This window comes from Ciconia boyciana, chromosome 22, assembly GCF_034638445.1.
Source record: "Ciconia boyciana chromosome 22, ASM3463844v1, whole genome shotgun sequence".
In the NCBI taxonomy this organism is placed as follows: Eukaryota; Metazoa; Chordata; class Aves; order Ciconiiformes; family Ciconiidae; genus Ciconia; species Ciconia boyciana.
In genome coordinates this window covers 2,110,786-2,246,276 of record NC_132955.1, presented here as the reverse complement: position 1 = coordinate 2,246,276, position 135,491 = coordinate 2,110,786, and the positions used below count along the sequence as shown (strand labels likewise).

Sequence of the window (135,491 nt, the reverse complement as noted above, 5' to 3'; positions counted from 1 at the left end):
GGAGCTGACAGCAGCACTGGGGGAGATCAGCTGGGCTGCAGAAACCCTGGAAAGCTGTTTTCCTCCCAATCGCATCGTTGCTGCCCATGGTTTGGCTCACCCCTCGGTTCAGTGTCCAGCTTGCTGAGGCTGCGAGACTGCGTATTTTGGGGTGCCAGGCAAGCCGTTCCTCGCTGTGCCGGGGGCACAAACCTCCCCACGTGGTAGGAGGACGTTTAACTGCTGGAGAGCGTGCGGGTGAGTGTCTCTAGGTAGCAGGCCGCAGCTTTGTGTCTGCCGTGTTGGTGGAAGCGAGCGAGGCTGGCACCACGGGTGCTTTCATGTATTCAGGTGCCCTGCTTGGACCGAGGGGGCCCTGCGCTGGGCCAGGTGCCTGTGGGTAAATGACGGGTGGCATTTGCAGGCTACTGCCTGGCTTGAGTGCTTCGATGAAGGCAGGAGATGTTAACTGTCCCCTCTCTGCATTGGTCCCCAAGCCTGGCTGGTTGATGGCCACCACTGGAGCCTGCTGGGAGTGTGGCCGTGCCATTGGCTTTGGTGGGCACTTCTGTCCCCATCCGGGCTGTGCAGGTAGACAGCAGCCTTCAGCTCAAGACTTTCCGTTCGTGAAAGCCGTGTCTGCAGCCAGATGGAGGGACCTACTTGTGGTCCCACGGGCAGACATCAGGTTTGTTTTCGCTCGCACCCCTGCCTCTGTCCTGGGGGCTCGCCCCAGCCCTGCCCTGCCTGCGGAGGGTCGGGGTGGGATCCATGCTCTCCACTTCCCACGGACACACTTCGGAGGTTTTCCTCATGTCTGTGCTGGTCTTGTCAGATGCTGGCAGAGCCTCTTCTGCTTCCCAGGGACAAACCTCGGCTATGCCAGCGCCTGGGCTGGGGCTGCTGCCCGCCATGGGAGCCATGGTTGCTCCCCGAGGCAGTGGCTCTACCCTGGGGCCCCATGAGGGCTGGATGCCTGGCAGGATGCGGCACAGGGGCTTGTGCTCAGCCTCGCCGTCAGATGTGCCCTTGGATTTTTTCAGCAGGGCTGTTGGAGACACGGCGCTGGCTCCAGCCACCGGCTTTGACTTTCCCGCTCCCATCGGTGATGCTCTGTCAGCTCCCTGTGGGTGCACACCTGGTTTGAAGCTTTCCTTCTCCAAGCTGGTGGGCTCTGCTGCTTCCCAGGGGCAAATATCAGATTTCCTGCTCTCCATGCTGTCGGACTTCTTGGACGGCTCTTTCCCTATTGCACTTTTCAGGGAGGGCTCCTCCGTGCCCAGGCTCTCCCAGGGGCAAATGGCCTCGGGCTCGCTACTCCTCTTCTGCAGTGCTTTGGAGGCACTCACTTTTTTCAGCGGGAGGCTTGCCTTAGCCGGGGCTGCTCCTTTCTCCGGCAGAGGTGCAGCCACCTCCCAGGGGCAGATTTCTGCTTTATCAGTGGCTTTGACTTCCTGAGCCTCCCAAGGACAGACCTCTGCCTTCAGGCTCTCCACGCTCTGGGATTTCTTTGAAGGCGATTTAGGCAGCACTGGGCTCCTGGCACGAGGTTGTTCTTGGGGCTGCTCCGTGCCCAGGCTCTCCCAGGGACAGATGGAGTCACGGTCTCTGCTTGCTTTCTCCTTCTTTGCAGACTTGCTATCTCCAGGCTCTTTTGAGAGACCTTGACTTGTAGAAGGGCTTCTGCTCACCATGGACAGAGTGTCTTTGTCCTGTCTTGATTTCTCTTTACCTGATGGTGGAACGGCCACCTCCCAGGGACAGATTTCTGCTTTATCACTGGATTCAAGCTCCCAAGGACAGACCTCTGCCTTCAGTCTCTCCACGCTCTGGGATTTCTTTGAAGGCGATTTGGGCAGCGTGGGGCTCCCAGTACGGGGTTTTTCTGGGGGCTGCTCCTTGCCCAGGCTCTCCCAGGGACAGACCTCAGCCTTCGTGCTCCCCACACTCTCTGGTTTCTTGGCAGTGGCTTTCAGCAGCTCTGTGCTCCTCGTGCCATACCCCACGGAGGTTCCTTCTATGTCCATGCTCTCCCAGGGACAGATGGACTCACGGTCTCTGCTTGCTTTCTCCTTCTTTGCAGACGTGCTATCTCCAGGCTCTTTTGAGAGACCTTGACTTGTAGAAGGGCTTCTGCTCACCATGGACAGAGTGTCTTTGTCCTGTCTTGATTTCTCTTTACCTGATGGTGGAGCAGCCACCTCCCAGGGGCAGATTTCTGCTTTATCACTGTATTCAAGCTCCCAAGGACAGACCTCTGCCTTCAGGCTCTCCACGCTCTGGGATTTCTTTGAAGGCGATTTGGGCAGCACTGAGCTCGCAGCATGGGGTTTTTCTGGGGGCTGCTCCGTGCCCAGGCTCTCCCAGGGACAGACAGCCCCTCGCTCGCTGCTGCCCTTCTGCAGGGATCTCACCGGGCTGGCTAACGCTGCCTGGCGCGTGATATGCTTGTCCACCTTGGAAGCCCCCCCAGGACCCTGCTTTGCCTTTGGCTGGTCAGAGGGAGGTGCAGCCACCTCCCAGGGGCAGATTTCTGCTTTATCAGTGGCTTTGAATTCCTGAGCCTCCCAAGGACAGACCTCTGCCTTCAGGCTCTCCACGCTCTGGGATTTCTTTGAAGGCGATTTGGGCAGCATGGGGCTCCCAGTACGGGGTTTTTCTGGGGGCTGCTCCTTGCCCAGGCTCTCCCAGGGACAGACCTCAGCCTTCGTGCTCCCCACGTTCTCTGGTTTCTTGGCAGTGGCTTTCAGCAGCTCTGTGCTCCTCGTGCCATACCCCATGGAGGTTCCTTCTATGTCCATGCTCTCCCAGGGACAGATGGACTCACGGTCTCTGCTTGCTTTCTCCTTCTTTGCAGACGTGCTATCTCCAAGCTCCTTCGAGAGACCTTGACTTGTAGAAGGGCTTCTGCTCACCATGGACAGAGTGTCTTTGTCCTGTCTTGATTTCTCTTTACCTGATGGTGGAGCAGCCACCTCCCAGGGGCAGATTTCTGCTTTATCAGTGGCTTTGACTTCCTGAGCCTCCCAAGGACAGACCTCTGCCTTCAGGCTCTCCACGCTCTGGGATTTCTTTGAAGGCGATTTGGGCAGCACTGGGCTCCTGGCACGAGGTTGTTCTTGGGGCTGCTCCGTGCCCAGGCTCTCCCAGGGACAGATGGAGTCACGGTCTCTGCTTGCTTTCTCCTTCTTTGCAGACGTGCTACCTCCAGGCTCTTTTGAGAGACCTTGACTTGTAGAAGGGCTTCTGCTCACCATGGACAGAGTGTCTTTGTCCTGTCTTGATTTCTCTTTACCTGATGGTGGAACGGCCACCTCCCAGGGACAGATTTCTGCTTTATCAGTGGCTTTGACTTCCTGAGCCTCCCAAGGACAGACCTCTGCCTTCAGGCTCTCCACGCTCTGGGATTTCTTTGAAGGCGATTTGGGCAGCACTGGGCTCCTGGCACGAGGTTGTTCTTGGGGCTGCTCCGTGCCCAGGCTCTCCCAGGGACAGACCTCTTCCTTTATGCTCTCCACGCTCTGGGATTTCTTGGACTCTGCTTTTGCGCACTCCAGGCTTTTCCTAATGAGCTTTGCAAAGATCCCAGTGTCCCTGCGCTCTGGCCCACGGCCACCCGTCTCTGCCAGCTTTGCTTTGATATCTTCAAGTCCTCCAGATCCTGGTTTGTTTTCCCCTTTGGAAATCCCATGTGTGTCCTGACCTGGTCTCTCCTTCCCTGACGGAGCTGCAGACTCTTCCCAAGGGCAGATTTCCGCTTTAGGAAGCGGCTTATCCTCCACTTCCCATGGACAAATGTCAGCCTTTTTGCTGTCGATGGTTCCTGCTTGCTTAGATGATGTTTTGAGCAGAGCTGGGTATTTTGCCGCGAGCCCTGTGCTGGGCTGCTCCGCACGTTCCCCAGGGTGGGGGGATCCTCGCTGGCTGCTCCCCTTGTCTGCAGCTGGAGCTGTCTCTCCCATGCCCCTTGGGGCCGCTCTCTGCGGGGAAATCCCATTTTTCACTTGGGAAATTTCACCATCATCTAATTTTCCTGCATTGGATGAGGCTGTTCCCCTTTCCCAAGGGCAAACTTCTTCTGCATCATTGTCAGCTCCAGCTGCTTCCCAGGGACAAACCGAAGCCCGTGTGCTCACCGGGCTCCTCGAGGTCACTTCTGGCAGCTCAGAGCTTCTGGGAGCAGGTTTTGGTGGGGATCCCTCGCTGCCGGTGCTGCCCCAGGGCCGGCTGGGTGCTTGCAGGCTGCTCCTGCTCTCCTGCGCTGTCAGCAAACTCAGAGGTCTGATGCTCTTGACCCGCTTGCCCAGCTGCCTCCTCTCTCCTTCCTGCCTCTCTTGCTCCGGCTGAGCCCCCTCCACGTCCCAGGGGCAGATTGCTGCTCTGACGGTCCTTCCCCCTTCCCCGCTCTCCCACGGACAAACCTCAGCCATCCTGCCCTCTGCGCTGCCTGCTGTCTCCGAAGCCCCTTTGGGCAGCTCGGGGGTTTTTGCTGGTGGTTTCTCCATGCCCGGCTCTTCCCCGGGGAGTCCGGGATCCCCCTCACTGCCACCCTTTCCCAGGGCTCTGCCTGGCACCCAGCGCTCACCCCTGCTCTCCTCCCAGGGGCAAATTGCTATTTTAATGCTGGAATCTGCCTGGGTTTCCCCAGGACAGACCTCTGCCTGCCTGCTTGCCATGCTGCAGGCTTTCCCCCCTGGGGCTACCTCCACGCTCCGGCTCTTTGCAGGAACCCTTTCGACACCCAGTGGGACCCTGCTCTCCTCCCGGGAAGCAATCGCCTCCTGGCGCAGCAAGGTTCCTTTTCCTGCTGGGATGCCCAGGGGACAAACCTCAGCCTCTGGCTTCTCTGCAGCCGCTCTCCACACACCGGCGGTGGACGGGTGGGGGCTGCCTGCGACAGGTTTTGCACGTGGCTGCTCCACCTCTGTGGAGTCCTGGGGTCGGACGGACCTCCTGCCCGCCTCGAGCCCTTCAGCTGGCCTGGCCACCCCTTCCTTCGCTGTGATCAGCCTCACGATGGCTGCAGGAGCATCCTTCCCCGGCTCCGCCATGGGAGCCTCGGCCCCTTGCCGGGGATATGTCTGTGCTTCCCCACGGCCACTCACCACGGGGGCTTCACAGGGATTTTTGGCTCCTTCTTGGTGGCCAATACTGGGTGGGATCTCGTGCACCCCCGAGGGTGGCCCTGGGCCCCCGCCAGCATCCACGTTCCCCCTGGGAGCACTGGGCTCCTCTGCCAGTTTCTCACTGTCGCCTGTCCCCGGGAGTGGTCTGTCCTGCTGTCCTTCTGCCTCTTCCCTGCCATACCCCCAGCCTGCGGCTTCCCAGGCAGTGCCGGCGTTGTTGTTGTGCTGGCAGGGGACCGTCTCCCCCTGCCACGGGCGGGCAGCGGGCTCGCTCCCGGGCCTCTGCCTGCTCCACTCGGGGCTTTTGGCAGCAGGGTGTCGGCTGATCCCCCCGAGGGACACGGCCGATGTCTCTGCCAGGCTGGGCCTCTCCCTCCTGCTGCCCCCTTCCCGCTCGTGCCCCCTCTTCCTGAGGCTCCCCTCGCCCTCTCTCTTCCCCTTCAGGATGCTTTTCCCCCTGGAGCGGTTGAAGGCTTTGATAGCGAGTCCCAGGCCCCGGATGGAGGTCTTCTGGGAGGGCAGCTTAAGGCTGGGGGGGGTGGCTGCTGCATCACCAGGGGTCCCCGAATCTGCTGCTTTGGTGGCTTTTTGCTTCCGGCTCAGGATCTCCTCCTGGACCAGCTCCCAGGGGCAGACCTGCGCTGGGATGGAGGCTGCGGTTAGCAGCTTGCCCTTCCCCACTGGGGAGGATGCACGCCCCAACTCTTCCTCCACAGGCCCCTCCGGTGTCCTGTCTGGCTCTCCGGCCCGTGCCGGGGGGTCTGCAGGTGGCTCTGGGCTCTCCCCAGCTGGCACGGCACGCTGCACCAGGCTCTGGTGGCGGATGGGGGGTGGCGGTGGGGTCCTCCTCACCGTCACCCGCACCCGCCCCGGGAGGTGGGAGCTGTCGACGCTGATGCTCTTGATGGGTGCATAGGTGACGTGTTTCTGCACCTTGCTGTTGCCCGAGGGGGATATGTCCTCCTGGGAGCACCCCTCGGCGGGGCTGGAGCCAGCTCGCGGGAGACCATCGGCTGCACCGGGGCTTTGGGGCTTCCCAGCTTCCTTGGAGGGTCGCTGGCCCGTGGGGTGCTCCGAGGACAGGGTGCACGGGTGCCAGTTGGCGTGCCACTCCTCCCACGCCGCTCGGCTGGCAGTGAGCAGAGCCTCTTCCCGTGTACCGTCGATGAAGCTGAGCGACTTCTGCAAGGGGGCTGCGTGGGGTGCGGGGGGCTGCCCGTGCCCCGCCAGGTTTTGGGCACTGGCCGACTTGCACACGAGCGGGGCAGCGTCAAGAGACTCGCTGTCGGATTGCTCCGAGGCCGTCGCCGCCATCGTCTTCCTCCCTGACATGGGCTCCCCAGGGGGGCCGGGGGGGGACGAGCCTCCCTGGGGCTCCCGTGCAGGATCCTGGGTGCTGCGGGACTTGCGCAGGGCTGCGGCGCGGCGCCGGGAGCCGTCATCCCGCATCCGCGGGCCGGTGCTGCCGGCATCAGAGAGCCGGTTGGCCAAGGAACCGCGGTGTGCCGGGGTGCCCACCCGCTCCCCCCGGCTGCTCCGGTGTGCCACGGCTTCGGGCAGCTCGGCGACGCGGCGTGCGATGGAGCGGCCCAGGCTGCGGCGCGAGCTGCGCTTCTTGGGGAGGTGGGGGTTGTTGGCTGCCATCCTCCACGTCTTGTGCACTTCCAGCTGCATGTAAAGCTTCTTCAGCTCCTCCTGCGTGCCACGGGCAGGGGGATGCAGCAGAGAGAGGGGAGAGAGGAGAGCACGTACAATGGGACCGCGCGGGGGCTGTGGCTGGGATGACCCTGCAAAGCCCCGGCTTGGCCCCTAAGGCCAGGCTGTCCCCGTGTCCCCAAGCCCCTGCGCTGCCCGTTCCTCCGACCCAGGGGATAGAGCAGGTTTCCCCACCCGTGGCCGGTGGCGGTTCACCCTGCACCCCCTTCTCCCTCCCTCTGCTTTGCATCAGAAGAAAGATCGCAAAAGGCACCTCTTACTCTGCGCGGGGCTGCATAGCTAGCGTCAAAAGAAGGTCCTGAGTGTGCCACCCACCCGAATGTCATCGGGGTCGAGACTGTGCTCGCTCCAGGCGGACGTAATGCTGCTGTTCAGGCAGGAGCCCAAGTGCTGCATGTCCAGCTCGTCCTCGTAGACCTCGGCCGCGATCTCCTCCCGCAGCGGTGAGCTGTTGTGCAGGAACTGGGGGTGACGAGGGGCGAGCTCGCCGAGGGGTCCCTGAAACGCTGGGGAACCCCAGCCCCGTCTCCCCAAGTCCCTGGGCCGAGCGTTACCTTCGGGATGAAGAGCAGCGCCAGGGTCATGGTGATGGTGCCGTGGGTGTGAGCGAAGAAGAGCAGCAGGGTCCAGTCAGGGTGCAGTGAGGGGACCATGATGAACCTGGAAGGGGCGAGGAGGCCAGCGCTGGGTCCCGCCGAGGCGCCCGCAGCCCCCTCCCCACCTCCGGACCCCGCAGCCTCCGCCCCGCCCAGGGACCCACGCAGGGAACCCGCTGGCTTCAGGGATTTGCTGCCGGTTTCTCCGCATCGCCGGGGACGGGAATCTTGGTTCCCAGCCGCCTCGCGGCCCCGCGTCCTACCTGACCACGTGGAAGGCGGCCGAGATCATGAGCTCGTTGTGGAGCGCGATGCCCATGTAGCGGGGCTCGTGGAAGGTGGAGGGCATGGCGCGCGTGGCGTAGCACAGGAAGCTGCCCCACAGCAGGAACAGCATTTCGGCTGTGGGAGAGAGTGGGGGGAGTGACGCTGAGCATGCAGCCCCATCACCCTGCTGCCATCGGCGTGTTTTCCTGGGTGGCACCCATGGGTGCTGAGCTGTGGGGTGGGTGCTACTGCCTGCCAGGACCTCCCTGCCTCGGGGCACATCCAGCTCAGCGCATTCACCCCGGCTGCCGTTGGCACGTGCCGTGGTCGGAGCCGGGTCCAGTGCAGAGCATCCTCCAGCACAGCCTGCCCGAAGGCCACCGGCACTCACCGCCTGTGCCAGGGCAAGTCCTGGGGATGCTCAGAGGAGAGGGTGGGAGGCAGCTCGGGCACCCCAGCCCTGCTTGCAGGCTCCAGGCAGGATAAATGGACAAGGAAATTAAAACCCCACATGCCTCATTTATGGGATGGGGTCCTGGGGCTGTGGGGACCCCCTGGGACACTGCGGGGGCTGGTCTCACCGATCACCATCATGTAGTCCCAGCGGTCGTGGCCGCAGATGTAGAAGTGGAGCCCGCGGGCGGTCTGGGTGCGGATCACCAGCGGGATGTTCTTGTCGATGTTCTCCAGCATCCCGATGGTCCAGGCCGCCAGGAACCACAGCACCAGGAGCAGGATCAGCCCCAGCATCTTCAGCACCCGCCCGCTCGACACGTAGGGCACCCTCTGGGCCGTGCGGGACAGGAACACCTTCAGCACTCTGCGAGGCACGGAGGGGTGAGCCCCAGCCGGTCCCCACTGCGGGGGGCCCAAGCACCCAGCCCCCCCCCATCCCGGCTACCTGTACAGCTTGAGGGTGATGGTGCCGTAGACGATGGCGAAGCCGAGCATGCGCACCCAGCGCAGGACGATGCAGCGGAAGATGCTCGGCTTGAAGTACAGGATGAACACCTGGGGCGGTGGGAGAGAGGGTTTGGTGGGCGGCACGGGGCCAGATCCCGCCTGCCGGGGCGGCAGCAAACGCCGGAGACTCGGAAACCTCCCGCTTTCAGGCCAGCCCTGCTTCCACCCTTCCCCTTGGCTCTACAGCATCCGCCGCAGCTCTTGCGGGAGGGAGAGGGGATTTGGGCAGGGATTAATTCCCACGGCCAGCGGGAGAAAAGGGATTTGGTTTCCCGAGAAGGTTTATACCGCAGCCACTTGGGGGCCGTGCCAGCAAAATTAACAATTAGGAAGAGTTGTGCCCGTGCCCTGCTTGGGGCCAGCTCGATGCCCTCGCCCCGGGGGCAGCCGGCCAGACTGCAAGTGCTCTTAAACCCCAACCCAGAGTTTTTCAGCCCCGTGGCTGGCTGGATACTCACGGGGAAGTAGAGGAGGAGGGACCCGAAGAGGATCGTCTCCAGGAGGACAACTCCCGATGCCCGGATCCTCTGCAGGACAGAGGGACAGAGGCGTGAGGGTGCAGCCAGGAGCCTTGGCCGGTGCCCGGAGGGGATGGAGCCAGGGCAGGGAGATCCCCCTGAGCGTGCCAGGCTGTGACATCCTTCCCACTGCTGTGACATCCCCCCCCTGCCCCTGAGAGCCCCCCTGAGACCGTGGGGTTTGCATGTGGGAGGGGAGCAGGGCAGGAGATGATGGGTGGAGGGGGAGGACCCGGGGACGCCTTGCCTTGCTCTGTCGGAAGTGGTAGGAGACGAGCATGCTGAGGAAGACGGCCAGCATGCAGCAGGCCTGGCAGGAGAGGACAGCCGCCCGCAGTGCCCGGTCCTCCTGGATCAGGCAGGGCCTGTCGTCCTCGCAGGTGACACATCCCTGGCGGCAGGGCCGGCATGCCAGCCGGGACCCCTCATCTGTCCCCACTGTGCTCCCCGCTGCGCCTGGGGACAGAGCAACGGCCAGGTGAGGCCACTGCATCGTGGATGCGGTGCTTTCCTTGCCAGGACACGTGCTTGGGCTTCCCACAGCCCCCCCCCCAGCCCTGGACCCCACTGCTGTAGCCATGTGCCACAGGGTAAAATGGGGACCCCAGGGCCAGCCATAGTATGGCACCCACCTGCCCGGGCACCGCTGGCCGCTCCGCCGGCCCCGTAAAAGCCCGGTTTGCACCGGCACAGGTACGTCCCGAGGACGAAGCCGCGGCTTTCCTGGGGGACACACTGAAGGAGACAGGCTGAGACGCATGGAAGGGCGAGGGCTCATCCTGCACCCCGTATGCTCCCCCCGGCCCCGCGTCCCCCCCTGCACCAGCGGCTCCAGCAGCCCCCGGCTCGCAGGTACCCGACTCCATGCCATCCTCCCCCACGCCCAGGAGGAATCAGTGGTTAAACATTTAAGAATTAAAAGCCAAAGCTTGGCCCCCAAATCCCTCCCTAAAACCTAAATGGACACCTAATGCAGCAGAGCGCACTAATCCTGCCCAGCCGTGACGACAGCGGCAGGCAGGGCATTGCTGCCCTAATCCCCCCCAGCCTCTGCGGGGCGGTGCGGCCGGATCCTGCCCCGAATGGGTCGGGCTGGCAGTTTTTCTGGGTATTGTTGTTTTCTGGAGAGATGCCCAGCGGCAGAGCCCGTCCCTCTGGAGGGCATCACCTGCAGGGCAGGAAGGAGAAGCTGGTGACGCCTTTCCCACTTGGGAAGGGCTCTTTGCCTTTGGGGTGGACCCTGACCCACACTGAGCTGGGGGGCTGCGGGGTTTGCCCCAGCTGAGGATGCTGCTGGTCGTGCCAAGCCCTGAAACACGCTTGGGCATCACCGTCTCACCTGGGTGGGCACCGCCAGAGGGGATCGAGGGCTGCTGGTCGGGGTGCTTCACCCACCGGCTGCCAGCCCCCCGGAGCCCGGCCATCCCTGCGGTGCCCGGGCAGGGAGCAGCCAGGTCACACGCTGCTGCTGGTGGTGGGGAAGGAAGATTTGCACAATAAACCCCTCGGCTGCAGCGCCAAGAGCAGCTGAACGAAGCAGATGGATCGGCCGGGAGAGGATAAAGCTCAGTCCGGAGGGAGGGACACGCGGCAGGGACAGCCCGGCCGGGGGCACGGGGATGGTTCGGTGCGGGGGAGCCCCAGCCCTGCTGGGTGAGGGGATGGGGCGCAGGGTGCTGGGTGCCAGCGGCCGATACCTGGGTGCTGTTGAGGTCGCAGCGGTGCGTATCCGCAAACCAGCCCGGCCCGCTGGCGCACTGGTCGATGGCCACGTCCCGCAGCTCGATGTCCACCCGCACGACGCCCCTGCGCAGAGGGATGGGGTCGGCCCCGGGGGCCACACAGGGCGTCCCCGTGCCCACCTCGTGCCCCCCACCCAGCGTGGCCGTGCCCCACCGCTGCCTCTGGGGGAGGCAGGCACGGGGTGGCTGGTGCCGGTGCATGGACTGGTGGGACAACGCGAGGTGTCAGCAATGTCCCCGGAGCCCCCGGCCGGGGATGTCCCCCCTCAGAGCCATGTCTGGGGGAGGTTGGAGCTGGGGCAGGGGCAGGGGTAAGGGTAGGGGCAGCAGGTCCTGGGTGTGAATTCTGCCTCTCAAGAGGGGCTTTAGTGCAACCAGTTGGGAAATAAGAGCTGCTGGGGTGGCCCCTGCGTGCCGTCCCTCGCCCTGCGGGACGGACCCCCTGCCCTGGGTGCTCCGAGGGGGACGGGGCTTCTCCCTTGGAAACAGGGCCATGTCCCCTCTTCGAGGCTAAGCCCAACTGGCTCCTTGCGCGGGGAGTGCCGGGGGTGCGGCAAGGACCCACCAGCCCAGGGATGCCCCCCAGCTCCCAGGAGGGCCCCCCCCCCCGCCTGGCTCACCCACCCCCAGCACGGCCGCAGCAAGGGGGCTCTGGGGGTGGCAGCCCAAGGTGGGCAGCACGGGGACAACCAAGGGGGGACGGGAGGCAGCTCCATGCCTGTGGACGTGCAAATACCCACGTGCGTGCGCACCCACGCGCACGGGGACGCAGGCGGGGGGCTGGCATGCTGCCGGGAGGGCTGGCACACACCTTGCAACCCACTGCCTGCACCTGGGGGTGATGCCTCCAGCTGCACCCCCCAGCATGCACATGGGGCACCCCCCAGCCCCCTTTACACCCCCCCAGCCCCTCCGGGTACCACTTACTTGAACTCAGGGCTGAGGTCCGGCTTGAGCCCGTAGAAGGCGGAGGAGAGCGTGACTGCCCAGGTGGGCAGGAACTTGCCGTCCCGGCACTCGAGGAATGGCGGGGACCACCGCACGTGGCCCGGCTCCCCCACGTAGCTGTCGCCCCGCTGCCACTTGGGGGTCTCCATGCTGCGCAGGTCATTGCTGAGCACGCGCTTGTGGAGAAGGGGGGTCCGCTGGGACCTGAGGGCGTTGAACCACTCGTTGTCCCAGCTGAGGTTGCCGAGGCTAGGGGCGGCGGCGGAGATGTCCTGCAGCAGGATCTCGCTGTCCCCCTTGGTGGCCTGCAGCATCAGCCGGGGCTTGGTGGCCAGCGGGTGGGCGTCGAGGGCAAGGATCACCCGGCGCACCCATGGGTGCCCCTCCGCCAGGCTGCGGACCAGCACCTGGTACCACTCCACGTCCTCGGCCACGCTGGCTTCGCGGATGTCGTTGGTCTGGAAGAGCATGTTGAGGAAGTTGGCGGCGTGGGCCAGCGCCTCGGGGGCGGCACGTAGGGTGGCACGCAGCGCCGGGGGGGGGCTGGAGCCGGGAGACCCCGCCACGACACCCCGGCTGCAGTTGGCCCGGGCCAGCCGCCGCGCATCGCCCGTTCGCAGGAAAGCCAGCGCTGCCGCCGAGCCCTCGGGGTCCCCCGACGCTCCCGGCTCCGGCGTGGGCGCCCAGGAGGACAACGGGGCCGGGGACCATCCTGCCGGCCGGGGGGGGCTCTCCTGTGGGCGCTGGCCCCCCGCGAGGATGGTGCCGTGGACCAGCACCGCGTGCAAGCACCGGAGCAGCAGCCACCGCCACGGCCCCATGGCCGGGGCTCAGCGGAGCCCCCCGGCCCCCCGCGGCCCCGCCGGCCGGCCCGGGGGGGGCATGGCGGGCACGGTGCCCGAGCCGGCCGGGAGCCTGCTTTGCTCCGCGGGGCTGGACCCGCTCTCTGCCGCCTGTTTTCCTCCCTCGGTGATGCCGGAGCAGACGTCACCGGCTCCAAAACGTGTTCGTCTGCTGGCGCTGCCCACCCGGAGCTCCCCCCCCCCCCGCCGCCCACCCCCGCGCTCCCGCTCGGGCAGAGCACGCTGCTGGGGAGCCCCCCCCACCCTGAGCCCCGGGGGGAACCCCCGCACCCCAGCCCCCTCGGGCTGGCCATGATGCAAGCGAATCCTGGGGGGAAGCCATGACAACGGGGCTGGGAATTCTCCTCCCAGCATCCCCCTCCCTGCAGCCCCCTCGGCAGCCGGGGGGAGAAGGTCGCCCGCTGGTTCCCCTTATGGTCCCGGGCTTCAGTCCCGCAGTGCCCGGCCCCCCCGGCCGTGGGGTGGAAACTGGGGGGCGGGGGGGAGAAGGGCCCACACCCGGGATGTCCCCGTGGGGCTGAGGGTGGCGAGTGCGGTACGGGGGTGGGCACGAACACGGTTCCCACGGCAGGGCCTGACGCCCACCCCCGCAGGCTGGGGGATGGTGTCCTGGGTCCTACGCAGCACTGCCCTGGTTGCAGAGGGGAAACTGAGGCACGGGAGGCTGCTCTAGCCCTCCACCCTCCCCCCGCCTGAAGCAACGGTGACTTCCCTTTTCACCAGCCTTGGGGCAGGTGTGGGGAGAGCTGGTCCCCATCCCCCTTCCTCCAATGGGCCGGCAAGAGCCGTGCAGGGCTCGCAGTACAAGGGTGCCGGGCGCCCGTGCCTCAGTTTCCCCTACCACACCCCGCTGTCCCGGGGAGGGGGGGGGAAGTCCTCTGGGTCGCGGCCGGGGCTGCGTCTCCAGGCGCCCCGGCCGCCACCGCCGCCCCACCGGCCCCACCAGCCGTGTCCCCCCACGCCCCCGCCCCGCCCCGGGGCCGCCCGTGGGTGCGGGGGCTCGGAGCGGGTCCCCGCGGCCGCGCTCCACAGGGGGGAGGGAGGGGGCGTGGCCTCGAGCACTGGGCGTGGCTAAAGCCAGCGGGGAGGCGTGGTGAGGGGCGAGGGGCGGGGCCGGCGGCGGAAGTGGGGGGGCGTGGCGGCGCGCGGCCGTCGCCGCGGAGGAGAGAGGGAGCCGTGGCGGCGGCGGCGGCGGCCGTGTGAGGGCGGCGGCGGCCCGGCCCGGCCCGGTCCCGGCGAGCCATGCGGCGGCCGTAGCCATGCAGCGCGCCGAGCGGCGGGAGGGGGAGGCGGCGGCGGCCGCCGCGGCCTCCTACCGGGTGCTCAGCCGCCTGCTGGGCTACGGGGCCGGGCCGGAGGCGGGCGCGGCGGGCGGCGCCGTTACCGGCGCGGCGGGCGCGGGGCCGTTGGGCCCCGGCGGCGGGCGGCTGCCGGCGGCGGCGTTGCCGGGCGGCGGGGCGCTGCGGGGCCCGCGGCCGCCGCCGCAGCTGATGGTGTTCCGCAACGCGGCGGAGGGGCGGCCCGGCGAGGAGGGCGGCCCGGCGGCGGGAGGCGGCGGCGGGGGCCCGGCGGGCGGCGGTGAGCTGCTCTGCCCGCGGCACCGCTGCGCGCTGGAGCCCAAGGCGGCGGCGAGGTGGGGGGCCGCGCCGCCGGGCGGGCTGGAGCTGCAGCTGGCGGCGCTGGGGCTGCGGCCGCCCGGGCTGGGCGCGAAGGGGCCGGCGGGCTGCCCCTGCCCCTGCCTCGGCCCGCCGCCGCCCGCCGGGCCCGCCGCCGAGGAGACCAGCGACGCGCTGCTGGTGCTGGAGGCGCTGGAGCCCGACGAGGCCGGGAGCTGCTCCGAGGAGGAGCCGGGTTCCCCCGGCCGCGGAGCCGCCCGCGCCGCCGGGAGAGGAGCCACCGGCCCCGGCCCCGCGCCGCCGCCCGCCGCCCCCGGGGGAGCCGGCCCCGGCGCCAGGAAGGGCTCGCTGAAGATCCGCCTCAGCCGCCTCTTCCGCACCAAGAGCTGCAGCGGCGGCTCGGCCACCGGGGACGCCGCCGCCGCCACCGAGGGCCGGCGCACCGGGGAGCTGCCCGCCTCGGCCGGCAGCCTGACCGACGTCTGCGGGGCCCGCGGCCGGGAGCAGGAGGCGGGCAGGTACGGGGGGGGGGGCACGGCCCGGGGGGCTGAGCTCGGCCGGCGGGGGCTGCTCCCCGGCCTGGGGGTGTCCGGCGGGGGTCGGCGGGGTGGTTTTGGGGCTGCAGGACGGGGGTCGTGGGGAGCAGCCGCCTGCGCTGATGGCGGCCAGGAGACCTTGGGGCTGTCGCCGGTGTGAAAGCCGGGTGTGTGACGGTGTGGCCCTGCAGCACGGGGGGAGAAGGGGCACCGGTGCCGTGACACCTTGCTGGAGGTGGAGGATGACTGTGAGGGACGGGTGCCATCCCACGGACGGGTGCCATCCCACGGACGGGTGCCATCCCACGGACGGGTGCCATCCCACGGACGGGTGCCATCCCACGGACGGGTGCCATCCCACGGACGGGCGCCGAGGCTGGCTGTCGGCTCCGAGCTGGGCTCAGGCCTCTCCTGAGCAGCTGCCGAGGCCTCGTCTTTCACATGGGGACGGCGAGCAGAGCTGGAGGCAGGCGGAGGAGGAACACGGTGCTCTGGGCCCTGCATCCGCAAAGGGGATGGCGGAAAAATGTCCGGGAGCAGGACTGGTGAGGTGGTGGGTGGCTCGGAGGAGCCGCTGGAGCCCCGGGATGCTGCAGGTGCTGGCCGAGCGAGGAAGTGGTGTGCCCTGGGAGTGGCCTCTGGTGACACTGCGCTGAGACCCGAGGGACTGGCGTTTCCTCTCGCCCTCTTGCATCTTGCAGAATGATTTCCTGAGGCTCGTGAGCGTTGCGCTTGGGCTCCGGCCTCGCTGGTGGTGGGTGCTGCTGCGGGGGCCCTGCTCTCCCCGTGCTCTGCGGCAGGACGCGGCCGGAGGAGGCGTTGGCCGCCGGAGGTTGGCTTGGTCGTGCGTTAGGCTGGAGGGACGAGTCCTGGGACCTATTGCTGTGGGACTCTGCGCACCCCCCTTGTTCCTCAGCCCCATTCCATCAGCTCCGGCACTCCTCGGCTGCTCGCCCTGCTCCAGCCTCATGTTTCAGCAGAAGACACAAGCTGCTTCATACCAGCTGGGGAGGGTGAAGGGCTGATCTGTACCCTCTGCCCAGGCTCCGGTCAGGGTGGGCCTCCTGTGCTCCAGAAACCACTTTCTGTAGCGTTTCCAGCAGCAGAACTGAAATTCCTGGTGGAGGAGGCAGGGAGAGCCTGCCCGAGGTCTGTGCAGCCAGCCCGGGAGCAGCATTAAATAATTGAATGGACTCTGAGTGTTACAGCGCGGTCCTTTCCCGGCGGGGCTAATTAACCTCGTGTAAGGCTTTTGGGGTGTGTTGCCTCAGTGCAGCTGAAGAGCTGTCGATGGGCGAGCAGGAAACTTTCTCCAGGCTTGCTCTGAAGATGCTGACCTTGGGTCAGGTGTGACCCGCAGCACTGGCTTGCGGTGACTGGGCTCTTCGGCAGCCCAAAAGGCAGCCAGGCTGTAGCGGAGGCCAAAATTACCTCCCCTTTGAAGCAGAGGATGGTTTCTGAGATGGGGCAGCCTCAGCTCCTGTGTCAGCTCCCAGCCCTGCAGCTGGTCAGGGTGCTGGAGTCCTCCCGAGAGCTCGCGTGCCCGCGAGGAGCCTCGCTTTTACATGTGGGGTAGCGAAGCCGTTTTATACAACGGCTTCGTTCCCCACAAATGACTAAATGGGCCTCAAATGGTAGCAAGCCGAGTTGCCTGTAATGACATAATGTTTTGCTAATGGGCTTGTGGTTTATTTGGTCCTTGTGCTTGACGAGAGCAAAGAGTCCTCGGGACCTCCCAGCGCTGGGATTAGGAGAGTTGGCAGTTGTGTCTTAGCAGGTTGGGAGCAGAGAAGCACCGTATCACTGCCCGCGTCTTCCCTTGGTCACTTCTCGTGCTCTGGTGTCGTGCAACTCATTAGGTGGTATTTTAACAAAGGTTACTTCAAGGTGCCTGATGCAGCAACTTTTGTGGTTCAGGGACGACTTTGCTGCTTCCAATTCCAGGAGCCCTCTCCTGCTGACGAGGGCTGGATTATTTGAACGATGCTTTTTGCTCCTACGGAGCACAGCTCCTGTGCTGGTGGGGTGCGGGGCGGGTGTGCTTGCTGCCGGCATCTCTCCTGCCGGGAGGCTGCGCGTTGGTGGGACGGTCCCATCTAGCCCCGCTCTTGTCAGCGAGGATGAGTGGTTTGGGATGCTGGAATGCCCATACTCCCATGAGCAGGTTAGACACAGTTTAGCTAAGCTGGGCTTGCTGGGAAATGAATGTTTAGCCTCAGCAGATGCTGCTTTTCTTTCTGTCTCCTTTCCCAGTTGCCCTCGTCCCTCAGTTCAGAGATAAGTAGTGCAGTAACTTGATTTTCTGCCGTGGTCTTTGCTAGACTTAATGCCACGCTAGCGAATGCTGTCTGCTACTTTGCACCCATCTTCGATGGTTGACTGGGGAGGAAAAAAAAAGCTTTCCTTGGTTCTGCTAAGAGCTGGAGGTTGTTGCCTCCCAGCCTGTGGCCCCCATTAATATAGGATGGATCTGGTGTTCACCGTGAGTCGCTGCTGCAGTTGCTCGTGGCTGACGAGCTGTGCTCAGAGCAACTTTTGGGTTAATTCATGGCTATTGGAGCTCTTGTTCCTGACTTGCAAGTCTCTCTGCGGGCTGGCGGTGAAGGATGCTCCCTTGGTCTGCGGTGGGTGTTATCTAGTCTGGCTCTTTTTTTTTTTAAGCATCTGCAAGAAGCAGAATTCCTGGTATTTGGAGTTGCTGCCCAAGCTTCCCATTGTGCTGCTGGTCCTGGAGGCAGCACGGTGCAGCTTTGCCGCCCACCTGCAGCAGCAGTTAGGAAAGAAACCAGCCCCATTATCTAAAATCAGTAGTTGGGCTCTGCTGAGCTGCAAGAGGCTAAGAAACTAAATGTGGAGACACTAATGTATGGCTTCTCACCCTGGGCCTGAGTGTTGATATTTAAAGGTTGCATCAGTGAAAGGGCTGGTTTTTTTGGAAGCGATTTGTACTGCAGAGGTAATCGGAGGGAGAGGGGACAGAGTTAGGCACTGGTTCTGCAGATGGATGGGTGCAGGCATACCTGAGCTGCAGCCGGCATCTGCTGCAGGTCGCTTGCCAGGTTGGTACCCAGGTCTTGTAAGTTAGCTGTATGGATGACCTTGGTTTTTTTAACATGTCTCTGTATTATTACATGCATGAAGTAGCATGTAGCCAGCCTGGGTGGCCGGGTAAGGCTTGCCTTAGTGTTAACAGGACGGTGCTTTGGGATGAGGGAAGGCAGCACCGTGGGAAGTGCCAGCCGCTGAGGCAGTAGCCGCAGCTCTCGCAGAACTGGTGGGTAACTGACCCTAAAAATCCTTATTTGCTGGAGCTTGAGGGGTTTCCCAGTTTTGTGTGTGCACGAATCCCTGCAGAATCTGTCCACGGCGTTCCTGAATGGCAATGTCCACCTTTGGCTTTCTCCAGTTTTGCAGGGCTGTACTGATCTGATGCAGCAGTGTTCGGGTACTGGTCATGTAGTTACTTCTCCGTGGGTTTCAGCATCGTTTGGAGACGGCTGCAGAACCTGAGAGCAGGAGGAGGAAGTATAGAAGGACGTTGTTTTGGTAGAGACTGAGTTGAGAAGTGGAGGATTCAGTCCATGTGAATCGTTTCTTGCTCTTGCCTTTTGCTGCTGATGTGAGCTTGCTAGAAATGAGAAGTCTCAGAAATCGATGGCTGTAAAATGTTGGCATAAAATGTAGCTGTTTTGGTAACAGCAAAATGCCAGCAATGCTCCTTTCCGTCTGGTTTTGTGGGTGGGAACAGAGCTGTTACTATATTATACGGTTAGTTGATATTAGTCCAGAAGTGTAATTTTGTGTGTGCATGTGTGGCTGATAATTGGTGAATTGCTCTCCTGCAGGGGGAAAAAATCCAGCCCTCAAATAGGTGCGAGAGGCTTAAAATGAAAACACGTTCAAACATTTTAATGGGATTTTATATATCAGGATGATGAGTGTTCTTAGGATTTTTATTTGCAAACTTATAGTATTAAACGTTTATTCACAGCTGTGTGACCCAGTGACACGTCTGGACGCAGACGAGAGAAGCGTGTGGTCTGCCCTGTGAGAAGATGAGGGTGCACCCATCTGCTCTGCACTCCCAGGGCTCTTGGGTGCACGGCGATATGAGACGGGAGCTCGCGTTCCTTCTCCCTGTAGGGCTGCTGAGTTGCGTCTGCTCCGTGCGATCCTTCCTGCAGGGTGGCAGTCCTTGCTCGGAGCTGGTTTTATCTGAAACTTTGTCCAGGCTTTGCAGGAGGCTGCGAGCAGAGCTGGGGTCTGAAGCACAAGACAGGCTTAAGGTTCAGGGTCAACCGTTTGCTGGGAGGAGGTTGGAGAGGGAGGAAGATGTCGAAGAGGAACAGCGTCAGCCCTGTAACAGCCCTGCTCGCAGTGGAAGTGGGGTGTTCTGGGTGGTGAGCAGAGCTGGTTTCTGAGCTCCTGTAGATCTCGGTGGTGCAGCCGCTTGCCTGGATGCAACGGGACCGGTTTCTCTGGCCAGCACAGTGAAGTTGCACTATTTAACTTGGAGTAACCTTGTCTGACCCCGTACAGACCTGCAGACTGATATGGACTGCCCAGTGCTGGGATGGGCGTCGCACGACATACTGTGGATGCTGGAAAGGCCTTTGTCGAAGCTGCGGCACACGAGAGCCTGCGCTTGTGCTCAGCTTTGTCCTGGTGCTCTCCTCTTAGGTGGGAGTGAGTTTCTGGCACCAGGGACGCATTTCTCTACTCGCCTCAACCATGGATTCAGGTCCTGGGGGTGCCATACTCTGTGCCTCAGTTTACCAGCGTTTTCTCTGCCTAGATCTGGATAAAACCCTTTAGCATTGCTGTAGGGAAGGCGCTGGAAGGAGTGGTTTTGTGGGGGGAGAGCACAGGGTTGTTATAAAACTGCTGGTTTGGAAAGCAAGCTTCATGGGAATTGCTGGTATTCCTGGCTCCTCATCAGAGGTGCGTTTTTAGCTGTTTCCATCCATCTCGACAGCTCCGGGTTTCGCTCGCCTACCCTTCACCTGCATTTTGAAACCCTCTGGGGAGATGGTGTCCTCCAAACGCAGCGCGAGGGCATTCGATGCGCTCGCTTTAGGCACAACCCCTAATTGTGCAGGGGCCCAACCTGTTTGTCGAAGGCATTTGGCAATGCCTGATCCAGAGAAATAGCATGACGTCTGTTGTGAAAGAGCTTCTTGGCTCCGGTTACCATACTTGCTTGGGGTTTTTCTTTCCAAAGACTTTATTAATTACCTAGTTAAAGATTTGCTTCGTAGCAGGATGGAGACCTAGCTTTACTGGTTGACTGGCCTACTTAGGCCAAAGCACTGCTCTAGGAGTCGAATAAACACGCAGCATTGAGCTGTCTCGAGCTTCTGTAAGGAACGGTGAAGGTTCTCCTGGTTTGAGAAGGTCAAACGATGTTTTCTTCTGGTGGGATGCATTGAGTCTCCTCATCTCTATTAACAGTGTTTTTCTTATTTCCAATAGGAAACACAGACTGACAAGAACTCAAAGTGCCTTTTCCCCGGTTGTGTTCAGCCCCCTCTTCACAGGTAAGGATTTGAAAGACTTACAGTACGGCATTTCATTTTGCTGTGAAAAGAGCGGTGTGTGCTTAACAATGGATGCTGAACATTGCCTCCATGTGCAGACCGGGCTCTCTGTGAAGGGTCCCTCTATCCTGCTTGACCTCAAACCCTGAACAAGAGGAACTGTAAAGAACGTGGCTGTTGCATATCAGCGTTTTGCAGTTCCTCCTGTTGAAATGCAAGTTTGAGTTGTGCTCTCGGAGGTGAAGGTCCTTCCTCCACGCAGGCCTGTTTGCATCCAAGTGATTTGGAAAATCCCCTATAGGGCAAGTGCAGTTTGGTGCTCCCCTCCCGCGGTTTGAGAGGGGCTAAGACCAAGTCCCGCTTCCCACCTGGACTGCACGCCAACATCAGCCGCTCTGCTGCATGACAGCTATAGGAATTGAAACCTCTTTTGTGGAGCGCTACCTTCTTCTGCATGTTTCCCCCCTCTCCCCCCGTCCTGCTGGTTTCTGACCTTCCTTTTTCTGCTTGGGGGGGGAAGCTGGCCGGTTTATAAATGGTGCGAGGGGGAAGTCCTGCTCCACTGGCAGCTGAAAGCTGTAGTACTGAAAAGCTCCTAGTCATCGTCATGTGCCTCTTGTGGTGTGGGCTCATAGTCAAAACAGTCCTAGCCACAGGGCTTGGGGCTTCCTTGGGAGAATCCTGTCTCAAGACTTGCATGAGTAGGAATCTGGGGTCACAAGTGAGTATTTATCAGCTGTGTGGGGTTTTACATGGCTTGTACGAAGGTCAGATTGAAAATAAATTCATGTTGAGGGTCTTATTTTGATTCCTTTGCCCTACAATATGATTGAGTAGCGATAGCTGTGTTAGGAAAAGCCGGTGGGTAGAGCTGGAAGCCTCCTCTTGCTGCTGGTGTAGGTGTTTGATAGCAGAGAGCGGCTGGAGAGCTCGGTGCAGGAGTTGGTGCGTGGTTTGAGTTCCTGAGTAGGGTGAAGCCCTCTTTGGAGAGCAGCGGTGAAGTCTGACTGCGAACTGGTTTAAATGTCAGAGAGGTGACCTTCAAGGCAGAGCATTCATTTGACTTACCTGAAACTAGTAACTGGAAGCTGCCGATCTGCTCCTGCAGTTTCTTGTAGCTCATTGAGCTCTTGCAGAAGTGGAGTCACTTGGGGGTAATTCATCTGCGGTGGTGCTTGTTCTCTTCTCCATTCCTACATCCCTTCAGCTGATGTCCTGATAGCTGGGCAGCGTGCAGAGGACGTGCTCCTTGTGTGATGTGACTGGCTTCCTCTAAGTGTCATGTGCGTTTATTTAGCAAATCAAGGCTGGTGAAAGCAAAAACTGCTTCTGCTGCTTTGTCAGCAGTTGCTAGGGGAAGTTGTGAGTATAAAATCTGTAATTCTGTGTGCTGGTGGTGGGGGTGTGTGGATGGCAGAGCTGCTTTTCTTCAAAAGAAACTACAGAGGAGAAACTGGAGTTGGCAAGTTTTTGCTTTAAATTTGCAAAATTGGTTTGATTAATTGTTAGTTTATCTTATTAAGTATTTTTAAGATTACTTATGTCAGTTTTTGCCAGTTGGTGGAATACCAGCAGTGCCCTCGTAGGAGCTTTTCCTTTGCAGAAGACCATTGAAGCATCCTCAGAGTGAATGTCTGGAATTTAATTGCTTTGGTTTGTTGTTGACTTCTCCAGTCCTACGCAGCTGAGGACTTGGTTTCTTTAATGGCTGCTGTATAGTGGATTTTCTGAGACTGGGACCACCGAAGTGGGACAGAATTCAAATGTCTGGCCCAACTTGCGTGGTTTTCTTGATCTGCTTTCAGGTTAGTGCGTGGGGCGAGCGGAGGTCTTTGGGAAGGCTCTCCTCGCCTTTCCTGACCTCTCCTCGGGCACCTCTCGGAAGCGCTGGCTCCGTAAGCGCACCGCAGCCTGCCATGGCAGCTCCTGCTGCGTTGGGAAGGATTTGAAAGCTGAGTTACTGCAACCCCTCTTAGTCTGGTCGTCTTTTGGTTTTTGTTTGTACAAGATGAATGCAGCCCAGCCTACTTTGGCCACTTTATTTTCAGGGTGTGGAAATGAAAGAGTGGCTGTGTGCATGTGTGTGCGCTCACACCCATAAGTCCCCCAGGGAGAAGGTACCTTGGATAATAAACAACCCTAAATACTCCTCTTAACATGGCTTATTAATAGATGGGACTTTTAAAAGCAGAAGGAAGCTGAGGCAATATTGTCCTGTGTAATGCATGGTAAATACGTTGTCGGGTACTTAGGAAGAGGTGAGTGATGCTGTGTACGGTATCTGGAGCAGAAGAGGAGTTCCCTGCCCACAGGAATTGAAATCTAAGGCAGCCAGATTGTGTTGTCCTTGAGACTGTGCTTCAGGTGTTCGGGATGGTTTGGTTTATGTTGGTGGTTCATCAGAGCCTGGTTAGACTGATTTTTTTGGAAAAAAAAAAAAACAAAAACCCTTTGGCTGTGCTAACACCACTTAGGGTCTCTCTTTGGGATTTAGATGTTTTCCTTTTGACTCTGTATCAGTCCAATACTGAGGCCTTGACCTTGATTTGATGGCTTCATGTCTCTCCCGTGATTTTTAGGCTGATTTTAAGCTTTTCTGGTTTTAAGTTAGACATCTTAGTTTGTGTCATTGTTTTCTCCAAGCAGTATCCTGGATCAGAGCCTTTAGGCTTCAGTGAATTCCTGCTATTTAATATAAAAGCCTGTCCGGCTCCCTCTTATTAATTTTAAGAGCTGGTACCCTCATGGCCTTTGAGGTAAAAGGTATTTCTGTTTGATCATCTAAGGTGTTGATAGGCAAACTCAGACCGGCGTTAACAGGAGCATTATCTCAGAGTCCTGTGCCAGCGGGTGCTGTGTAGAGCTGAGAAACCATTTCCCAAGACTATATAAAGTGCCAGCGCTGTGCACCGTTGGTGAGCTCTGCTTGATACGTGAACTCGGTGCTGGAAAGGTCTCGCAGTGCCTTCCTCATCGCGTCCTCCTGGTGCTGGACTCAATAGACGGGGTTCGGGCATGCGTACCGGTATCCGTCATTCCCTTCTGCCTGACCCTTGGGCTGTGGTAGCAGAGCTGATCAATGTCTCAAAAGCAATGCAGCGGGGAAACTTAATTTGAAAACAGCTAATGGGATCGTCCTCCAAACCCTGCGGAGGTTACTGCCCCTTCCCCTCTCCCCCTGCCTCCCCGCGCTCAGCCTCTGCATGCCCAATACTAACAGTCTTGCTCCACCAACCTTCAGGTGAAACAGTGTCACTAGTGGACGTGGACATCTCTCAGCGAGGACTGACCTCCCCTCACCCTCCGACTCCACCACCTCCACCACGAAGAAGCCTCAGCCTGCTAGGTACCGTCCTGGAGAGCATCCTTTGCCGTGCGTCCCTATGGGAGCGTAGGAACTGCCCGTCTGCCCTTGCAGGGACGACGGAGGAGCGTCTGGAGGGTCCCCGGCAGCGGGCTCGCTGCCTGCTCATCTGACCCCGTAACGTGCCTGCTCACCCTTCCCTGGCTGAGGATTTTTTTTTTGCTGTTTGTTGAAAGCTTCAGTGTTTCTCTTGACTCAGCCAGGAGGGGAGGGTGGTGGTGGAGCAATGTGAGGTGGGAAGTAATGTGCTGGTTTTGTAGCATTTCTGCTGCTTTTGGAAACTTTTCCTCCTTCCTACCCATCGCCCAGCGAGGCCGGTTCCTTTCTGTGCTCTCTGGTCGGTGGAAGTGGAGGCTCCCTGGGAGGCTGCTGCACCAGGAGCCTGGCTTAGCCGCTCTACATCCTCCTCTGGAGAAGGTTCCTCTGAGCAGGAGCAGCTTAGGATGGGTGAAGTCAGCCTTAGCGAGCAGCACCTTAAACTGCATGCCCCATGCGCTAGGTCTGTGAAATCTCCTGTAAATGCCTGTCTTGTGCCGCAAGCTGCATGCGAGGAGCTAGCTGGGCTGGAAAACGAACTCCTTCGCTCTAGGAGTGCGCGTGAGTGCATGTGCGTGTGCGAGGCTCCGAGCTGGTGTGAAGCGGCAGCAGCCACCCGCGCTCAGAAGCAAGAGGAGGAGGATGGTGAGCTGCCAGTGGGAAGCTCCATCTTCACTTCTCCAGGCAGTGCCGAGTGCCGCTTTGCTCGGGCCGTGTTGTCAGGTGCTCGCCGGCACAGAGCTCGCTCTCTTTCCTGTTTTCTGAATCTCTCTTGCCTCTGTTCTCTCCTAGATGATATCAGTGGGACGCTGCCTACATCTGTCCTAGTGGGTCCAATGGGCTCCTCCCTGCAGTCTTTCCCTCTGCCTCCGCCTCCTCCACCCCATGCCCCAGGTCAGCTTAGCTTTAGCAGCAAGGCTCTGGCTTTCCCTTCAGGGATCTGGACTTGGGGGATTTTCTTGGTAAACTTTAAGGCTGCACTTCGGGCTTTAGCAGCAACGGTGCTGCCTGCGTTGCCCGCTCAGGGACCTGCGGTCCTACGCTGCTGAGCGCTCGGGCGCTGCTGTGTCAAGGCTCTGGTTGCCATGTGGTGTGGCTCCTGTTGCCCACAGTAGTTTTGCTGAAGCTCGTGATTGCACCAGCTTTATCCTCAGTTCAGCGTCTCCCACTTTCTCTGGTTCCCCTTGGGTTCAGCAGAAGCGCAGCCCGCCTCGATTTGTGCTGTGTCAGGTAACGTGTTAATGAGTGTCAGCAACGTCGGAAGAGAGCCGTGGGAGCAGGGCTCAGTGCAGGAACCCCAGCTTTGACAGCCAGCCTGGCGTGCGGTCCGACTGAATGGCACACGAGGATGTTTCCTGCGCACGTACCCTTTTGCTTTTGGTTTCCTTCAGGACCCAGAGGGCTTTAACTGCCCCTTTTTCAGGACGTGTGTTCGTTCCTTCCAGTCTGTGCCGCCTGGCGCTTCCCTTGCCTTCCCTCTGAGCTAGCGTAAGGAATAGGTGAAGGCACTGAGTTAGTCACCTTGGAAGAGCCAGGTAGTGACTCCCGCTTTGTCCTTCCATCGGTCAGCCCAGCTTCCTCCTCCACACTGCAGCTCTGCCCCTCCTGCCCTGAACTCTAGAGCCGAGCGCGGGGGACGGGGCAACTTGTCCTTGGGGCGAGCTCCCCACGGGTGACCGTGGTCCGGGCTGTCTCTCCCTCTGCAGACGCCTTCCCACGGATTGTCCCGCTGAGGCCGATGGAGGCGATGTCCGGCCAGCCCGCCCCGCACCTGCAGTGTCCGCTCTACCGCCCGGACTCCGGCAGCTTCGCAGCCAGCTTGCGAGAGCTGGAGAAGGTAATGGTAACGTGGGGGGGCGGTGGTGGCAGCCAGAAGGAAAAGACTGCGGGGTCTAGGCTCTGGCTTTGGGGACTGACCATCCATTTTACAGAATTGGGAGCATAAGGTTAGGATAGGACTGAAAAAAAACCCCTCCTGCCTTTCTCCCAGTGAGGTCTTTGAGTCTAGAAAAGCATTTTGTTGTGCGTGGAAGGGCTGTTGTCTCATCTGTTCTTTCGGCACTTCTGGGTGGTAAGGGACGTGACGGTGTGCTCTCATCCAGGAGCAACGAGTCCCAAGCATCCATACTCCTGGGTGGATACAACCAGACACTTCCATTTTGGCATTTAAAGGGCATTAACAACAAGAGCAAATCATATTGTGTTTGCTTGCTGATAAAATCGATCTTTCTAGTACCTGCTGATGTTTTGGCTGTCTCTTTTCCCAGTGCGGGTGGTATTGGGGACCGATGAACTGGGAGGATGCAGAGATGAAGCTGAAGGGGAAGCCGGATGGGTCCTTTCTGGTCCGAGACAGTTCTGACCCCCGTTACATCCTGAGCCTCAGCTTTCGGTCACAGGGCATCACCCATCACACCAGGATGGAGCACTACAGAGGTGAGAGCCACGGGCGGTTCTGGGGATGCTGCTGACAGCGAGGGCTTGTGGCTGGGGACCCGTCTGATCACAAGGTCCCAAACCAGTGCTCTGGGCACAGAGCTGGCAGAAGAGAGGGGGGAGCAGCAATGTGTCCTCGCTCTTGCGTTGAGGTTCTGCAAGAAGGCCTTAGAAGCTGCATTTGACTTTGCTTCGTGTGCCTCAAGCAGCGACTCTCCTTATAACCCTAAAAAACTGGGGAATACAAGAGTTCCCTGTGCCTGTCCTCAGGCCTTGCTTTGGAAAACCGGACTCGAAAATGATGATGGCAAGGTCTTTGGGATCCCGCGTCGCTGAGACGTGATGTACAGCAAGAGTCACCATTCGTAGCTGTCAGTGCTTCCCAAAAGGAAGCTTGTTTCCCTGTGAAATGAGAAGCGATCTCTTGATGTCGCGGCTCGCCGCCTTGCTTTGTTCTCCCCGGTCCGCGGGATGCTCGGCAGTGGTACCAGCTGCAGTCTGTCCCAGGCTGAGGCTCGAGCTCCACCGTGGTGGGTTTTTATTCTGAGAACTCCTGGCACGCTGTTGTCGCCCTTTCTTCCTGCCACGCTCGCCCTCCTGCATGGGCTGCTTCTCACCTCGCCCACACGCTTTGTCTGCTCGTCTTCACATGTGGTTTTCTGTATTGAAGCCTTGTGCAGACAGCTGTCCTCGGGCCGAGTAAAATGCCCAGGAGGCTCAATGCATGGGGGGGAAGCTGCCCTGTAACCAGGGGGCAAGCGTTAATAACAGCTGCCTGTAGAGCCTTGTCATTAAGTGTGCCTGCAAATAATGGGTTCAGAGGCTTCGCAGCCAACCTGCTGCAGAAAACAGTGGTTTGCAACCTTTCGGAGCAAAGCTCATCTTTTTCTCCTTTTTGCCTTTGCCCCAGGGATTCCGCTGTTGTCTTCTTCCACCTCTGCTAGCGAAACCTGGCAGCACTTCTGGTCTTGAGCCCCTCTGATGGAAAGATGCCCCAGCATTAATTCTAGCCCGTCTAGAGCCAGTTCCCCTGTCCCTGGCCATTGCGTAAGAAGGAAGGATTTTCATCACCCTGTCCTTATAGAAATTACAAGAAGCTCTTGCAGCTGGAGGAGACGTGAGGCTGCCTGTAGCATGGATACTTTTTCATAATTGAGTTTTGGAGCAAACTTCTTTTGCTGCTGGTCTGCTTTCTTATTTTGGGGCTGGGATATATCCGTTCTCCGAGCTTCCTTAGCCAGGTGTCCTTCCCTTTCCTCCCGAGCTGTCCTTGCTGCATGGATGGAGGTTGGTGCTGCCACCTTCCCTAGAGCAGCACTCCCAGCCATGGTACTGCATCAAGGACTTCGTTTTTGGGTGCAGCGCTTCGGTCTGCATCGGCAGCCCTGTGCTCCCCCCAGGACTGGCTGCCTTGTGCTGAATGTGCTGCGGCACCGTGGAAAACTGCAGACCTGAGCACTTTGATAAACCAATGAAGATGACAAATGGTGAGGCTGGGGGAATGGTAAAGAGATAAATGCTTGACCTTCAGGTTTCAGGTAGATGAGAGGAAGAAACCAGACTTTCTTTGTCTTTTTTTAGGCAGGCTGAGTAGGCGGGCTGGGGATGCTGGTGCTTGTGCTTTGTCCTTTGCATCTACTGGCCACTTTTAAGGGCTCGTTCAGATCCGAGATTCCCAAGAAGAATTACTTATTTTTGTGCTTGTGCTGATCCTGGATGTTTAGCAGGTGCTAACCCAGATCATTGCTCCCAAACTGGCCCACGGCAGGAGTGAGAGGTCTCTTTTCCCAATCAAGCCTACCAGACCTAGCTGTGGGGAGAAGAGGTGTATTTTAAATTTTGTGGGCTGTATATAGCCCCTGTATTGCTGGTTGCTGTCCACCCTATAGAAAGCCGTGAGTGCTGGACATCCTAGAGAGCTGCTTCCTCTAGTTTTTCTGTAACAGGCCGGTGCTGCGGAGCCTGTGATGCTGCTGGGGGAGCTGCTCGTCCAAAAAGTCCCTGGCCTGAAATATGTCCTGGCTACCTCTGATTTGGCTACCCCTTCTCCTTAGCACAGGTTCTTTACATGGATGCAGGGTGTTTCCAAAGTCACTCGGCTGCCTTTCTAGCTCTGGGTTACAGTGCTTGTGCAGATCGCTGGTGTCGCACACCTCCCACTGGAATCTGCCCCCCCTGCAGGCGTGAGCCCGGGTCTGGCTCCTGATGGGCTCCGTCCTAAATAGAGCCCTTGATTTCCCATTTTCCTCTTCCTGGTGAAGCTCCGCTCTGTGTTGGCTCTTGCTGGAGCACTGACAAATCTGCAGGTAGAAAGGGAGGTACGGGGGGACGGAGGGGGATGTAGGCAGCGTTTTGGCAAGTAAGGGGGGATAAATGGCTGCATTTTGGTGCAGGGAGGGGGTGTCTGGTTGCAGCACAAAGAGATCGTGAGACTGCTCTGACTTGAGGCTTAAACTTAACCTATTTCGAGATCTGTAAACAGGTTAGAGGACCTGCTTTCCCTGTGTTGCCCATCTCCGGTTTCATTGTTTGCCAGTCGAGCTCGATGCATACGTCGTGTCGGGTAGCAGTACAGGGAGGACTCTGTCAGTGTATCTTGACCCCGGTTCCAGCTTGACAGTAATTTGAATTAAGGTGTTTGAAACAGCTGGCAAGAACATGAGGCTGCTTCCCTGCCGGCTTTGAAATAAGTGATCCTTGACAGCCGTAGGGCTGGCAGAAGAGGACTTTAGCACCTGGATCGCTGTTTTTACATACCTCTATGTGTGGGCTTAACTGCTCTGATGCACTAGCTTTCTTTGGGAGTGCTGTTGATGGGATACTGCGGAGGAGCAGGGGCATCTGCTAATGCTCTGTTAAAGGATGTTTTGATAGTTTAAGTTTTCGACCCAACAGTTGTTGCAGGCTGTGTACAAGTTCAGGCAAGCATGACTTGTGGCCATGCTTGGGTTACAGTGATCACGTTGCAACGTCTTTCTGCGTACCCTCAGCTCTTGGAGAGCGCTGGTTGCAGTGGAACAGCGTCCTTGCAGGCTGGTGCCACTGGTGTTTCCTCTTAGTGTCCTGCCTCGTCCCAGCTCTATGAGAAGTAGTCAGCCTGGGGCATTCACCTGGTCTTGGAGAACATCAGACTCGTGACTAAATATCTCCTCTTGCCACCAGCGCTCCTATAACGTGAAATCTTTTCTGTTCTGTTGAAAGGGACCTTCAGCCTGTGGTGCCATCCCAAGTTTGAAGATCGCTGCCAGTCTGTGGTGGAGTTCATAAAGAGAGCAATCATGCACTCCAAAAATGGGAAGTTTCTCTACTTCCTCCGATCCAGGGTTCCAGGTGAGTCTCCCACTCTGAGTCTGGGGGATGTTTTGCTCTGTGGTTAGCTGCTGCTCTGTCCTAGAGAGCCAGTTTAATATGGCCTTGGTCTGCTGCGCTCAATGTCCTGGTCTGCATCCTTGCCCGCTGACTTCTCGGAAGGATCCTGAGGAGCAGATCTCTCGCTCAGCAGCTGCACCACGTACTCGTGGTGGTAAGGAGACTTCCCAAACCTTTATTTCCAGGAGTATGGAAACATGATGCCATCTCACACTATGACAAAGGGAGCTGGAGACTGGAAAGCTATTACCTCAACAAGCAATTATTTGGCTGCTAAAACTCTGCTTTCTTCCCTCCCCCAGTCTCAGTACTGCTCCTAAGAACCGCTCCATGCTTTGTAGTTTCCAGTTCTCCCTTAGCTGAGACCCACCTGGGGCTGTCGAGGAGAGAGACATTAAGCTGAGCGTGTGGGAGCGTTGCCAAGTGTGAGCTCAAAGTGAGCCTCAAGCGATAGATACTGTAGATTCAGAGTCCCTGGGGGGGGACCGTGATGCCAGAGCCCATCAACAGGCAGGTGCTTGCAAGCAAGGAGGGAGTGTTAGTGAAGCTTTGTTGAAGCACGTTTGATTGCACGCTGTTGGGATTGAAGAGTGTTTCCCTATCCATCAAAGTCTGGTTCCTTAAATAGGTTCACATCTCACTCCTGCTAAATCTGGGCAGGCAACTGGACCAGTATCTTCTGTATCTATTTTTTCTGGTTTTCACTCATCTGTCCTGGTATACCAGAAAGCTAGCCAAAAAATCGAATGTGAAAGGAAGGGAAGAGTCTGCTAAATAGGCAAATATGCCCCTTACTTGCGAGAGAGCAACAGTGGGGGACAGAATTTGGAGGGTGGGTGAGCAGCGATGCTTTGAACAAAACAGAGCAAGAATGGGAACGCTGCCGTGGTGAGATGGCTGGCGGCAGTGAAGCAGAGAGGGGCAGGACTGAGAAGAGTGTGAGGATTGCTGCGGGAAATCTGCAAGTGAAATTATAGTAAATTTGCTCCCTATCCATATTGCCATCATGCCTGCAGGCCCTGATGGTGACGGCGTCCTTTCCGTGGCACTGCAGCACGGAGAGGGTTCAGCCCAAAGAGCTTCTGCTCCAGAAGGGGCTGGAGGGGAGGAGGGATGGGATGTTCCCTCTCCAGGGTTCCCAGCAGCGCTGGAGTCGCAGCCCAGATCTGTTCAGTGTTGCCCTCTGCTGCAGACACCGCCAATAAATGGAAAGCTGATTTATAACGTGGCCATGCTTTGGGGAGGAGAGGGATGTAAAGCTGGTTTTGCAATGTACCCTGCCTTCAAAAAATCCTTCCAACTTAAAGATACTTTACCTTCCTGATCCTGAGATCTCTTCCTCTTGAGAACAGGGCTTTGTGGGCTTAGGATTCCAGGCAAATACCTTAGGAAGGACTTGTTCTAGAAAAATAGCCTCGAAAAAGAAAACATCCCCCCAAACAGCGCTGTGTGCCTGCTGAGGGGTCCCTCGCTGCCTGGTCCCCGCTCTGAGCCGCCAGCCAGCTGAGCTCTGGCTCCGGGTCCTGCACCGCTCCGTCTGGGTGCAGCGTTGGACTTGGGTGCTTCTTAGAGCTGCTGTGCCTCCATCCTTGAAAAACAAAGTCTCACACTGATGCCTGATCTTTAGTGGGGGGAATATTTAGGATCTGCATCTCCCCAGTGTGCTCGTTAGTGCTGTTCTCCTGCTGAAATGTTAACTGCTGCTCAGAGGAGGGGGCTGTTTCCAGCTCGCATCTGGCTCCTGGCAGTGAGGCATGTGGCTAGCGCAGCGCGCGGAGCTCGTGCTGCGTCCCTGTAGTCGCTGGCTGAGCTCCCAGAGGCTAGATTCCTTTTTGGTAGGAGAATAAGAAGGGGGGGAGAATCCAGCCTTCAATTGATTGCTGTTCTTTGCTTTCTCAAAAGCTGGCTCACAGCTTCCTGAGCTGCCTGGAGCAGTTTTGAGCCCATCTTAGTGTGAAGAGCTTTCCCTTTTCTCCTTTCACTCCATTGCCCTCAGAGACAAGCCAGCAGGAGGGGGTTAGAGTGTAACTTAGCTTTGAATCCTTCTGTAAGACAGATAAAACCTTGTGCTGTGAACGAACCCGGCTCCCAAAGATCCTTCCTAGTGCTCCTGCCGACCTCGCAGTTCTGTGGGCTTGATTGTTGCTCTTAACTTTGGGGGAGGAGGAGGTTGTGGGGCGGGGGGGCGGCTGGGCGCAACTCGCGTTCAGTCCTGCGAGGTTGCTCCCTGCGTGGGGAGCTGGCTCGAGCGAAGCTGCCTCTGCCTTTGTGCCCAGGCTCGTGACCCCAAGAATGAGCAATTCTGGCACAGCTTGAGCTGACCAAATCCCCCAGCTTTTTAACGCTTCACTAGAACTACCCAAAGGGTTATGCAGAGCAAAGCCTATGTGCTGGTCATGCTGCCTGCCTTCTCCTTTGGCTTTCTTCTGCATCCTTCAAAATGCTGTTGCTTCTCTCTATAAAGTGATGCTTCGTCTACTAGGCCGGGGGGGGGGGGGGAGGGGGGATTAAGAGCTCGCAGTGTCCCAGGGTCTGCTTTTCCACAGCCACCCTGTGACCCCAGAGCTGTTGTTGCTTTGTGAGGAAGGCTGGAGATATTTTGCAGCCAAAGGGGTATCACCCCGGGAAGGTTTGGCTCCCCAGTCCCAAGTGACTCCAAAGCAGTGGGCTCCTGGGGAGATCTGCTGTCGGGGACAGCCTTGCAAAGAGCTCCGGTCCCCAAGAGCCAGCTTTTCCTTTCTGAATCGGTAGCAGTTGCTTTCTGTTGTCTCCAATATTGCTTTCTTCCAAAGGTCTCCCTCCAACGCCTGTCCAGCTCCTGTATCCAGTCTCCAGGTTCAGCAACGTCAAATCCCTTCAGCACCTTTGCCGCTTTCGGATCAGGCAGTTGGTCCGAATAGACCACATCCCCGAGCTCCCGCTGCCCAAGTAAGTCTCGAGGACTGGCCGGGGGACGAGTCTCTTGGGTTTCCTCCCTGACCCTCACTGCAGTGAGAAGGCGTCTGTATCTGCAGGAAGGGCTCTGGGAGGGAGTAGTTGACTTCTTCAGCCTTGGGACAGCAAGATAAATGTCCTGTGGTGTGTCGGGACGCATGCAGGAGAGGTGACCAGCTCCTGCCAGTGCCACAGCCTTGGGGTACAGGCTCCTATTCCTGCTGGAGGTGACTCTGCTGGGTGGGCTGAAGGGGAAGAGGTTCTGGTTATCCTTTGCGGAGGTTGGCATGGTTGTGGCTCAGCATTAAAGCTTCTGCCTGTACCTTCCCCAGGCCCCTCATCTCCTACATCCGCAAGTTCTACTACTACGACCCGCAGGAGGAGGTGTATCTGTCTCTGAAGGAAGCTCAGCTCATCTCCAAACAGAAGCAGGAGACCGAATCCTCCACGTAGCGAGGCTGCCTCGCCCATCTTGTTGCTGTCACTGATGGTACGTGTGTGCTGCTGGTCCGTGCACCGTCCCGTGGGGTCAAATGTAAATCGCTCTATTCTCTCTGATTGCAAAGAAAACACAAAAGCCTCCCGAAGAAGTCGTGGCTATTCACTCCATGGTCTTTTACCATTGCCCAGCTTTTTTTGGGGAGGGGAACAGGGCTTCTGCTGCTCTCTCATGCATATTTGTGCCCACGCAAGCCTGTGCTCACTCTCCGGCTGCAGTCTGGGGCAGATCCTGCCGCATCAAGCGGGCCGTTTGATCCCTCTCCCTTCTCTCTTCCACACTAGGAATTTGATTGTCGCCATCCCGTAGCCCGAGTCAGGCTGTGGTGGGAAGGAGGCACGCGATGGTGAAGCCTGCTTCTGCGGTGCCGCTTCTGCTCTCAAGCTCTTTTGTACAGAGAAGAGGGTTCAAGACTCCTAAGAAGCACAGCAGAACGGGAACAAGAGCCTCAGCTCCTGGCTGAAGGAGAGGGGTCTCGGAGACAGCTGAGCCCAGCTCGTGGACTCCTTGCAGAACAAAGAATGTCATGGCACTATTTACAATTTTTTGAAAGTTTTATTTTTGATGTCTTTTTGTTTGTTTGTTTGTTTTCAGCATGAGAAATACTGTCTTATGATCAGCTGAATTTTATTATCCTCCCTTGGAAACTTCAAAGTGGGGAGAGGTAGAGAAGGGGACTCTCTAGGAAGATCACCTGCTCCAGGCATTATGGCAAGACTGTTCTTTGGCCCTCACCAAGAGGGGATGCAGCCGGAGGCAGAGCCGGAGAGCTGCGTGGAGGCAGACTGAGCCAGAATCACACACAGCCATGTGGAATAACCTCCGGGGAGCACAAAGCTCTGAACAGCAGGCAGCTGCACAGCTCCCCTGCTTTATAGGATTTGGGAGAAGAGGACCGAACCTAGTCTTAGGCAGCTGAGCTTTGCAACTGGATTTGCAGGGTGGTCCTACGTGCTTTTAAGTTGGGTCCAAGGAAGGAAGAGCATGTGAGCCATTTGGATGTCCTGGAGCCTTCTGCCAAAGGGAAGCGTTGCTGCTGCACTGGGGAGCGAGGGCTGCTCCTCTGAGCATTGTTCCCTTAGCAAACACTGGAAGACTTTGAACCCCTGTGATAAGTGGAAGGAAGGTGGCAAAGCTGTTGCTGTAACTGCTGCAGCAGTCCGTGGACCAAAGGTACTTGCTATAGCGATCTCAGTCTTTCAGAGCCGTGGGACGTGCACTTTCAGCCTTTGGCTGTGTCCAGAAGCTGTGAATGAAGTGGCTTTCTGTAGAGCTGTGAAGAATCCCGATCAGGAGTCGCTGGGGCATTAAGAGGCATCTTTGGGGTGACTTGGAGCAAGAAAGACATATCTGAGGGTTCTTCTGGAATGGCATCTGATCTCTTCAAGCTTGCTTGCTGCTTCCTCCTCTTCTTGGGATGTCCATGGAACCACAGCAGTTCAGAAACAGTAAAGCCAAGAGAGGTGGTAGCTCTTGCTGTGTTTCTGGGCTTGGCATGGGCTGAAGTACCACTCCCCCTTCAAATCCTGGTCTGCTGTTTCATCCATTGCAGCAACTGCAAAGAGTTTGCATTTCATCCTGAAGTTTAAAGTTTGCCCGAAGTGATGGTGAGAAATCTGGAGAAGCATCTTTACTCCTGTATTTAAACGAGCAAGTGTTCCTGTGCTCTCAACCCAAGTGAAGGAAACGCTCCATCCTGCAGCAGTGTGGTCTGAAAATGCGATGTTGTGTGTGGCCCGGGTCTCCGGGTCTGCGGTTGGTGCCCTGTGAGCTGGCTGCAGTCACTCAGGAGCTGCTAGGACTTTGGTCTTGCCCTGCAGAATGATCTGTGTCCTTGAATTAGACCCAGCCGTGTGGATCTTAAAGCAGCCTGGAAAAATTCTGATTGCCTCTGCCAAGCATTGCTACGAAGGGTGCTAACAAATCCTGCCCTCCCTTTCTTCACCGTCACATCTGGCTTCAGTTTTGGTCTTGGAGAAAAAATATGTTTTTAAAAAGGATTTGGCTTCCAGATGAAACTAATAACTAAGCTTCAAAATCTGTAGAAATACCTCATTGGACACTACTCACTACTGACTTGGGGTTGCGTTCTTGGGGCAGTGGTTATCAGGGAGGGGGAGCTGCCCCAAGACGTGCTGAACAGCATATCCTGACCCTTGGTGAAATTGGAGCTAATCTAGTCTACAGCTACCGCGTCCCCTCCGCGTGGGGACCAGCGTTCATCCCTCCACAGCCGCTGCTGCCTTCCCTCCCCTCGGCTGTAGACCTGCAGCTCACACCAAGTTATCAGCAGAGCCTGCAAATAAATGCAACTGCTTCGACTAAAGCGCACAGCACGTTGGGCAAATGTCGGGGCAGGGGGAAAGCATCTGTACTTGTGCAGGTGAAACTCAAATATCGGCGCACCTGGCCCTGCTGCATCTTGGCTGTCCACGTGCTGAAGATTTGAATCTTCCAACTTATCCGTATGCTGGAATGGAAAACCTTCCTGAGAGCCAAGCCTGGTCTGATGCCTCAAGTGTCCAACTCTGTGCCAGCAAAGAGTAGTGTGCCCGGTGCACGTGTCTCCTGTCAAGCTTCTCTCCAAAAAGAGACCCCGGAGGCAACGATACGATGGTGTGGGCCGGTGCGTGTGGATAGGTGATGGCCCGCGGGACGTGTGAAACGGAGGAGTTGTGAGTCTCCTTTGCCGAAGCTGGGGAGAAGCCGGTCCTCTCCCTAGTGTGATGGTAGTGACAGCATTTTCACTCCTTCCTTCCCTGTTCTGGGATGGAGAGGCACAGGCTGGGTTTGGGAAGGGAAAGCAGACGGCCTGGAGAGCAGACCAGGGAAAACTGGTGCTGGCCAGGCACTGGCAATCGGTGCGGAGCCTGTCCTGCCGATGCTGGGCTTGCCTGGGGTGAAAACGCACAACCCTGCTCCGCGGTGGGTCGGGAGAGCCATCCTGCACCGCTCCGTCCCCTGCCCCTCCGGGGTACCCTGCGTACCCCCCCGGAGCTCCCCGTGAGGGTGGATGGGGTGGCTCTGCGGCTTTCAGAGCTGTTAAAGAAGCAGCCAGACTTTAGGGGCAATACTTGAATTACATGTATTGGGTCGGCTGTCACTGTCCTCGAGAGTGTTCCCCCAACAGCCTGCCGGCGCTTCTGCCGTTACTTGAACCCTGTGCACGGCGGGGACAGCCCTCCCCAAATTGAGGCCAGCGGCAAGGCTTGGGGTCTGTCTGCAGAAGCCAAAACGATGGAGGAAACGTGCTCTGAGGTGTCGGATAGGGGATGGTGGGACGCCAGCCTGTCACGCTGATGTGCTTGGTGTCAGCTGTAGCTGCACAAGACCTCCCTACCCATCCGCAAGCGCGGGAGCGGTGGGGTCAGCTCTGCCATGGAGGTGGCAGATGCTCTTCAGCCTTCCCGGGGCCCTGCTCCACCTCTCCTTGCTCCAAGACGGGCAGGGGAGCTGGAGCGTGGTCAGTGCCAGCCTGCTGCCAATGGCGCTGGATAAGATCCCAAGGTTAACTGTAGTTAACAGCCTTCTCTTGAAATCCATTTAAAACAAAGCTGTTCCTAGAGTTCCTTCACATCTAGGTGTAAGGGGAAGGAGGGACTTGATCTGCTGTTTGGGCATGGAAAAGGGCCAGAGCTTTTGTTTCAGGGCTGGATATGAGCAGAGCAAGCAGAGTGGTCTCTGCCAAGGGGGTGATGGGCTTTGCGGACGCGGGTGAGATCTCAGAGGTGGCTCGGTCCTGTCTTGCCAGTGAATCCCCATCTCTGTTTGGGGAGGAACACCTAACGTTTGTATCCTGCCTGGAATGGTTTTGTAGGTTGGTTCTGGAGGGTGCTCTCATCCTGCTGATTTGGAAAAATTTTTTATAGCCTCCTTTGTCCAACCTTGAATTCTGCAGAGGTTGTTGCTGTCCTCCTCCCTCTATCAGGGACCGGAGGCAGATGAACGATGAAACGGACCATAAAAACTACCAAAGCGCAGAAAGCACCCACGGAAAAGCTCCTTTTTCAGCTGGATGGGTGCAGCCTTCGGCTGTGTGTTGTACCTGGTTTTCAGGTTGGCAAGATCCCATGGCACAGTTTGCTTGAGCTGGCTGCTCTGTGCAGGGCCCCCGCTCCTCTCCCTGCAGCCTCTTTCAAGGTAGGGAATGGCCTGGCTCGCTCCTGCAGCGTGAAATTCAGATAAGCCGGGGCAGTTTTCTCGCATAGAAGTTTTCAGCTCAGCATTGACCTCCCTGGGGCCAAAAGAGGGGGAAAAAAATTCATCCTTAGCTTGGTTTGGGTGGGATGTGCTGCGAGCAAGGGTGGGAACCACCCGAGTTGCTCATGCGAGAGGGAGTCGGTGGTTTTGAAAGCACCGGGCACGTCGCACTTACATATCTGGCCAGTTTTTAAACCCTAAAAGTGTTTTTAATAGGGACCTGTGTTATTGCGCCTGTGCCTGAAGGTGCGGGTGGGTGCAGGGAGGTGCTCAGGGCTGCGCCCTGGCCGGGCAGGCTCTGCTGCGGGTGATGGTTGGGGCTGAAGTCTTGTCTGGGAGCATTTTGGGGAGGAAGCCGCTGGAAAGCAGGGTTTGCAAAAGGCAGGATCTTCCTGCTTCCAGTAGGAAGGGAACTGGCTGTTGTCCTTTGTTCTTTGCAGTCAAGATCTGCCCTTGGGATGATTTTACCCTTAAAATTGACCATCAGGTCTGAGCCTGCCCGTTGGAGGGCTCGTCGGGGACCCAGGCACCCACCCGAGCCCCCTCAGCTTTCAGGGATGGAGGGGTTTATCGGCGTGCTCCGAGCGGCCCCCGTAGCCTTCCCCTCCCCGGCCCCTCGCTCCTCATCCAGAGTCTTCCAGGTGAGATGGGGCAGGCGGGACCCCCCCTCCCAAACATCCCCCCGGGATTAACGGGGTCCCAGCGGCACTGCCTCCGACCCTGCCCAGAAACGCAGCAGCCTCCCAGGGCGAGCTCGGGGTGCTCCCCGCCCCAGCCAGGGCTTTACTCATCAGCGATTTTGGGAGTAACGCTGGCTCTAGACTTGCCTTTAGAGAAGGACGGAGCAGATCTCGGCAGCTCCAAGTGCAGCACCTTGTGCTGCTCATCGCCAGGACTGTTGAACCACCCCCCTGGTAGAAATGCAGCTTTGCTTAATTTTATCTTTTTTTTTGGTGTGTGCTTAATTTATTAAAATAGTTGCTGTATAATTTATTTTCATAAACTATATTAAAAAGTTACTAAATGGTAAAAACAGACTTGCAGGCCAATCTTTCAGAAGAAAAAAAAAATGTTTTTGATATAAACACAACAAATGCACTTTTGGGTGTGTTTGGTTATTTTTGGGGGTGGGGAGGGGGAGCCTGGCTGTACCTGTGGGTTTGTCTGTATATATTGTATTAATAGGCATGTTTGGCCTCTCGTGTGGAGACGTTAGTAACTGCTGCAGGTCCTGTTGGGGAAGCTGGCGTGAAGTTCCCGGTTTGTTTGTTTTTTGGGTTTTTTTTTTGTAAGTCGTCAGTGAGGGAGAGCTGACTTCTGTGTTTGTAACTCATTTCTATCGTCGTTTTGACTGATGGGGTTTGTTTTTTTTTTTTTTGGTTGGGGGGGGTGGGAAGGGAAGAGAGCGGGGGTTTGAAATAAAATAATTGGAAATTGTTTTATGTGCTGTGTGGTGTCTTGACTCCACTGAGTCCTCACCCTGGGGCTCTGCTTTGCCCTTGCAGCATCCCTGTGGGGTGGGATGGGGACCTGGGTCACCTCCTGCTCCCCAATTTCATCTTGTCCCCCTTCCCGGCTGCGGCAGCCACGTGCGGTGCTTCCCCCCTCTCCGCCCTGCGCCGAGGCGCTTTGAACGCCCCCGAGTTTGGCAGATCAAAGCCTGCGCGGCGACAGAATGGGGCTGAGGCGGGCAGCGGGCGGCCCCCCCGGCTGCTCTGTGTGTGGGGGGGGCTGCATCCCCCCTTCTCCTTCTCCTCCATCACTGGGCGTGGGTCAGCAAGGGGGTCTTTGGGTGCAGCGGGGACCCCCATTCCTCCCACCGTGGTCCTGGCCCCGGTGTTGGTGCAGGGGCTTGCTCTGCCCCAGTGCCCCCGTCATGGGCAGGGTCCCCAGGACAGGGCTCTGTGTGGGGACAAAGGCCCCATTGACGGGGCCAGACGGCCTCTCCAGGCGCGATCCGACATCTGGGGCCTCCTCGGGAATTTTTTTCTTGGCTGCTCGGAGCCCGGGGGCTGGAGCTGAGATGCCAGCGGCCCCCTCCATCGCCTGCCTGCAGCCAGTTTGAACCCCACGGGCAGGATGCTCCTGGCAGAGGAGGGGAGCGGGGAGGTTTCGGGGTTCACCCACCTGCAGGCAGGGATGGCTGGGCCCCAGGACTCACCCCCAACAAGAGAGGCTGCCCCAGGGGTGCGGGGAGCCCTGGGCAGGGAGGGGGGACCCCCTCCCTGCCCCCCCGCAGCCCCATAAAGCCCCTTTGTCCGGCTGCCTCTGAGCCGCCCTGGAAAAGCCCCAACATGGCTGCGCTGCGCAGAGCTTATTTTTAACATCTCATTAGCATCAGAAAGCAGGAAATTTCGCCTGGTCCCCAGCGAGGTTCGGAGCCCCCAGACAAAAGCCACTTTCTTCCCTCCTGCGCTCCCTGCTCACCCCCCCCCAGCCCCTGGGGTGCTGCTGCAGCATGGGGCCCCTGGGACCCCCACCGGTGTGTCCCCCCCCCCCCCCCGATGGGTCCCCAGGGCCAGCGGGGTGCAGTGGCCCCAGTGTGTGGGCTCAGGCAGGGCGGGGGGGCCTGGGGGGTCGAGCATCGCTGGTTCCCAGTGCTGCCTGCCCTGCACCAGATTTGAGCCTGGCAGGGTCCCCGGCTGAAAAAAGCCTGTTGGGGGGTCGCTGCGCTGCTCCCCCACCCCTACCCCCCCTTCTCGGCCAGCCCTGCCCGAACTGCGAGGCCGGAATGACCGGGAGGTGGGGTACGGGGCATCCTGTCCCCCCAGTGCGGCACCAGCTCAGGGCTGGACCGTGTCGAGGGGATGGGGTGGGCGCTCTGGCCTTCCTCATCCTCGCTCACCCCAACGTGCTGGGGGAGACGCAGAGCTTGGAAGGGAAACTGAGGCACAGCTTGGGGCCGTGCAAGGGGAACCGAGGCATGGTATGGGGCCACACGGGGGGAGTCGAGGCAGCGTGCGGGGCCGTGCCAAGGGAGCCGAGGCCAGGCATAGGGCTGGGTGCTCCTGGCCGAGGCACGCAGGGTGCTGGCAGTGCCCCAGCGGGTCCCCGGGCTGCGCTGGGCCTGGCACCGGCGCTGCCTCCGAGCTAATATTTACCCGGGCTGGAGGGCTTGGCTGCCGCGCTGGGAAATGCCGCGGCCGGGCCAGGGGCCACGAACCCGCCGCTCACGGGGGGGCAGCCGGCGCTGCCCGCCCGCTGCCCTGGTGCCACCCCAACCCTGGGCACAGCCACCAGCCCTGGCACCCATGGGACCTCTGCAGCCTCCGGGAGAAGGGATCTGGGTGAGCGGATGGATGGAGGGTTGGGGGAAGGAGGGAGGGTGGGTGGACGGACAGACAGACAGGTGGATGGGTAAAGGTGGGGGACAGGGGAGGGATGGATGGATGGGGAGCCGGATGGACAGAGGATGTGCGGATGGGCAGGAGAAAGGAAGGATGAATGGGGATGGACGGAAAGATGGAGGAAGGATGGAGGGATGGAGGGGAGGATGGTTGGGGGCTGGATGGAAGGATGCAGGGGTGAGGAGGGGTGGGTGGGTGGATGGAGGGAAGGAAGGAGGATGAGGAGTGGAAGGGGTGTGAGGGAAAGGTGGGAGGCAGCATGCAGGGGGGGCTGGAGGGATGGGGGGGGTGGAGGGGCATTGGGATGGACGGGGAGGCCGGGGGGGCCGGGCGGAGGGGAGGGCGGCGGCGGGGCCCCGGGGGGGGCCGGGCGGGGCCCCCTCCCGCCGCCGCCGCCGCCGCCGCTCACATGACGCCGCTCCCGGGATGCGCCGGGCGGCGCCGGGCGTGGGCGGCGGCGAGAGGCGGCGGCGGCAGCAGCGGGGCCGCACCGGGGCGCGCCGGCTCCACCACCGGCACCGGGACCGGCCCATGGCCCGCGGCCGGCCCGCCGCGGCAGCGCCCTGAGCGGCCCCATGGAGCAGGTAGGCGCGGCCGGCACCGGGGCCGCCGCGGCGGGGACGGGACGGGTCCAGCACCCACGGGCGCGGCGCCGTTCCGGGGGCCCGAGGCTGGGGAAAGCCTCCTACCGGGACCCCCGGCCGCCCCCCCCCCGCCCCCCCGGGACCCCGCCTGCTGCCGGGGGGGACCCCTCCTGCCACCCCTGTGCTCCCCACCTGCTGCTCGGGGACCCCCTTTTGCCTTCCCGGGTCGCCACCCACCTTCCCCGGACCCCCCAGCTGCTGCTCGGGGATCACCCACCTCCACCCCCCGCCACCTCCACGTCACCCACCTGCTTCCCCCGGATCGCCTGCGCCCCACCCCAGCATCACCTACCAGCTGCCCCCAGCCCACCAACCTGGGACCCCCAGCATCACCCGCCTGCTTCAACCAGGACCCCCCCACCGACGCCCGCCCGCTGCCGGGATGCGCAGCCCTGGGGCCGAGCCCCTGCCCGCTCAGGTCCTCCGTGTCCCATCCCTGCCCCACCAACAGCTCTCCCACTGGCTGTGGCATGTGCGTGGGGTCCTTGCGTGGGCACCCATGGGTGCTCACGCTGCCTGGATGCCTGCCATGGGGACTGTTTCTGGCCCCTCGCCCAATGTGGAGGGGACAGGTGGCCGGGAGGGGACGGTCCCCGCTCTGCCACAGGTTTCCGTCACAGCCCGAGGTGTGTCTCGCCCCGCTTGCTCCGAGCAGCGTGATTTGGGGAAGGGGTTTCTGCTCGGGGAAGGGGCTGGAGCCACCGTGAGGCATCTGCTGTGGGGTGCGGAAAAAGCTCGGGGGGGCTTGGATGAGGCTGTGTCCGTTGGTCTTTCCTCTGTCTCCCCATCCTGTTATTCCCCAGCCAACACCTCCAGAAGCCGTCCTGGCTGCCATGCCCAGGCCGGGCTGCCATGTCCCTCCCCGGTGCCCACCCGCAGCTGTGGGTGCTCTTGGTCCCCCCCCCGGCACCACCCCCTGCGTGGACGGGGCTTTCCCAGCTCGGCTCCCTGGGGTGGGATGCTATTCCCCCTCTGAGCATCTCCCCCCACCCCGCCGCTGTGCACCCAGGCGAGGGGTCCAGCTCCCTTCCCCCAGCCTCTGCACCCCTCGGGCTCTGTCTCGCGTTTTCATCACCTGCCCCATACTTCTGGCTCGGCCCAGATTTGAGCGCAGGATTCGATGCCTTGTGTGTACCCCCCCCAGGGCAGGAGGGTCTGAGGCTGCACCGGGGACCAGGGCAGAGCCAGCGCTTTGGGCATACCACGTCCCCAGCACGCAGCGAGGTTTCACTGCACGTTGGGGGCCGCGTGCTTGTGAACCCCCCCTCCCAGCCTGGGGAAGGGCCGTGGCCGGGAGAAGCGGCGCAGGGAAGCGTGCGGGTGTGCGCGGCGCAGCGTGGGCGAGCACGCGCCAGCGCCTTCGCCAGCCCCGCCGAATGCCCCGGGAGCTCGCACGCATCCGCCCCGCTGGAGCGGCGAAAGCCAACGTGGGGGCTGCACGTGATGTGCTGACATCCTCATCCAGGGGCTGCAACGTGGGTACGGCATCCTCCCTGGGGCTGCGAGCACCGGTCCATCCGCACCCAAAGCTCCCCTGCCTGCCCGCTGCCTGCTGCTGCCCGGCGTGTCTCAGGGCTTGCTTTCCCGCTGGAAAAATCCCCCCTCGCGCACATCCAGCTGCAATGCAGAGGAGCTCCCGAGCAGCCCGCACGCCTTCCCCGCCGCCCTGATTGGCAGCGACGCCTTTGGAGGAGCCGTGGTAATTTTAGGCCGTGAGCGGCAGCAGGTTGGCATGTGCCTGCCGGCACACGGGCAGGGCAGGCAGGATCTGGCAGCGGGGTCAGCCCTGGCCAGCCGCCCTCCCGTCTCCCGCTGCCAGCCGCGATGGGCCACGGCAGCCAGGGATGCACGGAGCGAGGGGTCCCCAGGGTACCCCCATTCCCAGCAGGATTTCAGCCCCTCCCTGATGTGGGATGAGCATGTAAGTCCGCGCCAGCCCCCCGCCGTGCTGCCCTCGCTGCCAGGTTTCCTCGCCGATCCCATCCCAGATCCCCCTGGCCTTGCTCTTGTTTATCCCCCGACAGACCCGCTGGCGGGCAGGGGAAGGAGGGGTTGGGGCCGTAACCCTTTCGTCTCGCCGCTGCCGGCTCAAAATGGCTTCGCGCCGCGGTGGCTGCCGAGAGGGGAGAGGAGCTCTCGGCCGGGAGGCGTTTGCCTGGGGCCGGGAGGGTGCTGAGCGCTGGGGCGTGCACCCGGCTTTGCCGCCCGTGCCGCGGCGAGCGGGGTCTGCGTGAGACCCCACCCCGATGGGGCACCCAACGCTGGGTGTCCCTGTCCCCAGCCCCGCTGCTCTGGGCAGGGCATGGTCCTGCTCTGGCCTCGGGGAAGCTGTAGCCGAGCGGTGCTGCCACCGTGCCCTGCCCCGATGCCGCTGCCCCTCCAGCTGCGCCAGCCCCGCTCTGGCACCCTGCTTTCGCTTTTCTTAATTTTAATTCCAGGGATTAAGTTAAAACCCATCGCCCAGCCGGGATTCCCCTCTCGCTCCCTTTGTCTGTGGCGCGGAAGTGGCTCCGCAGGGAGCGGCAGCCTGGGCGGGCGGGGGGCTCACGCTCCCCCAGCTCCGCTTCTTTGGCTGCCGGGATTTGGGCCAGGGTGGGGGCCGGGGGGGGAGGTTGAGACGTGATGGATCCGCTCTGCTAAAAGCGGGCAGGGTGGGCAGCGAGGGGGGCGGCTGCCTTGCCGGCGGGAGCCAGGATGGTGATTTTCGGGTGGATGGTTATGGAATGGGGTGTGGGGTGAGTGGCGATGGCAGCTCCGGGCTCGGGGATGCCCTGCTGGGGCCGTGTGTGCCATCCCGTCCCTGCACGTGGGGACGGAGGAGCTGGGTGTCACGGGGGGCTGCAAACGGGGTCTTGGTGCTGGGGTGGGGCTGGGAAAGACAAAGAGGGCTGGGAGGAGGGAGGGAGCATCGGCTGGCTGGGTGCATGGCGTCACCCCACTCCTTGGGGACCCCCGTGGAAACACTGCTCCAGGAGTGGGGCTGGGGTCTGGGGGCTCTCCTTGAGCCCCCCCCGAGACCGTGCACCCAAGAACGGGGGTCACCCCTCGCTGGGGATGGCTGCTTCTCCCTGACCTCGTGCGAGGGTCCCTCCCTGCCTCTGTACCTCACACAGAGGGGGGGTCAGGGCCACCGTGGCCACATTGGGTTGCGTCACCTCCCCAGTCAGGGTGGCACTGGGGAGACCACGTGGGGACCCAGGAGTCCTGGGGTCCATGGCCGGGTCCTGCCGGCAATGGCTCTTCTGCGCTGGGCTCCTGGCTGGCCCACGGGGGCTACCAGGAGGGTTGCAGCCAGGACGTGACCATGCGTCCCCTCATGGGGGGACACAAGAAGGACCCCCGGGAGCGGTGCTGCCAGGTGGAGAACAGGAGCGGGTGGCCGGCGGGCACAACCAGGGGACGTCACCACTCCTTCCCATTGACCGGCCGCTGGGAAAGGCTGGATGTTGGTTGGGTCGGCCCTCGGTGCCAGACCCGGCTGGAGGGGACGTTTCCTGGAAAGTCTGTCTGGAGAGAGGCCGCGGCGGAGCCGACTGGGCTGGCAAGTCCTACCGCGGCTGGGCAGGGCGAGGGCAGCCGGCCAGCGCATCCCGGCGGGACCCGGAGCTGCTCCGCTCCACCACAGGCGGGAGGTGGCCAATGCAGGGGGCCTGGGGACAGAGGGACCCGCCACGGGGCCAAGGGGGGCTGAGTGTGGGCGGAGGGTGGCCGGAGACGGGGCGCGGGCGTCCGGCTGCGCCCTCGCGGGGAGGAAACGTCCCGTCACTCGCATCCGACTGTTTGTTCCCTCCAGCTGCTGGGACGGTTCCCGAGGCCGGGGCAGGGGACAGCGGTGGTGGCAGTGTTCCCGCAGGTCCCCCTCGGGTGTTGGCACCCGCACGTTTGCAGAGCACAGGATCCCCCATCCCATCCCCCTGTTGCTGTGGGTGCTGTACCCCAGGGTGGTGGGTGCTGTACCCCAGGGGGGCTCTTTCAGCATCCTGGGATGGCCGACTGTCCTGTCCGCCTGTGGTTGTGTGTCTGTGGCTGCGTGTGAAGTGTGCGGAGGGTGAGCAGCGCTGCGGGAGCTGCCGGCCAGCCAGGACGTGTCCGTAAGCAGGATCGGGCCCTGCAGCCTCTCTCCGGTCCTGAGATCCCGGCGCTTCCGCGGCAGCGGCTGACGGCTGGGTCATTTATTTTTTCTGGTGGTGCTGAGGTTTCTCCAGGCGCCCGGAGGAAGTCATTGTTGACACAGACTTTCTTAATTGTGTCACGGAAAACTCGCGCTCGGCGGCTGGGTCTGCGCTGCGCGGCACAGGCTGGCATCCCCGGGGTGTGCCGGGGCAGTGCGGGCAAATCTTGGGTGCAGGCAGGGAAATGGCTGCTCAGGAGGGGCTCGGCGAGCGGTCGGGGCTGGCACTGATCCTGGGTGCAGGGGCATCACGTGGATGTGCCGGAGGCCTTGGCATGAGCCCGGGCTGCACCGTGTGTCCGGTGCTGGCCCGGCATGAGCGGGAGGCCACGTGGCCCCGGCGTCCTCCCTGCACCCCGGGGTGCTCTGCAGATTTTGCCAGCCCCCACCGCTCGCCCCGTTGCCCCATGCAGGGAGCTCTGTCCCCGCTGGGGACTGGGGTGAGGACAGTGACGCCCACCGGCAGCAGAGGAGCCGTTTCAGGGTGCCGCGGTGGGAGACTGGGAGACCATCCTACTGTGCCCTGGCCCGAACCCCCTTGGGTTCAGTCCCCGCTGGGTTCGGCCCTGTTGGCACCCAGCCAAACCCTGCCTCTAGCCCCCAGCGCTGCCGCGGCTGTCCGTCCTTCCCACCCTGCGTCCGTGTGTCCCCGCGGGCTGTGGCCGTCGTTCCTCCCTGGTTTCCTGCGCCTCCTCCCGCTTTCCCGTCACATGCGGCTCCGTTTCCCCTCCGGCGTTGCCCCCCGCCACGCCAGGGCCGGCGCTGGGTCCTGGCCGTGCCCGCCGCATGCCTTGGCCGAGCCCGCGGTGACTCAGGGCTCGTGCCGCGGCGTCGCGGCCGCCTGCCGCCACCAAAGTGCCTTTGAGGTGCTGTTTGCACCCTGAGACTCAGGCGTGGGAGTTAATTTACTCGGCGGCTGCTTAATGACGGCTTCGGGATGCTCTTCTGCAGTCCAAGCAGTCTGAGCTGGGCCAGGCCCTGTCCGGCTGTCCCCATCCCTCTGTCCGCCAGGCCAGGCTCCGTCCGTCCGTCCTGCTGTTTCCCGTCTTTGCCGTTTCCTTTCCCCGTGGGTCTGTGTCAGCCTTTGTCCCTCCGTCAGCCCCAACCCGGGTGTTTCCGTCCCTGTGTCTGCTTGTGCCAGTCCCCGTCAGTCCTGTCCCCCTGTCCTGGCGTTTCCTGTCCGTGTGTCCTTCAGTGCCCCTCCTCCCGCACCGCCTGGCCTCAGCCTCGCCCTGCTGGTCCCTGTCCCGCTGTCCCTGTCCCGCTGCCCTGTGATCCCTCTGCCCACTCCCTCTGTGCCCGTCCTGGTCAGTTCTGTTCCTGGTCCATGTCCCTCTGTCCTGGCTTATCCTGTCCTGGGTGTCCCCTGGGTGTCCCATCCCTGTCCTGGTTTCTGGATGTCCCTTGCCTGGTCCTTGTCCCTGGGTGTCCCCTCTCCATCCCTGTCCCAGTCCCTGAATGTCCCTGGCTTGGTCCTGGTCCCTGGGTGTCCCATCCATGTCCTGGTCTCTGAATGTCCCTTGCCTGGTCCCGGTCCCTGGGTGTCCCCTGCCCATCCCTGTCCTGTTCCCTGAATGTCCCTTGCCTGGTCCCGGTCCCTGGGTGTCCCCTGCCCATCCCTGTCCCAGTCCCTGGTTGTCCCTTGCCTGGTCCTGGTCCCTGGGTGTCCCCTGCCCATCCCTGTCCCAGTCCCTGGTTGTCCCTTGCCTGGTCCCGGTCCCTGGGTGTCCCCTGCCCATCCCTGTCCTGTTCCCTGAATGTCCCTGGCTTGGTCCCGGTCCGTGGGTGTCCGCTGCCCATCCCGGTCCCGGTCCCTGGGTGTCCCTTGCCTGGTCCCGGTCCCTGGGTGTCCCCTGCCCATCCCGGTCCCCGCGTGTCCCCCGTCTGTGCCCGCTCTGGTCCCCGTCCCGGTGCTCCATCAGTGCCGGTTCCAGTCCCGCTGTCCCGGTGCCGGTGCCCGCTCGGCTCCGGTGGCCGCGGTCCCTCCCGCCGGGGCGGGCCGTGCCGTGCCGCGCCCCTCCCGCTACCGCCCGCCGCCGCGGGCCCCCGGAGGAGGCGGAGCCGCAACCGGGGCCGGGGCCGCGGCCGGCCCAGCCCGAACCGAGCCGTGCCGAGCCCAGCCGGACCGGATCGTGCGGGGCCGGGCCGGGCCGGACCGGGCCGTGCCTTGCTGAGCTGAGCCAGGCTGAGCCGAGCCGAGCCCTGAGCCTCGCCTCGCTAAGCCGGGTCGGACCAAGCCGAGCCCGGCCGCCGCGCCCCGATGAATGGGATCGCCTTCTGCCTGGTCGGGATCCCGCCGCCCGCCCCCGCGGTGAGCGGCACTGGGGGGACTGGGGAGGCTGGGGAGCAGGGACTGGGGGAGCTGGGAGATACTGGGGGTGCAGGGAGCAGGGACTGGGGGCGCTGGTGGTGCGGGGCTGTGCGTGGCGCCGAGGTCTGGCGGTGGGGCTGGGTGCCGGGCGATGCCTGGGCTCCTCGGGGCCCACGGGCCCCCCGGGGACGGGACGGGGGCAGAGCCAGCACCCCGGGGTCGGGGGCAGCAGGGCCGGCGGGGTCTGGCCGCCCACGCAGGGCTGCGTGCCGCAGGCAGTGCTGGCTGTGGTGGCTCGTCCCCGGTGCCCTGCCAGGGTGGCGTCGTGGCAGGGCGGTGGGGCTGAGGTGCCTGGATCTGTCCGTGGGGCTGGAGGCCAGACCCTGGGGCTGGGCTTCCCCTTCTCCGGGACAAGACCCGCAAACGCCCATGCGTGTTTTCTCCGAAACTCCCGGCTGGGCTGTCTCCTTGTGGGTCCGGCTGATCCGTCCCTGCCAGCTCCATCCCTGCCAGCTCCCAGCACTGGGCAGGCAGCAAACTCCCCCCCTCAATGTCCCCATAGCCCCTCGAGGTCACATCCTGCCCCTGTGCCTGGCTCCCCTGGCTCTGAGCAGCCCCCCAGCCTCGAAGCGGCACGGGTATTTGCAGCACCACCGGCCCATGCTGTGGGTGCTCCTCCCGTGGCGTGGGCACCGGCATCGCCTGGTGGTGCGGGACTGGAGGGCGCTGGGGCGATTCCCGTCTCCCCTGGGAGCAGCGCGGTGCCAAGGAAGGCCAGCTCGGCCACCAGCTAAAACCCTATTTCCTGCCCATTTCGTGCCAAATTCCGGCAAGGGCATTGGGTGGGGATGGGGACGGTGCTGGGGGACCTGGGGCCAGGGTCTGGTGGCGGGGGGCATGCCGGGGTAGTGTCTGGGTGGGGATGCGGGCCACGGTGTCGGACTGGCACAACGCCTGCTAATTTGAGCAGAGGTTGCACGTCCTCTCCCCAGAGCTGAATTTGGCCTCTGTTCCTCAGTTCCTGGTTATTTGAACTCGGCTTCCCCGGCCCGGCGATGGGGCTAATAACCAGCCTCAAAGAATTAATTGGGGTGTGCGAAATGGTTCAGATATGAGGAGTGCTGCTCGTTGCAGCGGCTGAGCATTAATCATGGTTTCTCTTCAGATTCCTCCCTGCTTACTCCGTACCGCTGAGTGCAGGCGTTCGGATTTTCAGGGGGGGTTCAAGTCTCAAAATCTGCTCTTCTGCTGCATTTTGGAGTGAAATCTGCCCTTCTGAGGGGCAGCACCTGGAGCGTGGGGGCTTTGCTCAGTGCCCACCTTTGCCCCCCGCTCGCTGGGTGACTTGGGGGGCACTGAGTGACTCGGGGGGAGTTATTTAACTGCCGCTGCCTCCCCCTGCGCGTCCGGGGAGGACGGCGGTGAGGAAGGCGCTTTGCAATCCTCCGGTGAGGATTTTGTGCCGCGTAAGCAGAAATCCTGCCCGATGGCTGTCCCTGGGGCTGCGTGGCAGGGGCTGCGCCCCACTGTCCCCAAGCCTTTGGGTGGCGGCTGCTGCCCTCGTCCCCGCGTGGCTGCTGCCTCCGTCCCTGTTTACCAGCGCTGCTCTGCAAATCGAGTTTCTTAATGCCTTTTTTTTTTTTTTTTTCCCTTTCTTTCTGAACCCTGAACTTGAAAGACAGGAAAAGCCTGTGCCCGGGGCTGCTGCCGCAATCCTGCCTTGCAAGCGCGAAACCTGGCACCAGCGCCAGGTTGGGGCACGCGGCGTGATGCCATGCCGGGGTCTGGCTGCCCGCATCGGGGTTTTTGGAGCCGTGGGTCCCCAGCCACGTGGAGGGCTCTGACCTCGCCACCGCTGTGGTTTTAACCTTGACGTCTATCACGCGCTGTGCCCGGCTGGGAGCTCTGGCACCCGTCTCTCGCACCGTGGGGGGATTGCTGGGTGATGTGTAGTGTCCTAAATGCCCCCGGGGCTGGCAGCGCTGCCTGGGTGCTGTCATCGGCAGCGTCAAATGCCAAGGAGCCATTGCTGGGCGTTATTTAGGGCTCAGGGACAGTGCTCTTCAGGGGTTTGACGTTGCAAATCTGGCAGGGGAGATATGGCGACAGCTCTTGGTTTGGGGTCAGAGCGTGGGGGCTGGCTCGCATGCCCCCTGCGGGGTGTGGACGCTGCCGGGGTGCGGGCGGGTGCTGCATAACCAGCTCCCGGGAGCGCTCAGAGCCGGCAGCCGGGGCCTCTCCCCGGTTCGTGTGGAGCCACTCGCTGGGAGAAAACACGGAGGGATGGGGGGATTGTGCTGGGAAGCCACCGAGCCCCGGGGATGGCCTTTTATTCTCATTAAAGGGGGGGAAAAAAAAGATTAGGTTTCAAGTCGGTGCTGTCCCATTAATAAACCAAGTTTGTCTTCAGCAGGCAGCAAGACCTGATTTAAAAAGGAATGGAGATAGATGACCTATTTTAAGCTCTCAAGTTGGAAAATATCGACCTGGCTGCCTCTAGGCCGCGAGCGGCGGGGCCGGCTGCGCGAGCTGTGCCGTGCCGTGCCACGCCGCCTGCTCCCAAAACCCGTCTGGGCTTTCCAGGAGCCGGCCTGGCTTGGGATGCCTCAGGTTGCAAACCACGGTGGCTGCTTTAAACCTGCCGCCGACCTCCTGGCCACGTCCCAAATGTCTCTGGCGCTGGCTCAGAGCACCCGAAGCGGCTGACTCCTTTTCCGCAGCTGCTTATCCCCAGGATTTCATTAAGTCTTCCCTAATTGCCTTCTCAGGCCGTGCCGCAGCGCGCACACCTCCGCCGACGTGGTTGCGTGTCGCAAGACCCACGGCATCGCGGTCTGGCAGGTTGGTGCCGTCGCCTTGGCAGGAATCGGCTGCGTGCCTGGTGGGTTTGGTCTCTGCCGTGCGAAGCCACGGGGTCCCCGGCCCCTGGAGCAAGTTGATTTCTCAGGGTGTCTCGGGGTCAGTCCTGCTCCCCAGCCACGCTGGGCAAATGGGAGCCGGGAGCTAGAGGGCAAAGCTGGAGCTGGGCTCTCCCCAGGGAAAGGAGGTGGAAACCTGGGCCGAGAGTCATTGCAAAGTGGCTGAAATGAAATGCCGGTGACCGCAGGGACCGATCCTGCTCTTGCCTTGCGACCCAGCGGGGTCCCCTGGCTGGCACCTGCAAGCGCTTTGCTTGCTTGAGACCCCGTTGCAGCAGGAGGGAGCCGGGGCTGCGGTGAGCTGTGCCCGGCCCGGGGTAGGGACTAGGTTCCCGCTCTAATCCCCGAGCCCCGCTGCTGGCCCAGCCCCGGGGGACTGGGTCCCCCCCACGACAGGCAGCCAGGGAGGTCCCGGGGCTCTGGGCCCCCCCGCCACCCCCAGGGCAGCACCCGCAGACCTGCCACCGTGCACCCCAGGGTGCAGGCGTGGGGGTGCCCGCAGCAACCGTGCCCCCGGTCACCCCGGTGACAACAGTGGGTCCCTTGATGGGGCCAAGCGCGTGGGGCAGCCCCGGGGCGGGTGGGATGGAACCCGGTGGCTCCAGGGGACAATCGTGCTATTGTGGCACATAGTGGGCTCTTTTTCTGCCGTGCGAGGCGGGGGGCCGGGCTGTGGTGCCAGCGCTTTCGGGGTGAAGCGTGGTCCCCGCCGGGGCTGGCGGTGACTGGTGTGGTGCCAGCGGTGGGACGCTGATGTCCCTGGGTGGGGGGAGCAGTGGCGGGGCAGGAAGGTGATGGAGGGGAGACGGGCTGGCCCTTTCGCTTATGGATGCATGTGGGCTGCGGAAAAATGTTGGAAAAAGCCATCGGGTGTTGGTGCTGGGGCTGGAGCGGGGCAGGAGGTGCTGCGGGAGCACGGCTGTCCCCAAAGCCATGTCCCTAAAGCTGCCTCCTGTCCTTGCTGTGGCTGGAGGGAGGCTCAGGACCCCGCTCGGCTTTTTATTTTTACCATCCAGCGAGGGATGCAGGATTTGGCACTGCTGTGCATCCCCCCATCTGAGCATCGCCCACCACTGCGCTCCCTCCCGGCCATCAGGCTGGCCCTTGTCCTCGGGCAGCACCCCGTGGAGGTGCGAGGGGGTCCCCCATGTGTGCGAGGGGTGCACGGCCGTGGCCCCCACCCCGGGCCCCCGGCCTTGAGCAAGGCAGGGGCTGGAAGGAGCAGGCAGCCTTCCCCTGACCTCCCTGGGTAGGATTTTCCGCCGCGGAGAAGCGGGAGGAGAGCGCAAGGTGCCTCTCGGAGCCGCCAGAGGAAATGGCTCATTGTTAGCCCTGCTGGAAAAAAAAGAGACCCAAAAAATCGCAATAATGAGTCCAGCTTCTATTTGAGGGTTTCCATGGGAAAAACAGGAAACGGAATCCTGTTACTTTTCTAGGGCTTGCTGCCGATAACGCCGTTTTTAGGATAGGGCAGAGAATGAGGAGGAGCTAGGGATGAAGGCAGCCCTGGCAGCGAGCACTCGTCCCCCCGGCTCGAAGGCTCGGTCTCGCTTCCTCGTGGGCTGGGAGATAAAACTCCTCCTCGGCGTTGCTCTGGGTCGGTGTTTCCCAGCCTCTCCAGTGAGCTGGCGCGGGGGCCATCAGGCCCATCCTGGTGCGGCTCCGGTGCGTGTCCCCGGCCCTTGTCCCCTCCTTGGAGCCACCTTCCCTGCCAGCACCGTGTGTTAAGGACGAGCCGTGTAGGCTGGGGGCCCGCGGCACCCAGGACAGAGGGCACGGAAGCGGCTGGCGCAGGGATGCCATGGGGGGAGAGGCCACGGGGCTTTGCCGTAGGACGGTGTCACCGTCAGCGCCGTAGGGAGCCGCTGAGTTAACGGGGGACGCAGCATCCCCAAGCCTGCCTCTGGCTGTCCCGGCTGGCAGAGCTGCCCCGGGATGCGGCCCTGGGAAGCCACAAGCATCCCCTGGCCCCGCAGGTCTGTCCCGTGCGGGTACCTCCGCTCCAGGGCTGCGGTGGGCTCTCGCAGGCAGAGCGTGGCGCTGGGCGTTTTGGTGGGCCGAGCTAGAGCCGCATCCTGCCCTGGCATCGTGGTGTGGGGCCGCGAGCAGAGGTGGCACGTGAGCCGGCAACATGGGCAAGCTCCATGTGTATGCGCTTGCATGGATGCGGTGGCATCAGCCTGCGTTATGGCTACCGGTATGGCTGTGAACGTGGCTGATCCTGGCCCAGGAGCTCGACTGGGGATGCCAGCAGTGGTGGGGACGAGCACAGGCAGAGCCACGTGGCCGGAGAGCTGCAGTGGGCACCGGGGCTGGCAGCCTGGCGAGGAGAGGTCAGGAAAGGGGATGAAGCTCTCTGGCTGCATTCCCAAATTTCTCTCGATGTGGCACCAGAGACTCCCAGCCGGGCGAGCCAGAACCCTCCAGAGCTGCCACTTTGAGACACGGCAGGAACGAGAGCCCCGCGGAGCTGGGGCTGGCGTCCCCGGTGCAGAAGCTGCCAGGAAAGAGCTCAGTTTGGTCACGATGCAGCCAGGAGGGGACGGAGCCAAACGGGGACCCGTCGCGGGCTGACAAGGGGGCTGCGAAGGAGACGCTGTCAAGATAAAAGTTTGCGTTGGGAAGGAACAAGGCGATTTCCTTCCCCGCGTTAACACCCAAACCAGAGCGGGAGGAATGTCGAAAGCCGGTTTGTGGCTCCTCCGGCCTCCTCGCCGCTCCACTTCTCTTTGGCACTTGGCTCGGTGTCACCTGCCTTCCGGCTGCTTTGGGTGATGGGGATGTGGGTGGGGGTCCCCAGCTGGGCAGGTGGCTCCGGCATAGGGTGGGATTTGGCAGCGGGTCAAGCCATGCCCTTGGCAGCGCCCATCCAGCCGCTCCGTGCTGCCAGCCCAGCATCTCCCGCGGGACCCCCGTCCTGTGCCGTCCCTGGGACTGGCCGTGAGGATGGGGAGTCCTGTGCCGGCGCTAGAGCCGTGGAACCGGAGACAGCCGCCGGGAGCCCCCATGAGCTCTGCGGGGTTTGCCCGGGCGCAGCGGTGCTGTGAGCGGCTCGGTGGGTGCTCGGGTGCTTCCGACAGCTGGGCAGTTGTGAGACCAGTGGGAAAAGAGGAGACTGTTGGGCATCTTAGTGGATGCTCAGAGCAAACTCTGCTGGTATCCCCCGTCCTGACAGCGGAAAGCTGTCCCCGGGATCCCCACCCTGCCTACAGACGGTGCAAGCCCCTGCCTGGGGGCTGCCGGCAGCCCCGGGGGGTTACGGGGAGGCACCTGGGGGGTTTGTCTCCATCACTGAGGTGTTGCGGCCTCCGGTTCCCAGTGCTGCTCCTCCCGTGTGGGATGTGCATCCGCTCCCCAGCAGCTCCCAGCCCACCTCCCTCCCGCTCCCGGGGGGATGCAGGGGCGTCCCGAGGGATGGGAGGGTACGCGCCGGCTGTGTGCAAGCAAGCAAACAAGCATCCCCCCAAATCCCTGCTGAGCTGCAAAGCTCCTCAGCCCTGGTTTGGGTTAAAGAGAATTAAAATGCTTTCTCCTGCGGGGCGGTAATCCTGGAGGCTGGGGAATGGCCAGGCGAGCTGCCCGGCTGCTCCTGGCATGGTCACCTGGGTCCTGCCCCCCCGTTCTCCTACCATCGCGTCCCCTGGGCCAGGTCCCGCTGCCGGAACGTCCCCGCTTTGCTCGGGGTGCATGGGTGGGTGCAGACAGCCCCTGCCCGCAGGGAAGTGTCGGTCTTGGCTCCCTTCAGGGGTGCTGCCTCCCCAAATGCTGCCTGAGCTGGCCCGGTTCGAGGGGCACGGGTAGGACCCCCGTTCCCCCTTCCCCGCTGGGACCCGCTGCAGGTGGGAGCAGGCAGTGGCTTTGCCTTATAAGGGCTGGAAATCAGTTATTGTCTCAACATGGCTTTCTCCTCCCTGAAAATCCTATTAAAACCTCATTTTTCTGACCCTAATCTCAGTTTGCCATTCGGCAGGGATTAGTGTTTGCCCCCCCCACCCCGGCCCTGCGCGCTGCCGGCTCCGTGCTGGAGAAGCTTCCTTCCCGCGTGGAAAGTAGTGCCGGAGGAGGGAGGCTGGGGCCGAGCCCAGCACGCCGTGGTGGCGGCAGGACTGGCAGCTGCCTGTCCCTCTGTCCTCTGTTCCTGCCCGAAGCGTGACGTTATCCTCGCTGCGTGCCAGGGGTTGCGATGGCCCTGCTGGCAGGGACCCACGGCCGCAGCTGGTGGGGACGTGGCGGGGGGGTGTCACCCCCCAACTGGGACCACCGGCTCCATCCCGGGGGTGTCACCAGGGTCCGAGCAGGGTGGGAGAGCTCTGGGAGCAGCAGCTATGGGGCAGGGGGGGTGGCATTGGTGCAAAATACGGAGAACCCCCCGTAAAGGCAGGCAAAGCAAAGGCAACGCTGCCTGCGGTGCTCCCTGCCACCGGGGCAGGGCAGGGCAGAGACGGGCGAGGGGCTGGGGCAGCGCTGATTTTGCACGGCTCCTCCGTGCCTCAGTTTCCCAGCAGGTTTGGGGGTGCAGGCAGGGAGGCGATGCCAGCAGAGGGCCCTGCAGCTCACCAGCAGCGTGGGCGCGTGCACGCGTGGGCCTGCGTCCCCACGCCTGCGCGCCTGCCCCGGCGTGCCGGCAGCGGCGGCGGTGCATGCCGGGACCGCGCTGCCTTCCCCCTTGCTCCTGTTTGGCTGCGTATTTAGGACACTCCTGTGCAAAACACAAGTATTTTGGAAGGCGTCCAGGCGCGTTCGCATTCCTCGGGGTGGAATCTGCCCCCGCGAACGCCGCCTGACCTTTCCCGCTTTGGGCTGCGGGAACAACCCTGGGGCCCGGCCTCCCTTCGACATCCCCCCGGGGGCTGGGGACCCCTTCTCCAGCTGGCCCCCGCACCCCCAGCCTGCTGGGGCAGCTCCTGCCTGCTCGCTCAGCGCTGCCAGGAAAGGTGCGAGCGGCGGTGGCAGGATCAGACCCACCGTCCCCGGGGTAGCCGGCGCTGCTCCAGCTGTCCCAGGACCCCCGGCTGGAGCCAGCCCGCCATGGCAGGCTGCTCTGTCCCCTTTCAGCTGGAAAGCGAAGCCCCCCCGGGCGCTGCTCGCACCGGCAGCTGTGTCAGCCCCGTCTCGCTGCCTGCTGGGACACGCCGGCAGCTCTGCAGGGCTGCCCGTCCCCGGGCTGGGTGCGGGGGCGTGGGGCTGCCCCCGGGGCGGCTCCCACGGGAGACCCCCCGGCACACGCACCGGGTGACGTCGGAGTGGCCCGAGGGGTGGCCAGGGGAGGAAGACGATGGCGGGGATTTGGTTCCCACGTTTCCCCGTCTCGATTTCTCCCTGGGCTGCCAGTGCGGAGGCACGGGGACGGCGTCACGGGGTGCGCTGGGGGTGTGCAGCCAGGTCCCCGGGGACACAACTGCCACCAAGCCAGTCAAGCCAGCCCCTCGGCAGGGCTCGGGACAGGCGCGGGGGCTGTTTTGGGGCAGAGCCGTGGCACCTTGGCCGGGGTAGACACTGAGGACGTGCTGAACACCACAGCACTGCCAGAATGCAGGGGGTCCACGTGGCATAGCACCCCAGGGACCGTTCCCTCGCTGGCATCTGCTGCCAGCCCGGCTGGTGGCTGTGGGAAGCGGGTGCATGGCATCGTACTGGCGGGCTGCTCCTGCCGATGGGGTGGAGGGGGGCAGAGGAGAGGAGGGGGCCGCGGCGAGCGCGTCGGCCGGCCCTGAGGCTGCGGGCTGCAATCTCAGCAATGCCCGGCATTTCCCCGGCGTGGCCGCACGTGCCTCTCCTCGTCCTCCAGCACGGCAGGAATGCGGCGCGGGACCCCCTCGTGCGGGGATGGGGACAGGCAGCGTGGGGGGAGGCAGGGCAGGGGGACGCTGCCCACCCCCAGCCCCTGCCCAGGTCGGGTGCCTGCGGGCACCGGGCTTACCGAGGTGCTGCTGTTTTTCTTATTCCTCCCATGTTTTGGCCGCCATGGTGGAGAGCAGCTCGGGGGGGGCACAAAGTGGGTGCAGGGTGGGCTGGGGAGGGGTGATTTGTCCCCCTGGAGCAGCAGGAGCCCCTGGGCACCAGTGACGAGGGCGGTTTGCCATCCCTGCCTGCGGGCTCAACACTGGGGAGCCAGGATTGAACCGTGGGGGCTGGTGGCTCCGTGCCTGGGGGGCAACAGGGACCCGCCGCCGTGCCTGCAGCCCTGGGTATCGCCCGAAATGGGAGATGGGGCTGGGGGGGACTCTTGGTTCGGCTTCTGGTGGGAAGTGTCCTTGAAGCCACCACCTTTGCCACAGGCACCGAGCAGGGGGGTCAGGGGGCTGTGTCGGTCCCCGGGGGGCTGTGTCAGTCCCCAAAGGGCTGTGTCGGTCCCCAAAGGGCTGTATCGGTCCCCGGGGGGCTTTGTTGGTCCCCAAAGGGCTGTATCGGTCCCCGGGGTGCTGCGCCAGCAGAGCCTGGGGCTGGATATGTGTCTCTGCTGTGAGGACTCTGCTGGGTGCTGGGGACAGAGAGGGGACCAGGGGTGTCTCGGAACCCCCACTGGCTCCCGGCTTGCAGAGCCCCGTGGTGGCTCGTCTGCTGACCAAGCAGGGGGGACACTTGCCACACCCGCAGGCTGTCGCCCTCCCTGTCCCCGGCATCGCCTGGTGCTCTGTGGAGAGCGAGTGGAGGAAGGAAGGAAGGAAGGGGCCGGGAGGAGGGAGAGGAGGAAGCTGGGAGGGTGGGATGCTGCCCGGGGTGATGGAGGAAGAAGGGGGCGGATTAAAAAAAAAAAATAAAAAAAAAAGAAAGGAAGAAAGAAAAAAGGGAAAGTCCAGGCAAAGTGACACCGCAGGCAGCGGGGACTGGCTTGGCGTGGGGGGCGGTGGGCTGGGCACACTGATCCCTGCCAGCAGCTGGAGCCCCAGCCCGCCAGCCCAGCCGGGGCGTGTGGCCGCCCGCCCTCCGTCCATCCCACCCTCCGTCCATCCCACCCTCCGTCCGTCCATCCATCCCACTCTCCATCCATCCCTGCACAGCGCGGGTGGCTGGGTGGGGGCCGGCCGCTGCCCGTCGCTCTGGGGCTGTGTTGTTCGCAGGGGGTGTGAGCGAGCGAGCGTGCGAGTGTGCGTGCAGCATCGCCGGGCTGGGAGCACTGCACGTCGCCCGAGCCATGCGAGACGGTGCAGCCAGCCCCGCACCGCCCTCGGCAGCCGGCCCCCGCCGCTGTGCTACCCAACTCGGGGGCCGAAGCCGGTGAAGGAGGCGGTGAGCCCATGGCTGTGCCGGCCGCCGGCTGAGAGCCCACGCTGCTGCACCTCGCCTGGGCCTGGACTGCAGCCGCATGGTGGAGGAGAGCGCGGGCCGAGGGGAGTGGGGGTCCCGGCGGGTGCTGCGGGGTCCCCCCCGGCCCCCGCCAGCCCCCAGCCCCGTGGCGGTGGTGAGCAAGGGGCTGTGGAGCGTGGAGCGAGCCGGCAAGGGCTGGCGCTTCGAGCGCGCTGTCGGCGTGGACTGCAGCTCGCCCGAGCCTCGCTGCATCTGGCTGAGCAGCCTGCGCCGCCACGCTGCTTCCCTGGACCACCGCTGGCCCCCGGCCCCCCGCTCTGGCCGCACGGCCCCCCGCACCGACAAGTGCCGCCGGGTGAGAACTGTGTGCCGGAGACGCCGGGTGTCGTGCCTCATTTGGGGAGGGGATGCTTTGCAGGGGAGGGCAGGGGATGGGGGGCTTCCCCGGTGCAGGGGGGCTGGTGGAGCTGGGTGGGGTGTGGGCTGGGGCAGTTCTGGGGCTGTCGCAGCTCCCGGGCAGCGGCGCGTCCCCTTCGTCCCCTCTTGTGCTGGAGGAAGGGCTGGGGTTGGGGTCCGGGGTCGGGGGTCCGGGCTTCTGGCCGCGAAGGCAGGGCTGGGAGCTGCCGGCAAGAGCAGGGCTGTGCCCGGGTGTTTTGCTCCTGCTGCCCTGCTCGCCATGTCCGGGAGGGGGGCCGTATCCTGCCCCTCAGATGCAGGCAAAACACTCCTTTGTTCTGTAGGAGTGGGACACCGGCGGGAGCTACCTGTCCCATTGCGTCCCCACGGGGGGAGCGAGGTGGCACGGTGCCACCTGTGCTGGGGGACAAGGGACCTCGTGGGCATTAGAGCTGTCTGCGCGCAGGGGTCCGGGCAGGCAGCGTGCCCAGCCCTGGGCTGCCACAGCCCCTCGCACGAGCCATTCTTGTAAGGAGCAAGGGGGTCCCCCCCCATCCTCGCTGCCCTTGCGGGACGGGGGCTTGGGGGAGCCGGGCTAATGAGCAGGACGCAGCTGGTGGGAGCACAGTGGAAACCGCCGGGCTGAGGTTAAAATAAAGCTGAAAAGCCGGGAGGTAACTGGCCCCCTGCGGGTAGGGGGGGACGGGGCACTGGGAACAAATGGCTGAGGTGACAAATCAGGTGTCAACCCCACTGCTGGGGGAGCTGGAGCATCTGTGGGGCTGGGAGCCAGCGTGGGGGATTTCCAAGCTCACAGCTGGGGGCTTTGCAGCCCAAAAAGCTCCAAGCCAGGGTGGGTGAAGAGGGAAACTGAGGCACAGCGATCCAGGATGGTTTGCTCTGCCCACCCCCTCGCAGGGCCCTTTGCAGGGTCTCTCTGGGTCTCTGCAGCGGGTGACTTCCCCCATCAGGCTGGGGGGACAAGGGGGTCGGGAGGGGGAGAGGCACCACGTTGAGGCTGTAAAAATCCCAAAGGAGGCTTAATCAGGGCAAGGCAACCACCCGTGCTTGGCAGCGGGGTCAGGGTGCTGGGTCCCTGCGGGACAGGAGCGTTCCCAGGTGATCCCTCCTCCGCCGTGAGTTACGGGACCTTGGGATGGAGACGGGAAGCAGCCTGGGAGGGTTGTTTGCGATGCAGGTGTCTCCTTTTGCTCGGATTCAGGCTCATGGGACCAGGGGACCACCGACGCTGTAACGGGTACACCACGCTGGGGACGGGTCCCTGTGTCACGGGCACGCCGGAGCCGTGGCCACGGCTCCGGTGTGCCCGTGACACAGAGACACGTCCCCATCCCTGCGGGTCAGTGCTGCCGTTGGTGTCTCCACCGATCCTACCCTCTCCGAGGCTTGTCTGTGCCGGTTAAAATCAGCAGGGCACATTCAGCTGTCAGCTTAAAAATAATCCAGCGAGCCGGCAGCCGACACAATGGAGGGCGCAGATGGGGACAGGCGCCGTGCCGGGATGCTCGTGGCCCCGGGGTGAAGGGATGGGGGTCCCCATGGGAGTGTGGGGTGCCCGTTGCCATCTGGTTTTGGGTCACCGGTTGGGACGTGCGTGGTACAGGGAAAGCTTGGGGGCTCGTGGGGAGCTTTGCCCCCCACTTGGTGCTGGTAATGGGGTTTTCTGGCTCTCCTGTGCCGGTGTTTGGAGCATCGCAGCTCTCTTTATGTTTTGGGGTATCTGTGGTGTCCGTGAGTGCCCGAAGCCCTTGTACCCCCCAGGTTTGCTCCGGCGGTGATGGCGTGGGTCCGTGGGTGCCATGCCACAGCAATGCCTCGTGGGCTGCAGTTCCAGAGCTGTGCCCTCTCCACGGGGACCCTATCCCCAGGGGGACGGGACCCCCAGCCCCACCTGCAGCCGGGCCCCGTGCGGGACGTGCCGGCACAGGGGGTGCAGCCTGGCCCTGCTGAGCCGCTGTCAGATTTCCCCACCGGCAGCGAAAAGGCCCACTCAGCACAGGCACAGACAAAGGCTTTTTGTGCCTCGTCCCTTTGTGTGTCCCTCTCCCTCCCCGCTCCCCATCCGTCGGTTCAACCCAGACGGCGCCTGAATTTTAACACCCTCGCCCCGGGATGGGCTGACTCCGGCTGCTGCGGTGGGGAAGGAGAGGGCACTTGGGCAGGACCCCAGCGGATCCCCTCCTGCCTGGCTGCCGCTGTCCTGCCTGTCCCTACCCACTCCCAGGTTGCAGATTTCTCTGGTTTTAGCGGAGCTCGGTGCTGCTGGGGCATCAGGCAGGGGCTGCGGGGCTGCTCCCACCTCAGCAGGGCTGGCGGATGCGCAGCCAGATGTGCAGCCAGATGTGCAGCCATGGAGAGGAGCAACATCCTTCGCCGAGGCTGTGCTAAACCCTCCCAAACCCCGCCAAGGTGTCGGGGCTCCTGCTGTCTCTCCAAGCTCTCTGCCCGGGTGCCAGGCGAGATGCCCGCAGCCGCTCCGGCTCTGCTGTGGCCCTGTTCCCCCTCCCGACACCGGCACTGGGGGCTGCAGGATGGAGCCGCGTCCTTCTTGGCCCCATCTGCTGCTCCAGGCAGCGTCCCTTGCCAGTGCCCAACACGGTGCCAGGTCCCTGCCCCGTCTCAGGAAGCATCACTCATCCAGCCGCCTCCTGGGCGGCTCTTTCCGGCTTGCCCGAGGTTACTACCGCAGCGTCATCGGAAGGGGACCTTTTGTCCCTGACTCCCCCATCCGCCCCCATCTCTCCTCCTGCCCCGCTGCCTCCTGGGTCCCATCCAGACCCCCAGGCACAGCTCATTTCCCCCCTCCCTTTTTTTTTTTATTTCCTTTCCATGCATCTTCTCCCCAAAGGTCCCATATGAGGAATCTCGGGGGATGCCGGCAGCTTTGGGGGCTGGAATTTGCCGCTGTGGGGCTGGGAGTGGGGGGGATTCCAAGGAGCGGAGCGGCTTTTCCAGCAGATTTCAGCCCGCAGCACGGGGCTTTGACGGGGCTAATGGGGGGCTGACTGCCTACACCCCCCCCAAAAGTGACATCTTCCGCCTCATCCCCTACAGCCAACACCGGGCCAGAGAGATGGGGCGTCCCCAAATGCCAACGTGCCCCCAGAGGGGCCCTTCCCCTGGGTGGGCCCGAAGACGGTGGTGCTGCAGAAGAGCTCACAGGGGGGGTTCGGCTTCACCCTCCGCCACTTCATCGTCTACCCCCCGGAGTCAGCGGTGCACTCCACCGCCAAGGTAGGGCTGGGACCTGGGGGGGCTGGGCTGGGCTGGGCTGGGGGGGGGGCCGTGGGGACCCCAGAGCTGCTGGAACAGGGCTCCAAGGTGCTGTGGTTGGGTGCAGGATGCTTGTATGTGGGCTGGGGGTGGGCGGGGGGCTCTGGGGAACCATGGAGTGGACCATCCATTGCCTGCCTTGTTGGGGTGCCCGGGGCTGCCCCCACCCATGGGTGGCCTTTGGGATGGAGGAGCCCGTGGAGCTGTTGGGAGACGTGCTCTGAGCGAGCAGCGAGTCGGCAGCGTCTCCGGAGACGTCCCAGCCTTTCTGGTGGGGGACACGGCTGTCTGCGGGAATGGAGAGAATCCCTCAGCTCCGAACCATGGCTCCGGCATCCATGGGGATGGCAGGGAAAGGCACTTCAGAGCCCCCGAGGCCAGGGAGAGGCTCAGCGCAGCAGGACGTCGCTCGAGCCGAAGTGAACCACACGTGGCCACCATGAAGCCAAGCCTGGGAGCAGGTGCTTTGGAAGATGCTGTTCAAGCCCTTCGTCACATCCCTCCTCCTCCTCCTCCGATCATCATCAGCTCATCCCCTCGAGCACTGGGAAGTGCCCGTGAGTCCTCGCCCGGCGAGGGACACGTGCCCAGCCCTGCTGGTGCTCGCCGCCTCTAGCGCGGCAGATTTTTGGCTCCCGATTTCCTGGCTGTCAGCAGGAGGCTTCGGGCTGGATCTGCCCCGGGACCGGCGGCTGCGATGGACACGATGGACACGGGACCGTGATGGACACGGGACCGTGTCTTGGCTCAGCTGCAGCCCGGACCCTTCCCAGGTGCTGCCTTTTGGGGGGAACCAAACCCCGGGTTGGCCATCGCCTCCTGCACCCTCTGAGCTGTCGAGAAGCCCCGATCTGGGCAGCACCTTTCACCTCCGGGATGGAGGGACCCTACAAAACCACCCAGAAGTTTCCTGCATTGACCATGCCCTCTGCGCCCAAGGGTGATGAGCCAGCTCTCCTGCCATGCCGGCTCCAAGCCCCTGGGGTTTGAAATCCCCTTCTTGCCCCATTTTCTGCAGCGGCAGCTTCATGCAGGTGAAGGGAGAAGCGTCTGGGAGCTCCGTGGTCCATCGCAGCCCTTTCCCTGCTCTGGGGTGGGCAGACCTGGGTGCTCCCATCACCCCCAGAGCTTCACGGCTGCAGCTGCCTCATGGCTCCGGCTGCCCCACGGCTCCGGCTGCCCCATGGCTCCGGCTGCCCCATGGCCCGGCGCTCGCTGCCTCCTCCCTGCAGGCAGGGAACTGCAGTGGGAAGTGAGTCACAGGGTGGGGAAAAGCAACTCGCCGGAGTCCCCGCTCAGCGTCCTCCGTCAGTGCTTTTCTCAGGCTTCTTCTTCTGCTTCCCCAAATCCTTCCTGCCTGAACTTTCCTGCCTGAACTTTCCTGCCTGCACCGGGAACATGGACCTGACCCGTCTCCAGCAGTGTGACTCTGCAAAGGAGCTTTCGTCGTGAGGGTGGCCCAAACCTGCTCCGAACCAACTCGCTCGCTTCCGCCTCTCCACCGCCCTCCTCCAAGAGCGAGGGACTGATCCTGCCCCATGGCGCTGGGCACCAGGGCTGAGTCCCGCCAGGGAGGGAGCACATGGGGCTGCGTGGGAAGGAGCCAAATCAGCGCCAGGAGGTGGAGATGCTCTTGGAAAGGGGCTGGGAATAGCTCCCGGCACCCATTTGAGCCGAAGCCGGCGCTCCTGGGCCGGCGGGGCAGGGTGCGGCGTAGCTGGCTCAGCACCCGCGGGTGCCAGTGGGCGGCCAGGTCCAGGGGCTGAGTTTCGGTGGGGTTGACTCAGCAGGGAGGGTGACGGCAGAGCTGCGTTCGCCGTGCAATGTTTTGGCACTGCCGCACCCAGTCTCAGCCCCAGCCCTGGGAGCGGGGCTGCTGGGCTGCCCCGGGGGCCGGGAAGAGCTCCGGGGTGCGGCAGGGCGAGGAGGAGCAGGGAGAGGAGTGAGTCTGTGCCTCCAGGGGCCCTTGGTGGCCCCACACTCCTGCCGTGACACCGCAGCAGCCATTTGGTGCACGGGCAATGGTGCCGGATGTGTGCCGAGGCCGTGAGACGTGGCTTTTCCTTGCCACCATGCAATGGACACCATGGAGAGATGCCTCCAGCCCCCTCCTCCTCACCGGGAATGTCCCTGCGTCACACTGGGATGGAGACCAGTCCCTTACCAGCACCCTAGAGGGACCTGTCCTCCTTGGGGACATCGGGGCTGTGTCCCCGCTGCCCTGCACCGGCTGGGGGCTGGGGAGGGAGCTGGGGCTGGCAAAACCTTTTGGCTGGAGCTGAATTCGTGGCTCCCTTGGAGATGGCGGGAGACTTGCGGAGTGAGAAATCCCCTTCCAGGTGTCTGGGTCCCTCCATGGGACCCGTGCGTGGGGCTGAGCAGCCTGGGGTGCAGCCAGCTCCGTGGCAGGGGCCAGGGGCTCTGTGGCATGGATGCAGCCCCATGTGGGTGCCATCACCCTGTGCCCTGCCCCATCTTGGGCACCCCACAGGCAGCGTGGCTCTGCAGCGGGATCCCCACGGGAGGATGCAAGAGACAAGGGCAGGAGCCCACGGACGCTCTTCCCACCCCAAGGGACAGAGCCACGTGGCTTCCAGGGCTGTCCCCTGCCCGTGGCTGGGAAGGGGGTGCCAGGAGTCTTCCACGCACCCGCCGCAGCCCCGGCAGCCCGCCCCATGCAGCGGGAAGCTGCAGACATGTCCCCCTCCCGCAGGGACACGTTCCCCCCGCTGAATAATTGCAGGGCTAAATATAGCCCTGCTGGCGGCCAGTGCCCGTCTGAGGACGCCTGCGCAAAGCCGTCCCCTTCCCGGGGGTCCCTGTCTCCGGGACCCACTGTCCCGGTGCTGCAGTGGCGTGGGTAGCAGTGGGCACCTCCATCCCTCCCCCGGGACCCTGCTGCGGGGGCTCGGGCTCTCCCCGGCCAGGCTCGGTGGCCTGGGAGAAGGGTGAGGTGCCACTGCCTGGGCTGGCTGGGCCCCTTCCTGCTCCCCTGCTCCAAAACCGGCCCCTTCCCCAGCAGCTGGGTACTGGGGGCTGTGGTGGGTCCCGCTGCCTGCCCGCCGGCGAGGCTGCGCGGGCGGCCCAGCCGGATCCGGTGTCAGGAGGTAATTTTAGCCGGGGGTGGTGGAGGGCAGAGGGACACGCAGGTCCTGCAAGGGGCTTCATGGGGCTGGCACCCCTCCGGTCCCCTCCCGGTCCCCCTGCCGTAGCTGCCCTGGCCCGGCCACCAAATAAGTGTTTTTCTCTTCTCTCGGCAGGAGGAGGAGAACGGGAACCGAGCAGGTGAGCACCGGCGCTGTGCCGCCGTGGGGACCCACGGGCACCCCCCATGCAGGGGGACGTCACCGCCTGGACCAGTGGGTGGAGAGGTCCGGGGGGCATGTGGCTGTCACAGGTCACAGTGGGGTGTTGCGGCCAGGGGACACAGTCCGCCCTCTCTACCGGCTGGCACCGCGGCCCTAAATGCCGGCTGGCGGTGAAGCAGCGTGGTGCTTTGGTGGCAGCTCGGTGCCACTTGGCATGGCAGATGGGCTCGGTGTCCCCAAAGCCCTTGGGAGGTTTGCTGGACCTCACGCCCAAGGGGGTCTGTCCCGAAGCCAGAGGGCCTGTGGCGTGGCCAGCACCGGTCCCCGCGGCGGGCAGCTTGGCCGACCGTGGGGTGTTTGGGGACAGGGACGCAGCCCCGCTCTCCTCCCGGAGGCTAACGGTGACGTGAGCCAATGTGAAGGCGTCAGAACAGATCGGCACACCGGCAGCGTGACGAGGTGCCAGGGCTGCCGTCCCTGGGGACCGGGGTGGATGCAGGTGGCAGCAGCCAGACCTGGCACCCAGTTCCTGTCGGGGCCGGGGGGACACCAGCCTTGCTCCGGGCAGTCCCCGGGGGGATTCGGCATCCCTTGGCAGCACCGTCCCTCTGCCGTCCTTCCACCGACCCCCCGGCCCACCCGCCCTCTGGTTTCTTGCGGCACGCCATGGCTTTTGCTCTTGCAAAGGACAGTGGCTGCAGCCACGCCGGGGAACAGCCGCAGCTGGGGCAGACGGGTGCCGGGGGGCTGCGCTGGGACGGGGGCTTTGCCCAGGGCAGGACCTGTGCTCCACAGGTCCCGGGTGCAGGCAGGGCCACATGCGGGCTTGGCAAGGTGAGGAGGGTACCGCGAGGGGCCAAGCGCGCTTCGTGTCGTGGGACGGGCCCGGCCGTGCTGGCGGCTCCCTGACGTTCTGTCCCCGGGGCGCAGGTCCCCCCCGGAGCCGCCTGGAGCCCATGGACACCATCTTCGTGAAGAACGTGCGGGAGGACGGGCCAGCACACCAGGCTGGGCTGCGCACCGGTGAGCGGGGGCATGCGGGCTGGCCGGGCTGGCAGGTCTCGGAGCCGGAGATGGCTCCAGGCTGCTCGTGGGATGCGTGCGATGCTCTCCCTCCTCTGCCAGGGACTTTCTTGCTTCTTTTGCTCATTTTCTTGCATTCCGTCTTTTCTTCCCCCTCCCTTCCCTCTGCTCCCTGGCACTGCGGGGGCTCTGCTTTCTCATCCCTGGGTTTGGATGCCCAGAGCAGCATTGGGGTCCCCATGGGTCAGGCTGGCTGCGGGGTCCCCGCAGCTCCCCTTGCCACACAGGACCTGCCTCTGCCCCTGGCAAAAGCCCTGGCCGTGCTCAAACCCTGCTGTGAGCGACCGTGGGGACGGTCAAGTGCCACCACCGCCCCACTGACTTGCGGTGACACTGTCTTCTCCCCCTGCTCTGCAGGGGACCGGCTGGTCAAGGTGAACGGGGAGAGCATCATCGGGAAAACCTACTCGCAGGTCATTGCGCTGATCCAGAACAGGTGAGTCCCCTTCCCGGGGCTGGGAGGAGCGCGGGGACGGGCAGAGCTGGAGAGGTGACGTGAAGGGGACACGTCGCAGCAGGCACTGCCGCCCTGGGTGTCACCGGGGCGGCAGGAGCGGTGAGTCACTCGGGTGCCCACAGGCAGCGGTGCTGCAGGGGGCTGGGGACAGGCAGCGGCACGTTGTGACGCTCACGTTGGGGACGGGGACGTTCCTTCTCTCACCGGGGATCCAGCCAAGTGTGAGATTGGCCTCCCTGGGGGCAGGCGGGGACCGACCCCGGCCACCCTGACCCCTCCGTCCCCTCTCCCCGCAGCGATGATGTGCTGGAGCTCTCCATCATGCCCAAGGACGAGGACATCCTCCAGCTGGTGAGTGGGCTGGGTGGGTGCCAGGGTCTGGGCTGGTTCCAGGGCTTGGGTTCCCCGGCATGGCTTTCCCGGGCTGTGCCGGTGTTCCTGCCCCACCAAACCTGACGGGCTGGTCTGTACTTGCCCACGCTCCTCCCGCACCTTGGGTGGGGGTGGCCGAGTGTCCCTGTCTTGCTGGGAACGCTTGGGGACAGGGCTTTGCCACCATCCCTGGAGCAGCAGTGGGCACGGAAACAGAGGTACCAGCGGGTCCGGGGTAGGAAGGGTGGCGGATGTGGCCCCTGTTTTTTTGCGGGGGCAACCTCAGGCATGGTTGGAGGGCAAGTTGCTCTGGGTCTCAGGGTCCGAGCAACCCCAAGCAGCTCTGCTGTCAGCAAGCTGGTGTCCGGGGGCAGCGGTGGCCCTAGCGGGGTGGTCCGAGCTGACGGGTGTGCGTGGGGCTTCGCCGGGTGCTCCTCCGGTCCCGGTTGCCTCCCAGGGCTCTCCTGGCAGTGCTGCCACCAAAGCTTGGCTATTAGGTGGCACCACTGCTTGGCCCCAGCCTGGGGGACCCACTCCCGTTGGGCTGGGGGGGGCCTTACAGCCCTGGCAAGGGGGGGATCTCACGTCCGTGCCTGCCCTGGGCTCTGAGGATCCCCCGGGCGTGAAGTTGGAGGCACCTGTGAAAAGTGAGACGGGAGAGCTGGCCCCGGCCAGCCGCGCCGGGGTATTTTAGGAAGGAAGGAAGGGGAAGGGAGGGCGGCCGCGCGGCAGAGAGAGCGGAAGGGCTGGTGTTGGGGACAGCGTTGCTCGTTGCTCAGAACATGGGGGAGCGGGACCGGGGGGGGGCTGCAGCCCCCCCTGCCCAGCTCGCCCCAAAAGGGAGGTTTGCTTGCAGGTTGGGGAGGAGCAGAGAGCATCCCCACGGCACCCTGCCCGCGGTGGGAGGGGGGTGTTGTGGCCCTGGCCCCCCCCAACCTGACCCCCCTCATCCTCCCCGCAGGCGTATTCGCAGGATGCCTACCTGAAGGGCAACGAGCCATACTCCGGCGGGGCGCAGAGCATCCCCGAGCCCCCTCCCATCTGCTACCCACGGAAGACGTACCCCTTCCAGGCACGGGGTGCCGAGCCCCCCACGGGCCAGCCACCGGACGCCCGCGCCCACCGCCCCACCGCCACGGGCCCCTCGTCCCCGCTTGGCACAGCCACGCTCGCCAGCACCCGGAGCGAGGCGGGTGGCAGCCCTGCGCACCACCCCAACGAGCCGCAGTCCGGGGGTCCCCCCCCACGCCCCACCGCACCCCACGGGCACCCCGGCTCCTTCTTCCGCACCGGCTGCGCCAGCAACATCACATCCTCTCTGCCTGACCGCTACGGGATCCCCCCTGCCACCCCCTCCTGCTACGGGGTCCCCAAGCACCTCCCGGAGCACCGGACTCACTGTGGCTTCAAGGAGGGTGTCGGGGGGCTGGCGGGGGCCGGGCGGCCACCCCGGGAGGCAGCGGGCAGCCAGCGGGCACCTGGCCGGCAAGAGTGCCAGCAGGCTCTGTCCCGCTGGTTTTGCAGCCAGGAGACGCGGCGGAGCGCCTCGGAGGAGCGGCGGCAAGCCATGCCGCCCCGCTACCGCAGCGTGTCCCAGGACCGGCTGGGGGGCTCGGCGGCAGCCCCCCGGGGCTGGCCCCACAGCGCCTCGCACGACACCCTGCTGCAGCCCTCCCGCGAGGGCTGGGCGCCCTGCGCCCGCTCCGACCACTACCTGGGCAGGTACGGGCGCTCCATGGAGGCACTGGAGCCTGGCGCCCTGCTCTCCCCTAACCTCGACCGCTCCGCGTGGCCACCGGAGAGGGTCTGCCGGGCCACCATCGCTGCCGTCGGGCAGCCCATCCCGCACAGCTCCTTCGCACCTTCCTCCTCCTCCTCCTCCTCGCAGCAGCCGGCACCCGTGCAGAAGCACCCGTCGCAGCCCAACCTGCAGAGCGCAGATGATTCGGGCTACATCGGCTACCGGAGCTACAGCCCATCCTTCCAGCGCCGTACCGGGCTGCTGCATGCCCTCTCCTTCCGTGACCCAGCTTTCGGTGGCCTGCCCACCTTCAGCATCCCGCAGCACCCGCCCGTCCCCGCCGTCCCACCACCCACCGGTCCCCCGCCGGTTCCTACCACACCCAGGGAGCAGCGGCCGGAGAGCAGCCGGGTGCCCCAGCAGCCGGAGGAGCGGAGGGAAGAGGTGGTTTTGCGGCAGAAGCCGCCCACGGGCCGGAAGATGCCACCCCCCCTGCGGCAGATGAACTTTGTCTTTCCTGAGGGGGTGAAGGAGACGGACATTTGTGAACCCCCGCCGGCCAGCGGCAAAGGGGAGAGGCTGGCAGCCGAGCGGCAAGGCCGGCGCATGGCTCCCTTGGCAGCCCCCGAGGACTCGCTGGCATCCATCCCCTTCATCGGTGAGTCGGGGCGGCTTGCCGGCGGGGGGGTGGCTGCCTCCAGGAGCGGGGTTTAGCAAGTCCTGTGCCAGGGAGGGCACGTTTGGGGGACAGGGTGTGTTGCACAATTTCAGAGTACCTATCCATGGTCGGCGTGGAGACGGTTAGGGGCAGCACCAGCGGCACCCGCAGTGCCCAGCACCCTGCTATGCCCAGCACCCTGCTATGCCCAGCACCCTGCTGTGCCCAGCACCCCGCAGTGTCCCGCACCCCTCTGGGCATGCTGTCCCCGAGCAGGGCTGCAGCCATTGGCGATGGGGTGCCGGGGTTTTGGCTCGAGCAGCCTCAATCCCTCCCTCTGTTGTCCTGCACCCCCTGCCCAGCCCCTGGTACCTCTTACTGGGCATGGCTGGGTGTGAACTGGAGCCCTGCACGCTCCTGCCCTGCTCTGAAGTGGGGACAGGGACATGTCCGGGATGACCCGCTCCCTGTCTCACTTGGGACCTCCCTGCCCGGCCACCTCTGCCTGTGGGGACCCAAATGGGTCTGGGGGAGCCGCCAGCTCTGCCCCCTCCCTCACTGTAGCTTGCCCCGTGCCTGCTCCCAGGGAGGGACCCCGGGGCCGAACGGGGAGGGAGGGGATGGGGTGGGGACGGGTGGGCTGCAGGGTTGCTCTGCGCGAGGGTCCGGGTGCACCAGCGGCTCCCGGCTTTGCTGGGGGTGGGAGCGTGTCCCCCAGCCCAGCCCGGGCACCCGCAAACCCACTACCTGCCAAAAGTGCCGGGAGGGTCCCAGCAGGGACTTCCCCTGCCCCGTCTTGCCCCAACCCCTCCTGCAAGCCTGCCCACCCCTCTTGCAGACGAACCCACCAGCCCCAGCATTGACCTGAAGGCCAAGCACGTCCCCGCCTCCTCGGTGGTCTCCAGTGCCATGAACTCCGCGCCCGCCGTCGCCACCAGCCCCTCCTCGCCCACCTTCGCCTTCGCCCTGAGCCGGCATTACTCCCAGGATTGCAGTAAGTGCTGAGGAGGGAGAACCATCCTCGGGACCACGGTGGGGGGCAGGACGGGGAGGAGCAGCCCCCACCCCGGAGCTCTGCCCCGCGCTCGCTGGGCTGAGCAGCGTGTGCTTCGCCCTTCTCCCCGTCGCAGGCAGCATCAAGGCCGGCCGCCGCTCGTCCTACCTCCTGGCCATCACCACTGAGCGCTCCAAGTCCTGTGACGATGGTCTGAACGCATTTCGGGATGAGGGGAAGATCCTAAGGTAGGGCTGGACCCTCCCTCCCGGTCCTGCCACCGCGTGGCTCCCGTCCCCTCCCCACCGTCCCATTCACGGGGGCTGCTCTCCCCCCAGGAGGATGCCCAGCCGGGTCCCCAGCCTCCGCATGCTGAGGAGCTTCTTCACCGATGGGGTGAGTGTTGTGTGATGGCGAGGGGTCCCGGGGGTGCCCTCCGCCTGGGTACCTCCTTAGCAGGGTAGCCCGGGGTTGCTCTGCCCGGCTGGGGCACCGGTGGAGCAGGGGGTGCCGATGGCATCACCCCAACGGTGCCCTCCGGTCCCCCCGCAGTCTCTGGACAGCCTCGGCACGTCCGAAGACGCCCGCTCCAAAAGACACTCAACCTCCGACCTCTCGGACATCCCGTTCAGCGCCGTGAGGAAGGAGGGCTGGCTCCACTGCAAGCAGATCCTCACCAAAAAGGGGAAGGTAGGCGGGTGCCGCCCTGAGCCCGGCCGGCGATGCGGGGGAGACGCTCCCCGCCGTGAGCATCCCTGAGGTCCGTGCCCCATCCCTTCTCCCCGCAGAAGGTCGGTGGAGGCATCCGGCAGTGGAAGCGCGTCTTCGCCGTGCTGCGCACCCACTCGCTGTACCTGTGCAAAGACAGGCGGGAGGCGGTGACCTGCGCCCCGGCCCCAGGTGAGGAGGAGCCGCCGATCAGCATCCGAGCGTGCCTGGTGGACATCTCCTACAGCGAGACCAAGAGGAAGCACGTCTTCCGGCTGACGACCGCTGACTTCTGTGAATATCTCTTTCAGGCAGAGGATCGGGAAGACATGCTGGCCTGGATCAAAGTCATCAGGGAGAACAGCAAGGCCGAGGGCGAGGTGAGAGCCACATGGGGCTCCCGGCTGCCTCTGGCTCTCCCGGCACTAACCGCCTCGGCTCTCTCCGGCTCTTTGCCTTGTGCTGCTTCCCCAGGCCACGGCCGGCCCCTGCGCGGCCGGCTAGTGTGGGGCTCGCCCATCCCGTGCCGTGCTCCCAGGGGTGCACGGGGGCTCGCGGGCACCGCGGCATCCAAGAAGAGCGCGGCTCCGCCGGCCTCGGCTGGGGCAGGGTGCGCCAGGGCGCTCGGCGGAGGCGGCGTGGCTCTCTGCGCGCTGCAGCGGCGCTTCCAGGCAGGGTCGGCGCCGGATCCGCCGGCGGCATTTGGTCGTGCGGTGGAAGAGGAGCGTGCATGGCTCTGCCGTGGTGTGTTGTGTCTCCTTTGGTGGGGAGAGATCTGGCAGGGAGCTCCCTGCCTGTGCTGGGCACGGGTGCCTGCACGGCGCTGCCGGCTGCCGGGGCTGGCGCTGGGTCGGGGCTGAGCCCTAGACGGGCAGCTGTGGTCTGTGCAATGGGTCGCTCAGGTCTGAGATGGGGAGAGCTGCTCCCCGGGGCCGCGGGCTCCAGTGGAGGATGCGCGGGGCTGGAATGTGCCAGCGCCGGGCTGGCGGCGCGCCGTCTCCCCGCGGTGCCGGGATGGCCTCGTTTGGTCGCAGTGTTCATGCCGGGGTCGTGGCAAGGCTCTGACCCTGGAGAGTGCGTTGAACTCGGAGCGGTCTCTGGTTCTCTGTGGCACAGCCCCGCTGCGGAGGGCGCAGGGGGCTTGGCGGGGCTGGCAGTGCTGGCACAGGGAAGGTGCTGCCAGGTCGGAGCACGCGGAGCCATCCGGGCACCCGCCGGGGCTGTGGTGCCTCCGGGTGGGCAGCACCCCGCAGGGATGGGTGCTTGTCTTTGGAAGCTGCGGGATGCAGCGGGTGCGCCTGGCGCGGGCAGATGGAGGTGTGCGTGCTGCCGAGGGACGCGCCTGTCCCCTAGCCTCTGCGGCCGGCTCGGAGCCCGCGGGCCACCCCGCGCCGCGGCAAGGAGCGCCGCAGACTGCAGTGGGGCGGCGAGCGCTGGTGGGCACCGGCTGTTCGGGGCACCGGGGACCCGGTCCTGCCTTCGCCTGGTCCTGCCTGGCCCCGCGTGGTGCCCGGCAGAGCGTGGACTTGCCTGGGGTCTCCGGCGGACACGCTGCTCAAGCTCTCCCTTCCCCTCTTCTCTCTGCCTCCCCAGGACCCCGGTTTTGCCAGCCAAGCGCTTATCAACAAGAAGTTAAACGACTACCGGAAAGTGAGGTACGGACCCGGGGGCAGCGGGCAGCGAGACCCCTGAGCGCTTTATTCACCCCAATTTTAAAGTGACGGAGCAAAGCCAGTGCCTCCCTTGATGGGGCAGCGCCGGAGGTGCCAGCTGCACCCCTCTTCGCTCGGGGTGCTGGCGGGGTCTGGTTCGGCCAAACTGGCACCGAGCAAAGGGTTAAAGCGGCTCAGTGCTCCCCAGGGGTCCCCGTTATCTGGTGTGGGGTGCAGCCCCATGGGCACGGGTAGGATGCCGGGCAGGCCAGGAGAGATGCCGGCGTTTGCCGGGAGGTTTTGCGCTGGACCGGTGCCCCCAGCCGCACCCCACCTGAGCCCCCCGCTCTCTCCGCAGCCCCGCGGGTGCCAAGCCCGACTCCTCGCCCAAGGGCTCTCGCGGGCTGGGGATCCGAGCCGAGTTCCTGAAGCAGACGGGAACCAGCGCGCCCCGATCCCCCAGGCAGGATGCGGCCGTCACGAAAGGTAGGTCCCACCCCCGTGGCATGGGGCACCCCAGCACGGCAAAGCCAGGGGGTTTGCGAGGAGGGGGGCCTCGCCCCAGGGCTGCCGTCGTGCTCGTCCCCATAGGGCAGCAGGGACGCTCTTCCCATTTGTCCCGGCTCATTAGCAAACGACCCTGTGGGTTTTCTTCCCCAGATGAGAGTGGCTCCCAAAAAGCCCCATGGGGCATCAACATCATGAAGAAGAACAAGAAATCTGCCCCCCGGGCCTTTGGCGTGAGGCTGGAGGACTGCCAGCCTGCCCCGGACAACAAGGTACGGCCGTGCTGGCAGTGCCAGCCCTCGGGGTCCTCGCACAGCGCCGGCACCTCCGTCACCGCCTCCCTGTCCCTGCAGAATGTCCCCCTGATCGTCGAAGCCTGCTGCAAGGTGGTGGAGGACCGAGGGCTGGAGTACATGGGCATCTACCGCGTGCCCGGGAACAACGCGGTGGTGTCCAGCCTGCAGGAGCAGCTCAACAAGGGAGCCACCGAGATCAACCTGCAGGATGAGGTGAGGGCAGGGTGGGCTGCATGTCCCTGTCCCCATCCCTGTCCCCATCCCTGTCCCCATGCCTCTGGGATGCTCTCGGGGCTGTTGTCCCGGTCCATGGCTCTGTCACCGTCCCCGTCTCCATTGCCATGACCTTCGCTGGAGTGGCAGGGCCGCCTAGTGGTGGGTGGCAGCAGTGTAGGTGACAGCTTGGGGACACATTTGTCCCCTTGCCTCTCACCTTATTGCTGCAGTGGCACAGAGCTTTCCCCGCCAGATGCGGGGTGGGGACAGCCATCCTGCCGTCTTCACGGCCACGGTGGTGCTGGCTGGTGTCCCCCTCTGTGTTGGTGGCCTGGGACTCCCAGGCTTGGGGACTTTCTCCTGCTGGCGCCTGGGTTTGCCTGGCGTGGTCCCTCTGAGCAGCCTCTTCTCTCCCGCACAGCGGTGGCAGGACCTGAACGTCATTAGCAGCCTGTTGAAATCCTTCTTCCGAAAGCTGCCCGAGCCCCTCTTCACTGACGGTGAGTTGCTGCACCCCAGCCGTGCGCTTCCCCCGGGGCCATCGGGGCCCCCAAAGCAGTCACAGATGACCCTGGGCCAATGGCCATGTGTCAATGGCCGATACCAGGCTGGCTGAGCCCGTCCCACCCGTCCCTGTGTTGGGGACAGGTCCCCAGACCCTGTGACAGAACAAGCCAGCGCCCACACAAGGCGAGGGGCTCTGTAGACCCCCTCCTCACTGAGTCCCTTGGGCCAGCGCTTGTCCTCGTCCCTCCCTGTCCTTCTGTGCCCCGTGCCAGTGGGACCCGAGCAGCACCCCCAGCCCCCTCCCCAGCGTCTCTGGCCGGTGCATCCGGGGGTCCCTGGCCCCGGGGGGTGCCCTCTCCCCTCCGCCCAGCTCTGACCCCCCCGTGTCCCGCTTTCAGATAAGTACAACGACTTCATCGAGGCCAACCGGATAGAGGACGCCAGCGAGAGGATGAGGACGCTGCGGAAGCTGGTAGGGAGATGGAGCAGGGGCTGGGAGTGGGGGGCACAGCCCTTGGGTGCTGGTGTGGGTGGGAAAGGTGGGGGGGTGAGCAGAGAGGTGACCTGGTGCCTCCCTGCAGATCCGGGACCTGCCAGGTCACTACTACGAGACGCTCAAGTTCCTGGTGGGTCACCTGAAGACCATCGCTGACCACTCGGAGAAGAACAAGGTACTGTCCGCTCACCCCACGCATCCGCCCCCGGGCACCGTCCCAGGGCTGGGCAGGCTCTCCCGGACCCCTGCCCCACCTCGAGCCCCCCCAGCCTGGGCTGAGCCACAGCTCGTGGTGGGGTGGGAAGGGAGACGGTGCCTGATGGAGCGGTGAACATTGAGGGGTGGCCACGGGCAGGCACTAACCCCAGCTCCGGTGGTAGATGGAACCCCGAAACCTGGCCCTGGTGTTCGGCCCCACGCTGGTGCGGACATCCGAGGACAACATGACCGACATGGTGACGCACATGCCCGACCGCTACAAAATCGTGGAGACCCTCATCCAGCACGTAAGTGGCATCGGTGGGCAGGCGGGCATTGGCATGGCGGGAGGGAGGGACTGATCCGCACCCCAGGGGATGGTGCTCCCCGGCTGTGCCGAGCTCCCGTCGCTCCTTGCCGGTCCCTAATCCCTCTCCTGTCTCCCCCACAGTCGGACTGGTTCTTCAGCGACAAGGAGGACAAGGGCGAGAAGGTGAGTCCCGTCCCCCCCGGGGGGTCTCGCTGTGGGGCGAGGGGGGCAGAGCCCCGGTTGGGAGCCGGGATGCTCTCAGCAGCCACTTGACCACCACGTCCCCTCCCCTTGCAGACCCCCGTGGATGAGAAGGAGGCTCAGTCCGTGCCCAACATCGAGTACCTGCTCCCCAACATCGGCAGGACCGCGGCGCCCGGCGATGCCGCAGGTGAGGAGCAGTGCCGGCGGCACTGGCCCCTCCGGTCCTGGCACCGGGGCACCCCGGGGCGCCTCTGCAGCCGCTCCATCTCCCCACGCTCACACCACTGCAGCCCGCCAGCCCCGCTCGCCGTGGCCGTGGGAAACCCATGTGTGCCGGAGCGGGATGTCCCAGCACCCTCCTCACCGGAAAGTGGGGACATCCCCCCTGGGGGTGCCAGCAGAGCCCCCTCCCTGCCCTCTCCCGTCACCCTCCTCTCCGGTGGCTGCTCCTCGTCCCTCTGCAAACCCGTCCGGCCACAGCACCCCGGCAGCCCGCGGGACCCCTGCCCGCGCCTCCTCCCCCACGCCGGCCCGTGCTGCCAACCCAGAGACCGGGAGACTTTGATGTTCGACTGATTTCTTACGTTCTTTCCTTGAACTTCTCTGTGCTGTCCTCTTCCTCCTCCTCCTCCTCTTCCTCCTCCAGCGGACCTCCTCGAGAGCTAGAGCGGGTACAGTGTTGATCCTGGGTGCATTGCTCACGCACTAACTCCTCCGGGTGACCACGAGAGAGCGGGAGCAGGCGGGGGCAGTGGGAGGGGAGGGGGCCCTATCCTGCCCAGCCACTGTCCCCAGGGTCCCCAGCATCACGCGGGGCGGCCAAGCCCCTGGGGAGCCCCAAATCCTTCAACCCTGGTTCTCCCACATCGTTGGCCGGTGCCTGCAGTGGCACTGGGGCTGCTGTTGGCATCCCCTGGCAGGGTTGGGTGCTGGGTGTCCCAGGACCAGCAGACTCAAATGCCGAGGTATGGGGGTCCCCATGCCCCGGGGAGGGTCAGCACCCCCTTTTTGCCTCCCCCTCTCTCGTCGTCAGCAGCTGCTAACCCCATCCTGGGGCGTGCGGGGCGGGAGAGGGTGTCTGTTGTCTTGTCCTTGTCCTTCACACCGTGGCAGCGGGGCCAGGGCTGCCTGTCACCCCTGTGTCCCCACCTGTCCCCTAGCCCCCCTGGGGAGCCGGGGCAGCCCCATGGCCTGTCCCAGCCCCCTCCACCACAGCCCGTCCCAGACCCCACTCCAAGGCTGGATGTGGTATCGAGCCGGCTCCCCGTGCCCCATCTCGGTGACGTGGCGGTGGCAGTGCCGTACCCAGCCCCGGTCCCATCTGTGCCCCATGGCCGTGGGGGGGTTGGGGTCCTGCTGCTGGGGTCCTGGCTGTGTTTCCCGGTTGTGTGTGCCTGCGTGTCCCCCCCTTTTCCCCACTTCTCACCTTGGGGCTCTGCAGTGGGCAAGCAGTGCCAGGGACCCCCGTGCACCACCGGAGCCCCCCCCCCCAGCCTCCCGGCATCTCCTGCAGCTGCCGGCACACAAATCCACTCAGTGCTGGCGTCCCTGCCAGGGGCCAGCCGGTCCGATGGCCTGGCATGTCCCTATCCCAGTTTGGGGGAACGGAGCAGCATCCCCCAGCTCTACCCACCGAACCCCCTCCCCAGGACATGCCCATCTCTGGGGCCTGGCTAACCCCCCCTCTCCACTCTGCTTTACAGGCTCAACCCGCAGCGGCTCCGCCAAACCGAAGGTAAGGGGGTCCTGGGCTGGGGGCTGGCAGGGAGGGACGCGGTGGCCGGGGCACAGAGCCCGTCCCTAACCCCGGCACCCATCCCTAACCCTGGTGTCGCTGTCTTCCCAGGGCACATGGCCGTCGCGGAAGGCACCGCCGCACCGGGAGCTCCTCGCCATCCCCTTCGTCTCGGCCGCCGCCCGCAAGAGGAAGAAGAGGAGAGAGGCCGAGGGCGTTGGGAGCAGCACCGACGACGACGTGGAGCACAGGGATGCCCTGGGCCGGGACCAGGAGAACGAGGGGACCACGGCTGCACCGCCAGGACCCGGCAAAGCCCCCTGCAGCACTGGCGCAGAGCCGGCAGCCCCCAGCCCGGCCGGGATGGAGCAGGAGATCTCCCTGGAGCCCGGGGGTGCCGGGTCTGAGCTGGCGCCAGACGCCCGCTCCATCGTGTCGGGCTACTCCACCCTGTCCACCATGGACCGCAGCCTGTGCTCCGAGGTTCCGTCGGTGGCCGGGAGCCGCGGGGAGGAGGCGGACGACGAGCGCAGCGAGCTCAGCCACATGGAGACGGACACGGAGAGCCGGGAGGGTGCCCGGCCCCGGCCGGGGCAGGTGGCTGGGGGGACTGGGGATGAGGACAAGGGGCCCCCCGGCCGCCCCTCCTTCAACTCCCACCGCCTGATCCAGTGTGACACGCTGGCCCGCAGGAAGCTGGGGCGGCCCCGGCTGGCTGGCGAGACCCCGGTGCCCACTGGGGAAGACCAAGGCTGGGTCCCCCCCGGGCGGCCCTCGCTGCGGGAGCAACTCCGGCAGCGCCTGCGAGCCTCTGCCGACGACATGGGCGTCCGCCTGCGCCGAGCCCACTCCCCTGAGACCCGCCGCAAGAAGAGCAGCTGGCGCCGGCACACCGTGGTGGTGCCCGGTGGCCTCAAGGACCTCAACTTCAACGAGTGGAAGGAGCCGCGGGCACTGGAGATGTCCCCGGGACCCTGCCGTGACAAGGACTCGGGGCTCAGCAGCCTGGAGTCCACCAAAGCCCGGCCCCCGGCACCTGCCCCGGCACAGCCCGGCACTGCCGGTGAGGTGCCGGGCACCAAGACCCCCCCGGGCAGCCCTGGCCCCCTGGCCCCCCTGCGCTTCCCCCAGTGCCTCTGACCCCCTGAGATGCCCCCGCTGTCGTTCCCCCCACCCAGCCTGTGTTTAATTTAAGGACTCGCCTTCGTTCTTGTATTTAATTGTGCTCTGGACAAGCTGCTGTTATTTAACGAGTCTCCATGGCCCCCCACGCCGTCGGTGGGACAAAGCCACCCTGTCCCCCTTGCTCTGGGGACCGGCAGGGTCCCGTGGCAGTCCCGTACCATAGCCTGGCCCCGTCCCATGGTCCCCTGGCCCCCGGGCAGTGCCAGGGTGGCTGGGGGGTGGGGGGGGCTCATGGGGACTGTCCCCACCCCGGGCGGTGGTGGCCCTGCTGTCCCTGGCCGCGGCAGCGCGAAGTGCGGGCGCTTCCCTGGGCGCTGCCGCCAAGACTGCCCTCGCCGGAGACCTTCCCCACACCGGGGACCCTGGGGACCTCGGGGACCTCGGGGCCACGGCACTGACCTGGCCGTGCTCTGTGCCGCATGCGCCGCGGGGCCTGGGCTCTGCGTCAGGGCGTGGCCGAGCCGCGGTGGCCCTCGGCACGATGGCCAGGGTCCCGTGGCCGGGGTGTTTGCATGGGAGTGGGTGTGACGGGAGGGGCTGGCACAGAGGGGCACCCTGCGGCGGGGGGGGGGACGGACACACACGACACTGCTGTCCCCTGCAACGCTGTGAGCCGCAGCCACCATCCAGCAGCAGCTCAGGACCTGGCACGGCACGGCACGGCACGGCACGGCACAGCCCCCTCCCCAGCCCTGCTCCCCTTCCTACCCCCCCAGGCCAGAAGCACTTTAGGAAGGGGGTGCGGTGCAGCCGCCCGGGGGGGGCCAGGGCTGATGGGGCGCAGGGACCACCAGCCTCGCCGTGCTGGCACACGTGTGCCACGGGCTCGGGTGGCCGCTGCCGGGGCCTTGGGTGGGTGGGGGGGTCAAGTCAAGTCACTGTTTCTCCGTATCGTTCTCATATGTTATGCAAATATTTGCTGTAAAGTTGTTTTTTTTCTTTTTTTCTTTTTTTTTTGTAAATATTGTCTCTGACTGTGTAACATATTACAAAGGATTTATAAGGATTTTTTAAGAAGTTTTGCTCAGCTGAAAGGCCAGCCCCAACCAGGGGACGTGCTGGACCAGTGTTGACTTTTTAAACCCTTCTGCATGTCCCCCCCCCCCGTCCCCGGCGTGTTGTACGAGTCGGCCGCGGAGCCGGTATATGCAAAACTGCAAAAAAAAAAAAAAAAAAACCAACCAGACCCCAACAAAAAAAACCACCTCGCTTCGGACGCTGCACCCCCTCTCCCAGTCCCAGTCTATATATTGGAAATAAACTGGTTATTCGAGGAGGTGGTTTCCTGCCTTTATTGCTTCCCCTGCTCGGGGGGGCTCAGCATGTGGCCCCCATTTTCCCGTGCTGCAGAGCCTGGTCCTGGAGCGCGGGCAGCAGCCAGGGGAGGATCGATCCTGGCTTTTCTGTGAGCCTGGGGGGAAGGAGCTGGACCCCCCCACACCACCCGACCCATCCCCAGGGGATGTGGGACCAGGGCGGTGTTGGGGGCCAGGGATGTCCCACCCCATCCCCAGCACAGCGACACAACGAGAGACCAAACCTGGGGTGGAAAAAAGTGCCATAGAGAAAAAAAAAAAAAGAAATTTTATTAAAGCCAGACACTCTGATAGAAAAGAAAAGTAATAAAGGGAAAAGAAAAATAAAAAGCAACCCTTTGTCATCGGAGTTTGCAAGTTACAATGGTCACGTTGCGCACAGAACTACCCATGGCATCCACAGCGACACAGGGACAGCGATGGGCACAGGGCGGGGGTGGCGGGGGGCCAGCCCCCCCCGGCCCCCGCCTCCGCCCTGTGCAAGGCCTTTTTTTTTTTTTTTTAAATTATTTTTTTTTCTTTTAAAACAGTTCACAAGAAAATTCATGCTAAGAGACACACGACGTTGTAGAAACCCCAAAACAGCCTCTAAAGAGTATTAGGAATTTTTTTTTTCCTTTTTTTTTTTTTTTTTTTGTCCTTTTAAAAGTCGTAGCCTTTTTTAAACAACATCCAGACGAGTAAAGCGGGGTGCGCATGCAGCGGGCGCCTCCGACACATGCACGATGCAGGCAGCGCTTTTTTTTTTTTGCCTTTTTTTTTTTTGGATCATTTTTGCAACGTTTTCCTTTTTTTGGTCCTTTTTTTTTTTTTTTTGTCCTATTTTTATTCCCCCCCCCCGGTTTAAACCAGAATCAAGCGGTTTTTTCTTTTTTTTCTTTTTTTTTTTTTTTTTTTGTCCTCTTGCTTCAGCGAAGGTACCGGGGTTGGTGCTCACGGACGGTTTGCATGATGCCATGAAAGGACGGACGCACACGCACGCAGAGACACACGCTCACGGAGAAACCAGCCTGATGGGCAGTGTTGGGGGGGGGGGGGGGAAAGAAATGGGTGCGAGCCAGCGCCATGCACCCCCTCACCCAGCGCCGGGCACCCCTCACCCAGCACCGCCCTCCTGGTCTGGAGGTGGGGGTCCCGCAGCGTGGCACCCCGCAGCAGCGGTGCCTGGGAGGGGGCTCCGGGGACAAAGCCGGGGTGCAGCAAAGGGAATGGGACATTCCCCCTGCCCCCACCAGCCAGAGCTTGCTCCCAGCGGGATGGGTGCCCCGGCGCACCCATGGGTGCCACCGGGATGGGGGTTGCGCTAACTACGGCCCCCCTGCATGTGCGTGTCCCCCGGGGGGGGGGCCAGTGGCACTTGTCCCCCTCACACCCCCAGGAAAGCAAGGTGGCGGAGGGGGGGGGAGCTGTCTGCAGGTCCCCTCCGTGGGTGCTGGCAGGGCAGAGGGTGGCACGTCCAGCCCCGCGGGAGCAGCGGGACGGGCGTGGGTTGGGGGGGGCTGTGGAGGGGGGGAGACGGGGCTGGGGGAGAGGGGGGGGACCCCCCCCACTCCCCAGTCCCGGCCATAAGAAGCTGCGGCTTTGCTACAGTGTTTCACTTTGGTACCAAGAAAAAATAATTAAAAATTAAATAAAAACGCATCAAGTGACTGCTATTGCTGCCGGGAGGTGGGTGCTGGCCCGGCCCCGGGGCCGTCACCCATGGGTGTCAGCGTCCCTGGGGGCACCCGGCCCCTTCCGCCCCCTGCTCCGGCGAGGGACAGGGACGGGACGAGGAAGGTGCTGGACGGAGGATGCGAACTCAGCACGAGGGCTCACAAGCCGCTAGGAACCGACCCTCTCAAAATCACAAGGAGCTATAGTCTAACCAGGGAAGAAAATCCACCCCCTAATATACCAGACGTGAAGAGATTTATTTCTTTTCTTTTCTTTTTAAATATTTATATATATATTTATATTACGTATATTATATATATATAATATGTAAATATATTTTTTAAAACAATATAAAATGTTAAGACACTTCACTTAAATGTAAAGAGTTGCTTTTTGCAATCCAAAGAAATTGCATCATGATTTTTTTTTTTTTTTTGCTTTTTTTTCTCTTTGTTATTCAAAAAAGGCTCGTTCTTCTGTACAAAAATGATTGATATACAAAAAAAGAGAGGGGGGGAAAAGAAGAAAAAATAATAAAAAAACCAACCCAAGGACGAACTAGCCAACAAAAGGAGTGATTCGATCTCGTGTTGCACTGCGGCTGGGCTGCGCCCACGGCAGCGTTGGGTACAGGCGCACGCAGCGCACACGCACACACGCACACGCACACCCTGTGCACGCCCGGTGCACGCCCGGCTCGGCTGTGCGGTGGACACGGGCAGGCGTCGCCCGGCCACGCACCCCGGGGACCCCCGGGGTCCCCCAGGCTTGGCAGGGCTGGGGCCGCTCCCCCGGGGAAGGACCGCGGGGACGCTGGCTGCGGCGTGGGGTCCCCATCCGGCACCGCTGTCGGAGCAGGGGGCTCTGGGGATCTGTCCTGCCTGCTTGTCCCCAAGGGCGTTTGGCGCTCGGGAAGGGGACAGAGGTCTGGCAGGGTGTCCCCGTGGGGCCAGAGCCCCCCCCCGAGCATCACAGCATCCCTCTGCTCCGGCCGCTGCGCCCACCCAAGCGACCATTTAAAGTGCTACGTTCCGACCCGAGGGTGACGGGCGGCCCGACTCGACCCATTTCCGCCCCCTCCCCATTTTACATCCTCAGCCTTCGGCCCCTCCGGCACGCCCGGGCACCCCGCGGTGCCTCTCCTGGCTCCCTCCTCCCCAGCCCTCGCGCCGCTCCCCGTCCCCGGGGAGAGCCGGGGCTGGCAGCCGGCAGGCAGCCGGCGGCAGCGACACCCCCTCGGCGCGGCACCGACCCCTCGGGCAGCGAAGGACGCAGCCCGGCCGCGGTGCCACCCACCACCCACCGCCGAGACCTGGCCGGAGCGCCGAGCATCCTCTTCTCCAGGCGGGTCGGTGTGGTGGATGCCGGGACGCTCAGCGGCGGCTGCGGCGGGGGGCGAGCAGTCGGGTCAGGGGGTGTCAGGGGCGTCTTCGGCAGCCGCTGTTTCCCACCTTTCCGCGGTGGGATGGGTGCTGCCCGCGCAGGCAGTGGGGTCGGGCGCTGCCCGGCGTCCTCCTTGCTTAAAGCTGGTGAAACTGGTGGAGTGAAGCTCTGAGAGCTCTTAAATAAACAGAAAACGGCAGGGTGGGAGAGGGAGGGAGAGAGGGAGAAAAAACAAACCAACAGCAACCCAAACGAACCAAAATGGAAAGGAAAAAGAAAAGAAAACGGGAGGAGAAAGAGAGAGAGAAACAGAAAGTGGCTGGTTGGCCATTGCGGAGCGAGATGGGAGACAGAAGTCGGGCCGTGGCGGAGCAGAGGCGAGACACAAGTCGGGCCGTGGCGGAGCAGAGGCGAGACACGAGGTCGGCCACATTGGAGCAAGACATTGAAAAAACAGAAAGAGAGGGACGGGTGGCGATCCCTCCAGGTGCCTCAAGAAGACAAGTCCCAGGGAGGAGGAGCCCAAGGAAGAGAGGAGCCCGGCCCCAGGAGCAGGAGAGCGGTTAGGTGGAGCTGGCAAGGATGCTCAGAATGAGATGGAGGAGTTCCTTGCCCCAAAGGAAGTCAATACGGGGATGGATGTTCTGCCAGATGCGGGTTTTTCTGAGACCGCAGGGGAAGTCTCACTAGCCTCTTTAGATGGTCTAGCGGCCTAGAAAGAAAAGCAAGATTCAAGGAGGAGGAGGAGGAGGAGAAAGGGGAGGAAAGTCAAATAGTTTCTTAAAAAAAAAAAAAAAAGACAAAAGAAAGGAAAAAAGAAAAAAAAAAAAAGAAAGGAAAAAAAAAACCAAACAACCAAGAACCAAACAGGAGTTTGTTCAGAAGCAGCATTGAGTTAGGCCTGAGGTCAAGCAGCTGGAAAAGGTCCACCACAAACAGAGCACGAGATGAGCTGGTCCCACGCGTTACTGGATGGGAAGGGGACGTCCCCGAGAGGAGGAGGAGGAGAGAGACGAGAGAGAGACAGACAGACAGACAGACGGACACGTGGACAGACAGGCACACACAGAGGCAGGTGGGCAGAAGGGAGAGGGGAGAAAGGCGGGTGGGGGGACAAGAAGGGCAGCGTTAGACCGGCCGTGCACGCCGTGCGGCACAGCGCCCAGCTCCGCCGGCCAGCGTCAGGGCTGCTGCGGAGGTGCCGTTCAGCGGAGCAGGGCAGAGCCTCGGCAGCCCCACGCCAGCCCCGGCTCCTCCGAGAGGTGACGGTGCCCACCCCGGCCCCCTGCACCCACCACACTGGTGTGATCACCGCCAGCAGTGACGTGACCCAACCCTACTCATGCAAAAGGCGGTTCAAAGGGAGCCGGGGCGCCGGGAAGGAAGGATGCTCACGATCGCTCCCGGAATGGGGAGAGGGCTCCTCCAGCCACCCCCCCACCCCTGCCTCGTCCCCGGGGTGGGCTGCTGGGCAGGGTCACGGCCAAATCCTGCACAGGGAGGGCAGCGAGGACAAAAGTGCCAAGGAAAACTCCTGGTCTGGTCACCCCAGTGATGGCACCGGTGGGTGCCAGGGGCCGGGCGACCGATGATGCCACGGGATGCCCCGAGGTGGGGGCAAGAGGGAGCACGGGTGACATTGGACAGCCGGGACCGTTCTGGTGTGTGGCCTCCGGGGAAGGGGACTTGGTGGCCTCCCTGCAGTGCCTGGGGCCAGGAGACGCTTCCTGGCCCCTCGGGGCTCCCAGCACAGCCCTTTTGGCTGGCGTTTCTCGGCTCCCCAGCCCGCAGGGCAGCCCCGGGGCGGGGGGCAGAGGGAAACCCCCCCATCTCTCCCTGATCCTGCGGGGGTGTGAAAACCCACGTGTACCCGTGTACGATGGGGGGGGCTGGCTGGGAGACCCCGACCTCGAGGACGGACCCTGCCCAGGGACGTGCTGCCACCAACCCGGGACCATCGTGGTTGTGGTCACAACAAACAGCACCTGCGCGGCTCTGACCCGGTGCCGGAGCAGCTGAGGGGGGGACGGGGGGGGCTGAGCCCTCTTGCCGGAGCAGGGGGAGCGAGGTACCCATTTTGCTCATGCGATATTTGCCCAAATTGCGTGAGATCACCCCCAACCCAGCTCCAGCTCCAGGGAGCTGGGAAAAAAACCTCCGGTTTGTCCGACAGGGTTTATGGATCCAACAGAATGAGCAAAATTGGGTTTATTGAGTGGTTTGTTAACGCCAGGCCCAGGGAAGGGGGTTGAGACACAGAGCGGGGAGGACAGGATGGGGTGAACCCGCCCGTGGTGCTGCTGCCCACCACAGGGCAGGAGGGGACGGCTGGGAGAGGGGACAGAAGAGGTGAAGAGGGGTGGAGGGCAGCGAACTGGCTCTGGAGACCTTGCCTGTGGTCTGAGCAAGCTGGAGAGCCACTGCCAGCACTGGGGTGTCAGCAAGAACAGAGGGGAGGGAGCCCCGCTGCCCACAGCAGGAGCAGACCCTGGGGACGGGAGAGGGGTGAGTGCTGGGCTGGGGACACACACACACCCCATCCCATCCCAAAGCGCTTCTCTTCCAGCTGCTGTGGTCCCCCCACCATCTCCCCATGCTGCCGGGTACCCTGATACCATCACGCTGCCCGTGACACCCCCCTCCCGGGACGAGCTGCTTCTGCGGACACGGTGTCACGGTGCATGGAGGGTCCTGGCTCTCCGAAACCTCCCAGGACAGGTCGGGCAGCCCCAGCCCCGGGTAAGTGAAGCCCCTTGGAGCCCCTGTGCCAAGCACACGGCTCTGCAGAACTCATCACTGTGGCCAAAATGTTCTGCAAGGAGGTCTCAGGGTCCCTCAGAGCGAGGGGACCAATGCTGGGGCTCGGCCCCGTCCATCAGGGCAGCGGTGGCAAGCAGGGCTGGGAGACAAGTGACTCCGGCTTCAGCCTCACACCACACTTGTAATGAGTTTGCCACTCTCAGCCCAAAGTCATGTCCCCGTCCCCAGCAGCCAGCTATGGAAACCACCACGTCAGGCACGGACAGGGGCGAGAGCCCCTCCTGCACCCGAAAGCCAGGTCCCTGCACCCCCAGCCCCACCAGGCTCAGCCAAGGCGAAGGGAGACACCAAGAGAGCCCAGTCCCCAAAAGCAGCGCCCGCAGGGTCTCCCCTGCCCACCACCCACACCCTCGCGCCGTACGAGGCAGCGAGGGAGATGCCGGGACCGTGGGCAGCCTGCGGCTCGCCCTGCTGCCAGGAGAGCCGGCTGGGACGGTGCTAGAGATAGTCTACCTGCTGCTGGCCCTGGATCCGCATGTACTCCATCCGCTGCTTTATGTGCTTGCTTTTGTCGGGGCTGCCCTGCTGGCTCTGCTTCAGCCGGGACGCTGGGTTCACCACCTTCATGGCCGGGATGGAAACGCCACCGCTCTGTCGGGACAGAGAATTTGCGGAGGGGGGGTTAAAACCAGCAGGTGAAAGCCCACACCGGCACCGTTGGCAGCTGGGCAGTGCCAGCACTGGGTGTCAGATGCCTGGAGCTGTGCCGAGCCCCTGCGGCACCACCGTGCCATCCCTGCCCGAACAGCCCACGGCGGCAAATCCAGGCAAGGACAGGGACACCGTCTCCATGTGCCAAAGGAGCCCTCATCGGGCAGCGCTTTGGCGAGCTCAGAAACCAGCCAGGACTTACCGACAGCCACCGCTGCAATGCAAAGAGGGAGTTAGGGGCAGACACGGCAAACACCGGGAGACCGAGGGCAGGAGGAGAGCATCCCCCCCGGGGCAGGGGTGCGCGGCCAAGAGAAAGGAAAAGAGACGATGGCAGGCAGAAGCAGATTCCAGGTGGAAACGGCGGCAGTGGGAATACAGAGGTTTTTATTAACTAGCTGTGCGCAGACGGAGATACAAAGACTTGCAAGAGCAGCAGGGAGGGAAGCGGTACCTGTCCACACGTGCCCTGGCACTGCAGGTCCCTAAAGCGGTGCCCGCACGGGAGCCCGGGCAGTGCCACACGCCGCAGGCTTGCCGCACGTCCCCCCGCTGCCTAGGGCACCCCAAATCCTCTCCCTGCCATCACTGCTGCCTCCTGCCTGCCCCGTGCCGGGTCTGGACCAGCTGCTGCAGGCAGCAAAACCGGCAGCGCCGACGCTGCCCCAGAGACGTGCAATTGCTGCCCAGATTGCACCTCTGACGGGAGACGGCCAACAGGTTATCGCAGCTGGGCCAGGGTAATAAATCAGTGCAGGCACAGCTCTCTGCACTGCCTGTCCTGCTCTGTGACCCTCAGTGGCCCCACGGATGGGACACGGAGACTCCTGTACCCCACGGCACAAGGAAATCCAGTTCCTGCCTGCACCGCACCCTCCCCAGTGCCCCAGCATCCCGGAGACAAGCAGGCACTGGATTTCAGTGGTCACAACCAACTCACAGCATCCTTGAAAGGTGGTGTGAGACCTGCCCTCTCCCGCTCTGTTTTCGGGACTGACCGAGCCGGCCCCAGCCGCGCAGCCTCTCCTGCCAAACCCTGAGCTGAGCTTTGCTTTGTGTGTACCCGCACACGTGCCAGCCACAGCCATAAATCCATCCCGCAGCTCCGCTTCTAGTTTGCCGGGCTCCGGCGGTGCAGCGGGAGCTGACAACAGGAGAAATTGCAGCTACACCCACTTGACGGCCCATTCACCCAGCGAGAACACCGCAACGGGGCCGCGGCGTCGCTGCGAACAGGGGCTGAGATAATTGCTGCAAATGAAAAAGGAGATTTATTCCCCAGCGCTGACTGTTAGTAAAGGAGCAGGCCGACGTTGGAGAAGCTGAGGGCGTTTTCCCCCTCTTTTCCCAGCTATTCAGCCAGCCAAGCGGCTGCCACGGATTCCAGCAGAAACCAATTCGGATGGCTTCGGGGAGCCCGCGCTGTGATTTAATCAGGAGAAACAGCTGCCACGCTCAAACTGCGGTTCGTTAAAAAAGTGCTTATGCAAAATGGCAAAACAAGGGATGCTGCTGCGTCACCCAGTGCACCCAGCCCTCGCCGGCCCCGTGGGACGCTCGTCACCAGCTCCGTGCTCATCACCAGCCCCGTGCTCAGCCCCAAAACCTGCCAGGGCAGAAGATACCAGATAGCCGGGGTCTAATTCGGTGCTGGGCACAGCAAGGGATGGGCACCCGGTGGCACCGGCACCGGTGCGGGACAGATGGCGGCACTGCCTGGCACCGCCTGCCTTTACACTGCCGGCTCTGCTGCCTGCAGTCTTGCTCCTGCTCGCCTGCACTTCCCAAACCCGTTCAAGTGACAGGGAGAAAAGGAGATTTGTTTTTCCACCTTGGCTCTGCCTGGAGGTAGAGTCACAGAGAGGGAGCAGGTAGAAGTGGAGGAAGAGAGACATCAGAGTGAGTCCGGGGCAGAGCACAGCAAGAAGGATAACAGAAAATAAACCTGCGGAGTGTCGAGGGGGAGCTGTGGCTTGGGTAGCAGAGGTGGCTTGGTCTTGCTTGGAGATGGACTCTCGGGAGCATCATCTTTGGCCTGACTGAGGTCCAGGGCCGTCCCATTGTCACAGCTACTGTGTTTGAGATCCCCCAGACCTTCCGTGATCTCCTCGCTGGCATCCTCGCATCCCGCTTGTCCTAGCAGTTCTTTAGGGAACACAAATTCAACCGAGGGATGGCTGCTGATCTCACTGATGGTTATTTCCAGCTCACGGATAGTTTCTTCCAGGCTATCCAGTCTCTGGTACGTGCCTTCACAAATCTTGCTGCACAGAGTCACGGAGCGGCAAGGGGACAACTGCCCTTTGCAGAGCCCCACCGCCACCTTCCCCCCCGCCCCGCTATCCTCCGTGCCGCCTTCTCTGCCAGCAACCGGAGCCACGCCACGCCGGCCCGGCGATGCTGCGCAATGGCTTGGCTGTGAGAAAGCAGCAACCTGCTCCTGGGGATGCTCAGCCTGGGACTGTCCGCTTCCCCACAGGGCTGGATCCCTGTCCGGGAAAGACCCAGGATTTGGCACTGGGCAGGCTGGGGTTGGAGAGCTGTACTCCCTCTGGGCTTGTTTGCAAGCACCAGCAGAGCCTTCAGGAGCGAGCGATGCCTCCCGCAAGGCTCCTCCTCGGGGGTCCCCATCGCTGGGAAGCCGGGGGATGGCGCCGGGCTCTCTGTCACCTGCGCCGGCGGAGGGGAGCGCCGCCTCGCCAGCTCCGGGACCTGCAGCCTCTCCCCGGGGATGAGGAGGCTGTGCAGCCGAGGAACCTCGGTGTGAAGTCTTGCTGCTGCCTTCTTGCCTGCCAGCAGTGTTCAGAGCAGCGTCCCCTCCTTCTCCCCCCGTGGGACAGCTCGTTTTGTGCTCCGAGAGAGACGGGACCTTGCTGGCTGCCAGAGGGAACCCCCAAGTCTGGGCTGCTGCACGGGCACGGCCCCGAGATGGGCTGCTCGGGGGCTGCGGGGCTGAGGCTGGAGGGTACCCAGGTGCAGACGGAGACTTTTCGGAGCTGCCAGGAGACACACGGCATTTCCTTCCCCCCTTGGGTGCAAGCTCTCCTCCTCCTGCTCCTCCGCTGCCGGCCGGGTCCCCGTGCTCTGAGCAGCCCGCTTCCACCCACACCTCCGGTTCAGCTTCGGGGGACGGCGGTTCAGACACCCACTCGGTGAGCACAATCTGTGGGAGGGAGAAAGCCCTGCTCCCCGGGGCGGCCAGGGCCAACGGCTCCTAGGTAGAGAATTCAGACAGGTTAAGAGCCGGGAGAGAGCGGTGGGAGGAAGCGGGGAGCTGCCGGGGAGCACTATGTGTCCGCACACACTACTTGGGTCCCCCATTGCTGGTGCCTCCGGGCATCGTAGTGCTGCAGGGAGGTGTTCAGCCAGGACGGGAGATGCTCGGCTCCCTCCTGCCCAGCCCTGACGTCCCATCGGTACCCGCTGGCACGGCCAGGCACTGGTTTTCTACAGTGCTTAAGGTGACCTGGGTCTGTGAGATTTTTTGGCAATAACTTGCCTGGAGTTTTTAGCAAAAATGTTGCTGCACCTCTCGAATGCCTTTGGAAACCCGACTGCCACAGTCCGGCTTGGATTTCTCCCATGCTGGTATAAACTGGCACAGCGCTGGTGCAAGAGCAGAGCCCAGCCTTCACGGGCTGCTCAGCCCCACAGGACACCGCTGTCCCCAGCAGAGCTGAAGGCAGGGGACGAGCCATTGCAAATGAGCTGCCAAGGGGCACCAGACCTCTAAAACCCTGAGCAGCAAGAAGTCACCGTCCTTCCTCCCCCTCCTTCCTGATCCTGTCCCGAGGGAGATGCAACGAGCCACGCAATGCCCGGGGGAGCAGAGCCGGCCGTGCCCTCCGCGGAGGCGAGGGAAGGCGAGCTGGAGAGATGCTCTGGCAGAAGAGGTGCCAGAGGGTCTCTGCCCCACACCTGAGCCCTGCCCTGGCCTCCGCAGGGGCTCCGTGAGCTGCCGGCACCGGCACCGTAGCCTCAGGCAGGGCAATACGGCGGTTACACCGCACTGCCGGGTGGCACAGGATGGGCAGCGGGGACACGTGCCCTGGCACGGCGTGTCTCACTCGTGCCCCAGCCCTGGGGTCTGAGAGCACCTGGGGCAGAGAGGGACGGAGACACGAGTGCTGCGATGGCTATAGAGCTCTGGGTCTGGAGCGGGACCCGTCTGAGCTCTGGGTCCCTGCCCGCAGGGACAGGAGGTGCTGCTCTGGGGCAGCCGTTCAGCCCTGGTGCCGGGTCTCCCAGGAAAGGGGAGGGAGACGGGGTTGCCCCCTGCAACGTACCCAGACCCCCAGCAGCAGCTGAGCTGCTCCGGATGAGGCAGTGCTCCCCTCACTCGACGCTTTCCGGCAAGGGGCTCGGCAGCACCCTGTGTCCTGCTCTCTGCCCCTTCGCTCCCCCACCCCAGGCACCCCCTGCTCCATCTCATCCACTCTCCGGGCACTTTCCTTTCCCCCTGCTCTCTCCACCCTGGAGCCCGGGGCAGGAGGGCTGGGAGGGAGCCGGGCTGTGCCTGCCCCAGCAGCCCAGCAGCCAGGAAGGGCGATGGGGCCAAGCCCAAGCGGGGGCCCAGCAGCCGCTGGCCTCCGGCCCAGCCCTTCCCCTTCTGCTTGCATCATGCACGTGGAGCGGGGTCTCCCCGCACAGGGCATGACATGCATTGCCCGCCACGGCCCCCTTCCAGTGACACCCTGCCCGGCCACGCAGTGCGGCGTGAGAGCGGCAAGCCCTCCCTGTGCCTTGCCCGGTGCAGTGCTGGGGTGGCCCCTTCCTTCCTCCCATCCATGTAGCTGCAGGATCTGGCCCTCACGGGAGCTGCAGCAGCCCCATGCTGCTGTTGCATGGGTTAGTGCTTGGTCCTGTGCCGTGTCAGTGCCGTACACGCAGTGGCGGTGAGCGAGGGAGTGGAGAGAAGCCATTAGTTTGTTAAATCAGAGAAAGAAGCAGAAGTGAGTTAAAAAGAGGCGGAAGAGGAGGTGGTTAAAGTGCAGCCCGTCGGCAGGAGAAGGGATCGTCGCTCAGAGCGAGCTGTTACCTTCCATCCTTCGGCTGCAACGGAGGCTCCGTTGGGCCACATGTCTGCGTGCCCAGGGGAGACGGCAGCCGCGAGCGGATCATAACGGAGCTTGGGAAGGGAAGGGGAGGCAGAGCTTCTCTGAAACACCTGGGGAGTCAAACACGGGGGGGTTGGAGGAGGGAGGCTTGGGGATAACGACGATGCAGCCCGTGCCTGCAGGGATGCTTGCCGTGGTCACGCCAGGACCGGGGGTCAGCGGCCGTCAGCAGCGAGCGAAACATTGGCTGTTCTCATCAGCCACGGAGGCATCCCTGTGCCTCTGCTGCCCACAGCATAGCTGGTCCCCTGCCTCCTGGGGGAAAAAACAGTGGGGAAAAACCATCCCCGCTTGGGCACCTTGACCGCAGCAAACAAGGGAGGACATGGGGCACAGCCAGCTTGGGGGGGTTCAGAGCCTCAGGACAGCGACTCGGGTGGGATCTCTGCAGGGTGCCCTGCGACAAAACCCAACAAACCTCCAGCTGAAGCTGCGTAGCGTTAAAAAACAACTGAGTTTGGCTTAAAGCCCAAGACGGGGTGGAAGTGCTGAAGAGAGACAGTGAAGCAGGCACGCAGCACCTGGACCCAGCGAGGGGTCCGGCAGGGTGCAACTGCTCCGTGCTGCCCATCCCCGCGGCACCGTGCTCCTGCTGGGAGACAGGCGAGGAGGGGGAAGCCCACCGCTGTGCTGATGCTTGGGATGTTGTTCCCCGGACCCGATCCCAAGGTGTTCCCCCCCGGTGCCGGGAGCCGGGCGCAGCCACGTGCGAGTGGACAGGGCAGGGTGGGCATCGACTCCTGTGCGGGTAAGCTGGGGCATCCCGCAGCCCCTCCCGCGCTCACCTCCAGCTCTGCAATGATGCGGTCCTCATCGTCATCATCTTTGATGGCAGAGGCGATGATGGGAGGGGTGGATGCCGGCCTGACCACCTCCGACACCGTCCGTCTCAGCTTCACCTGGGGCTTCTGGGTCTCCAGCTCCTCCGACTCGGCCTTCTGCAAGGTGGGAGCAGCGCGGTGAGGGGTGGGGGGCACTGCGAGCCGGGGCTGGTCTTGCCGACGGTGACCCACTCAGTCCAGCCCAGCAGGCACCCCACGGCCCCACTCCCTACCTTCATAAAACCAGGCTCCTTCTTGCTGGTGACGATGACTTCGCCGCTGCGGGTTGTGGTCAGCCCATGCGATGAGGGGAAGCTCCGGCGCGGAGGAGGAGGTGGCGGCGATTTGGAAGGTTTCTCGGTCCGGTACCGCGGCACTGTCAGTTCGTCTGGGCACAAACGATGCTGTGAGGGCACGAGACCTTTCCCTGCCCCTCTAATACAACACCCAAGGCTCTCCCGCTGCCTCCCCGGGCTTAAACCTCCCTTTGGGGCAGCGTTGCTCAGCCCAGGGAGACCCACTGGTGACGGCATGGCCAGGGCACGCACAGGATCAAGCACCCCCAGCCCTGGGATCCGGAGGTGGACCCCTGCCCTCCCCACGCCGTACCTGAGCCCCTGCGGCCATTGGGGTCCCCTTTGCCCCCCGACTTCGGTGCATGCTGCGGCTTGGAGGGCTTGTGCTCGGGCGTGGAGGCAGCGCTGCTACTGCCCGTGGCTTGCTTGTGCTTGGCAGCGAACTCCAGGTCGGGGATGGCCTTCATCAGCTCGGCTTGCGTCTCCTCCAGGAGGCGGTTGATGTCCTTGGCACTGTACTGGGTCAGCGCTGCCCGCTTCTCCTCCCAGTCCCGCTCGGCAGCCTGCGGATGGCAGGCAGAGCCCACTGCAGCTCCCCCCCATGCAGCAGCTTCTCCTGCCCTTGCAGGCAGGACGTGACCCCGGCTGGGACCTGCTGCTGAGCCTGGGAGAGTGGGGGGGCCAGCGCTGCTCCCTTCCCCAAGCTGTGCACCCCCCGACGTGCAATTGGGGGTGCTCCCAAGGCTGCCAGCATCACCTGGGGCTCCCCGCCCTCCAGACACCCCATCGGCTACAAACCCAGCGAGGAGGAGGATGGACCCTGTTCCCGTCCCCAGTTTCAGCTGGCAGACATAGGGATAGACCCTCTAGAAGAGCCCCCCCAGCTGGGGAACCCACCCCAGGCTCTCACCTCCACGGATACAGCTTTGTCCGCACTCTTCTTGCTGGGGGTCTCTGGGCCCGTCTGGGTCTTGGCGGGCACCATCTCTGGAGCTCGGGAAGGGTTATTGCTCTTGGAGGGGTGGGTCTGGGTTTGGGGGGGGCTGTGCCCGAAGCTGGGCATGCCCAGGGTCTCGGTGACAGCCGTCAGGTGGTGGAGGCTCACTGGGGGGCTGGTGGGCATCTCCAGATCCAGCCCTTTGCTGAAGTCCGTCTCAGGGGCCACCTTCTTGGGGGACTGGCTGAGGTTGCTGGGGGAGGTCCACACACCCTCGTCCACTTGCCTGCCAGGGACAGAGCGAAGGCGCTGGGTGGGTTACTGCACCCTCTCCAAGCCACGCCACAAAAAACTTGCTCTCCTGCAACTGTGCATTATATGGCGGAGGGTTTAGGTTCTCTGATGTCTAGGAAGGGGTTGGAGTTGACGCTACAGCCTCTCTCGGGGGAGCACACGAACGAGCTCCTCTACCTGGCTGTCCATTTTCATGAACCTTGTAGGAAACTGGATCTCTCCGAAGCCTGCCCCTCTGTCAGATCTGGGTGAAATTGCCCTTGGGATTCAAGAGTTATTGGGGCCGGGGAATAACAGGTAGGCAGATCCAGATACTCATTTCCATACAAGCTCATTTCCCTAGAAAACCAGGCTAGCGATGAGCCCGAGGCGAGCCCGGTGCTGGAGCACTCCTCCTGCAGCGCGGCCGAGCTGTAAGCCATCCCAGAAGGTCTCGTGATGGGAAGAGGGAGGTGAGCTCAGCCACGGCGCATGGCCCAGATCTAACGATAGTGGCGGGCTGGAAGATGATTCTTCTCCAGCAGAACGTTTTTCTGCTCCTCAGGAAAGAGATTTCTGATCACGCCAAGGGTTGCCTTTCTATGTGGATATACGACCACGCTTTTTTCAAGGTGATAAGGAAAAATCAGTTTAGAAAGAGGGGTTCCCACATACACTGGAAAGGACCGAGGGCATTTTTAAGTTCCTTAGCAGAAGAATGAGCCTTTTTTCAACAGCCGTAACGCAGAGAGGACACCGGCACACACACGGAGGGCACAGGGACAACTCAAGGGACTGACTGTGTCCTCCAAGGTGCTCAAGGGGCCGGGGCCGGGGCTCGGTGCTCACCTGCGGATCTGGGCGAGGGTGTCCGTCACCGTCTTGCAGCGCTTGAGCAGACCATCGAGGCGGTTCGGCTCCTCCTTGAGGAACTTGACGGCTTCCACCTCCACCCGCAGCACCACCCGCATCTTGCTCTGCAGGCTGGGGAACTGGGCTGGGGTGGGAGAGCGGGGGGTCACCAGGGCCCCGCCGTGCCGGGGAGCCCCTCCCAGTGCCCAGTTGGCAGTGCCAGGGCACCCCACACCCACCAAAACCACCATGGCCATCATAGCCATGGCAAGGCCACCCTGCCAGACAGAGTGGGATGAATCCTGGGGAGTCTGGGCTGGTGTCTCTCCTGCTCCCCATGCCCATCATCCCTCCTCCATCCACCCGCAGGCACCAATCTTAGCCCCCGATGGTGTCCCCTCCACGGGCACCAAACACTGCCCTGGAGCTGGAAGCTTGGTAGCCAGGACCCTGGGGACTCGGTGGCAGGGGCTGACACGGAGCAGGTTGCTCGCCATCCCAGCTGCTCAGCATCAGCCCGTCTTTACGGAAAGGCTGCAGGAAAGCAGAGCTGCTCCTACCTCTGCCCTGTGCCCCCCGGCCCTCCCCACGGCCCCCCACCTCGCAATCTCAGCCACTGCTGCCGAATCATTGTTTATTGTCTGCCTTGGCTCTGGCAGGGAGGAGCTCTGCCCCTTTGAATCGAGGTGCAGGGCGTCTGCTTGCGAAAGGCAGGATGGGGACAGCGCGGGGACGGGAGGCTCCGGGAGCAGCAAAATGAAGGGCGGCGTGCATGGGGTTGGGCAAGCGCAAGGTCCCGTGGGACGGGGGCTGGCAGCAGCTCCGAGCAACCACAAGCTGTTGGGGGGACTCGGGCAAGGTCCGCAGGGCTGACTTGGACAGCTAGCAGAGCAAGGAGGGACAGGCAGCAGGAGTGTGGGGTGCAGCCCTCACCCCTGCAGCAGCCCAAAGCCTGCAGGACACACGCAATGCCGACAGGCACCGGGGGAACCTGCCCGGGGGATGCAGGCGAACACAGGCAAACCCAGAGGCAACGGGCAACCTGGAGCATCCCGCGCGTGAGGATGGAGCAGGGAGACGCAGGCAGGCTCTGCTTGCCACCCGACACGGCCACCTTCTCACCCTTGAGGTCTGTCAGCGTCTCTCCCAGCTGCTTGAGCACCACCGCCTTCTCCTCCAGCTCCTGCACAGGGATGAGCCGGTGGTTGTGGGCCAAATCCTTTTGGATCTTCTCCACTGACTTCTCCAGGTCACTGTGAGCACAGAGGCAGGGGTGTCACTGCTGCTCCGGGATGCTGGAGAGCCCCAGGGGGTGGCCAGCCTGGCAGGTCCCCATGTGGCAGAGGGGAGAGGACCCCTCCCCACGCTAGACATGCGGTCAAGGATGTGACCTGGCACCGTGCAGAGCTGCTGATTTACACCCACGGAGGATCTGGCCCGTCGAGGTCAGCATGCAAAGACCCCCTCCCCACTCGCACGCCTAGCCCTGCGGCCAACCCCGGCTCACTTGAGCTGCTGGGTGATCAGCTCCTCCTCGTTGAGGTAGCGGAGCCGCTCCTCTTCCACCAAGCTGCGCTGGCGTTGCAGGGGGTCCTCGTGCTTGCGCATGGTGTCCGTCACCCGCACGCTGATCTCCGTCTCCGTCCGCCGCAGCATCGTCTTCACCGTCTCCTGGTTCTGCAGCTGCGGGGACGAGGAGGGGGGGGATTCAGGCTACGCGAGATCCCCCCCGACGGGGACTGGTGTGGGTGCAGGGCCGGCCACTCGTAGGGACAGCTCCGAGCTTGGCGTGGAGAGGGATCCCCTCGCGCTCCCACACCCAGCCCCGTGCAAAGTCACCAGGAAAGGGGCATTTTCCTGCTCCAGGGCTGGAGCCGCTCCAGTAAGAGCTGGGCCGGGTTGGGGTCTCCCCCCTGGTACCCACCTGCAGCTTCTTGAGCTGCTGCAGCTGGTTGCGGAGGTCGCTGGCATTCTGCTGCAGGTCGTGGAGGTGCAGCTGCATGTGCAAGCGGGTGATGGCAGTGGGCTGCCCCGCCGGCGTGCTGGTGGCGGAGGGCGGCGGGGGCGCAGGCACCGGTGTCCCCATGCCACTGCGGCTGGTTGCTGCGGGGAGGGCAAGCAGAGGCTGCTGAGGGAAGATACCCCATCCCGGGGGAGGTTGCAGACTCCGCTCTTCCGCTTTTCCGGGAAAGACCTCTCTTTCCCCACCCCGTGCTTCCGTCCGGCGGTTCTGGGTGGTCTACCCGCTACCCCCACGCTGGCTCCAGGGAGAGCCCACCCCGGAGCTGCCCCTTAGCGGGACGGGGGGTCCCGCTGGTTGCCAGAACGTGGTGGGGGCTGCAGAGCCCCGGCTCCTGCGCCCACCCTGGGACTCCCAGCAGCCGTGGGCAGAGGGAGGGGGTGCTGCAGGGTGAGGGGCCGGCTCTCCGGTCACTTACATGCTGATGGGGGGGTCCCGCCATTGGTGGCTTCTGTCTTCTCACTGCAATGAAAGAGAGCGAGCGTGGACCAGGCACCTCTGTCCTCACCGGCTCAGGGGGCTGCGGGGGCACAGCAGGGGCTGCTGTCCCCCCGGGAGGGAGGCGGGAGCCCCCGGCCTCGGCAGCAAACAGCCCAGCTAGAGGCATGCCAGACCCTGGGGTCCCACGCCTGCCCTCCTTCTCCTTACCTGGGGGTCTCGGCCTCGGAGCCACGGAGCAGCGCGCTCTGCACCAGTCCCGTCAGGCTGGCTATCTGCTTCTCCATCGCCTCCATCCGCTCCCTGCCACGGGGAAGGGAGAGGGGCCAGGTGAGGAGCTGGCTCTGGCACCGCGGACACCGTCACGTTTGTCCTGGCCTCACCGGCACCCACCTACCCGGTCCCTGCAAGTCCCAGGAGGGACACTGGGGAGGTGGCAGCGCTGCTGTCACCAGCTACATCCAAGCCCCTTCATTCCCTCTCTCTTCTTGCCTCCGGCTACCCCCAGTCGTTCCCCTCAGCCCTGCACAATTTGGTGCTTCGTCACCCATCCTGGCACCTCTGCCGCGGTGGTGACGGGGCAAAGCCTTCCTCCGCTCTTCCTCTACCTTCCCAGCTGCACTGATGGATGGCCACCCAAGCAGCAAAGCTCGTATCTGCGGGAGGGGTTTTCCTTCTCACCTTGTTTCTGTGTCCTTGGCCGGTCCAGGGGAGCCAAACCCTGAGAGCGGGCGATCGCCGGGGCCGGGAAACAGCTCCGGAGGGCCGGAGGAGCTGGGGTTGCGTGGCTTGTTCACGGGGCTCTCCATGAAGACGGAAGAGCAGGAGTCCTTGCGGAAGGACTGACGGACAGGCGAGGAGCGGCTGGGGGGTCCTGAGTAGGGGCTGTGCGGGCTCTGCCCCGGCTGCACGTCCACCAGCCGGCCATCGGCCATCTTCTGCGGGGAGGAAGGGGGCATGCGGAAACCCAAGCCGGGTCCGTACGTGTCGCTGTAAATGGGTGCGTTGGGCTTGTACAGGCTGTCCTCCAGCTCTGTCTGCAAGGCGGCCGCCGAGTAGGTGCTGAGGGAACGAACGGAGCCCCGCTTGTACAGCCCCCCCGAGTAGCCAAAAGGGTCTCCCATGCCAGCCAGGGACTGGGTGGAAGTGATGCTGAGCCGGCCCTCGTGCACCATGCCGTAGGGATCGGCGTACAGCCCCTCATTCTTCACCAGCACCACGTTCTTCCCGGCCAGGTCCTCATCCGGCTTCACGTCCCGGCGCTCCAGGATGGCGCTGGGGCTGGGCGAGACGCCCTGGGCAGGCGGCAGGTTGGAGAGACGCTCGCTGTGATGGACGGGGCTGCCGGCGTAGGAGGGCGGGCGGCCGCCGCTGTAGGACATGCGGGAGCGGGACGGGGAGGAGGACTGGAGCACTGGCGGAGGGGAGCCGGAGGCGAGGTGGGAAGCTGGGGAGATGTTGTTCAGCCGGCGGGTGGGAGATGACTCCCTGGAGGTGTACACCATCTCCCTCTGCGGAAAGGGACGGGGGGGGGGTCAGCACCGCGTCCCTGCGGGCTGGCCCCCCGCCCTTGCTCTGCCTGGCTGGGACCCTGCCTCGCTGCACCCTGTCTCACTGCACCCCTCCAAGGACCAAGAGCTGCAGCTCCTGAGTCTTCACCTGGCCTTGGCAAACGCCAGCTCCCTCATTCCCATCCAGGAGCGGGATGATTTATTCTGATGAATCCCCTAATTATCATGTTTATTACCCTGCTGTCAGGCCCCAAACATCCATTCTCTTAAAGTAACACTTAACAACGCTGGAACCGGGCAAGACAAATCACGGTCATTACTCCCTCCACACACACACGCAATTACCAGTCCCTGTCTCCATCTCTTTACTGGTCCCAGCCCACTGGGTGCACCCACACCACAGGCTCCCCCTGTGACACCCCGTCCCCCCTTACCCTCAGGTCTCCGTTGGTGATGTGCGAGGCTGGGAACGAGGCGTAGAGCGGCTCTTTCCGGTAGATTTTAATGATACTTCTGTCCTGGATATCGCTGAAAGGAGAGGCAGAGCCATGAGCATCCTGGACAGGCAGCCGCCGAGCCCCCAGCAAGTCCCAGCCACAGGACTGCACCCACACCCACCCTTCTGCTTTCATCCCACTAATTTCCTTGCTCGTGATGCCCTTAAAGAAAGGAAAATCAATCTGTGGTGGATTTCCGAGCCCCCCATCCTCACCGGACATCCTCCAGCTCATAGAAGACATTGCGCGACTCGTCTTTGATGAGGATGGCGGTGTTGGGAGACTTCAGCATCCCCATGGTGAGCTTCTGGGGGAACATGTGGACAATGAGGGCGTGCAGGGTGTCCATGCTGCTGATCTCGTGGGTGATGTGGACGCGCCTCGTCTCATCCCCAAACTGCAGGAAAAGGACCCCTGGAAGCAGAGGGAGCAGAAAGCGGTGAGGTGTGCCCGCACCCCTTCTCCACGCAAGGCTGAAGAGACGCCGAGGCCAGCGATGCAGGTTTGCCCACCTGCTTGGAGGTCCCTGTGCACGCCCAACCGAAGGCTCGGGGACCTCTGTGCCACCCAACCTCCCCCGGAGCAGCGAGGCCGAAGGCAGCTCATCCCCCTCGGCTACCCCACACAGCATGCAGTCCCCCCCCGCTCCTCCTGGGGTTATTTGGGCAGATACAAACCAATCCCACACCCTGGCACACACTGGCATCTGCCCGCGGAGGTGGCCAGAAACGTTTGGTGGTGGCCAGGCAGGTACATGCTGCCCGTCCCAGGGGATGCCGAGCCCCGAGCATACCTGGTGATCGCAGCTTCGTCTGGCTGGTGGACCGGGACAAGGGCAAGCTCTGCCGGAACCGGTTCATCCTGTTGAACCCCAAGGGCAGCTCCGCTTCCGACATGGTTTCCAGGGATTCGGCCGAGGCGAAGGAGAGTTTGGCTTGATCGGCCAAGCCAGGCTGGGAGCCCTGGGAGTGCCGGGAGCTCCTCGTCTGGAAGGGGAGAGGGGAGAGGTCAGAGGAGAGCTGCGCTGGGTACCCCAGCCCCGGTCTGCTCCCCTGGACGCAGCGGCGTGCTGCTCCCACGGTTCCTCCGGAGCCCGGTGCCGGGATGGAGAGGCTTAGGTGAGCTGAGCCGCATCCAGGGATGCTCAGTCCTGGATCCCCGGCTGAGTCAGCACACCGACATGGTCCAGACGCGGTGCCAGCTCGAAGCCTCCTCCATCTCCTGCTCTAAGCATGTACAACCATTTACTGTCCCCTTGTCTCCTGCAATTGCTCGCTCATGTTTTCTGCTGCAGGCTGGCAGCACTCTGCATTTCAAAGCCTCCCGGTGCCGTTCCAGGTGCCTTTGAGTTCCCCCACCAGCAACCCACTCGAAATCAAACCAGTGCTAGCTAGCTGGTGACAGAGCCAGGGCTTGCATGCAAGCACTGGAATAACCTTAGCAATTACAGGAGGTTACACATCCATTACGCCAATGAACCAGCTCCCGGGAAACATAAATGCCCGGCTTATTCTGGAAGCAAAGCAGCGGTAAGGTTTATGGCTGCCTGAGCTGGGGGAAAGTAATGGGTTTGGGTTTATAGCAGTAAAAATTTAATATGCCAGGAGTCCAATTTCACACGGCCAAGCGTATATCCACTGCATAAAAGTTCAGGCTACACACATGGGCTTTCTGTTCACAAACATCTCCAAGCACGCAGCCGGGTCCCCTTGCCACGGGTACTTGCTTGGCAGTGCAGCAAACGCTGCCTGTCAATACCCCAAAATACAAGGCTTGATTTTCCAGACACATGTTTAACGTTGGCACCTCAAACAGAGAGAACAAACAGCTCCTGGGGTGTGGAAAAGGCGGCATCGGAGGGACAACAGCTCTATTTTAAGACCAAAAAGAAAAATCAATATGAAATGATAACAGCCATCATCATCATCATTTAAATTAGACATTAATTGGAAGATTTAATTAATCCTGTGGGGCGGGGTTTTCTAGGACTTGAAATGTTCTCGCTGCAGCTAATTGCTGGAAAATTGACTGCTTAGTTTTGTTGTTGTTGCTTTAGCACAAAGCACGCTGGCAGCACAGATGCTTCAGGTCTTACATCAAGAAAGAGAAGCAGGGCTGGAGTGAACCTGGGCCAGAGCCCCCACCAGCACCATCCCCGGGGGGCCATGGGGGGCTTTGCAGCAGGGAAGGAAGCTGCAGCGAGCAGGAGGCGATGGAGAGACCCGGTCCCCTCTCCCCCATGTTCACAGCGTGCAGGTCTTTGGGGTGTAGCAGCTGGGTTTTTGGAGCTCCCCGCCCTTGCACAGCCCTGGGAAACCTTGAGGGCTCGTGGTCCCACGTCTCCGGCTCTCTTGCTCCGGGTTCGCGGTGCTGTCCACCCAGGACGGATCCTTGGCCGCAGGGAAGGGCGGGGAAGGAGCAAGCAGCACGTGGCCAGGACGCGACCCACGCTGCCAGGGCAGCCCCCTCCTCTCCGCTCCTTTCCCTGCTCCGTGCCAGCGGGGTCTCACCCTGCCCTGGCTCCATCCATCCCTCCCCGCTCCCGCCGCCCAAACACCCCCCAACCAGAGCCCACATCTGGGCCGGGCTTGAAAAGCTGTCGAGTTTTCACACGAGATGACAAAAGGCCGCTGGCTCGCACCCCCCTCCCCAGGACGTGTTTCGTCTGGAGAAAATAATCATAAGAAAAAATTGATTTAGCTGAGGGGGGGAGCGCTGCCTCCCCCTCCCCACGGCACGACGGGACGGCTGAGACGGCGTTGCCATGTAGCATCCTTGTTGCTAAGGGCTGTTGCGGTGTGCGTGCCACGGCGCATCACCCCAGCGCACCGCAGCCCCTACAGCCCCTACAGCACAACACCCCAACGCACCGCAGCCCGTACAGCCCCTATAGCTCAACACCTCAATGCACTGCAGTCCCTACAGCCTCTATAGCACAACACCCCAACGCACCGCGATCCTTATAGCCCCGAGAGCACAACACCCTAATGCACTGCAGTCCCTACAGCCTCTATAGCGCAACACCCCAACACACCACGGCCCCTACAGCACAACACCCCAACGCACTGCAGTCCCTACAGCCCCTATAGCACAACACCCCAATGCACTGTGGTCCCTACAGCCCCTATAGCACAATGCCCCAATGCACTGCAGCCCCTACAGCACAACACCCCAACACACCGCAGCCCCTACAGCCCCTACAGCACAACACCCCAACACACCGCAGCCTCTACAGCCCCTACAGCACAACACCCCAACACACCGCGGCCCCTACAGCACAACACCCTAATGCATCACAGTCCCTACAGCCCCTATAGCTCAACACCCCAACACACTGCAGTCCCTACAGCCCCTAGAGCACAACACCCCAACACACCGCGATCCTTATAGCGCCAAGAGCACAACACCCTAACGCACTGCAGTCCCTACAGCCCCCCTAGCGCAACACCCCACTGCACCGCAGCCCCTACAGCCCCTGTAGCTCAACACCCCAATGCACTGCAGTCCCTACAGCCCCTATAGCACAACACCCCAATGCACCACGGTCCCTATGGCCCCTATAGCAAAACACCCTAATGCACCACAATCCCTATAGCCCCTATAGCACAACACCCTAATGCACTGTGGTCCCTACAGCCCCTATAGCACAACACCCCAACACACCGCAGCCCTTACAGCCCCTGTAGCTCAACACCCCAATGCACTGCAGCCCTTACAGCCCCTATAGCACAACACCCCAATGCACTGTGGTCCCTACAGCCCCTATAGCACAACACCCCAACACACCGCAGCCCTTACAGCCCCTGTAGCTCAACACCCCAATGCACTGCAGCCCTTACAGCCCCTATAGCACAACACCCCAATGCACTGTGGTCCCTACAGCCCCTATAGCACAACACCCCAACACACCGCAGCCCTTACAGCCCCTATAGCACAACACCCCAACACACTGCAGCCCCTACAGCACAACCCCCTAATGCACTGTGGTCCCTACAGCCTGCGGGAGGGCTGCAGGAGCAGGGCGGTGGGGAGAGCTGCGCTGCTCCAGGTGAGCCCGGACCCCTCCTGCCTTCTGCCTCTGCCCGGGGCTGCAGCTGACCTCAAGTAATTAAGCTCATCTGATGGAGCTAATTATGGCATCAGTCAAAAAAAAAAAAAAAAAGGGGAAAAAAGGGCAAGATGGAAATTAATGGATTTTTAGCCCGGAAGGGACCGTTCTGGCCTGATGCTCAGCACAACGTGCTCAGGGAACGGCTCTCCCGGCCCGAGCAGGGACCCAGCGGCCCCACAAAGCCCTCGCCGGCACCAGCGCGGGAGCCGCACACCCCCCTCCTGGCACCCCTCGCCGCAGGGCACCTCCGCCGGCACAGGACCCTCCGCTGCTGGGCACGGGACACCCGCGTACCCCGGGGCCGAGGCAGGACGCCGGCAAGCTGGAAAGGACAGACCCTGCGGTGTAAATGGGGGAGTCCAAGTGTTGGGGGGGGGGGGCGTCTCTGACAATTCTTGCCTGTGGCCATTTCGGCCACACCGGCTTTGCCAGGGGGTGCAGCCGCGGGACCCGGGTGCTCATGGAGCCTTGCGGCCGCAGCAGCAGCAGGGAGCCGAGATGCCCGGCAAGGTGGGAGCACAGCGGCTGCTCCGTCCTTGGCCTCCAGTAGACCATTAATGAGCCGACTCTAAGGGAATGGTTTTTTATTGCTCTGCCTCGCTAATGACTTATCCTGCTATAAGATAATGCGTTAACCGACAACTCAGCCCCCACATATCCTGCCTCCCGCCCCTGCCACCGGCTGGTGCCGACGTGGCATGGCAGCCCCCGGCAGCCCCCGGGGAGGCTCCGCTTCCCGCCCAGCCCCATGCACGGCACTCGTAGCCCTCCCGGCGTAGGTGGGACCTGATCACAGTCACCAAGGCCGTGGCTCACCCCAAGCGTGTCGAGACCTGATGCTTTCATGCCGCCTCCTCCATCACCATGGAGCCTCAGCTCCTTGCTTCGCTGGAGATGCTTTGGGGGTGCCCAATCCTGCCTTGGTGGGTGCCACCCTGGGATGAACGGTGCCTGGGACTTGTCTGTGCCAGCGTCTACGTCGACAGGATGGCTGTCCCATGCTGTCATGGGGGAATATGTCACCCCGCTGAGCGCTGCCCTGCTGTCCATCCAGAGGAGGGGAAGACGGGGGGCTGCAGGCGCTGCCCCGGTCCGGGGGCACGCAAGAGTCTGGCTCCCTGGGCGCTGGCTGGGGCCCGTGGGCTGAGCTTTCAGTCCGATGCAGGATGAAAATAAACATCAAACCCTCACCACCGTCTCCGGAAGGGAAAAAGTATTCTCTGTCTGGCCCAGACCGTATCATACACCGCAGCCGAGGAAGAGATATCAAAGGCTGCAGCAGTCAAGTCCTGAGCACACAATAATGATCCTAACACCCTCCTGCTTCAGGAGCATCTTCCATCCCCAAGGCCGCACCTTCCCACCTGCCTGCTGTGCATCCTCCCCACGGCCAGACCATGGCGAGGATCGATGCTGGCACCCACACGCCCAACCCAGGGCACTGCTCTGCACACTGCCGGCTGCGGCCACGCAGGATCCCACCCCAAGCAGCTCCCAGCTGGGGAAGGCTCTAGGGGTGCAGGATAAATCCCAGCTGCTGCAGCAGGGAGGTGACCAAAACCCAGCCTGGACCCCCAGCCTGGGAGCAAAGGCATTTTGCCCCCTGCTTCTCAGTTATGCCCCCTCAGGGGCCGTTTTGCCCGAGCCCAGACCCCCACACAAAGGGCTCGGTCTCCCGCAGCTTCAGAAGAGCCCAACGTCCCCTGTGGGCACCGAGATCTTTCCCTGCAGCACCTGAAACCCACCCGCAGTGGCAGCAAGGGGCCGGAGGGGAGGGGACGCAGCTCTCCCGCTTGCTGTCCCCGTGCCGCAGCGATGCCATGCTGGGAGATGACCCATTTCTTGCTGAACCAGCGTCGCAGCACAGGGTTAATACGGCACCGGGCTGATGTCCGCCACGGCAGTGTGTGCTGGGAGCCGTCGGGGCTGGGCTGGCTCAGCCCCCGGCTCAGGGGCAGCAGCAGCATCTCCCCCGAGCCCGGGGTCCCGGTGCCTGCCCCGCACCACGGCTCGGAGCGTGGGAAGCAGCGGGTTCATGGGCAGAGCACGAAGGGAAGGCAAAGGAGTGCAGCTGCCCCAAAGCAAAACAAAAGTCGCCCAAGGCCGTGGAACGGCGGTTCGGGAGCTCTGGCCCCAGTTGGCACCGTGGGTGGGAAAGGTGTCGAGCAGCTCACTTTTGGAGGAGGGCAGAGCTGCGGCAGCTGCGGTGATGGGTACCGAGATCATGGCCATTGCTGCCTGCCCTGGGGAAGAAACCCGCTTGCTATCTGCCAGGGAGCGCTTTAAAGCCCCTGGGAGCCTCCTGCGTGCTAGCACAGAGGAAATCGGGCTGGTACAGAAGCATCAGCAAAGCCTTTCCGCCCTGGGAGTGCACCTTGGGTGCTATTTTGGTGATTCTCCCAGCGAAAACCCACTCGCAAAGCACTCGGCTCCCCCCAGGCCCCTCCTGGGGGGGAAAACCCCCCCACGCCGGCGGGGACGGGAGCATCCCCAGCCCCTCCACGCCTCCCTGGGAGTCTTATATAAAAGAGGAGGGATGGGGAACAGAGGGAGACTTGGGGGCTTTTGTCTTTTATCTCCCCAGAGCTAAAAAAAGATACAATTAAGTGATTCTTTTAGCTCCTAAAACTCCCAACAATCCCTTTACTGTCAGCGCAGAAGCAGCTTCATTATATCTGCCTGGCTAGATAAGGATGCTTCTCTCCTCCTTCTCCCCCCTCCCTTCTTCTTGTCCCCATCCCTCCCTCCCTTCTTCCGCACCCCTCTCCCCTCTCCGATATTACCCTCCCCAGTTTTGCAGGCTGAATGCTCAGGGCTGGAGGGAGGGAGGGAAGGAGCCGAGGTGCCAGCGGTGTTTGGGGGACCCGGGCGAGGAGCGGGGCTGTCCCTCTGGACCCGGCATTTATCCCACGGGAGCAGGGACAAGCAGCGGAGCCGCTCGGTCTCGATGGAGAGCAGAGATGGCTGCAGGGAAGAGAGGGAGAGTTTAGGAGAGGAGTGGAGGGACCAGGGGCGCAGAGGAGGGTGGCAGAAGGAGTTTGGAGGGAGCGGAGCTGGGAGAGCTGGGGCAGAGGAGCAGCTCTGGACCTCTCACAGGGCACTTAAAAGAAGACAGGAGAAAAAAAAAAAAAAGAAAAAAAGAAAAAAAGTGTGGGGAAAGGATCCTGCCCTGGGACAGAGCAGGGCGTTCTGCAGCTATTCCCATGCAAAACTCAAAGCTACCGGAGTTGGTCGCGGTCATTAATATTTCCACTCACTTGCTAAGACAGGCAGCAAGCCTGACCCGCACAGGGACCCTCAGAGACGGAGCAGAGGGTTTGTCACAGCGGAGGCAATCGAGCCTCCGCCAGCACCGCACTCCTACCCGCGCCGGGCTCCGAGGGCGGTGTCGGACTCGACCTGAGAAGAAATCAGCCATTTCAGGCCTGTTTCTGCCTGACCCCTCTGTACATCACACACGCCAGCACGCAGCAACCTGCAGTGCTCGGGGGTGTTTCAGCCATGGTGAGAATATTATTTGCAACAAGGAGACCGGGCAGTAGAAGGGGGGTCCCTGAGCATCCTGCCGAGACGTGCACAGGTCTCCTCTTCCCTCGACCCAGCACTCAGCCCAGCTCAGCCTGAGCTCCGCAGCCTGTCCTGGCAGAGAGGCCAGCCCCTTTTCCCCCAAAAAAACCAGCCGGGACAGCCAGAACACAGCCCACAAGCACCGATACAGACCTGTACTCGCAGCTGGGATGGATAAGCCCTCGCTGTGTTAATGTCACAGGCAGTGCCAGGCTCCGAGCTCAGCCTCTCCCCAGGACCCCATCGTCACCAGGCGAAGCAGCCCAGGCTGCGGTGGGCAGCCGCTGCAGGGCTGGGTCCGGCAGCAGCCCCCGGACCCCCCCAGCTCACGTTCCATCCTGCCGCGTCGGCAGGGACGATGCACCGGAGCGCGTTTGGGACGGCCGGGCATCGCCCTTGCACGGGTGGACGGAGCCCTGCAAAGGTCCCGGGCAGCCGCGCCGCTCTGCCACGCTGCCGCCTTCCCCGCTCCCCTCTGTTTGCAGCTCCTCTGCCGTGCCACATGATGGGGATAAAGGCGAGGGCCCCCTAAAATCCACTCCGGCCAGCTTGGGAAACAGCTGGCGTGGAGCTGGCAAGCCCAGCCCTGGGCAAAGCAATGCAACCGGTTATTTACCGAGTACATAAACCCCCGGCTCCAGCCCCTGGTTGGACACTGATCTGGATTAATTCTTCATAATCCCCCTCTCATCATTTAATCCAGCATCTGACTAAAGGTCCCATCTGGTGATGTGCTGAGCTCTTGGAGCTCAGCACCCTGATGGTCCGGGCTGTGCTGGGGACGAGTTGACCCCACCAGCCTCCGGCTGCAATGCTGGGAGCGGGGAAGGATGTTTCGGCATCACTGCTGTGCGGATGCTCGAGCCATCGCTGAGCTGTGCTGGGAGTCACCCCGGGCTCTTGCTGTGGGACCAGGGTGAGCCGCTGCACCTTTCTGTGCCATCTCCTGGCACAGCATCCCTCGGAGCCGGCGTTGGGAAGAGCCATGGGAGAGGGTAACGGGACCCCTGACGTGGGGTCTGGCCTGATGCTCCTTGAACCCTTGCTCTCCATCGCTCTTCTCCATCCGTGCCTGCCTCCCTACCTATGACAAAAAGAAAATCTATTAAAAAATAATAAAAATACCTATTTCGCTCAGGCATTACTTGCATCCCTACCCCTGCCTGCGTGCACATCTGCTCACGCTGGTGCTCGAGGCCTCTTGCCCTGAATTCCCAGACTTTGGCTCACTGGTGCTAGAAGGGACCATCCCTCCTGGCAGCGCGGGGACCATGATGCCGCAGCGTACCCTCCACAGGGCAGGGCCAGCGTGCCAGCAGCTGGACGGGACAGTCAATATTTACAAGCTAGAGCTGAAGGGGAGCATCTCTGAAAGCCTGGCCCAGACCACTGCTCCCAGCTCGCGCCATTCCCTGGGTAAATGGATCTCAGAAACAAAGGGATGGGGAAAAAACAGCGGACACGGTCCCTTTGCCCTCCCCACACCTGGAAAAGCCTCTTCACGGACATTGCAGGTGTAAACCCCATCCCCAAACACACAGGCTCAGTGCTGCTTCACCGGGCTGCTCCGGGACAGAGCCGAGCCTCCTCCATCCCATCCTTCAGGAAAATGCGTCTGTGCTAGGGGAGCTCGACGGGGAAAGCCTCTGCGGAGCGGGGAGATGCCCTCAATGCCCAGAGGAAGGGGCTGGGGACCCTGTCCCTGCTGGGACCCCACCTGGGCAAGCAGCCCCTTAGGGTGTGCAGGGAAGTGGGGCCGGAGCTTTGGCCGCTCGTCTCTGCGCTGCTGGCGAGGGTCAGCAGCGAATAAAGCTGTTAGCCAAGCTGGGAGAAAAACAACATCTGTCCCTCCTGCAGCTCTGCTTCTGTCAACATTTCCAAGGAAAATTTTAATTGAAATTTGAAACTTTCTGTTTGAAGCAGCTCTGAGAGCTGTTAAAGAAACAGAGGCAGGGGAGGGAGGGAAGGATTTTCAGATACCTGTCCTGCAATGTTCCGCCCCCCGCACCCCCATTTCTCTACCGCATTTCTCTGTTGTGACCCCACCATAACATCACTGGGGGGTTTCAGCCAGGCCAGCCCGGTCCCACGTGTTTGCGTGGGGGTAATTCAGCCCAGGTCTCAGCAAAGCGGTACCCTCCGAGATGCTGGGATGAGAGCCCAGCACCTTGGTCCCCTCCCAGGCCCCAGTAATGGCTGGAGGGGCTCCGGCGGGACAGGGGCTGTGCGTTAGTGCCCCGGGGTGTGGGACAGCGGAGCTTTGCAAAAATGAACTCCAGTTGGCGTCTGGAAAACTCCTTTGAGATTCCCCAGCCTGCCCAGCTCTCGCCATCAGGAGCCTGGTCACCACCCAACGCGGCGCTGACCCCTCTGCAAACGAACCGATGCCAGCGCATCACAAACCGCTCCATTCATTCATTCATTCCTAACGAACTCCGCTCATCCTTAATTATTGATGCTCCCAGAGAGCGAGCCAGCAAAGAGCTGCCGACTGTTTTGTAAGAGGAGCAGAGCCCAGGTAACGGGACACTTCCCCAGCTGACAGCTCCTCACCTCGAGTCTGACTGCAAATCCCTCCTGGGGAGCATCCCCGACCAGAACGCAGCATCCCCGACCGGGATGCAGCATCCCCAGCACCTGGGCATCACCTTGTCGCTGCTCTCCCAGCCCAGGCATCACCTCTCGAGTTTCAAACCATTTTCAGAGTTTCAAACCATTTTCAGATTTTCAAACCATTTTCAAAGTTTCAAACCATTTTCATTTACCAAACCCAGTACCGCCTGCACAGGGCTGGGTGCCACCTTCCTCCCACACGTCCCAGCTCAGGAGCTTGATCCCAGCGAGCAGGGGCCGAGCGGATGCAACTGAACCCCTCTGCATCCTTGTGCAGCGTTTCACACCAGCTCCGCCAGCCAGGAGCGCCGAACTCGGCAAAGCCTCCATGCAGGGAGGGACTTCCAGCAGCCCAGCTCCTGCTCCCCGAGACGGAGGAGCCAGGAGATGCCCAGCTGGGAAGAAAAGGAGGAAAAACTGGAGGTAACTGGGGCTGCAGCAGCAAAGGTGGAAGAATTGAGAGGCCCAGGGTGCTCTGAGCATCATACAAAGAGATATACTACGAGTCCTCCCCACCCAAGGGGGCTGTGGCCTCTCCATGCCCCTCCACCGGCCCCCACCCCTCGCACCCCGCCTGGGTCTCGCCGCCAAATTAAAAGTGTACCGCTCACGTCAGCAATAATTCATCCAATGTCTAATGCTCAACATTTTGTCAGGATTATCCCGATTAACTCAGAATTAATCCTGATCTCAATGTTAACAGGATTAGCGTTAAAATCGGATTAGTTTTTTAAACCGGACCCCTTGACTAAAGAAAGGGGCCTTCCCCACCAGATGTGCACAGCCTGCTACCGGCAGCCAGATGTGAGCGGGAGCCAGGCAGGAGCTCGCTACCCTGCGATGCGGCCCAGGCACGGGTGAAACGGCGTACCCCTGCAGCAAACATCGCCGTGACACCGGCATCCGTCGCGCCTGCCCTGCAAAGCCCGGGAGCTGCCTGGCCCTCTGAAGGTGATGAGCCGGAGCCCGGCACTTGGATGTCGTGTTTCCAAGCAGAAAACACCCTTATGCCCTCGGACATGGCCCAGCCAGCTCCGTGGGGGACATGGGTGGCTGCTTGCCCCCTCTCTGCATTTTTTTCCCCTTCCTGCTGGCACCAACAGCCTCCCGCCTTCGCCTGCCTGATGAATATTTAAAAGCCTGGATCCTCTGCAGCCTCATGAATATTGACGGCTGCTGGTTGCCCGCCACGGTGACGGTCCCTCTCGGTCCCTCTCCGGGCACGGGCAGCAGGGTCGGCGGTGGCGCGGTCGGCATCAGCGGGGTCGTCAGCAGCACCTGCCTGGCAGAAGGGACCGGGATGCCTGCACGGGAGAAGGCAGCTCCAAGGGCTGTCCCCGCCGCACTGCACCATGAGTCCAGCCATGCTGAGGACTCTGTGTTCAGTCCCCAAAACACTCGCTTTCTCCCCAAAAAGGCAGGGATGGAGCAGTCTCACTGCTAGCAGTGGGGCAGCAGAAGGTCCTGGCACCCAGGGCAGGGCTGGAGCTGGGACCACCCACGGGTGAGGGGACATGCCGTGCCCACTCATCCTCATCTCCCGGTGCTGGGTGCGACCTTGGCTCCCGCAGGGAGGGTAATCATTAACCTCCCAGCGAAGGCAGCCGGGCTTTGCTCCTGGAGTTGTTTTCCCCATGCCTTGACCGGGCACGTCCAGCCTGGCATCCATGGGGAGAAGAGCATCCCTGCCATGAGACCCCGGAGAAATGGGCAGGGAGGGGTCCAGAAATAGGCCTGATTCAGCACGTCCCCTGAGGCTGAGGCAGTCCCAGGGGATGGATTATGGAGGGGTACGTGGCAGGAGATACTTTTGGGGGTGAGGGTGCCAGTCCTGCCTCCATCCCTGCCACCTGGACCCGCGGGGACATTCACCCCAGCCATCCCCTTCCTCGCTGGGGCTGAACGGCGGCCACGTTCAATCCCTGCTCTCTGGTGACGCCACCTTGTGTGACAGCATCTTCCAAAAATAAGCAAATTACCGCATCCTTCAGGGACGCTGGTGGATGGGAAGCAAAGCCAAGTGTGAGAAAGCAGCAGAAAGGGGATGGGGGGGAGAAGGGACAAGCCCTGGCTGGGGATCGCAGGGCTGCAGCCACCGAGGGAGGGGAGACGGTACAGGCTGCAAACCAGCGGGGACACTTGGGTTAGCAGCATTAGTGACAGGGACTTCACAGTGACAGGTGACAAGGCTCAGCTCTTTGGCATCCGAGGCACGATTTGCTTTAACAGCGGTATACAGGGAGGCCGGGCTCTGGTTAACATGTGCGGGAGCCTCTTGGGAAAAAGGCTCCGAGGGGCTGCTTTGAAAGTGCAAAAAAAAAAAAAAACAAAACCAAAAACAAACCCCACTTCAGCAGCAAAAGCTGTAGGTAAACAGAGCCCCAAATTTGGGACGCCGGCCCAGACACTGCTGCAGGTCATGCTGATGCATCTCCCCCCTGGTTACTCTCAGGCAAGTCACCTACTCCCACCGTGCCTCAGTTTCCCCATTCCGATGCTCAGGATGCTACTCTCATCCCTGCCGCGATAATAAATAGTGACAACACCCAGGATCAACAGAGAACCGAGCACCGGAGAGCAGCACCCGCGGACAGGTCAGAAAACCAGCAAGTGCCCCAAAAGCAGAGAGCAAGGAGGAGCTGGGAGCAGGCGCTCGGCAGCTGCTCTCCCCTCCCGGGTACACCCCGATGCTCTCCTCCTGCGAGCAATAAAATATTACGCAGTAAATGCCGGTCCCCGAGGAGCGTGGCAGACGCCAAGGCCACCGGGAGGGCGCGGGGAGGAGGGCTGGTGCAGGAGCGGCAGGATTACAGGAGCTAAGCCTGCCTGGTATTTGCTCGTCTCTGCAAGTAAATACTGCTGCCTGCCTATAATATCGGCTCGGCAAACACCTCGGGTCCCCGGCTTGCCGGTGAGATGGAAATGGCTTCCTGCTAACGAGACAAGGCGTTCCCGGGAAGCTCGGTGCCCTGGCCTTGCCGGAGGAAGCGGAGCCACAGGCTGAAGCACCGAGCAAAGCACCGACTGCCGCTGGAGCAGGAGCCGTGCAGTTACAGCACAAAGAGGGTTGACGCAGCCCCGGCCGCTTGTTTTTAAGACAAAAGTGTCCTGTCCCCCCCGCTTTCTCCCTTCCACATCCTAGTCATTTTTTTCCCCACGAGCTTTTGCTTTAGTCCCTTTGATCTTCTTTTAAAGTCCTGGCACTAAAGGAGCTCATGCGAGGCTCTGCCTTCGGTTCTTCCCAATTCCTCCTCCAGCCCACAAGTGACAGCGAGGAGCCAGCCCACCCCCTGCACTAGCACAGCGGGAGCCCCCAGCCCTCCGTACTGCCTTGCCGCTCTCCACGGCAGAGCCCCCTCCCCGCTGCATCCCTGGGGAGGGATTTGCCCCCCAGCCAGATCCAGCGACGGGGTCCCTGGAGCCCCTGAGCCCTGCAAACCATGGGGCTGAGATGCTCCTGCCCTGGAGAGGCTGACAGCCAGCACGTGGTTTTGAGTCACCCCAAAATGGCAGGGGCGGTGGCTGTGAGCTGGGATGCGGTTTAGGTGATGGAAAGGCGGGTGGGCACCAGGCTGCCCCGGCCAAGGGACTCGGGCATCTGCCTGGGGACTTGGGGACCGGCCGCAGCGTGACAATGGCTACAGAGCGGCTGGATCAATGGCTCCGTGTGAGCACACAGCCCGACCCAGCTGGCGGGAAGGGACATTTGTGAGCCGAGCGGGGCCGGCTCAATCTAGAATCGAGTGCAGAAATCCCAGGGATGCGCTGGGGCACGAGGATGGAGCTGGGCAGAGGGCAGCACCAGGACCTGCAGACACGAGGGGATGCAGAGGAGGAAACGGCTGGGGACAGCGTAATCTCCTGGACCCCCTTCCGCAATGATGGCACCGCCACCGACATACAAGAGCATCTGCTCATCTCCAGCACGGAGATCAACAAACACAGCAATGCAGGGCCCCCCTTCCCCCAAAGCCCAGGCCTGGAGAGCCCCAAATCGCAGCCAGCACCCGCCATTGCCTGTCCCCAGGTAGATGGGGGATGCCAGGGCAGGAGGAGAGCAGGTCCTGCCCTGGGCACCCGTCAGCAGCAGCAGCACGTGGCATCCCTGGGCGTCCCTGGGAATTTGGCACAGCCCTTCCCCACCATCCGATCCCCTCCATCCCCCATCAGCTGGGGCTCTGGCTGCAGCCCCCCTCTTTGGGCGAGGGACGGAGAAGGGCTGGGCTCTGCACCCGCAGCAGCTGGACACAGACAGGGAACCTAAAGGGTCATGAAAGTTTTATTTTGGGGAGAGAGCGGGGCTGGGGGGAGGCAGCGTTCCCAGCTGAAGGCCAAGCCTGCAGCTACAGAAGACCCCAGGGGACGCAGGTGGCTGCGGTGGCCTCAAAGAAGCCCCCGGCACCTGCTTGCCAGGATCAGCGTCCCCGCAGGGCTCTCCTGGTGACAAGCCATCCCCAGCTGCCTCTGGCTCATGCCCCACTTGGTAGCGGGGTCAGGCAGCTGGGGGCCTCCCTCGGCCGGGAAGCGGAGGGCGATTTAACCCGTAACGCATTTCCACAGCAGATACAGCCGGGGAAGATGCTCCGCTTGCAATGCAAAGTACTTCCAGGCTCGGGTGGAAAAAATATGTCGTTCTAGAAAACGCACCCTCTGTGGCTGCAAACGCCCAGCCGCTGCTGAGAAGAACCCCTCTGGGGTGGGTGGACCCCTAAAGTTCACCCCCATTTTATTTCTTACTCACAAAAAAAAAAAAAAAGAGGCTTTTGTGCCTCCCCTCCCCAGTCGCAGGAATGTCCCCGAGAGCACGTGGCTAAAACCGGCCGGTGAGAACTCAGACAGCTGAATATTCCGGGAGCCGCTGCTCGCACACATTTTACGCTGCAAGTACTTCAAGAATGAAAACTCGGAACAAGTGCACATATTATGCATTTTACGACTCCTCCGCTCTCCGCTGCCAACCAAGGAAAGCGCCTGTTTTTTCCACAGGAAGAGCAAACCCACCGGGGACAACACGCCAAGGTCATCCAGCAACACGCCTGACCTTGAAGTGTTGCCACCGCATCCCTGGGCGAGGAGGAGGGAGGAAGGGGAGTTGCGATGACATGCGTACTTCACCCTGCCAGACAATAGGGCAACTGTTTGCAAGGTGCTGGCAGGAATCACCAGGCAGGCACAGACCCTCACTGCTGCCAGGAGACTCCCATCAGGGTCCCCTTTGTGTAGCCTGCAAGAGGTGGGTTTAGGCACAAAGATCCCAGTGCAATAAAGCAAACACTAACGCCTTCTCCGTTCCGCCGCTCCTGCAGCAGCCTCCTGACGAACAGAACAGGCTGGTACCGTAACACCCAAGCGACAGAGCAGAGGATGGAGACAGAGATGCGATGGCCAACGCAGGACAGAGCTGCCCCTTCCCCTCCCGCAGTGCTCCACACCACCAGCCGAACAAATAACTTTGCTGTCTGGTCTAGAGGTCCCTCGACACGCCAAACACAAGCTGGTCTCTGGGGTCTGGCACGACATTTGTGTTGGAAAGCCCGTTCCTCCTCCCTCTCCGCCAACCCCACCTCCTGCAAGGTGCAGGCACAGCCCAAGTTTAGGGAGCAGCACACCAGCACCCCACGTCCCGAAACCCCCGAGCTCGCCTCCTGCCCATCAGCGTGGGATCGGTCTGGGCTCTCTGGAGAACGAGGGGCTCGGGAGAGGGAGATGAGGAGCCCGAAGGGGAAAGCGGTGCTGGTCAAGCGCAGATAAATGACAGACACGCCGTGCGATGGGAAGCATGGCAGGTCCCGGAGATCAGGAGGGCCACCAACGGAAGGGACAGGCTCTGCTCGGCAGCTCTCCGACAAGGAGGAGGCTGGAAATCAGAGCAACCCTTGTATCTCTGCCTGGGAGCAGGCACCCGGATGGAGCTCTGCAGGTGGATTTCCGAACCCGTCTGGAACAGGCTCTTTTCTGTCCTTTTCCTGGAATTAAGGTCTCTGCTGCAAGGAAATAACTCTAAAGCAGCAGGATTTCACTATGGGACGATAGTAGTCTAAATGAGGGCAGGACACAGATTCATCCCTCTCAGAGAAAAGGTTTGCATCTGCACAACAACTCGACCCAAAAGCATAAGATCTTTCTCAGAAGCTTAAACTGCTGCTGAGCTGAGAACAAACTACTTTGGCATAGGAATCCTCAACAAAAAACCCAAGCTCCCACCCTCTGACACAGACACAGAGATGAGGCAAGGGTGGAAAAGTGCATGCATTTCAAACAGAAGCATGAAAAATCAGAAATACTGACCTTAAAGCTCCAGTAGTTGGGTTGCTAACAAAAAATAAAACAACAAAACAAAAGAAAACAAAAAATACCATTAAGATTCTGGTTTGACTTTTGTTTTCCTTTTGAGAATTGTTGACTTTAAACTGCGACATTAAACCTGCTCTCGTTTCTGCTTAAAGTCCCCTCCCAACGGGTTGCTTTAAGTTTCATGCTGCTAAGGGCTGGCAAAGGGGAAGCAGGATCATGCAAGCAGGCAGGGACGGCAATGGGTATTGAATGCAGACTGGGGTGCAAGGTAATTGAAGCAGAGCAAAGGGGGGCACAGGACGGCAGCCCAGTATCACTACTGGAGTCACCGGTATGCCCACACCGTCCCAGCACATGCTGGTCAGGCTGCTGCCCTGGGAGTTGGTGCTGGAAGCCAGAATAATTTTTCATTTTTAAAGGGATCTTCCAATCCCCCCTCTTTGTCCCTGCTGCCTCCCTCTGTCGCTTCTTCGCAGCGTTTCCACCGGTGTCAAGCCAATGTGCTACAGCGAATGACAGGAGCTGGCATCGCTTACAGCCCAGCAAGCTGGAGAGCTTGAGAGCTTTCTTCTCCCAAGCCACCCACTGATAATCACCAGTAGGAGATTGCACCGCAAGCCCCAAGGACGCTCGGAGCTGCGGCTCACTGCAATACCCACCATCGGGCAGCGGAGCGGCGCGTGGGTTAGAGACCTTAGAGACTCGGGCCCCCCTCCCAGGGCAGCAGCGGGCTCGCACAGGCAGGACAGGGCTGCAGGAGCCCAGCAAGTCCTCCGAGGACAACACGGGGACTGAGAGCACACCAGGGCCGAGCATCCCCAGCACCCCGCGCCGCCGGACGGGGATAGGCGAGCTCCCCGCTGCTGCGGGCGAAGCGAAGCACTTCAGAGCAGGGCACGGCGCTCGGCACAGCAGCATCGCCAGCAGCTTCATCCTGCCCCGCGGCTCGTCCCCTAACACCCGCGCAGCCCAGCCCGGGCAGCAGCCCCCCGGCTCCAGCGGCACCCTGAGACGGCGTTTGAGGAGGCAACGTACCCAGCAGGAGGGAAGTTAGACCTGGTGACAAGAAGTGAGATCCACCTTGCTGGAAGGGGAAGCATTTTGATATCACCAAGACCCGCAACTGATGGGTGGGGTGGGAGAAATGGGTGCAGAGCAGCTTTTGTCCCAACGGTCTTTTTATTGGGATCAAAGTTCTTGACTGCTCTTTTCTCCCCTTTCACACCCACCTCTCACCTTGCCTTTTTTTTACAGCATTTATTTCCCCAGCACAATCATCGTGGCTGCAAACCTAGTTTGTAACTTAGAGGATGATGATGTTGTTGTTGTTATTATTATTACTATTATCTTAAATAGTAAGCAAGCTCCCAGTCCCCATCAGTCCCTGCAATGCCCAGTGGCTGCCAAGGAGTCTCCTGTCACAGTGCCCTGGGAGCAGAGAAAGAAGTTGCAATAACGTTAGACCATCATGGAGTATTTATCCAAGGACTTTAACAATCCACTAGCAGCTTTGCTGCTGGGGTATTAACCCTTCTGCTGACAAGGTAAATAGAGGTCTAGTCTATGTGTATAAACACAAACTCACTTGTTAGGCTCATCTCAAGCATCAGCAGGATGCTCTTATTCCAATTCAAGATGCAGTGCACATTAATATTCCAGAAGATATCAGTAGACCCAGACCAAGTTCTGCCTCAACCAAACCAAAACTGTTTTAAAAGTGATTTAAGTCAAACAAGCACGGTGTTTTCATGCAGACAAGCCTCAAGGCACAAAGGTCTTTTCCAAGGGCACACCATGACTCAGAAGCAAAACCAGAAATAGAAGTCCAGAGCCATGATTACCAGGCACTATTAGACAACAACCAGCAGGATCCAAGCCTATCCTGGGCACGTAAAGCTTTTCCAAAACACCAGGAGCTTGAAAGCGAGAAACTGCCTCAGATTTCGGTACTAAATGAAGGCATCCATCGTATCTAGCAATTAACACGCCAGCTGCACCAGCAGCTCTTTGCAGCCTGAGCTCCCGGGGCAAGATGTTGGGGGCAAGACGTTGGGGGCAAGATGTTGGGGGCAAGACGTTGGGGGCAAGGCAAGCTGGCAGCACTGGTACCGGCCCGGCCATGCACGGGGGCAAAGCCCAAATTGCAGCATTGCCACGTGTCAAGCCAAAGCATCTGACCCCAGGTAGAAGCTGGGGCTGCTGCAGCCGCACGCCCGGCAGCGTGCTCCTCCTCGGCTAGAGGAGCTGCCGTAAACAACAGTCCATCTCGCTGTCTCCGAGAAGCGAGCAGGATTGCATCAGCTCCTGAAGGGTTTGACATGCCGTGCCTTGATTCGGAAACGTCTCGAGTGAAGCTGCGCAGGGCAGCAGTTTTGTAACTGTGCTTCTGCTTGGCAGCCCTCATCCAAACTCCCCAAGGCCAGACTCGGATGCCGCCTCCCAGGAAAGGCTGCACGAGGGACCCTTCATAAATCACAGCCCATTTCAAATGGACAGGAGTAAATCCTTCATCCCCTTCCCTTGCCAGACTCGCCCCCTCTAGCAGCTGGTTCTCCCCGCCTCACCACCGGTACAGCAATTCAAGATGCAGTGAAGGGGGCAAGGAAGGGGGACAAGAGACCCCGCACCCGGGGAGGGCAGTGCCAGAGATGCCTGGTCCCCGGAGGCACGGATATGCTGCCTTCACACCGCAGGGATGCTCACCCCCCTCTTAACTCCTTTGTGCTTTGAATGCAATGGACCTCCACAACGGGGCTGGATATTTCGGCCAAATACTCCAAGCACTGCTGGGAAGAGTTGTGGCCAAACCAGTCTGTCCCAGTCCCCGAAGGGCTCTGACCCAGTCTGTGGTAGGAGATGATGCTCCTAACTTTTTCCTTCTGTGACTTTTTTTTCCCCCCCTCCATGCTCTTTATTTTGCTGTTGAAGAGTCTCAGTAATTTTCCTCAGACCCTGATATTACTGATCCTATCTCTTGCCAGCCCTTGGTATGTATTTTATTTATTATTTTAGGATGACTGGACAGGCTTATCACAAAGTCCATAAATTACATCCCCACCGCACACAACCACTCCACATCAAACCAGTGATGAGCTTGTCTAAACCCCAAGTGCCGTGGGAAGGAATCAAGAATATTCTGGAAGAGATTTGGGCTGGTTAGCGTGACCCAGAGCACACGTCAGGACGGCACAGCACGGCACCCACCCAGGTCCCTGGATCGGGCCCCAGAAAAGCCCCTTCGCTGGCAGCCCCGGGAAGGGTGCGGGACCCCCATGCAGAGCTCTGCCTGCAGCGGGGCTGCTGCTGCCAGCCAGGCTACGGGCTGGACGGGGGCTAGGGGATGCGCTGCCTGCCCTGCCCGTACCCTGCCGAGAGGCAGGACTGTCCAGGGCTGACAATCTGGTGCTGTCTGCCAGGGCCAAGTGGGCGATGGACACCACCACGCAGACCTTTCGGGGGCTCCATCTGTCCTTGCAGGCACTGCTGCCGCACCGGGCTTGGCAGGAGCAGGGCTCAGCACCGGCGCTTTGCCCAGCCCGTCCTGCCGTTTGCTCAACCTCCACCCCCCCCAAATCTCCCAAAGCAAAGAGGACGCGTTCCCCCGGCACAGGTACCCCGCTCCGGGCACAGGCTGTGCCCAAGGAGATGGCAGTGACAGGGGACCAGGGCAGCACAAGCAGCCCCAGCCTCAAACGCAGCGACCTCCCACCAGCTCCCTCAAAGCCAGGGGACAGAGCAGGGACAGCCCGAGCGCTGCGCCCAGCTCCTCTGCAAGCACCACGGCAGCCGGCCAGGCTGGCAAGGGTGGATTTGTACAAAGAGAAGAGGAGAGGAGAGGGCCAAGGTAGAATTAACATATCGCTGGCTCTTCAAAAGCATCAAAGGGAGATAATGGTCTGAAAGAGGATTTGAAGCGACAGCCTTGTTACAACCGATAAAACAGGCAGCTCGCTTGCAGCAGAGCTGTGCAGAAGGTATGAAGAATTACAAAGGCTGAGATTATAATTACAATGAAAGTCATGTCCATGATGCTGCAAAATGATGGACTAACTAGGACTGGCCCCCCCACCAAAGCACAGATGTGCGCACCCGTGTGCACTTAGGAGCTGGAGCAAAATGGGAGCTGAGACGGTCCTGTGAGCCCACGGCCATGAGGGAACCCATGCACACACGAATGCTCAGAGAGATGCACACACATACACGTACATGCATGCTGCAGAAGAGAGGAAAACCGGAGCTGGGGGAATGTAGAGAAGAACATTTTGTCGTTAAGTTAAAAAAAAAAGAAAAATAGTTTTTGTGATTGTCCCAGGGGAAGACCAGAAGGTAAATGAAATCCAAGTGAGTCACTGCCTTGACCAAGGCAGACTTCCCCTGGTTAGCAATTATAACACAAATCTGTTAGTGATTAACAAGGCAGGACCGAATGTGTCCCTCTAAAATGGACAGCAGCAGCATCCCCAGCACGCTCCACCAAAGGGAGGGACAGAGGCAGTTTCATTGGCTTTTTAATTAACTCATTTTCAGGAGTTCCAGTTTCTGATAGAGTCCCCCTCAGGCACAATGTCTTGACAAACAAAAATCTCCTTGAAAAATAACAGTAAAGTGAATTTAATCCGTTTCTCCTTATTAAAGTTTTTTTAAAGCTTTTCAGCACAAGAGAAACTGAATGAAAGTGGAAATCGCAAAACGACAAGACAGAGAGCCGAATGCAAACAGTAACCAGATGGAGTGAAGAGCGACACCGACGCTGCGCGTCGCAGATACTGTCACCTGAGGTCTCGCAATTATTGCAAAAGGACCTCTCAAACTGGAGCATGCCAGCACGCAGGAGAGAGGCCAGCGCGAGACAAGACGGGATGCAGGAGCACCGGGTCTACTTCCCATCAGACCCGGGCTCCGAATCCAACCCAGACCCCACCGTGAAAAGGGCACCAAGGCGCTTGCTTTGTGGTTCTCTTCCGGGCACAGGCATCTTTAGGCAGGGGCTTGGCTTTTACTGCACCTCTTGCCAGTCCCCAGCCCAAAGAGGCTCTGATGGCCATCAAGAGATGTCATCAGAGATGCCATAGCAGGTTGTCACAGCGACCCGATGGCAGGCATCACCGACAGGCCCCTGGCCCGGCTGCACTGCTCAAAGTTTGCCTGCAGGACCGCGCTGTCCCTCCACCCACCCACGCACCAGCCTTCCCTCCAAGAGAGGTTCATCAGCTTTCCAGCAGCAATTACAGCCTTGACCCACAAGGCAGCATCTCTGAGGCAGCCCAGGTGATATTAGAGCACAAATACCCTTGGACATCAGCGGATTTGCACTCCTGACCCTTACTCAAGCCCACAAAGCAAGACACACAAAGCAAGTCAGCGACAATATCTGTTTATAGCAATATACCCCGGAGTAGTGATGCATCGGGACAAACGCTCTGCCAAGGATCAGCCGTGCAACTGCCTGCTTGGGCTTTAAAATCTCCCTTCTGTGGCCTCCATGTCCAAGGTCCGGGACCTCTCTTGTGCTGCAGGTTCCCTGGGATCCGGGCTTGGTGCTCAGCACATCCTCAGCCTGCTCATGACGGGGAGGGGGGGTCTCTGCCCCATCGCTGCCTGGCCCCCATGCCGGCAGGAGCAGACAGCGGCCGTGCAGCCCCAGCAGAGGGGCCAAGGTCTCCTCCACCCCCCATCCTGCTCCCGGGGCGTGGGGAGGGTGGCCAGGGAGCAGGACCAAAGGTTTTGGGGGGAAGGCAGGGAAACCAGGCAGAAGTTGGGCAGATCAGATTGCAGAGTCGCTATGGCAACGGCACGGCATAGGTGGACCAAGTGCAAGGTAAACCCGGCAGCAAGCAGGCAGCAAGCAGGCAGCAAGCAGGCAGCAAGCAGGCAGCAAGCAGGCATCCATCCGCTCCCCACTGCACACTGCCAGGGACAGCACCAGGGTTCGAGCCCCAAGAAGTTTGGGGTGACCTCCACCCTCCGTCAGGTGCCTCCAAACCCAGGGAAGCTCGTCCCTGCAGAGGCAGATCCCTGAGAAACCCCACGCCAAGGGCAAGCAGGACCGGATCCTCCGCAGGGTCCCCTGGACCTCTAGGACCTGCAGATCTGTCAGCACTGCAACCATCTCCCCACGGGGCTACAGCAGCCACATCCCCTCGTGACGCGAGCCCTGCCACCCACCCCAGGGTCCCTGGGGGGGTACCAGCACCGTGGGGTGCTGCTCCCACCCTGCCCAGCCAGCAGCAAAGCTGCGGGGGGCAGAGGCAGAGTGCACCGACACACGGCCGCGGATGGAGACCGACCTGTTCTTCTTCACTCCCTGCCTTAACGCTGCCAGCACCGCCGGAGCCAGGTCTGCATCAGCAGCAGCGACAGAAGAGCTGCCTTCCTGGCTGCTGCAGCTCTTTGGCATTCTCTCTCCTAACCCCGCTCAGCGCCAGCCCAGCGCCGTGACACCGGGGCAGGCAGCAGCCCGAGAACGTCTCGCAAGGACCCCCAAGGCCGCCGGTAGAAGGAGCCGAATTTGGGTTAGAAACAGCAGGAAACTTTGGGCGGCAGGGCAGGGATGGATGCACGCGTTCACATCGTCGTGTCCGCGTGGGCCGGAGAGGCAGGAATACGCACGCCCCTTCCAGGCTGACGGCCCCGATGGCAGCACCGGCACCGCGCTGCCCTGAACCGCGGTGAGGAACGGGAGCGCCGGGAGCCCAAGCGTGCCAAGGGGAGCGCGCCGGGCGCGTCCCACCTGCCACCGGGATGGAGTCAGATCCGATTCCTGATGGGCGTCCACTGGGTATCTCCCTGTTGGAGTCTACCATGGGCTCATTAATGCCCTCCCCAGGGCCGCCATCGCTGTCACCGACGCGGCCGTATTTATTACCCATTTCTCAGGGACTTCAAGACTTGCTTCCTCCCTGCTCTGTGCATAAAGCCCAAGGAGAAGCGGGGTGACTCACAGACCTTTGCATGACTCCCAGCTCCCAGGGACCTGATTTCCGAGCCAAACCGTGGGCCAGGTCTCTTTTAATCAGCCAGGAATTGCTCCCAGTAGGGGAAAAATAAGAGAATCAATAGAGACAGCTCTGGCTGCAGTCAGAGGGACACACACACACGCTTGTTCATGTTACTCCCGGCAGCCACACACGCTCTCCTCCACCATTACAGCAGTTTGCATCGGTTCACAACACACTCCACCTCTGGAGACCAAGATCAGACCCCGGGAAGAACAACAAAAGGGCCCCGCTTCTCGTCCCCACAAGCTCCCGCCAACCGGTTCACTTTGGGCAGCGTTCACAACCCACCATCACCACTAGTTTTGCAAAAGCAGAGTGTCCAGGTACCCCGTGCCCTGCCTGTGCGGCAGCAGCCCCAGCCCGGCCAGGCACCCCGCAAGGACAAGACGATGCCAACCTCACGCCAAGGCCACGGGCACCTCTCCATGTGCCCGGCTCCACCGCCTCTCGGGGGGCTGGAGCGAGACGCTGGGGAGCTGCTCCTCCCGACACGGAGGTTTGGGTTGGGCACGCACCCGGGGGTCCTCGGGGTGCTGGCAGGTCCCCCGCGGGAAGGATGCTCGGCCAAGTGAGCTGGAAGCGAGACAAGCCCCCGCATGGCACAGGGACATTGCACGCCCAGGCCACCATCTGCCCCTCTCCGGCTGCCCGCACCGCAGCCCAAGAAGGGGAGAGGGGAGGAGCAGTGTCCCCTGCAGAGGGACAGGGACACGGGTGGCAACGTGGGGCTGCCCTGGGAAGATGGGAGCTGCACAGTGGGGCTGGCAGGGGCACCGCGGGGGCTTTGCACGGCCCCGTGGGCACCAGGGGGGGACCAGGGCGAGCCCCCCCCCCCCAGCTGCTGCACCAAAGGGCAACGCAGGGATGATGGCACCCACAAACAGCCGCCCCCTCCCCGCCGCGAGCCTGGGAGTGGGGGGCACCCCCGGAAAAGGGGGGCCGGAGGGGAAAGGGGGGCCGGAGGGGAAAGGGGGGCGGGAGGGGAAAGGGGGGGCTGCCCCCGCCCTGGGGCTGAGCCCCGCGGCCAGGGGAAGGGCAGGATCGGGGACATCGGTTGGTGATGGAGGTGGGAGAGGGGGACCGGGATTTCGGGATGGGGGACCGGGACGTTTGGGGAGGGGGATGCTGAGGTGGGGGGGGGGCACACAGGATATCTGGGGAAGGGGCGGTCGGGGGACTGCAGCAGGGGGAGGCGGACACCGGGGTCGAGGAGGGAATCGCGACACCGGACCCGCAGCCCCAGCTCCGCCCCACCGGACTCCCCCTCGCCCCGGTACCTGCGGCAGGTGAGCCCGGCGCGGGCTCCGCAGCACCGACGGGCTCGGCTCGGCTCGGCTCGGCTCGGCTCGGCTCGGCTCGGCTCGGCTCGGCTCGGCTCGGCTCGGCTCGGCTCGGCTCGGCTCGGCTCGCGGGCGGGGCCGCTGCGCGCGGCGCGGAGCGGAGCCACCACCTCCCGCCGCTGCGGCCGCCGCCGGCCCCGCGCGCCCGCCCTTATAGGGGCGCGGTCGCCATGGCAACCGCGACTCCACCTGCCGCCGCGCGGCGCCGGGCCGCCAGGAGGGGGCGCGCGCTCCCGGCGGGGGCGGGGCGGAGGGGGGTGTGGAGGGAATTGGGGGTGCAGTGGGGGTGCAATGGGGGAATTGGGAGTGCTGGGGGGAATTGGGGTGCAATGGGGCAGGGGGTGCTGGGAGGATTTAGGGGTGCAATGGGGCAGGGGTGGGTGCTGGGAGGATTTAGGGGTGCAATGGGGGAGGGGTGCTGGGGAATTGGGGTGCAATGGGGCAGGGGTGCAGGGGAACTGGGGTGCAATGGAGCAGGGGTGGGTGCTGGGGGAATTGGGGGTGCAATGGGGCAGGGTAGGTGCTGTGGGAGTTAGGGGTGCAATGGGGCAGGGTGGGTGCTGGGGGAATTGGGGGTGCAATGGGGCAGGGGTGGGCGCTAAGGGTGCAATGGGGCAAGGGGGGTGCTGGGGGTGCAATGGGGCAGGGTGGGTGCTGGGGGAATTGGGGGTGCAGTGGGGCAGGGGTGGGTGCTAGGGGACAATAGGGGCAGGGGTGGGTGCTGAGGGCCAGGGGGTGCCGGGGGGGGGCAGGCAGCCCAACCCTGAAGGCCCAGCAGCTTTGCAGCGTTTGCCCCCCATGCACCCTGTCAGGGCCCTAGAAGGTGGGCTCAGGACAGGCTGTGGGGTGGGCACAGGCAGCATGGTGCACGCACACACCTGTGCACGCACCCGCACGTGCACGCACCCGCACATGCATGCACGCACATGCATGCACACACACATGCATGCACGCACATGCATGCACACACATGCATGCGCACCCCCCCATAAGACTCTGCTGCAGCACAGGGTGCTGCCAGGCTCCCCCCACCCCAGCACCCCGGGGGCTTTGTAGCCCATGCAGGAGCTGCGCAAGCCCCGGTGCCACCCTGCACACAGCACCCCAGCTGCCTGCCCTCGGGGGCTTGGCATGGCCTTCGTCACCCCCCCCGGCTTGCCGGGGTCCTGGGCCCCCAATTTCCCCAGGACTTTTTCCTTCCTGGGGTCATGCAGAAATGCATCAGCACGTGCTCCCCAAAAGGTTCGACAACTGCAAGTTCAGTAAAAATAACTGGGATTTTTTTGATATTCTTTTTAATCAGTGGGAGCTGGGGCCGAGCGTCCGCGGGCAGGAGCGGGGGGGCTGCAGCAGCCCCGTGACGCCGGACCCAGGCATCCCGTCCGTCCCCGCTGCACACCCAGCCCAAACCACGGGCGGCTGTGAACCCCGGGAGCTGCCGAGCCAACAAGCGCTACAGAGAAGGCCGGAGTGCTATTGCGAATAACCGATGCCAAAAATCGCTCCCAGCTGGGAGAGCAGAATCGCCGCTCCCCCTGCCCTGCCCTGCCCGCAGACCCAGCCACCCGCACCCCCAGCCCCGAATTTCATCCCTCCCCGGCCCCGACGTGGCAGCACACCCCACTGCAAAGCAGGGAAGCAGCCAAGACCCCCACTTTATTTGGGGAAACTGAGGTACAAAGCCAGCTGCAGTAAACCAAAAACCTCCCCAGCCTGCCTACACCCCTGCCTACACCCCTGCCTACAGCCCTGCCTGCGGGATTGCTCCTGCCCTACACAACCCCGACGCACCCCAGAACCGGGCAGAGCACGGCAATGCCGACGAGGCCCCTTGGCGAGGCAGGAAAGAGCAGGGCCTGGCTTCGCGGGTACGTACATCTGCGCTGGCTGTTATTTATCTGTTCCAAAGTCGGATTTATTCTGGGCAGCTGCAAATCTGCTGCTGTCAGGCAGCCACCGAGACGTTAACGCTCAGCTCGAGCTTATTCCCTTTTTTTTTTTCCTGCAGCAGAACTGGACAAGCTTAAGTCCAAGCTTTTATATACTTTTATTTATACCTGAAAGAGGCATGTTTCTGCTCCAGCTCTGCTGCGGTATTTAACCCCGTGCTGCAGCTTACGAGCTGCAAGGCGCTGGAATAGACAGGGCTTAATTGCGATACGGCTGGCATGCATGCGTTTAACTGGTTACGGGCAAGGGAGGGTTCGTAATCCCTTATTTTCCGGGGTTTGTAATTTGCCTGCATAAAACCGTGCGTTCCCAGTTGGCACGCACCCTCTGAGCCCCGTGCAGAAAAGCACATCCAAAAGCAATGTGGATATTAGTGAGAAACAGGGAGGGGCGATGGGGTCACCCCCTTAAACCATCATATTATTATTTTTCTAAATGTTCCTAACTTTCTATGCGTTCGGTATCGGGCACCACGGGGCGGCCCCGGCCGAATCGCATGTCCCAGAGCATTGGTGCACAGGGAGATGAGAAACCCGGCCACGGCACCCCTCTCCTGTCGGATTTACCCCCTGTCCCAGGGCAGGATTTACCCCAAAAGCAGACCCAAAGCCCAGCAGCCGACGTGCTCCGTCAGCCATCTCATCCCGATTCCCATTCCTCTCTTTATTGTTAACATGCCCATTTAATGCGTTCTCCCATCTGGGTTTTAAATTAGCTAGCTGCCACCTTGGACTTCTCCGCAGATTTGCTAACAGTCTGTTGGGTGTTGGTACAATTATTTGCCTGTTTTTTTTCCTGCTCTGTTATATATACATATGATTAAAATTAATATTGCGCTCGCTTTCCAGTTCCTATGCATGAGTACAATGGCGTTTTGCTGCAGGCTTTGCCACGCTGAAAGGGATGTTGACATTTATGAAATGTTTCTATTCACCTCTGATTTTGTAAACTCTCTTGTATGTAATTTTTTTAAAAAAAAACAAAATAGCAAAGCCTGTGATCTGAAATACCTGCCAGGCTCCCCTAGAATAGCAAAGCAAGTTTCAAACGTTTCAGGCAGGCCCAGAGTGCTGTATCCCAATGTCATTTAAAGGTTGGCACCCAGGGTTTCCAGGTTCATTTTCTCCCTGTTATTATTTACTGCCTGCAGGAAAAATGAAGAAAAAAGGAAAAAAAAAAAAGAGGGGAAAAAAAAAAGGATTTTTTTGTTTTTTTTTTTCTCTCCCCACCAGTTGCAAATAGGTGATGCTTGGGCTGATGGATGGAGCTGTGCCCCTGCCCAGCACCCTGCCCGGGTGGGGAGGGACAGAGCCAGCGCAGGCCCATGTTCCTCCACAGCCATGCAGGGAAGCCCTCACCCCTCTGCAGCCAAGCCCCAAAAAGCCAGGCAGGGTTTGACCGGTGTCTATAGATTCCCAGCTCCCCCCCCCGTCCCACTGGGCACCCACGGCCCCAAGCGAGGGGGTTCAGAAATAAAGAAGATAATTCCAGAATCCAGATCATCTTTCTTTCACCTTATAAAAATCCTCCAAAGCTTATCAGACCCCGAGTCAACAGGAGCTGTATTTTTTTTATAGCTAGTGCTTAAAAAAAAAAATTTTTAAAAAAGTCTTTAAATCTTCGCAATAATAAGGGAAAGATTCCTAGTTATTTACTGAGAAATATCACTCGGCGGCTAGAAATGTCACTGCTCCGTCTCGCAAGCAGCAGCGCAGATATGGACCGTGCACCATGTGCGGCACCCGGCCCTGCCGGGGCTGATGGCGATGGCAAAGCCGCCATCCGTAATTAGCCCTTGGCCAAAATCTGGATGCTCGGCTGGTGCAAATCACTGCAGCCCCCAGCAGCTGTGCGGGATTTGGCCGCTCCCCTTCGCATCCAGCCGCGAGCTTTTTGCAAAGAGAGGGGCTGCGGAGTGGGGACCCCCCCGCGGCTCCCCGAAGCAGCCCCGCCGGGCGAGGGAGGGTGCAAGACGGGCGGCAGCTTGGAGGAAGCAGCGATGCTGCTGCCGCCGCCGCCTCGGCACGGGCGGCATGCCGGGGCCCGGCGGTTTTCCTTACAAAGCTGGATTGCTTTCCGCCGCGCTAGGTCTGGGAGCCGTCGCCTCCGTCCCCCGGGAAGGCGTCTAGTTGGAGATGATATAAGATTTCTTTCCAGCCACTTCCTCCAGCTGCTCTGCGCTCACCCTCCCCTGTGCCTTTTTATAAAAGTGCTGGTTTAGGTGGGGATTTATTGCTGCCCCGACAGCATCACTAGGGCATCACTGTTATCCAGACCAGGAGTGGTCTGGGCTCCCCAGCACCCTGGGGTGCTGCCTGGCCCTGGGGGCACCCCCAGGCACGAGGGATGGATATCGCCCCGGGAACCGTTCAGCCCTTGGGCTCTGCTGCTTTCAAGCAAGGGTGCTCAGACGTCTCACCCGCTGTCCTGCCCCAAGGACCGGCTGGTTCCTGGGGGACGATTGAGTCCCCGGGGAACGGGCAACCAAGGGACATCCCCGCATGGACGTGGGTACCAAACCCCGGGCACCCCTTGCCCGTCCGCATCCCGTCCCGCAGAGCACAGCAGCACAGTGCTGGGGCAGAGCCACGGCCCCTCGCTGCCTCTGCTCGTCCTGCCCCGCAGTCCCCCGAGCTCACCAGCCTCCCTGGCACCTTGCTGGGGGGAGATACCTGCCCCAGGAGCCGCACCGACCCGCCCTGGCTCACAGAGCATCCCCGTCCCAGCGCTTGTGCCGCTCAGGTCGGGGCTGGCCGTGCTTTTGCACCGATGTCCTCAACTGGGGGGTCCATAATGCAGAGGAGAGCGCTGGGGCTCGGCGGCCAGGCTGGGATTTAAGCCTGTGCTCACAGCAACAGCCTGTCCAAACAACGATTAATGCTAAATCTTCATTCCCAGCACTACTGCACAGACACCCGGGACAGGCTGTGCCGGGGCACCGCAGGCTGGCACGGGGATGAGCTGCAGAGCTGCAGCCAGGCTGGGGGCGAGGGCCAGGGCAAAGCTTTGCCTGGGGAAACTATTTATTTAGGCCTTTAGTACCATGCAAGCTATGCCAGGGAGCAACTGCTTCAGAGCTGGGGGGCTGCAGACACGTGGGGGAGCCCAGAAAAGGCTTGCAGGGCCGTGCAGTGCCGGGCACGCAGCAGGGTTTGCAGAGCCACCAGCCCACGGGCCAGGCTGCCCCTTCCCCAGAGAGGTTGGGGTTTGCAGCCCAGCTGAAACCCGCTGAGATCTGGGCTGGTGTCACCCCTCTGTGCGTCCAATCCAGGTGCCAGCTGCCCCTCACGGCCATCACACCCACCCCTCTGCGTGGAGACACATCCCTCTCCTCCCCGTGGCTGCCGACAGCCAGCGGGATCGAATCCACCCATGTGGCAGGGTAAATCCACCTGGGACCCCCCCCCAGCCCTGGGGGAAGAGGGGGGTGCTCCCCCCCTAGGGCTGGAGGATGCTCCCCTCCCCGAGGCTGCGGGATGCTCTTCCTCAGACCCGGAGGATGCTCCCCCACCAGGGCTGCTGCAAGCGGCCACCCATTTCGTGCACCATCCAAGCCCCCGGTGAGCCTCTTCTCCTCTCGACAGCCCCAAAGGGCGAGGTGGGGTCCGGGTGAGGTGGGGTCCCCGTGTCCCCCCCACCCGGAGAAGATGCCCCTTACCTGGTCCCGCATGCGCTCCTGCTGCCCCCGGAGCGCCAGCGCGTGCTGAGGGTACTTGTTCTTCAGGTGGTCCATGAAGGCATCCCGCTTGCGCTCCATCTCCGACTTCTGGAGGCCGGTGAGGGCCTCCAGGCTCTGGGCGGCAATGACGGTGTGCCGGCGCTCCGAGGTATGCACCAGCCCTACGTTGGAGAAGCGCCGGGTGCCGTTGCCCAAGGTCCGGTATTCCCGCGGGTACTCGGCATCGTCCGCCGAGATCATGTGGGTGCTGGTCCTCTCGGGATCTGCACGGGGGGGAGAGCAGAGCAGGGTCAGGGGTGGCCCCGGTGCTATGGGGCAGAGGTGGGGTGCTAAGACTTGGGAATGGGGAGGAGGTTTTAAGCTAGAAGTGATAGCTGAGCCTAACTGGGAGCGGGGTCATCCCTTAATGGGATACAACTGGGAGGTTGGTGGGCTTATCCCCCGGCGATGGCAGCAGTGTCCCCGCTCCCAGGCACAGGGCTGGTGGTGGCAGGAGGCGGATGGGGCAGGGGGCAGCAGGAGGGATGGAGGGGCTGGGATGCCACCGACACCACGACATTCAGACCGAAACATGAATAAAACAGCGTTGGGTCATTAAAACGGCACAGACAAGACACAGGAGCTGGGCATCGCTCCTGAGCACAGACAGACAGGGGGACACGGACACACGGACAAACCAAAAAGAAAATGAAATGCGGGCCAGGACGGAGGGAGGCTCGTGTCTGCCCGTCAGCGCCTGCACTGTGCTGCTGCCTGCGGGGGTGGGCAGGACCCCCCCACCCTGCCTGCCAGGCCCTGATGGAGACCCCCACCAGGGGGTCAGCCCCCCATCCTGCCGCCGCTGCTCCCAGGATCAGGCCCAGCCCTCGGGCACCAAAGCCAGCACCGCTGCCGGGCATCACAGGGATGCTCTGCCGCGTCCCAGCCCTCTCGCAGAGCTCACCCCATCCCGGGCGGGCAGAGCGGGCAGCGAGCGCAGGCAGGGGGACAGGCAGGCGGTCACACGTGCAGTGAGGCAAAAGGGACTCATCCCTTTGCTACTAATTCATTAGCTGCACGTTGTGATTTTAATTTCCAAGGAAGTTGTGCCAAGCGTGCACAACGCGAGCGGTAATGAATGCCTGGAAGTCCCTGCATGCTGCCAGCGCCTGGCACCTCCTCGGTGGCTGCAGGACGAGGCCACCCCACGGCCCCCAGTCCCTGCCCAGCCCCATGCCCGCTGCAGAGCAGCCCCGGGGGACCGGCCCCCACCCCAAAAAGCCATTTTTTAGGGTCTCGTGCCATCTGAGCCCATGTCACATAGCCCTGGGCTGGTCTCAGCCGCCACCACCGTGCCTGCACTGAGGCCACGAGCTGTCTTTGCCGCCGCTAACTAGTTTGGCAACTGCAGCGTGTGTGTTGCAGGGATTCACCGCGTTAAGGCTTTCCTTTTTCGCTCACCATTTAACCTTGATCCATTATTCATCTCCCTCCTTGTCCTTTTTTTCCCCTCCCTTCCTTCCCAAGCTCCTGTTAAGCAAATTATAGAGGGTTTTTCCTTTTCCCTTAATTATTTATCAGCCCAACATATTAGCTTTATATCAACTGATTGTGTTATTAATGTAGGACAGGACTCCAGCGTGCGCTACAGACATAACTCCTCTGCTCAAGGTCATACAAGGGGTTTGCTATAAGCCAGGCGGGGACACAACGCTCTCAGCAAATGCCACGGAGACCTCCTTACCCCCGCCAAAGCCTGATCCCCCCTTTCCTCCTCCAAAAAACAACCAGTCCAGCTCTCTTTCCCCATGGCTCCATCACCTCGGCCAGGGGACCGTCACTCCCGTACCCAGAAGACGGCGGCAGAATTCGGGCGAGAACTGAAGCTCCCGGTCCCTCCCCACCTCGCCGCTTCCCTCAGCCGCGTCCCCACGTCCCCACTGCACAGGGGAGGTCGTGGCAGTGCATCGGTCGCGTGCAGAACGCCCCGAGATCCCCCAGGGAAAGTGGCACAGGAGAGACGTCGGAGGGGACACCTCGGTCCTTCTGCTGGCAGAGGAGAAGGCGGCAATGCAGTGCGGGGCTGAGAGCATCATCCCAGGGTCCCCGGGCACCCCCGGCTGAGGAGCCTCTGCTGAGCTCCAGCACTGATGGGAAACGCGGATGGAGCAATTTCTCCTGAACCACCCTGCTGAGCCCCAGGAGCTGCCTCCCCACCTCTCCTTTCATGTAACCCCATAACACACGCTTCTTGCTGAGGGTTTGCTGCTACCAGGCAGAAAACTCCTTCCTGCCCTCGGCCGGTTGCTGAAGTTCTTGCTCTACGATGGCAAAGGAGCGGAGACGTGCTGGGGGGCCGCATCCAGCACCCATCGCAGCCCCAGCACTGGGTGCCCATTGGCAGGCCCCTGGAGCATCCTTGGGAGCAGCCAGGGAGCTCTCAGCTCGGGGGGAAGAGGGACCCGGACCCCGGGGAATCCCGCCGGCGCAGGCAACGTGCCCAGCATGGCCCATCCCCACCAAACCGGCCCCTCGGCCGTGCCGGATCCCGCGTGCCACTGGGACTCCCAGCCTTGTCGTGTCCCATGGGAATGGCATGCCGAGGAAGGCTGTGAAAGAGGTATGAGGGGGCACCCTGAAAGCCCCCAGCCGCAGCAGCGACAGGGCTGGGAGGAAGGAGCTGCAGCTCCTCTTCCTCGCTGGGGAGAGCAGCAGCGTGGAGGCCTTGAGCCGGAGGAAGGTGCAGGGATGGGGGCTTGGGGGGTGCGAGAGGGGCTGGTTCCCTGCAGCCGCCTCCCTGGTGCCTCCACCAGCTTCGGGTTTAGCAGTCCTGGGGTGAGGCCATGTTCCCAGCTCCTTCCCACCCTCCTCCTCCTCTCGCTGCCAAGCCCCGCATCAGCATGCAGCTCCCCGCTCCCTAATTACATGCTCCGAGAGTGGAACGCGCCAGCTCGCTGTCTCTCTGCCGACTACTAAAAGGGATGATTTGAAAAGCCCTGCACAATCTGCACAGGGGTCAGAGCAAAGCTGGATGCCGGCGGGGGCTCTTCCACCCCCAGCCGCACCGCATCCGCTCCCACATCCCTCATCGGTCTCCAGAGCAAGCTGGGGGGGGGGGGGGGAGGCAGCCCCAGACCCACGAACCCCACGATCCACGAACCCCACTAAGGCGAGAGGGGGAAAAGCCACTGCAGACACACGTGTTCTTGTCCCCACGTCAGCCACCTTTCCCCTCCGATATCCCAGCCCAGAGCAGGCAGAGACTATTTGATAAGGGAACAGCTAACGGCTGGGGTACGGGGGCTCCTTTAGAAAGAGACCACCGTCACGCTTCCCTGGCACTCTGCGTGAGAAAAGGGTGTTCTCCTTCCCTCCTGGCCTCACCCCAAGGGGATAATTACATCCTGCCACCCAAAATCCCCCCACCAAGTTGTTTCTCTTCCTCCCGGTGCGGGGACCACGCATGGGTGCTGGAGCAGTGGTACCCACACAGGGGCTGCCCCGCTGCCGGTGAAGGCAGCAGCAGATCCCTGGAAAGTTCTTCCAGGTAGAACTCTTCCTACTTGCTTCCAAGTAGGTCACTGGGGTGGGAGAGCCGGTGGCCGGAGCCTGCCCGGGGTCCCCGTCTCGGCACTGCCCCAGCCCAGCCAACCGGGGTGCCCCTCCAGGACATGCCCCCCACCTGGGGACCATCCCATCGCTTACCCACGGGCGCAGGGCAGCTTCCACGGCGGCCGGCAAACCGCTTCGGCGGGACGGGGGAGGCAGCCCCCAGGTCTCCGGGGGCTGCAGGCGGCTCCTTGGCGGGGCGCAGGGCTCCCACGACAGCCAAAATCCCACGGTAAATCCTGGCAAGCCCCTCTCCGAGCAGCAGGGGGTTAAGGGAGCGCGATTCTCTTTGCCGATTCATCCATCCGTCTTCCTTACCTGCCGGCAGAGGTGTCACCCATGCCGGGGCCACAGCCCTGGCTCCTAGCAGGATGTGACCATCGCCTCCTTCCCGGGAGAGCAGTGGCACCAGAGGCACCGGAGCCCGACCGCGCTTTGGGTGACGCTCTTCAGGACCGGTGCTTTGCAGCCCGAGTAGCAGCTCTCCGTCAGCTCCCTGCTCCCGTGACGGGTGACGGGGGTGGGAGAGGCCCCCAAAAACCTGCCCCGTGCTGCGGGCGCTGCCACACCAGGTCAGAGCGGCTGCGGGGTCGGTGGCACCGTCCGCTCGGATCCCCCCGCCAGCAGCTTGGCAGGGCTTTATCATAAAGAGGATCTTTCAAACACAGTTTATTACTGCAGTTTCATAAATCTTCATGAGGCAGCAAGGCTCACGCGGGCCGTGAAAGCAATGGCAGTTAGCGGAGCATGAAAAATAGTCCAAGAAAGCAATTGTACAAAAAGGGACGAGGGGAGGGGAAGGAGAGAGTATATCTGGGGAGAAAGGGAGGCGAAAGAATAGGAGCTCCTCGGAGCGATGCGGCTCTCCCGCACCGGGCCATTAAGGCAGCGGGAAGAGCGGGATGCACTCGCCTTCTTCCCAAAGGCTGCGGCTGCCGCACTGCCAGCCCGCTGCCTGCACAGCACCCGAGGAGGCTGCCCAGCACCCAGAGCCCCGCTCGGTGCTAACCCCTTCCCCGCCACGCTGCTGCCAGGCCCCAGGGAACGGGAGCGATAGCTGGGAAGGGCAGGGAGAGCCTGCACGGCTCCTGCTCCGGCTGCACTTAACTCCTGTTGTGCTGCGCAGCCGACCTTGGGGGGGACCCCAGAAATACACCCCCTGCCCGAGCCAGGACCTGCTGGGGTAAAGAGACCTTCAGAGGCGTTGCTGCCCTGGGGGGTCCCTGTCCCTGGCTCAGCCATGCTTTATTCGAACTCATTTTGGGATGGGGGCACGGTGGTCAAGCGCCCTCCGGGACCAGCCCCAGGCTCCCATCTCACCCCCCCGACGGGGCCAGCGAACACAGCCAAAAAGCTCTGGGAGCTGCACAGCTGCCGGTGGTCTCCTACCGAAGCCGTGCCTGGCCAACACACCGTGGGGGGGAAAACAAGCACCCTTCGCCCACGCCACTGCCACATGCCGAACGGGTCCAACCATCACCAGTGCTTTCCACGGCCAGATCTGTTCATTTAAAATCAGTCTGCAGAGAAGCGCACCCCTCTTTCGGGCCGAGCCCGTGGGCTGTGGATGCCCCTGTCCCGTGGGGATGCCAGGAGCTGGGCAGACCTGGGGTCCATCCCAGCACGCGAGTGTCGAGGTGAGAGCGTCCGCACGCCCTGCCCATGCCTCACATAGTGCCAGGAGGGCAATACGGGGAGTGAGAGCTGATGGGCGGCTGGGCCGAAGCTTCCCTGCCATTCTCTTGCTCCCGGGCTGACGGAGACGTGGCGACGAACCGCTTGGGAAAAGCCAGGCGATGCCAAGGCCACCCATGAGGGACCATTAACATCCGTCCCGGCACAAACCTCCTCCATCCCATGGTAAGCCCGGCAGCCCCCTGGGAGGCGGGGGATGCAGCTCTCCCACCTCCTCTCCCCATTCCCAAGGGTCCCTTCCCGCAGCACCGAGCTGTGGCTTAGCCCAGGCTCCGCAGCAGGCAGCGGGCTCCCCACCGTGCCTTTCACTCCCAAATTCAAGTGGAACCAAGGAAAATAAAACACCACCCGCCGACCGTTTCATCAGGAACTTCCCAGCCAGGTTAGCACAGACCCCACAGCCCCGCTCCACCGGCACCGTGGCCAGGACACCGCTTGGCTCCTGGAAGGCAGACGGGGGCACGGTGCCCATGCATGGTGGCCGTCCGGATGTGACCCTGCAGACCCGGCCCTGCCTGTTCCTAGCTGCTACGTGCCCTGGACACTGCCTGCACCCTGCTCGTGCCAGCCCTGCCGATGCTGCTGGAGCTGCGCAGCGACGAGGAGCTGGTCCGAAGCCATGCGCTGCGTTGGTGCGCACTGGCTGCTCCCCGGCTGGAGCTCGGGGCGGTCCAGCTGGCATCTCTCCGCGACGCTGCCCTGACAAGCAGCTCCTTTACTTTGGAAGCAGAGAAACAACCGGATAAATTCCCATGTCATTGTCAAAACCCAGACTGAAGGAGAAATCCCATCTGGCCAGCACTGTAAAAAGCAGCAGCTTTCCACTTCCCACCTCGCCGGGTGTTATCGCACCCACGCGTGCACATG

At 62.3% G+C, this 135,491-nt stretch overlaps 4 protein-coding genes across 7 annotated transcripts in view; 2 read left to right on the top strand and 2 right to left on the bottom strand.

Moving 5' to 3' along the window:
- Positions 1–12,676, bottom strand: part of GPR179 (G protein-coupled receptor 179) — a 13,051-nt gene extending 375 nt beyond the window's left edge. The window contains exons 1-16 of the mRNA XM_072885655.1: positions 11,835–12,676; positions 10,863–10,971; positions 9,798–9,900; positions 9,413–9,621; positions 9,106–9,174; positions 8,586–8,695; positions 8,266–8,504; positions 7,681–7,819; positions 7,376–7,481; positions 7,137–7,283; positions 5,553–6,800; positions 4,889–5,501; positions 4,309–4,417; positions 1,986–3,858; positions 1,785–1,874; positions 1–1,454 (exon numbers count right to left, since the gene is read on the bottom strand). The exon at positions 1–1,454 is cut by the window's left edge and continues 375 nt beyond it. Of these exons, the coding sequence (XP_072741756.1) occupies positions 639–1,454; positions 1,785–1,874; positions 1,986–3,858; positions 4,309–4,417; positions 4,889–5,501; positions 5,553–6,800; positions 7,137–7,283; positions 7,376–7,481; positions 7,681–7,819; positions 8,266–8,504; positions 8,586–8,695; positions 9,106–9,174; positions 9,413–9,621; positions 9,798–9,900; positions 10,863–10,971; positions 11,835–12,676 (6,822 nt within the window). The 3' untranslated portion in view covers positions 1–638. The remainder of the gene's footprint in view (positions 1,455–1,784; positions 1,875–1,985; positions 3,859–4,308; positions 4,418–4,888; positions 5,502–5,552; positions 6,801–7,136; positions 7,284–7,375; positions 7,482–7,680; positions 7,820–8,265; positions 8,505–8,585; positions 8,696–9,105; positions 9,175–9,412; positions 9,622–9,797; positions 9,901–10,862; positions 10,972–11,834) is intronic.
- Positions 12,677–13,854: 1,178 nt separating this feature from the next.
- Positions 13,855–38,623, top strand: SOCS7 (suppressor of cytokine signaling 7). Of its 3 annotated transcripts, XM_072885651.1 has the most exons (10): positions 13,855–14,852; positions 20,343–20,407; positions 23,649–23,753; positions 24,600–24,701; positions 25,514–25,644; positions 26,075–26,243; positions 29,445–29,573; positions 32,405–32,540; positions 32,879–33,036; positions 33,330–38,623. In XM_072885651.1, the coding sequence occupies exons 1-9, from the start codon at positions 13,978–13,980 to the stop codon at positions 32,997–32,999; spliced, it is 1,833 nt and encodes a 610-aa protein (XP_072741752.1). In that variant the 5' UTR covers positions 13,855–13,977; the 3' UTR covers positions 33,000–33,036; positions 33,330–38,623. The 3 variants fall into 3 exon arrangements, with proteins under 3 accessions (XP_072741752.1, XP_072741753.1, XP_072741754.1); XM_072885652.1 differs by lacking the exon at positions 24,600–24,701; XM_072885653.1 differs by lacking the exons at positions 23,649–23,753; positions 24,600–24,701.
- Positions 38,624–47,457: 8,834 nt separating this feature from the next.
- ARHGAP23 (Rho GTPase activating protein 23) lies at positions 47,458–79,610 on the top strand. Of its 2 annotated transcripts, none has more exons than XM_072885907.1 (24): positions 47,458–47,718; positions 61,356–61,535; positions 64,835–64,859; positions 65,813–65,905; positions 66,323–66,401; positions 66,719–66,773; positions 67,756–69,193; positions 70,032–70,187; positions 70,324–70,435; positions 70,529–70,583; positions 70,740–70,877; positions 70,976–71,275; positions 72,489–72,550; positions 72,906–73,033; positions 73,208–73,326; positions 73,408–73,563; positions 73,988–74,066; positions 74,472–74,545; positions 74,655–74,744; positions 74,950–75,075; positions 75,219–75,260; positions 75,375–75,468; positions 76,985–77,016; positions 77,128–79,610. In XM_072885907.1, exons 1-24 carry the CDS (start codon positions 47,668–47,670, stop codon positions 78,154–78,156), a joined length of 4,713 nt encoding a protein of 1,570 aa, XP_072742008.1. In that variant the 5' UTR covers positions 47,458–47,667; the 3' UTR covers positions 78,157–79,610. The 2 variants fall into 2 exon arrangements, with proteins under 2 accessions (XP_072742008.1, XP_072742007.1); XM_072885906.1 differs by having other exon boundaries at positions 70,526–70,583; positions 77,128–79,608.
- A 3,532-nt stretch (positions 79,611–83,142) lies between these two features.
- Positions 83,143–133,230, bottom strand: SRCIN1 (SRC kinase signaling inhibitor 1). The gene is made up of 21 exons (XM_072885887.1): positions 133,026–133,230; positions 129,321–129,604; positions 115,369–115,392; positions 99,583–99,775; positions 99,005–99,203; positions 98,727–98,820; positions 97,463–98,292; positions 96,992–97,084; positions 96,762–96,805; positions 96,248–96,426; positions 95,831–96,006; positions 95,446–95,576; positions 94,321–94,468; positions 93,172–93,484; positions 92,575–92,824; positions 92,199–92,353; positions 91,930–92,082; positions 91,066–91,194; positions 87,973–89,241; positions 85,830–85,967; positions 83,143–83,268 (listed from the first exon to the last, which is right to left on the bottom strand). The coding sequence occupies exons 1-21, from the start codon at positions 133,228–133,230 to the stop codon at positions 83,143–83,145; spliced, it is 5,133 nt and encodes a 1,710-aa protein (XP_072741988.1).
- Positions 133,231–135,491: the final 2,261 nt, after the last annotated feature.

Coding starts and splice junctions, on each gene's coding strand:
- ARHGAP23 (XM_072885906.1), top strand. CDS start 47,668: ATGAATGGGATCGCCTTCTGCCTGGTCGGGATCCCGCCGCCCGCCCCC. Junction 70,436..70,525: donor GATGAGGGGAAGATCCTAAG/GTAGGGCTGGAC, acceptor CTCTCCCCCCAG/GAGGATGCCCAGCCGGGTCC. Junction 74,546..74,654: donor TGAGGACGCTGCGGAAGCTG/GTAGGGAGATGG, acceptor GCCTCCCTGCAG/ATCCGGGACCTGCCAGGTCA.
- SRCIN1 (XM_072885887.1), bottom strand. CDS start 133,230: ATGAATCGGCAAAGAGAATCGCGCTCCCTTAACCCCCTGCTGCTCGGA. Junction 99,204..99,582: donor GACGAAGCTGCGATCACCAG/GTATGCTCGGGG, acceptor CTCTGCTTCCAG/GGGTCCTTTTCCTGCAGTTT. Junction 96,427..96,761: donor CGGGACCCCCCCATCAGCAT/GTAAGTGACCGG, acceptor CCCTCCCCGCAG/CAACCAGCCGCAGTGGCATG.
- SOCS7 (XM_072885651.1), top strand. CDS start 13,978: ATGCAGCGCGCCGAGCGGCGGGAGGGGGAGGCGGCGGCGGCCGCCGCG. Junction 24,702..25,513: donor TCCTCCACCCCATGCCCCAG/GTCAGCTTAGCT, acceptor CTCCCTCTGCAG/ACGCCTTCCCACGGATTGTC. Junction 32,541..32,878: donor CCCGAGCTCCCGCTGCCCAA/GTAAGTCTCGAG, acceptor TACCTTCCCCAG/GCCCCTCATCTCCTACATCC.